At 43.3% G+C, this 130802-nt stretch overlaps 1 protein-coding gene across 1 annotated transcript; it reads right to left on the bottom strand.

Annotated features, from left to right (window-relative positions):
- Window positions 1-17510: 17510 nt before the first annotated feature.
- Window positions 17511-115858, bottom strand: ZC3H18 (zinc finger CCCH-type containing 18). The gene is made up of 19 exons (XM_063438318.1): window positions 115753-115858; window positions 110874-111798; window positions 105719-105803; window positions 90535-90683; window positions 90137-90229; window positions 75067-75224; window positions 70312-70426; window positions 69817-70079; window positions 32364-32612; window positions 30411-30530; window positions 28037-28138; window positions 27213-27362; window positions 26976-27125; window positions 26342-26350; window positions 25797-25957; window positions 23899-24110; window positions 23150-23246; window positions 20435-20531; window positions 17511-18396 (listed from the first exon to the last, which is right to left on the bottom strand). Exons 2-19 carry the CDS (start codon window positions 111789-111791, stop codon window positions 18189-18191), a joined length of 3336 nt encoding a protein of 1111 aa, XP_063294388.1. The 5' UTR covers window positions 111792-111798; window positions 115753-115858; the 3' UTR covers window positions 17511-18188.
- Window positions 115859-130802: the final 14944 nt, after the last annotated feature.

Here is a 130802-nt window from a genome sequence, read left to right as displayed (position 1 = left end):
TTTTTATAATCTATTACCATCAATTAGTGTAAAGCTGCAGGCTACGCACTGTAATGCTCTGCAATCTACCCTCCCAGGCATTTTTATGTAACCTCCCACTGTGTGTTTTGGGAGAAATTCCATGGCTGTGATTTTTAAGTGCCTTCTCTCACTCACATGCCATTGCTGTAATACAAACAAACAAAAAACCCCAGCAAATGAATACGTACAGTGCAAACCAGGACTCTCCTTCAATATCTTTATTATTGTTGTTTTATCTTTCTAGATAAATAATTGCATCACATGTAATGTCCGTGTTTAAGGGATGCAGATAATGTATACCAGGAGTTATAATCTGAATGCAGAAATTAACATTTCGGGACTAAATCCAATCCTATACATTTCTTATTACTTTGCATTATTGTGGTGGAGCTCTGTGATAGAATTCATATTACCGGAAGCTGTATTGCCTTGGAGCTCTGTGATACTCATATACACTGCACATTACAGAGCTTTTCATTGCAGTGGAGCTCTGTGATACAATTTGTATTACTGTATGTTGTATTGCAGTGGAGCTCTGTGATACAATTCGTATTACTGTAAGTTGTATTGCAGTGGAGCTCTGTGATAAATTCGTATTACTGTATGTTGTATTGCAGTGGAGCTCTGTGATACAATTCGTATTACTGTATGTTGTATTGCAGTGGAGCTCTGTGATACAATTCGTATTACTGTAAGTTGTATTGCAGTGGAGCTCTGTGATACAATTCGTATTACTGTAAGTTGTATTGCAGTGGAGCTCTGTGATACAATTCGTATTACTGTAAGTTGTATTGCAGTGGAGCTCTGTGATACAAACCTGGCTGCTGAATTTGGCTAAACAGACAGAGATGCATTTTGATTCATTCCCCCAGCCCCTCATGTGTTTCATTCTTCCAGCTCCCCTCATGCTTTTTCCCCCCAGCTCCCCCCAAATGTGTCTAATTCCCCTAGCTCCCCCAATATGTCTTATTCACCCAGTCCCCCATGTTTCTCATTCTTCCAGCTCCCCTCGTGTCCTTTTCCCCAGTTTTCCCCATTTGTCTCCTTTCCCCCAGTTACCCCAAATGTGTCTCATTCCCCCAGTTACCCCAAATATATCATTCCCCTAGCTCCCCCATGTCTTTTTCCCCAGTCCCCCTCATGTGTTTCATTCTTCCAGCCCACCCCAAATGTGTGTCATTCCCCCAGATCCCCCAATGAGTCTCATTCTCTCATCTCCCCCAACGTGTTTTATTACCCTAGCTCCCCCAATGTGTCTAATTTCTTTAGCTCCCCCACTGTGTCTGATTCCTTTAGCTCTCCCCAATATGTCTCATTCCCCCAGCTTCCCACAATCTGTCTCATTCTCCCAGCTCCTCCAAATGTGTATCATTCTCTCATCTCCCCCAACGTGTTTTATTACCCTATCTCCCTCAATGTGTCTAATTTCTTTAGCTCCCCCCAATGTGTCTAATTTCTTTAGCTCCCCCCAATGTGTCTGATTCCTTAAGCTCTCCCCAATGTGTCTCATTCCCCCAGCACCCCCAATGTGTCTTATTCCCCTAGCTCACCCCAATGTGTCTCATTCCTCTAGCTCCCCCCAATATGTCTAATTCCTTTATCTCCCCCAATATGTCTCATTCCTTTAGCTCCCCCCAATGTGTCTCATTCCCCCAGCTCCCCCAATATGTATCATTCCCCCAGCTTCCCACAATCTGTTTCATTCTCCCAGCTCCTCCAAATGTGTCTCATTCTCCCAGCTCCTCCAAATGTGTCTCATTCCCCTAGCTCCCCCCCAATATGTCTCATTCCTTTAGCTCCCCCCAATATGTCTCATTAATTTAGCTCCCCCCAATGTGTCTCATTCCCCCAGCTCCCCCAATATGTCTCATTCCCCCAGCTTCCCACAATCTGTCTTTCTCCCAGCTCCTCCAAATGTGTCTCATTCCCCCAGTTACCCCAAATGTCTCATTCCCCTAGCTCCCCCATGTATTTTTCCCCAGTCCCCCTCATGTGTTTCATTCTTCCACCCCCCCCAAATGTGTGTCATTCCCCCAGATCCCCCAATGAGTCTCATTCTCTCATCTCCCCCAATGTGTTTTATTACCCTAGCTCCCCCAATGTGTCTAATTTCTTTAGCTCCCCCACTGTGTCTTTTTCCTTTAGCTCTCCCCAATATGTCTCATTCCCCCAGCTTCCCACAATCTGTCTCATTCTCCCAGCTCCTCCAAATGTGTCTCATTCTCTCATCTCCCCCAACGTGTTTTATTACCCTATCTCCCTCAATGTGTCTAATTTCTTTAGCTCCCCCCAATGTGTCTAATTTGTTTAGCTCCCCCCAATGTGTCTGATTCCTTTAGCTCTCCCCAATGTGTCTCATTCCCCTAGCTCCCCCCAATGTGTCTTATTCCCCTAGCTCCCCCAATGTGTCTCATTCCCCTAGCTCCCCCAATATGTCTAATTCCTTTAGCTCCCCCAATATGTCTCATTCCTTTAGCTCCCCCCAATGTGTCTCATTCCCCCAGCTCCCACAAATGTCTCATTTCCCCAGTCCACCAATATGTCTCATTCTCCCAGCCTTCCACAATCTGTCTCATTCTCCCAGCTCCTCCAAATGTGTCTCATTCTCCCAGCTTTGCACAATGTGTCTCATTCCCCTAGCTCCTCCCAATGTGTCCCATTCCCCCAGCTCCTCCAAATGTCTCATTGCCCCAGCTCCTCCAAATGTCTCATTGCCCCAGCTCCTCCAAATGTCACATTCCCCCAGCTCCTCCAAATGTGTCTCATTCCCTAGCTCCTCCAAATGTGTCTCATTCCCTCAGCTCCCCCCAATGTGTCTTATTCCCCTAGCTCCCCCCAATGTGTCTCATTCCCCTAGCTCCCCCCAATATGTCTAATTCCTTTAGCTCCCCCAATATGTCTCATTCCTTTAGCTCCCCCCAATGTGTCTCATTCCCCCAGCTCCCCCAAATGTCTCATTCCCCCAGTCCACCAATATGTCTCATTCCTTTAGCTTCCCCAATATGTCTAATTCCTTTAGCTCCCCCCAATATGTCTCATTCCCCTAGCTTCCTCCAATGTGTCTCATTCCCCCAGCTCCCCACAATGTGTCTCATTCCCCCAGTCCACCAATATGTCTCATTCCCCCAGCTTCCCACAATCTGTCTCATTCTCCCAGCTCCTCCAAATGTGTCTCATTCTCCCAGCTTTGCACAATGTGTCTCATTCCCCTAGCTCCTCCCAATGTGTCCCATTCCCCCAGCTCCTCGAAATGTCTCATTGCCCCAGCTCCTCCAAATGTATCATTGCCCCAGCTCCTCCAAATGTCACATTCCCCCAGCTCCTCCAAATGTGTCTCATTCCCTAGCTCCTCCAAATGTGTCTCATTCCCTCAGCTCCCCCCAATGTGTCTTATTCCCCTAGCTCCCCCCAATGTGTCTCACTCCCCTAGCTCCCCCCAATATGTCTAATTCCTTTAGCTCCCCCAATATGTCTCATTCCTTTAGCTCCCCCCAATGTGTCTCATTCCCCCAGCTCCCCCAATATGTATCATTCCCCCAGCTTCCCACAATCTGTTTCATTCTCCCAGCTCCTCCAAATGTGTCTCATTCTCCCAGCTCCTCCAAATGTGTCTCATTCCCCTAGCTCCCCCCCAATATGTCTCATTTCTTTAGCTCCCCCCAATATGTCTCATTAATTTAGCTCCCCCCAATGTGTCTCATTCCCCCAGCTCCCCCAATATGTCTCATTCCCCCAGCTTCCCACAATCTGTCTTTCTCCCAGCTCCTCCAAATGTGTCTCATTCCCCCAGTTACCCCAAATGTCTCATTCCCCTAGCTCCCCCATGTATTTTTCCCCAGTCCCCCTCATGTGTTTCATTCTTCCACCCCCCCCAAATGTGTGTCATTCCCCCAGATCCCCCAATGAGTCTCATTCTCTCATCTCCCCCAACGTGTTTTATTACCCTAGCTCCCCCAATGTGTCTAATTTCTTTAGCTCCCCCACTGTGTCTGATTCCTTTAGCTCTCCCCAATATGTCTCATTCCCCCAGCTTCCCACAATCTGTCTCATTCTCCCAGCTCCTCCAAATGTGTCTCATTCTCTCATCTCCCCCAACGTGTTTTATTACCCTATCTCCCTCAATGTGTCTAATTTCTTTAGCTCCCCCCAATGTGTCTGATTCCTTTAGCTCTCCCCAATGTGTCTCATTCCCCTAGCTCCCCCCAATGTGTCTTATTCCCCTAGATCCCCCCAATGTGTCTCATTCCCCTAGCTCCCCCAATATGTCTAATTCCTTTAGCTCCCCCAATATGTCTCATTCCTTTAGCTCCCCCCAATGTGTCTCATTCCCCCAGCTCCCCCAATATGTCTCATTCCCCCAGCTTCCCACAATCTGTCTCATTCTCCCAGCTCCTCCAAATGTGTCTCATTCTCCCAGCTCCTCCAAATGTGTCTCATTCTCCCAGCTTCGCACAATGTGTCTCATTCCCCTAGCTCCTCCCAATGTGTCCCATTCCCCCAGCTCCTCCAAATGTCTCATTGCCCCAGCTCCTCCAAATGTCTCATTGCCCCAGCTCCTCCAAATGTCACATTCCCCCAGCTCCTCCAAATGTGTCTCATTCCCTAGCTCCTCCAAATGTCTCATTCCCTAGCTCCTCCAAATGTGTCTCATTTCCCCAGCTTCCCACAATCTGTCTCATTCTCCCAGCTCCTCCAAATGTGTCTCATTCTCCCAGCTCCTCCAAATGTGTCTCATTCTCCCAGCTTCGCACAATGTGTCTCATTCCCCTAGCTCCTCCCAATGTGTCCCATTCCCCCAGCTCCTCCAAATGTCTCATTGCCCCAGCTCCTCCAAATGTCTCATTGCCCCAGCTCCTCCAAATGTCACATTCCCCCAGCTCCTCCAAATGTGTCTCATTCCCTAGCTCCTCCAAATGTCTCATTCCCTAGCTCCTCCAAATGTGTCTCATTTCCCCAGCTCCCCACAATGTGTCTCATTCCCCTAGCTCCCCTCAATGTTTCTCATTCCCCTAGCTCCTCCCAATATGTCTCATTCCACTAGCTCCCCCCCAATGTGTCTCATTCCCCCAGCTCCCCCAATGTCTCATTCCCCCAGCTCCCCCAATGTCTCATTCTCCCAGTCCACCAATGTGTCTCATTCTCCCGGTCCACCAATGTGGCTCATTCCCTAGCTCCTCCCAATGTGTCCTATTACCCCAGCTCCCCCAATGTCTCATTCTCCCAGTCCACCAATGTGGCTCATTCTCCCAGTCCACCAATGTGGCTCATTCCCTAGCTCCTCCCAATGTGTCTCATTCCCCCAGCTCCCCCAATGTGTCTCATTCCCCCAGCTCCCCCAATTTCTCATTCTCCCAGTCCACCAATGTGGCTCATTCCCTAGCTCCTCCCAATGTGTCTCATTCCCCCAGCTCCCCCAATGTGTCTCATTCCCCCAGCTCCCCCAATTTCTCATTCTCCCAGTCCACCAATGTGGCTCATACCCTAGCTCCTCCCAATGTGGCTCATTCCCCCAGCAACCCCATTTGTCACCTTCCCCTAGTCCCCCATTGGTCTCATCACCCAGCTCCCCCCAATGTGTCTCATTTCCCCAGTCTCCTCAATGTGTCTCTTTCCCTAGTCCCCCTGGTGTGTCTCATTCTTTCAGCTCTCCTCGTGTGACTTACCCCCCCCCAGTCCCCTTCATGTGTCTCATTCCCCCAGCTCCCCCAATGTTCTCATTCTCTCACCCCCCAGCTCCCCTCATGTGTCTCCCCCCCAGTCCCTCTCATATATCTCATATCCCCCATTTCCTCATTCCGCCAGTTCCCCCCAATGTATCTAATTTCCCTAGCGCCCCATGTCTCATTCACCCAGCTCCCTCTAATGTTCTCATTCTCCCAGTACCCCACTCTCCCCAATGTGTCTCATCCCCCCCATTCCCCCGGCTGCCCCTAATGTGTCTCAGTCCCCCATGTGTCTCAATCTTCCACCTCCCCCAATGTTCTCATTCACCCCAGCTCCCCCAATGTGTCTTTTCCCCCCGTCCCCATGTGTCTCATTCTTCCAGCCCCCTCATATGTCTTTTTCCCCCAGCCCCCCCTCATGTGTCTTTTTCCCCCAGCCCCCCCTCATGTGTCTTTTTCCCCCAGCCCCCCCTCATGTGTCTTTTTCCCCCAGCCTCTCCTCATGTGTCTCATTCCCCTCAGCTTCCCCAAATGTGTCTCATTCTCCAAGGCCCCCAGCCTCCCCCCCCCCCAATGTGTCTCATTCCCCCAGGTCTCGAGCACCACCCCATGTGTCTTATTCCCCCAGGCCTCCAGCACCCCCCCTCCCCATGTGTCTCATTCTCCAAGGCCCCCAGCCCCCCCCCCCCCATGTGTCTCATTCCCCCAGGCCTCCAGCAACCCCCACCCCTTTCATAATGCATTGAAAAATTAATAAAACACTGTTGTAACTTTCATTCATATAAAAAAGTTAATTATTAAAATAAATTGATGCTATTTTTCCTGTCTCCTCACCTCCCTGGGGGGGTGGGGGGATGAGCTTCAGTAACCTCTCCCTGGTGTAACAGGAAGTAGTTCAGCGCGTGCAGAGTTTTATTGCTGTGGAGCTCTGTGATACACATATATACACTGCCCCTTGCAGAGTTTCATTGCTGTGGAGCTCTGTGATACACATATATACACTGCACCCTGCAGAGTTTCATTGCAGTGGAGCTCTGTGATACACAAATATACACTGCACCTTGCAGAGTTTTATTGCAGTGGAGCTCTGTGATACACATATATACACTGCCCCTTGCAGAGTTTTATTGCAGTGGAGCTCTGTGATACACATATCTACACTGCACCTTGCAGAGTTTTATTGCAGTGGAGCTCTGTGATACTTCACATTACTCATACAGAACAAATATTCTGCTACTCTAGAAAAGGGAGACACGTTACTGAATCTGGGGGCATTCTAAATTTTCTGACACGGAATATTCCATGTGTTAACTTGTCTGTTCACCCCTTCCCCAGACACGGACAATCTGTCCATTCTGTGACCTGAATAGGGCAGAGTGAAGGAAATCCTCACAAACAGAATTGATGTCTGGCCATACTTGCCGGATGGCACTCCAGATGTTGTGGACTACATCTCCCCTGATGCTTTGCCAGCATTATTGCTTTAAAAGCATTGTGGGAGATGGAGTCCACACAACATCTGGGGTGCTGAAGGTTACCTAACCCTGCTCTAAAAGCATTTCATCAGATACAGAGCTCAACCGCAATAAAGCTCACAGGAATATGGAGTGTATCACAGAGCTCCCCAGCTATAAAACTCAGATAATCACAGTAATACTCTTTAATTCCCTGAAAATTAAACCATGATGGGACTTTAAACTATAGTAAGTGTAATTAGACATTTTTCGGAGATAAAATGCGTGCAATTACCTAAATGGCTATCTACTGGTCACGAAGACACCTGTAAATTTACACAATAGTCCTCTCCAACAAGACAGAATAACCATTCATGGTCATTTCTTATGTTGGGAGGTGTTTGATTTGTCAACGTTTATTGCGCCTTATAAAATACCGCAAGCATTTTATGTCTTCATGCCGTCAGATAAGTGACATTTTATTTTATAGAACATTACAAACAATTTTTCCATACTTGTACTTCACTGACTCGGCAATCCGAAACAGCCCGAGTTTCTGGGCAAACGGAAGTGTTGTGAATGATTGTTTAACAATCTTGGTTTTTTAAATGACGATGCCATATAAGATTTTATCAAAGCAGTTGTTTGTGGACATTTAAACAATACACAAATAGCCAAAAATGAGTGGTGCCCAAGTAAGTATTAAGGGGCACTCTGGGCACCATAACAACAGAGTGTGAAAGGTATGTATCTTTCCCACTAAATTTTGTGAATGGAGAGCTACTGACTCTTTCAGCCAGCGTCCGACACCCTCCGGTTAAAGCTTTGTACGCAAATGGAAGTGGAGGAAAAGACCTTACGGGAACTGTACTCAAAGGGCTACTATAGGCACCCATACCAGCTTGAAGTGGTCTGGGTGCACTGTCCCGTCAGTTTAACCCTACAATGGTAATTATTGGAGTTGTAGAGAAACTGCAATAATTACCTTGCAGGCTTAACTCCACCTCTAGTGGATGTCTTCCAGACAGTCTCTACAGGCTCTTCTAAGTGGTTAGATGACTTTTAGTTGCCTGACCCTGGACGTCCTCACGCTGTGCATGTACACATCCAGCGTCTGCTAAAATCCCATTGAATCAATGCTTTCTATGGGGTTGTCCTAATGCGACCACGGACATTTTTTTGTTTTATTTTTTTTATAGATTAGCCTTCATCATAGTTTAATAGGCTGAAAAGAGACATGTGTCCATCAAGGTTAACCTTCCTCGCACCTTTTTGCTGTTGATCCAAAACAAGAAGAAAATAAAAAAGTTTCAAGCACTTAGAATTTTGCAACAAACTAGGGGAAAAACCAGAATGGCAGTCAGATCTATCCTTGGATCAAGAAGCTATTACCCTAACTCTACATAGGCCGTAGCAGTGACGGATCGTGGACGCTGATACGTGTGGGCGGATTATCTGCTTTTCTGAAAACCCATTTCAGGCAATCACAGAAAGATGCACTTCTGCTTCTCATTTGACAAAGCTGTGGACTTTATCAGTATACAAACAGCAAACCTTGAACTGTGTTAGTTCCTCTTTAAATGGCAGCCCAGCTGGGGGGAGCAGTCATTGCCTACCATATTGGAACATTCCGTACTGTTCTCTATGATGTTAACCTACAACCAGGAGTGATACTTTTTGTCAACTTTTGCACATCATAAATCTTAAATTGACTTTGAATGGTCACTTTAGTAAATAATCCTGATACTTGCCATTTTGACGGTGTAGACTCCTAAACATGACCAGTAAATGGTTATATTGTTAGGATTTATAAAGAACCAAACATTAGTATAGTTATTCCAGTTTTTTCGCTGGTGCAATTTTTAGCCTGATACTGTTTGGATTGATTTCTCTTTTTCAATTTAGAATTCTTTTTTCATTTGGGAATTTTGGGTCCTATTTGAAAGCCCCCCTAGTTACAGCATTATGTTTTTAGACTGTGTGTGAATGTGGCAGTGTGTCTGTGTGTGTGCATTCAGAGATGGAGTTAAAGCCCTTTGCTGCACTCCATCCTGTCTCTTGATAGGGCCTATCTTTTATCAGTGAATGAGGCGTCTTTTCCAACGTCTACTATAGCATGAGGAGCTGTTCTTTACCTGTCGGCTGTCCCAAGGTTAAGGCAGAGATGTGTTGTCATAACTGCTCTAGCCATGAAGGAGCAGAGCTGATGACAATAATTCAGATATGAACACATGGCTAGTCACTGAACTCTTTAGCGAATGAAATCCATGACTGTAGCGGAGTTAGATAAATTTTCCATATCATCAGTTTTTAACTCAGTTTTGCCATTTGTATTTAATTCACTAAAATACCAGATTTGGTGCATAGCCCTGGAGGAATACATGAACCTTCTACAGCCAGCTTGCTGGGTTTCAGGGTCTAGTCTCTGGTATTCTGCCACTACCACTCATTGCAATTTACACATATTTATAATTTTATTTTCTGTTCGCTTAACATGAATTAGAGAAAGAAACGATTCAGTTCCGTGATCCTTTTTAAAATGTAAAGCATTGAAGCCTATTTATTTTGTATACAGACAGGCTGGCTGAGTATCATGAGATTTGTAGTCCCTCCAGGCCTGTGATGTGTGATGGCTAATCATAACACACTAATTCTTCCCCCCCCCCCCCTTACAGATGCTTATAGTTAATACATGCTTCAATATGGGCTGGTATGGCCACTGTACCTTGGGGATAAAAATGGTGGCAGGGTATTTACCGGGTGACTATTTTAACCCTGCGTAAGCAGCCTCTTTCACATTGCTGCCTTACAGGTACAATATGTACCAGTTCCAAAGTGGCGTTATTTAAAAAGAGTTGCTTGGTCTGTGAGGCTACAAACTAGAATTGGTATTGAACTTAGAATTTGCTTTTTTAAGGGCGGGGCCTGACCAGCATGGACGACAGACGTGTGAGTGGTGAGCTCCTCACACAAAACAAGCCAAACCGGGCACAAAACGGGATGTTAACCCCAAAACAGCAGCCAACGAGAGTGCACACTGTACCTAAACGATGGGGAACACTTTCAGACGATTCCGAAGACTCGCCCGCCGATCTGCGGCTGAACGCCGCTTCTGAGGCCTATTTGCACGGAGATACTCATGGGGGGAGGAAACGGGCGATCCTCCATCCTGGGGCCGCAGGGCTACAGCAAGCAACCTGTCCTCCCCCCCCCTCTGGACCGGTGGGGGTCATCCCGGTCCCTGCTGAGGAAAAGGCAACTGAGAACATCACCGTAAGAAACGCCGCAGCCTCCCGCTCCTGGGCCGCAACCAAGATGGCCGACAGAGAAAGGGAACACCCTGCAAAATCTTGGGAAGCCAAATTTAACGCAGGCTTTGACAAGCTATGCACAACATGAAAAAACAAGTTTATAGAGAGAGCGCAAATAAATATCAATTATGTAGTGAATTTTCTAAGCAAATGCTTCAAATTGCAATCATCCACAAGAAATATTTGTATAAAGCTGCTTAATACTTTAAAAACCTTCCCAAGTTTTAAAACCTCTTAACAACACAAAATTTAAAATAAAAACAGTATCAGCGCTTAGTTGATATACCCCTATTGTACACTTAGGAGTCAACAAAAAAGATATATGATGAAGAGTCCCGATTTTAATCTTTATGTGGGTGCTTTCAAATGTCCACAGGGATTTGATAGTTGTAACAGTAGTGAGTAAACTGTGTCTTTATATGTATCCGACCTTTAATAAAAAAGATACTAACAGAGCGTGATACAGTTACAAAGTTTTATTTCCCATACGAAAAACCCCCCATAAGAGGAACTCTTACAGTGTAAAATGGTGAAACTTATTTCTAAGATTCACTATCAAAGCATGGTAATACAGAGTATCGGTTAGTGGGTGGATGGTTACCGCTCCGTTGATCTTTAGTTCCAGACCGGTCCTGTGCACTCGGGTCGGTCCTTACAGAGACTCCAAATAACCGGTACTGCTGCAATTACTTCAAATTCAAAAGTCCCGCCAGAAACACGATCTACGCGTTTCGCTCGTTCCAACTGTGCTTACATATATACATCAATCAATTATAGAGGCATTTAATTAAAAAATCATTCAATTAAAAAATCATCTCATACATATAAATCTTCTGTGTCTCCACATTCCATGAACCTCATAATCTTTTTAATCTTATGACCACATATAATTATTTCGTTAAAACATGAACTATAAGTCGTGGATTTATGATTACTAGACAATTTAAATCCGTATAATCTTATGTTACTGACGGAACAATTGGTTCCACTCTTACATACAATAAAAATTAGTTTAAACAAACAACTTCTATTCCGTTTCTTTATAGATAAAAACTTTAGCCCCATTTGGACTGAATGCTGAAGTGGAAATGGCACATATTTTATGATTCAAGAAAATAATGTTTTTGAACAGGATCCACAGTGTGTATATATTTTACTTTAATAGACTTTGTTTTAATTTTCATCACTCTATCTCTACATATTTATCTCCATATGACATCGGAATAAGTGAAACATCCCGTATAGGAACGAGGTTTGTTCCTTTTAAGTAGGAATATAGGGATGTCTGCACATATCTAGAAACAGAAGCATATAATGACAAAAGGAAATTTTTACCAAGATTGTAATATTTTGGTCGTTATTTTTAAAGCTGAGAACAGCATATAGGAAGAAAGAACAATACGATCGGAAATATATGATAAAATGGAGAACAATATATTGTTTATTATATATTTTTTTTACTGTACAAAAGATTGGGACTCATTGGCTTTTATTAGGCACAGAAGAGTATACTGATTGAAAGTGTTTGCTATGTGTTACCTGGTTTGAACTAGGTTTAGAAACTGATTTACTATACACTAATTTAAGGTTTGTGTTTTAATTAAGTCCTGAACAAATTGAGCAACAGCAAGATACAATTTGTTTAATAAATGTAACTTTTATTGTGTAAAAAAATCGGAATTTAATAGTTTCGTCAGCGAAGTAAGACTATGGTGATCTAAATTGTATATTGATCTATGATGTATAATCTGTATCTTAATTATGCATATTTATATTCACCAATATTAAATGATTGTGTGTTATTATCAGATACATAAGATCGAGCTGATCTAAATTACGCATAAAGTTATATTATGTACTAAGTTTGAAAATGGATTGGTGTTACATTTAGTAGAGGTTTAAGTTTTAATTAAGTTTTTATCTATAAAGAAACGGAATAGAAGTTGTTTGTTTAAACTAATTTTTATTGCATGTAAGAGTGGAACCAATTGTTCCGTCAGTAACATAAGATTATACTGATTTAAATTGTCTATTAATCATAAATCCACGACTTATAGTTCGTCTTAACAAAATAATTATATGTGGTCATAAGATTAAAAAGATTATTAGGTTCATGGAATGTGGAGACACACAAGATTTATATGTATGAGATGATTTTTTAATTGAATGATTTTTTTAATGAAATGCCTCAGTCCCCCAGAACACTGTATCTTGAGAAAGCTCGTTGGAACGAGCGAAACGCGTAGATCGTGTTTCTGGCGGGACTTTTGAATTTGAAGTAATTGCAGCAGTACCGGTTATTTGGCGTCTCTGTAAGGACCAACCCGAGTGCACAGGACCGGTCTGGAACTAAAGATCAACGGAGCGGTAACCATCCACCCACTAACTGATACTCTGTATTACCATGCTTTGATAGTGAATCTTAGAAATAAGTTTCACCATTTTACACTGTAAGAGTTCCTCTTATGGGGGTTTTTTCATATGGGAAATAAAATTTGTAACTGTATCACGCTATGTTAGTATCTTTTTTATTAAAGGTCGGATACATATAAAGACACAGTTTACTCACTACTGTTACAACTATCAAATCCCTGCGGACATTTGAAAGCACCCACATAAAGATTAAAATCGGGACTCTTCATCATATATCTTTTTTGTTGACTCCTAAGTGTACAATAGGGGTATATCAACTAAGCGCTGATACTGTTTTTATTTTTATTTTTAAGCTATGCGCAACGTTCTGGGACCGGATCGCTGCCCAAGCAGAGCGGGCGCACCCGCCTTTTACCCATATCTCACAGATCCGGACAGCAGCTCTAATAGCGACTGGTACCACCAAACTAATAAGCCCAGCCACTCACATAGACGAAGCTGCAGTCGCAGCCACTTACCCTTCTTCTAGGCTGGGTACTCACCTGGAGGTACCCCTCCTACGCCAGCCATACACCCGGGGAGACACCTGTGAATCGGGGACACCCTGGGCCCACAATCCTCCAACCGGGATTCATGGCAAGACGGCGCGAGTTCCCTTTAAGGCCTCAGGCCGAAGACACCGCAAGTCCAGGAACAGCTGGAAGCAACCAACAACCAAGTCAGCCAAAAGACCATCTGCCAAGGAAGGATTACCTGGTAAAGCACTGCTGACTCCAGAACGTGAGTGGGATAGACAGGGTCCCCCCTTACGACCAGATACCTGGGCCCCACGAGACTACCGCAATGTTCCGCCCTGCGGAGTGGGGTAGAGACACTTACCAATGCTCACGTCCTGGTCCATACGGACACACGCGTTGTCCCTAATACCCTGGCCGGATTTGATGGTGTAAATCGCAAAGGGCTTGCATATATAGGACCCCGGTTCAGCATGCTTGTTAATCCAATGTTGTCCCTTGCCCACCTCTCAATCTAATCTTGGGCTCTAAAATGTGGACGCGACATACCGTTTACCATAGCCCACTTAACTAATCAGCAGATATCTCACTGTGCATCTGCATTAATACTGGTTTATCAGTGACTTAACATATTGTTTTATTATTATTGTTGATGTCTCGCTGCGGCTCAGGACCACAGTAACCTATATGCCTAAGAGCAGTAAGCTTAGACCCAGGAAACGAAGTGAAAATGTGTAGGGCATAACAGGGTCTTAGACCACGCAAACGAGTGCGATAAACTGTAAACGATAGATAATTGTGCGGGACTGGCATGCCACATGTTCCCCTCTACTTCGATGATTTAACTAGCTCACGGCGGTACAACACGCCTGCATAATGTGCTTATTCCAACCAACAACAAGGACCCAGTGGCATTTATTACCTATAAGCACACAATAACCTAAGCGCGCTAATATGTTCGGCTTAAGCGTGAAAAATATAAAAAATTGTGCGAATCTTTCTGCCACTGTTTAATGTTGGTGAACTTTGAAATACGCTGTTGTGGCGTTTGTTGATATCCTGTAACCTCATGCACATCCAAAATAAAGATTTCAAAAAAAAGAAGAAAAAAAAGAATTTGCTTTTAATATTCAAAGTGTTTATTTAATCCAACTCTGTCACATTTGGAGTGCACACATTCATTCTGGCATATTTTTGTACCTTTTCGGAATTGCTTGATCAGAATACTGTAGCTGAAATAACCTGTTAGGTAATTCGTTTTGCAGCAGGTAGGCAGATTTTTTTTATAAAAAAAAAAAGTTTCATTTTGCCAAGTGTCAGCATATCCCTTTAAAACAAAATAACTAGAAATCACAACTGATGGCTGTGTAGCTGAAATCACACTGCAGCGCATGTATTAAATGAGGAGCAATCCCCATGGTAACTAATGAAATATTCCGACTGTTACCTCCATATCTAGACCATTACCCCAGAATGGATTTGGAAAGGGAAACCATAATTTCACAATCATTTTATACAAATTCAATGATGCAAATTTAAAATGAATTTACTGGAGGCCCTACCTGTAAACCACGATCACAACTGCTATGATTTACGTAAATAGTCAAAGTATTTTGCAGAAATAAACGTTTGTTTGTCTTATGGACGTGATCACAACTGTTCCAATACTGCCCACATAGAGGGGATGCTGCAGGTAGATGGAGTGGAGAATTGCTAGACAAGCTTGCACATCCTGAATGACAAGCTTTGCAGTGAAGTCAGATTTACGAGAAGTGTTCCACTGGATCAAATTTCACATATTTTGCGTTCATCTTTTCAAAATTTCTCCATGTTTTAACAACGTTTGTGTACACAGTTTTGTGATTTGTGTCAGTAATAATCCCACGTTCGTACATGGAAAATGTTATTTTTTTGACGTGTTATAAAGCAGTTGATTATTTCCATAACCAACTGATGGCCAGATATTGACAAACCATGGTCTCCTTTGTCTAATTTTCTGTTTTTCTTTTCATTCTTCCAGTGTCTGGGGTCGCTAGATATTTTTGGCATCCCAGATATTTCTGAATTACAGTGCAAGTCAAAAACATCTAACATGTCCCCCTGCTTTGAGCGGTCTTCTCTGTATACCTCCTCGATACTGTATGCTGATCGCCCCTTTTACATACCGAAATAGGAGACAGAGCTGGGGTAGTCCATGGACACAGAGGAGTGGGTTATTTTTGGTGGTGAGGACTTGCACTTTATTGCATGTGAACTCACCCAAAATATTAGCTAGTGGTATTTAACTGCCACTAGACTACGCCCTATTCACCCTTCCCATTATCACTTAGGTTTTATGGGAAGTGGTGGCAGACCTGTCCTATAGATTCTAGGGTTTGAAATTGGCTCTTTGGTTCTACTCTTGTGGTTAAACTGGAGACTAAGCCATAGTCTGCATTACCTCTACTCTCAAAGACCTAACCTCAGCAATCAAGAAATTGGTCGTGTTCACTGCAACCGGAGTATGTATTGGAAAACATTCCAAACATTGGAAGGTGGCCTTTCCTTCACACTGAGAATTAAAAAATAATAATTCTCTATATACTATGTAAACGTGAGATGAGGTTCCCTGAAGGGAGGTGCCAAAGGTTGGGACCCCTGGATTGAAGTGCATCTGATAGGGGAGCAACATCCATCATCCCCTGTTCTCCTAGAGTACCCCCCCCCCCCTCCTTGCATTTAAAAAAAATCAAAAACAAGACTATACAATTATCTCTGCATATTCTTCCCATTTATGGGTTCATATTTGCTTCTCTCTAATCTCTGTTTTTGATGATGATGATGATCCCATGTTTTCTCCTCAATTTAAAACACAACACACACTTCTAGGGTGCCAAGGTTAGCCAACCTCCACCCCCCACATTCTGTAAAGGTACACTAACAGAGTTAGATTCTGTTATACCCACCATGTTAATTCCTAGTTTTCATTCATTGCTTATCTGCTTTCAAAAGCTTGAAGCAACACATAACAACCACTCCAACATTGTTTGCTTTCCAGCTTAGGGTTACAATTCTCTTTTTAATTCTTAATCATTCCAGATTCACTTGAACTCTCACGGCTAATAAAGGAGACACGGTGCGTGAAAATTTGCAGAGAATTAACATTAACCAGCCCAATGACAACCCAATAACAGTGCCAGAGATGAAGTAAAACCTCCAGCAGAAATGGGGTTAAATTCCATATGTGCAGTTTTATACCAAAACGCTGCACATGCAGACTCCAGCCACCATAACTACTTCAAATCACTAAAGTGGTCATAGTGCTTGGAGTAACCTTTTTAACCAAAAAAAAAAATGTAAAAGCCCTTAACCCCTTAAGGACCAAACTTCTGGAATAAAAGGGAATCATGACATGCCACACGTCATGTGTCCTTAAGGGGTTAATGAACGGTTTGCAAAATTAAGAGACATATTAAGGCAATGTAACCACCTGAATAAATCATTAAATGGGCCAAGTTTAACCCTTATATAGGATGGCATATGTTGCAGGAATACGTAACTTCCCTGCATAAAGCATATTTAATTAACTTTTCTAATTAAGTAAAAACTAATCGCATCCTGTTAACAGACATGTTGCTAGTTTGTAAGGAAGATGGGCAGTTTTGCAGTTCAAGTTTATATTAGAAAATAGTCACTTGCTACAGTCAATGCTATGACAGCTTTAAAGAGGCTCTGTTATCCAGACTTGGAAAGTCTACATCATGTGGGATTCTCTCTCTATTTGAGAGGTCCACCCAGCCTCCCTACCTTGACATTTAGCCAGCTCGGAACTCTAGTTACACCGGTGACAAAAGAGGGGGTCAAACCTGTATGTGCAGCATTTCACAGCAAAATACTGCACGTACAACCTCCAGGCAGCATGACCACTTCAAATCAATGAAGTGGTTAAGGTGCATGGAGTACCCCTTTAAGATCTATGTATTATACTATTTAAAACCAAATGCGTATGCGTGTTACTTGTGAGTAAATATTGATCTTGCTTGTACAAGGCGTTTTCTGACTTTTGACTTGCTCAACATCTTCTAAATAAAATAATTTTCGGTTTATGTCTTCGATTATTCCTGCAGAAAATCATGGAAATAGTGAAATAAACCACCAAATGTTTGACAGAAATACATCAGCACCGTGGAGAAATGTTTTATCAAAATACTTTATTCCAGGGGTATTGTGCCCCTCCCTCCCCCCCAAAATGTCCCATTTCAACAGATAAGACTTTGCAACTAATAGCATTGCGTTGGTTTTAGCGCATTACTCGCTCCTCCACCCTTTTCTTTTCAAAACTAAAACAACCTGTTGCTTAAAAATAAGAATGCATCTTAATCCTTGACCGAGGAGGAGTAGAGGTCAATATATTTATAGTGCTACCTTCCGATGGAGTCACATGGGGAGAGTGCTTGCAGCAGTTTTAGGCCTCACTTTGCCAAAGACAGATATCATACAGGGGGGGAAAATAAAATACAATGAAACAAACTGGGGGGAAAAAATCATTAAGGAGGGGTAAGAAAGCAAGTATTTATCAAGTATATGAAGGATTTTCCATTCAGTGTCCTCATTCCAGAGGATTTACTTCCATTGTGGTCCAATCAGAACATCTGATAGAGACGCCGGTAAATGGAGCTCGAAATCGGGAAATTTCATCCAATGCGGCATTCAGGTTTTCGGTATATTTAAGGAAAACTGACTGCCAAAATATGTGAAAGAGTAGGGGGAGAATGGCGTATCTCCAAAACCCAACATGGCCAGTCACACTCAAACTGTATGTATAAAAACGCAGAAGTCTTTCCAGATATGTCAATGGAGGGGCGTGTGGCGCTATACTTTGCCAGGAATTTTGGCTCTCTTGCGTGCGATGGCATCTTCCACCGCTTTGAGCTGTTTGAGGAGCTCCTCTCTGCGGGATAGCGTGCTTGATTTGCTTGCTTTGGCAGACGCTGGTGGCGCTGCTGCCTCGGGTCCTTTTCCTGGGATGCTGGTGACTTTTGTGGAACTTTTTGTCGGTGGTGGGGATAGTGGACGTTTCCTGTGGGAGAGAGATTGAGAAAACATTGTAAACTGTGAATATGAGGCATGGCTTCCTAGAATGAGGCTGTATATGTGGTGTACTTCTAGGAGTGCTGCAGCAGTTATAATGTAGCAGGACACATATCGGTGATGTCAGTCCTGCAATCTTTGCAGGACCACATCCAGGATGTCCTTCTCCTGGCTCTCCGAGTGATAGCCAGTCGAGGTTGTATTTGTCAGCAATTTATTCACTGCTTAGCCTGCACAGTATCCCTTTAAGTTTGCAACTAGACAAAGACTTAATATTTAGATAACTTTTCAGATAAGTTCTAATGGTACAGAACAAAATCTATACCATTAGAAATACATAGACAATGATGCAATTATTATAAGGTGAACACAAACATGTGTTTTTTAGACCCTATAGTGCAAAACCCACAATTTAAGGGGGTTTGCGCCCGTGCCGCCGCCCCCTCCCCCCCCCCCAAAAAGCATTTTATTACAGAAATCCAAAATGAATAAAAAAATATAAATAGATTTAAATCAAATGAGTTTATCCACCCCGATTAGAAACACCGCAATGATAATGCTTTGTTATTATGAACACAGTGCCATTAGAGCATCACTTCAAACACTAGTTTATTGTGCTATTTACAACGGATAGCACACAGCTGATTAAAGCCAATTTGTCACCTTGAATGGCTTCTGCATAGTTTGCAAAGACATCTCTGCTTGCCACTGGGTGCAGGGGTAGGTAGGTTTACTTACCTGAAGCTATCCTTCGTGGCCACCACGGGCCGCGAGAAATACATCAGGCGAAAGCCTCCATAGATCAATATCTGAATTCCACAGCCGTCAATTGTGACAGTTGCTGGTATAGGACAAAAGTTGACAAGAGCTCTGCCTTTTGTCAACATTAAATAAAGTAGTCTACTTAAGTAGTCAACCTTAAGATAAAAGTACTTTGTTTTATATAATCTTTGGCTTGCATTAGAATTTCAGTGATATTCCAACACAGTCGGGAGCCATTTTAATGCAGCTGCTGATATTTAAAGGGACACACCACTGTCCAAATAACCCCCCACCACCAAAAATAAATAAATCACTATTTAGTATATATACCCACAATGAAAAAATTCACACATTTAATTATGCATTTTTTTCATTTGGGATATATCTAAAATAGCTAGCAAAATCTGCAGATCACATATGAAGCCTTTGCAAGCCCTTCCCTTCTAACTCTGCAAGCTGAAGTGCTTTAGGGGCCTGGAGTGTCCCTTTAACTAGTTAAAAAATGTGAAGCCGCTCAAAGACATTTATTCATTAATAAGACGGATGTTGGGCTACAATTTGTAGAATACTTAGCCAAGATTAAATGTTGTTGATCAGCTAGAGGGAGCAAGTTGGATAACTGTGTTTCATATAACTATCTTGATCACTGCTTGGCTGCCAACTGCCCCTATGTTTAATTATGGTTTAAAATATTTACAGCACACCAAAATCTTTGGAAAACAGATCTGTGTGCGATTTAGGCAGTAGTGACAGTCTGCATCATCTTCACAAAGACACCATGTCAGCAACGGATGTATTCTGAGTTATCATCAGAAGTACCGACAGAGTGCGGCTTATGCTAAAATAGGAGCACGCTAGCCCAGGGTCTCGATTGGTCAAACGATGATGACACAGACCGCCACTTGGCGTACCGGCTTCTGTTTCCTTGAGAGTGGGTGCCAAATTTGAAGTTTTTAAATGCTTTAGTTTCCTGCATTCCAGGGTCAGCCCGCAAGTTAGATCCCAAAATGCTAAAAAACTACATGTCCCATTATGCAGTGCCAGCCTTAATGGATCTCTAAAACAGCCGAGGATCTGCATTGTGCAACAAATGCTATATTCCCAATCACAGCTGGGAAAGTACATGGATTCTGGGAAAAGGCATTTCAATTATTCGAGTGATGAATCTAAGCTGTAGTTTGTATTTGATAAGAAGGAATGTTTGCATTGATTTAACAACCTGCGTCTAATCTAATGGCAGGCCGTACCATAACACTGTCACTTACCGGTCAGTCTGGCTGGGCGCTGGCTTGGGGTTCTGTGCACGCTGGCGGTCGGGTTTTGGTGAGGGCGGTCTGCCCGCTTGCTTGCGATCCCGAGTTGCTGTCAGACAAAGCGATTATCAGTAAAGAAGTTTTCATGGGATTGTATTATTTACAAAACAAGACATTTTTTGTTACATCTAGCTGTCATGCTTAATTTTTACCTGTGTATTTATCCTTTGTACACATCTAAATACTGAACGTTAAGTTTACTTTGCGCACTAGCCCATACCTGATTTTACAGGTATTTGTCATGTATACCTAGACAAGCGTCCGTTACACACAATCCATGTGAATATAAGCAGCATCCTAAAGTAACTAAGAACACAATGTAAACCTACATTGACAGATGGATAGTATATGAACTGTACTGATCTCAGCAATGTTTGCCAAAGTAGGAGGCTGCCATTACTCCATTACCATTGAATTGAATTGTGGCTTTACCTTTACTATCCAATTCTCTATCAGAATAGAGTATACCTGTTCTTACTTTCATGTATTCTGCACAGGGCAATTTAGTCCATAAAATCTTCACACACCCTCATTTATACTCTAGGAATATATTTCTCTGCCAGAAGTCACCAGATACTGATATAATGCCTGCACCTGTGCTGAAAATGTCTGCTCACCCTGCTTGCAAACAGTAAAGGAACTTTCAATGGGTCATATAATTTTTACTTCTAGGGAGGGAGGAGTGAATGGACTCGACCATTTTACTGTCAGCATTACATTCGCAATCCAAATATTGATAAAGATTGCTATAGCAGTTTTAACTACTTCTATTTTAGAAGTGATTTAACTGTATTTGGGCATTCCGCAGACATCCTGTGGCCATTTCAGTAAGTAGCATGACTAGTATTGCCTTCAGGGTGTTCACAAATAACTATAAGCATGTTTTTGACAATATTTATTTCTTTGTTTTTGTCACACCTACTGTATGTGAGGAAAAATAAAATTTTTGCTTTTCTACCAACGTTTCAGGCCCTGCTTGAAATATTGGAAGACAAAGGACACTATGTACTGTCTAAAGGCTTTTAACTCCACAATATTCATATACAGGCTGTACAAAAAAGAAAAATAGATTTCTTTTCAGTTTGTCTGCAAAGCAATCTATACACAAAACTGCTGTGCTATATGTTAATATGCCAGTATAATAACCATTGCTTCAAATAAATTGTATACAGGGATCCTGAAGGCATGTAACCGCTTCATGTCAAGTGGTTATCATGTCTAGAGGCCCCGGTCATTGTCCTTCCATTCAGTATAAAACCGTTTATAATGTTTAAATGGTAAATGAGAAGGCAATAGCCTGAGCAACAATGGGCTTCTGTGATTGGCTGAGAGAGTAGGCTAACCGCTTTCAGCCTATCACAGTCACCCTTTGAATAGACACAGCTAGAAGGAAGTGTGTAACCATTGCCTTAGCCACACCTCCAGTGGGGGCAGGACCACGAGAAGCCAGGGACCCTCATTCAGTGTTAAACTGCTTGAACATAGTTTAAAAGTGAAAAGAGGGTCAGTGCCAGGGGACACCAGGCTCTGTAAACCAATTCAATTAGATAAAATGGTTGAACACCAAAGAAGAACATTTTATATTAAAGCAATTTTTCATTAAAGCAGGACTGAAATTTATTTAGTTGGTTGAGGGGAAGAAATGCTACTGCTGCCTCGCAGAGTTTTATTTAAAGGTAGACATTAAGATTTAAGGGTTTACTCACTAAACTCTGAATGGCGCCTTTAGATTTACCTTTGTGTCAATGCACTCGGGAGTTTATATTTTAAAATCCTAAATAAACAGTAAATGCGAGAATTTGCAGCTACATTTAATTCTAATCTGGGAATCCTTCCATTGTGTTAAGAATAACACATGGATGTTTATCATTCTATACTATTTTAAGCCTGACACAAAAAAAGTTTTATACACACAAACCTATATCTACCCATCTTGAGCGTGCCCTTTAGCTCTGTGTCTAAAGACAACATATATTGAAGCAAGTCTTGTGTGGAATAGAAACCCACACAAACAACCGCTGTGAAAATTTCATTCGACAACAACAGAAGCGTGTGAAAGTGCTGACATACAGCAGTAGCAAACAAAATCGATGACTGACGCTGAATTTAGGTTCCACAAAAACAAGGATACATAAGAGGTTACGTGCTAATACCTCTATTACCCAGAATCCCCTTCTGGAGAGGGAAATGCAATATATGTTTTTTTTGTGCATGTTAACAGTGGCAAAAACTGAGTGCATAATTTTGACAGAAATTTACTTATCCTATCAAGTGCAAGTGCAATTGCTCAATAAGCCGATAGCAGCTACCGTGCAGCTTCTATTGGTTTATACAGTTGTGCTGCAATATCTGAAGTCGCAAACTGTGCACTGCACCGAGGACAGACAGCCCTCCTTGTTCACACCGTGTGTGCGTGCTCACTAACGTGGCAAAGGAGGACGTAAAATCTGCTTTGAACTGTCAGACAGAGGGGCAGGCCTGTAGCTGCAGGGCCTGTAACAAATCACTCCAGCTATTAGAAGTCAATCTCTCAGCATTAAGAGTGGGTACAGTATACTCTGCACCACAACCACAACCGCACCACAACCACTGCAATGGCGCAAAATAGTTATGGTACTTCGTCTGAATCACTAAATAAAAAAATATATATATCTCAATATTGATTACCTCTATCTGGTGAGATTGCAGCTTTTTTAGCAGGAGGAGATCCCTGCCTCTCTTTGTCTGATGGCTCATACCGTTTTCGGCTCCCTTTATCAGTGCCCTGCAAGACAGAATGCAAACAAAAGCCGTGAAAAAAAAAAAAGAAGACCTTTAATGAATTAGGGTGAAATCTTAAAGAAAAACAGTGAGTCAGAAACATCATGCATTTAAGCTCACAGCCCAGGGATGGCGAATGTTGTCACCCCACATTAGCTACATTTTCTGTATTGCTCAGTCAGCCAAGGTCATATACTGTATATCAGAAACAAAAGGGGTTCCAATGGTACCCTCACTCTCCTAGACAGATGGAAACATAAGGCCTTTGTTTTCCATGGCTTACTCCATGGGCACAGGCCCTGGCTCAATCCTTCCCTGTCATTCAAACTGTATGGCACTGCCCTGGAATGTACAGTGATCAATGTTTGTTGGCAATGAAGGTGTTAATGGGATTTCCAGTGTAGGCACCTGTTCCGCTTGTCAAACAGAAGCTATTCCTGGCGAGGAGTCAAAGCAATACGCCATTTATTCTGGTTAATAGTACAATATGGAGATGGGACTTTCACCTTCCAGCCAATGGGAGAGCACAGTAAGTGCTGCACGGATAAGGAATGTCAGGAATGTGATAAAGTAACTTATTAAACAAGCCCTTGCTAATGGATCACCTATACAGCACGCAGTTGTAATCTCTGCATATAGCCATCTCTTTACATCACCTTATTCAGCAGAGTCAGTTTAATCTCCTTATGAGCGCTGAAGCCGCTTGCAGCTGGTTGCGGAGCAGGGGGCTGCGGTGCAGCTTTGCTACCCCCTGTGACTGGTTTGGAGACTTTTGCCAGGGTGGCTTTAGGGGGCTGTGCTGGGGGTTCACGCACACGTTTGTCTTCTTTAATACGCTGCTCTTCTTTTTTTACTTTCTCAACAGGAGCTGGAGAACAAAAACAGAATATGGGGGGAAATAATAGATCAATTTAAGCATTCTGGGGTTATTAGAGATACAAGTTTTAGACCACCCAAGTGCAGTATGTGTCAAATATGCAAAAGGATAATTACTTCCCTTCGTATGGTAAGGTATAACAAAAGGATTCCTCTTAGTCCTTAAAATACACAGATACAAAGCAAGATATACCTATACCTAAAAAATACAAAAGAAAATACGCTCATAGGGGATTAACGTTGCTATAATGAAATGCCCCTTATTATATATCACACTCACAAGATTGAGGTTGTTTTCAAGCCCATCAAAATGATGTAGATTCTCTTGGATCCCTCGTTTGTTGAAGGAATAGATATTACATGCAAGAGATGAAAGATGACATAGTGTAACACTGTTTTGAAAAAGTATAAATTGGCTTTAATGGTTGCACTTACAGCATAAAAGGTGTAAAAAGGCCCATCAATACAAATCTGTCGTCCGAACAATGCAGGGAACGAAATCCTTGTAGAGATCTCAGCCAGATAAACAAATATAAAATCAAATAAAATAAAGTAAAAGTTCAAATAACTCTACGCGTTTCGTCTGACTTGGCAGACTTCCTCAGGAGTGATGAAGTGCTTGCTTCATCACTCCTGAGGAAGTCTGCCAAGTCAGACGAAACGCGTAGAGTTATTTGAACTTTTACTTTATTTTATTTGATTTTATATTTGTTTATCTGGCTGAGATCTCTACAAGGATTTCGTTCCCTGCATTGTTCGGACGACAGATTTGTATTGATGGGCCTTTTTACACCTTTTATGCTGTAAGTGCAACCATTAAAGCCAATTTATACTTTTTCAAAACAGTGTTACACTATGTCATCTTTCATCTCTTGCATGTAATATCTATTCCTTCAACAAACGAGGGATCCAAGAGAATCTACATCATTTTGATGGGCTTGAAAACAACCTCAATCTTGTGAGTGTGATATATAATAAGGGGCATTTCATTATAGCAACGTTAATCCCCTATGAGCGTATTTTCTTTTGTATTTTCTGGGGTTATTGAACTAAAATGGGACTTGTAGAGAATTAACCAGGAAACTCCCAGTTTTATGCCAAGGAAACAGAGATGGAGCATTTTCCCAATTTTGGCCTAAAGTTTGGACTTCCATGGTCAATATTCCACAATTTGTAGCTTTGTGAATAAGCAATAGTTTTTGTTTCTGTTGAAGGAGTCTAATCTGTCACTCTGCAATCGTCTAGCTTAGTATTAGGGTGCAAGAGGGAAGCCTGCAGGATAATAAAGTGGTTCCTTCAATCAACACTTCTTTATACTAAACCCAAAACAGGCCGCAAAATGAAGATATCCCAGCTGTAACTACCGATTAGAGAATTTTACTAGATTATTTTCAGTTTAAACAATATAATGTTTAGCAAAGGTTCTCTATTATATGCATTTCATTACCAGTGTCTCCTTTAAAGGAAAGCTTTATGTGTGCGGATCATCTTGTCTTAATAGCAATTTATAAACAATTCAGCACTTCTATAACTAATTTCAGACTGTTCGCTCCGTGCTAGAGCGAACCTGCCTCCTCTCCCAAGTTTAATCTGTTCCTACGGATGCCCACTGTAGCCCTGTCCACAGACTCCCCGGATGCAAGCCCAGCATTCTCTGAGCCCACAATCTCGAAGCTACCTTTTTCTTTCTTGGTTTGAGCTGGGGTTGGAGAGCGGGAGCTGGCAGATGAGATTGGGCTGGCGAGATCAGCATACATGTCTTCGGAGTCTGCACTGCGTACAGAGCTACTGCTAGACGAGACGCTTGATACGGAGGAAACGCTGCTGACACTTAGGGACCTGAAACATATTTAGAACGTGAGTAAACATGGAGTCATTTCATTGTGGGCTGTTTCTATTATATACAAGACACTATTAACTGTTAAAATCAACAACAAAATGGTATTGTGCATGCCATAACAAAGCACCATAGAATACCAGAGCAACAAAATTGAATAAAACTTAACATCAAACATGGAAAAAAAAAAAAACTAAGAAAAATGAAAATATGTTTTAGGTGTTTTTGCCTAGATCAGTGTACATTTAAAAAAATAAATGTGTATCATGTGATCTGATATTTCATCAGCAGGGAAAAGGATTACAGAAACTAATACTTCCTAGATTGCTCTGAATTTCACAATGGGCCCACACATTCAGCTGGAAATTACAGTTTTTTGTTTGTACCTTGTTTTCCTGTGCGAGTTATTGTCGATTCCAAGGAGGGAAAAAAAAAGAAAAAGGAAAATATTAGCAGCGGAATGAATAAACCCACACATGATAAGCTTTTACAGATTGGGGACATTCTAGACTGAAAAGTCAAAAGGTAAAGACTACAAAGTGATCAGGTAGACTGCACTGGGCAGAACAATACAAGAGTTGCTGTTAGTACAGCAGGAACTAGACCCAAAACTCCCAAACATACAACACCGTCTGTGAGCCGTGGTCTAGTAGTTGCTAAGCAGAGATCTTTGCTCTGGCAGCATCATTGCCAGTAGCTAGGAACAGAGCTATCCCATTGCAGCGTCACTACTAGACCACCAGGGGTCACAGACCGTTACTCAGAAAAAGGTATGGGGGAGGGGTACAGCAGTGGTGGTCTGGCAGATAGCTGCCCTCTTAGGAGTATTTTATTGATGAGCAGGTTTGCCATCTAGAATTAAATCTGATGATACATACATGTCATTTTATTCTCGATAATAATTGAAGTTGTAATTTAAAGGAATGTATTGCCACCCTGGTAAGTATTCACCAAACTTGCTAAAAACATGAAAAGGAATAACTGCATATTTTTGATCATTTCTTAAGACAGTTTCCATACCTCGATTTCCGGGCTGTAGACAGAGATGGAGAAACAGAGGCAGAAGTTGAGCGGGAAGATCTGGACAGCGAGCGAGAGCCAGAATGAGATCTAGAACTAGACCCACTGTAGCTGCTAGCGCTTCCACTGATACTGCCGCTTATCGTCCTTCTAAACAAACAAAGGGAAAGTGGTGGATCAGAGGGATGTGGTAGTGACGGCATGAACTCACTCCTGCTTTGGATGAGGCTCTCTTACCTCCTCGGCGGAGCTTTCCTTGTGATCTCTTTTGGCCGGCCAATTCGGCTTTCTGCCCCAGGCTTTGGTTGATCTGGAGCAGCCTTCACCGGTTTTACGGCTGCGGTCGGTACTGGGGATGGTGCAGGCTTCTTCACAATTTGTTTATCCCTAAATTATCAAAAGTGATTTTATAAAAATCTAGTATGCATGAGCGACAACAACAGCAGGAAATAGGACCTGTCATCTCTAACCAATACAGATTACTCCAGAATACAGGGATTGAACCAGAAGCAACGTTAGGATGCCAGCAGTCATGTGAAAAATACATGGGGGCAAATAAGGAAAGCTCCCCTTCCCCTATGGACTTGTATGTACAATCGTTCACGGTGATGCTAATTTGGGCACACACAGAATACCAAGGCTGGTAAATGTCCTCATTTCACATTCTAGTATAGGAAGAGCAGTATGCTGTGCAGTGTTTAATATTACAGATAACCTCATCACATGCCAACAGGTCTACACTGTTGGAAGTGGTTTGTTTATTCATTTTTACAGTTAACACCGTTACTTCTATGCTTTGGTTTATTCCGCCATTAACTTTGGCATTAGTGCAGTCTGACTGCCAATGTGCAATAACAAAGAAAATGTAGGCAAAGACTAAACAGGCCACAAGCTGCAACTGTCCTTTTAAAAAGCTCAATGGTGTCCACAAGCTTGACATTAAACTCCATCTTCCAGTTTGTATCATCTGGTTGAGCCCTACGGCCCCCAAACAAACAGGCCTTTTACGGAGCTCAAAGACCATATAGATCACTAGTGGTCATTACAGTGGCTGTACTCACCCTGTAGCGGCAATAGGAGCAGGCTCCCCTTTTGTCTTTGGAGGGGCTTTATGAGGGGAGGGAGTTGGTGATGGGGAAGGAGAGGAGGAGAATGACCGGGACCTGGTGACAGGAGAGAAAAGCAAGTGATTAATTACATTTTAAACTTTAACTCAACACGTGGTTGACACAAATGTATCAAGTGATGGGATTACTAGTGTTTGAACATTTCATTCCAATAGTGCTCAAATCACTGTGCGTTTAAATGGAAGCTTTTACCATAAATGCATACTATTCTAAGCAGTGGATTTACAGTTCCCCAAATTAGATATGGTGCCAAGAGTCCACTTTTTTTTTGTACAATCAAAGATTTTAAAGAAACAGGAGAATACACACATTGCTCAGGTACAGTAGCATATATGGTGACAAAGGATGTATGATTAGTGCCATTACAAACATATTACTGATGGGAAGATCAACAGGTTTAAACATACAAAAGAAGCACTGAAGGTGAACCAGAAAGCGTGGTTAGGACACATTAGGCATACAAAGTATCGATCGCCTGCTCACAGTGTCATGCCCATGGTGTGTGGACCCCAAAGGTAGGGAGACAAACGTGCACATGAAGAGGAAAAGAGGGGTGAAAGTAGGGGATAAGCACAGATAGGGGAAATACCGGAGAATGGAGGAGGATATAACAAATTTGTCTGTATAGCATATAGGACTAAGAGCTTTTGCATTCGATAAGCCAAAGGGAAGATGGGGCTCTCCTATCGGATTACTAAGAAAGTAACCACATCCTCCAAATTGTGAGGTACTTCTCCATTCTATCCTTAAGTGCTGAAACCCTTTCCTCAATTTTGTGAATCTCCTACCTGTCCCAACCAACGTTGAAATGTGGGCGTACGTGGCGCATGCAAAGGGCAGAAATTAGTGACAAACTGCAGTCAGGAGATAATTAAAGAGTGATTCCTTGTATCTAGATATGGAGATCTTGGTTCAGTTTAGTAACATAAGAGCGGGATGAAACTCGATTCCTTTGTCTGACAATTAAATCATAGTGATGTAAACCCACCTCCAGAATGGGTCATAATAGGGTACTCCCAGAATAAATGCAACAGTGATCCAACCGCCCCAACATTGGTCAGATGCCTAAGGGACTATTTTGTGTAGTTTTGGGGAGTGTATCATACCAATTAGTATCTTAAAGTTAGACTCCGGATACCTTGCACACAGAGAGTTTTGGTGGAATATCATCTTGGACCATTCCTGGTCTTGGACCATATCACAAGCTCTAACTCCTGTATTAAGGACCTTAATTCCGCCCATGTTTGGATGCCGTTCAGTGTCTGAGGGCACTCATTGAGTTTCTTAGTCAATAAATTCAACCAAAATTGGTTACGAAATTGTTATCTATTGGTTCCCAGGGAAATCGGGTAAGCGTTACACCATTAGAAATTGGTTTGTTACTCTGAGACTGTGCCAGTAGGATATAGTGCATAAATTGACTCCTTAACGCTTCACAAAAGTCCCTTTGTTTTATTTAAACTAACAGCAGTCACACTCTAGTAAGAATTCAAGACCACTGTGCCTAAGTAGACCTGGAAGTCCCAAAGAGCTCCACATAGCACATCAGTATGGTTAGATGGGAGGAGGGTGGAACCAGTACAGACAAAAAGGACTCCGTTTATATGCCCAGAATTACTAGATAAAATGTAAATATACAGAAAGTAGGCATTTAAAATATCACAGCACTGTCCTAGCGAAAGTATAAACAGAATTTATAGATCTTGTAAGTTTCTCTGTGTAAACGCAGACATTTTACACGTAGTATCTTCACTAAGCAATGAATACTGTGCTGAAAGTTAACTGAACTGCAAAATTTAGCCACAAATAGCAGAGATACTACATTGTGTAACTCGGCCTTAGTAAGATCTATTTGCCTTTTGGTTTTCAGTTCACAGCAATTTCCATTGAGTGAGTAACCCCCATAGTCATAGTAAATTGATTTTATGCTAGTATGGCAGTGAGACAGACCGGTACATGTAAATCGCATCTCTGTACAGAGGTCATGATTTCATCAACACCTTAAAAAAAAAAAAAAAAGTGTCAACTTCCGGGAACAAGAAATACTAGTCTTGCAGGTAATATTTCCACTTTCACGAGAAAGATTTTGTCATCCTTGCCATGTTCATAGTATATTTAAAGTGACCCTGACTAAATAAATAAATATTGGCTTTTCCGTTTGATAATTTTGGTTTGTTTTTGTGGATTTAACAAGTGTACGTGTTTTATTAAATGTACATACACATCAAACCTCGTGCATCAAGAGCTACAATCTAAAAGGGCAGGATCTGAATCCTATATCCAACTGCCCAGGCTGAAAAGCGGTTACCTGGATCTGCTTCCTGAAAACGAGCTGTGACGCGAAGACCGACTGGAATAAGAACTATACGATGATGATCTAGAACGTGATGATCCAGAACCAGAGTACGAGGAAGAACGAGAAGATGATCTGGAGGAAAAACAAAGAAAAATAAATGCACATGGCACCATATGTACTTGGGTATTGGAAGTAGCTGCTCTAAGTACCAGTATTTCCACACAACAAAACCTCCAAGATTTATTCATGAAACTGGGAATTTAAGATCTAAGGGGGAAAAGGCCAACTTAGAAAAATGGAGTCCATTTACCTAGATTTGCCTAAATTTTGCAATACTCTTGTGTCAATACTCAGTATCGTGATAAACCCCAGTCTACAACATTCACCCATGTGCCGTTTTAAAAGGGACTTCTCTGGAAATTACATTATTGCATAAAATATTAAAAATACCCTACAACGAGTGTTACTTTTTTTTTCTTGTAAATATCAGTTATGTTTTTAGCAATATAAATCGCAATCCAGTTCAGTCCTGGCACAGCCAAGGCACACATAACATGTTTCTGTTTCTCCTCCTCTCTCTGTGCCATGTGCCAAGGACAGAGCTTATAAAATGATTTATAGGGAGCCATGATTTAGGTGCCCCGTTCTGGGAAATGGCTAAATACAGCAGTGTGAGCTTCTACAGAGAATGAATATTAAAAATCCTTGGAGGGGACTGCTCCCATAAACGCAGGATATAAAAGGTTTAACGAAGAAAATTTGGGGGGTTTAATGAGAATTGTGAACATATTGATGAATGCTGTAGAGCTAGGCAGGTAGTAAGTCACCTGTCACGCTCTGTGCAAACATCTAAGAAAGGTGGAGAAAGTCCAAAAGAAGAAAAAGGTTTTTACATCTTCCCTTGAACTCCACAAAGATTGCACATTTATCGTAAACAGGGAAAAAATAAATAAATCCTGTTTTTCTAGCATTTACAGTAACTTGCAGTGAAATGACAGACTGATAAAGTAAGACAAAACCGAAGCGCTGGAAATTTTGCCGAATTGGGGATTTACATTTTTTGTTTAAAGGGGGGTAGGGGTTCGTTATCCATGTATTAAAATTCAGCCTCAATATTGGAAGCTTGGCATACATAACTCACGTTTTAATGAATAAATACTATATTTAACGTGATAGTGCTACGGCAGTCATTGTGTTTGTAACTAATGCCTATTTAACAAGTATCGACATGTTAAGTCAGCATTAACTGCTACTAATGGTATACGAAATTACATTTAGTTTAAATACACCAGTGAGCACACCCATACATATCACACAATGCACCACTGGGCCTCATGCCATAGCATAGTGCACACTTGCAAGGAATTTGCCTTGTTTAATAAATATGTTTTTAAAAAGCAAGTGATTTAGTTTGGCTGCTTTTTTATAAGGCACTTTTAATACCTGTATAATGTTTTTCTGGCACAAATTTGAAAAGGGAAGCAATGAAATAAAATGTTGGATAAGTGTGTTCACGCCAAGAAAAAAAAAAAAACTATTTACATTAACAGGTGAAGTTTACTTTTGTTATCTGCTACATTGAATTAAACGTCAGAGAAAGTTATGTCATATCCTCAGTGCACTATGCCTGCATGATGAATGTGCCAATACCATTGCACAATCACTCTGGTGTCAGACATTATGATAAATATAGCTTAAAGATTGGCTTCACCCAAATAACATGTATCCAGATGGTGCGTGGCTCGCTACCACCAATCAACACCCGTCCCTTCCATCACCATTGGGGAATTCTTGGATGAACAGCGAGTGATCAGATAACAAATTGAAAGACAAAACAAAGGAACAAACTAAGTCTACTGACTATTTTGCTTAATTTGTGCAGAAGCAGCACGGTGAGCCATTTAGCCCAGGCCATGGTTTTAAAGCAGTTGATGGATGCCGGGCATAGTCCAGGGCTTTTCCTACCTTGATGAATTGGATCCAGAGTCTGAGGAGCCTGATGTATGCCGCCTTCGCCGCCCTCGGCTGGGCGATGTAGAGATGCCCAGTTTCTTTTTTGGTGACTTGGATCGGCGCCATGGATCTTTCCATTCGTCAGCCCTTTTGGCATGTGTAGAGCCAGCCACAGCTGGAGTGGCTGTGGCAGTAGGAGCAGCGGGGTTTGCAGGCAGAGCTGGAGAGGGAGCGTCCTTCTTGGAGGCTTCATTTGGACGGCTAGAAAATAAACAAATAAATAAACCACACATTGTCATTCATGCCTTTAAGTGGTCGTGTTAATGCAAGAATTAAATACAACCAACGCATCCTCCATGAAGGACATCAGAGCATGAACATGTATTGGCGGCACAATATCGCCCATCGCAATGTATAAAGGCTGCCTTCTCTGGACTGTCTGGACTAGAAAGGCAGTTTATGCATTTAAATTCTATCTTAACCTTCTCCTAATTTCAGTGCTTAGCCAGCATGTCTCCAGTCGAGTGGCGGCAGATTGAGAGAGGATGCCACATAGCCACCTTCTGCCCACCATGTAAAGGAGGAAACTCCTTCCAGGAATTATTCTCCTATACCACCTCACTTATATACATATATATTTTAAACATATATAAAGAATGACTTAAAAAAAGATCTAGAAATAAAAGTAAGTTGGGGAAGGGGTATAGAAGAGGATACTATTCTTTGAAGGATGCACGGAGGTCTGCAGGAAGCCCCTATCTGTGAGTTCTGGGATACACTCCTACACATTGTATACTAGTATGAATTTTACACCCATACAATACCATGCTACACACATTCACACACTGCATAGTACAGTGAATTTCACACCCATACAATACCATCCTACACACATTCACACACTGCATAGTACAGTGAATTTTACACCCATACAATACTTTCCTACACACATTCACACACTGCATAGTACAGTGAATTTTACACCCATACAATACTATCCTACACACGTTCACACACTGCATAGTACAGTGAATTTTACACCCATACAATACTATCCTACACACGTTCACACACTGCATAGTACAGTGAATTTTACACCCATACAATACTATCCTACACACGTTCACACGCTGCATTGTACAATGAATTTTACACCCATACAATACTATCCTACACACGTTCACACACTGCATAGTACAGTGAATTGTACACCCATACAATACTTTCCTACGCACATTCACACACTGCATAGTACAGTGAATTTTACACCCATACAATACTATCCTACACACATTCACACACTGCATAGTACAGTGAATTTTACACCCATACAATACTATCCTACACACGTTCACACGCTGCATTGTACAATGAATTTTACACCCATACAATACTATCCTACACACATTCACACACTGCATAGTACAGTGAATTTTACACCCATACAATACTATCCCTACGCACATTCACACACTGCATAGTACAGTGAATTTTACACCCATACAATACTTTCCTACACACATTCACACACTGCATAGTACAGTGAATTTTACACCCATACAATACTTTCCTACACACATTCACACACTGCATAGTACAGTGAATTTTACACCCATACAATACTATCCTACACACGTTCACACACTGCATTGTACAATGAATTTTACACCCATACAATACTATCCCTACACACATTCACACACTGCATAGTACAGTGAATTTTACACCCATACAATACTTTCCTACACACATTCACACACTGCATAGTACAGTGAATTTTACACCTATACAATACTATCCTACACATGTTCATACACTGCATAGTACAGTGAATTGTACACCCATACAATACTATCCTACACACATTCACACACTGCATAGTACAGTGAATTTTACACCTATACAATACTATCCTACACATTCAATATACAAAATAATGTTTTATAGGCGCTTTTAAACAAAATTAAAACAAGTGCTCTTTGATACAGCTGCTCACACACAAAAAGTGGGATCTCTCCAATCCCTCCAAATTCAATGAATACAGAATACACTATTTCCACAACCCGTGTGTAATAGTGAAAGTGCGTAGCGCTAAAAAATATTTACTTACTCCCTGAATTTCTTTAGGGGTGCAAATAGTCTCCTGATAGCTAGAAGAAATAAAAATACATAGTGTGTTCCAATTTTTCAAATGATTATACCCCTTATAACTAAGAAGCACTCACGTGGTTTAGAGCTCTAATCACTTTCGCTTTGTGTCATTCTGTGTCATTCAGGTGAATGACACAAAGCGAAAGTGATTAGAGCCAATCCAAATAGGCTCTAAACCACGTGAGTGCTTCTTAGTTATAAGGGGTATAATCATTTGAAAAATTGGAACACACTATGTATTTTTATTTCTTCTAGCTATCAGGAGACTATTTGCACCCCTAAAGAAATTCGGGGAGTAAGTAAATATTTTTTAGCGCTACGCACTTTCACTATTACACACGGGTTGTGGAAATAGTGTATTCTGTATTCACTATCCTACACATGTTCATACACTGCATAGTACAGTGAATTTTACTGTTATGGAGTTCTGGGATACTCATACACAAGGTACGTTATTGGGGTGATATTCCTATATACTGTATGGTGACAAACTCAAATCAACTGCTGTTATTACTCATTCTTGAAAAACATTAAAGAACAATAGGTTGGGTATTTTGCTCCCAGAGAGGGTCAGTCCCAGATGAAAAAGTGAGCCCAGGCAGGCATCTAGGGCCCAAATGTTAGACAGGGGCCTGGAACCATGATCTTGCTTCATCATCACAGTGTGAACATTGAAGGGCCTTCTCTGCTTTTTTGTTTTTATTAAATACATGTGCCTGATTGTCCTTTCTGCAGATTTTTATAGATTAAGGGGTTAACAGATCCAAACAGACAGCCCCCAGAGCTCACAATCACAGCCTCTCTCACCGATGTCCACATTTGGACTGGATTCCTCAATATCTCTGCGTCAAAAGGGGCTTAGTTTTCACATTCGGTCAAGCTACCAATAAACTGTGTGACCAAAATTGGGGATATGCTGCTTGGAGTGCAGACTACGGATTTAAAGTAAAAAACACTACATTGTATCACTAGAGATAAGTGACTTTTAGGGGGGTGCCTAGAGCACACCAGGTCATATCTTCATTCCATAATAGCAGTCTCTACTGATGTGTGATAAAACAGGTACCAGCTCATATATGTAAACATGTGCTGCCAGTCTTATGATACGGCTTGTCTAAACTCAGGCTCGATTCCTACATATACCTGTGATTATTACCGTTCAAGATTATTTCCATGGGCGATGCACGTTCTAAGTGTTAACACAATGGGCAAATTATGATTTTCTGTTTTATTCTTTTGCATTAAATGCCCTGGCAATGGTCGTTGTAATGCCACAGACTAGATTTCATTATAATGACAGACCGAAACCTTACAGGAATCTTAAGAAAATAAACAAGTCCATGACAAACAATGCCCAGATTGAGAAGTTAAAAATACAACTTATCAGATGTAACTGATTAGCAGAGAATCCGTGGATGGAAAAGCATTCATTGAGGTTCATGGTACAAACTATTTCCTAATATTGTATTTCAGTATCCTAGCCACAGGGCAGGTAAGCTTGATTTCACACCTGTACGAAGAGGAGCGGTTTAGTTTGACACGTTCCACCTGCGGATGGGCTCTGCTCACAGCAAGCAAGCACCCACTTAAACAAGCTGAAGCAAACGGTATTGCAATAGAGAGATTATTTTGTGTCCCTAACTTCGCTTTTGTGACAGACAGGTAATACAATAGGCTCTAAGGCTTTCTGGTAAAGATCTAAAAGTTGAATAATCTGGAGAACATTCCATTGGGTCCAAGGAAACTGCCCCAATTTTAGAACTATTTGTTTATTTTCTATTCTCTGGAAAACAGCTGTAACCCATTCAAGATTCTGCCCATTTTATGCTGCCCAATAATAGTGAATACTCTGATCTAGCTGCTTATAGTTTTGTACTCTTTCAGTGATTTGATGGTACGTGTCTGCAAGATAAGAAGTCACTCCAATTTCTGATGGAGAGATTTGCAATGGACCATAGGTGCTCTCGTGGAAAGCTAGAAGAGATCATTTAAGATAAACAGGGCTCAAACCTTTACATGGGTTTCGATGATTGCAATTATAATTATTAGGATTAAAGTATGCAGAGACAAAAGGAAATGAGGCTGCACCACAACACAATTGATTCTTGGCACCAACAACAAATTGCCATTAATTCACAATGTAGAAGAGAGCAGTGTAGAAAGGGTTAAAGGTGGGTTGGAGCATCCAAAGCCCCCCCTGTTCCTCCGTGCTCACAGCCTCTCCCTGGCTGGATGATTGGAGTGTCCCTTTAAGGTCTCTTCCTCGTGCAAGATACAAACTGCAGGTAGAAGGTATTTGGAGTTTTGCAATGCTTGAACTACAAAATAAACAGTTATACCACGAAGGCAGCAGCAGGAAAGCAGCGGTAATTTCTTACGTCTTGATGACAGCAAATAGCAATAACTATCTCAGTATATGACACCAAAGGGGTTTTGATGCTTTACAAAACATTTAATTAATTTGTTGAGCTTACAGCAGATAACGCCCAAGGCTATGCGTAGAGTACAAGCACGTCATTACAATAGCTGCAGTCCATGAACCCTACAAAGATTAACCTGATTATGACTACTTATAACACAGAGTTCAAAGATATCACAGAAATTGAAAACAACAAAGTTATTCTACACACTCTGGACGTATGGAGCCATAATAAGTGCACAAGTAATGATTTACCCCATGCCCTAGTTTTAGGGTCCCTCATCACTGGTCAGTAACTGACATTTGAGCAAAGATAATAGGGAGGTTGAGATGATTACTATCCCCACTTCAATGCTTTGCACATAGGTTTGATAGTAGAATTTTTTTATGAAGATCAAAAGATAATTATGAAAGATGGCCCCAGCAAATCGTTCTTGATCATATTCTCTATTCTGACACAAGTAAAAAGGTTGTTAAGGAAGCCCTAGTAAAAGATGAATGTGCTTCCCCAGAAATATGTGGGACACCTCCCATCACGTTAGCAAATGAGGGTGCAAATATTGCTCCCATGGCACTACCATTCCACTGCAAGAATAAATAGAGTTAAACAAGACATAATTATAGGTTTACAGTTACTGAAACACTTCAACTAGCACAGATTTAAGATCACTACAGCAGTGATGGTACTTAACGGCCAATCTGCCTTTAAATGTAATATTTATGAGTAGAGTGAAACTACATTTCAATTAAGTAAATTAACAGTACATTTTTCATTTTTTTGTGAGTAACGCGAAGCCATGTTTTTGTATTTATGTTACAAGTATAACCACATCACATGAGGGTCTTTGGGCACCCACAGGATGCCCCCTACTGGAAGAAATGGCTAATGAAGGGATTACACACTTCTTTGTAGCCGTACCTGTTCAAGTTTGCTTTGATAGGCTGAAAGCGGTCACCAGACAATCACAGCCGCCCACTAACACTCAAGCGAGTGCTTCCTTTTTGGTCCAAGCAACAGTAAGGGATGGGCTGCTGGGGACTCTTGTTTACTATTAAAACAATTTAACACTGAATGGAAGGGTTGCACCAAGGGTCTCCAGAAACTATAACCACCTCAATAAGATACAGTCCCTGCCATGTCCCTTTAGTTGCCTCAAGACTTCTGCTTATTGAAGCAGGTTTGGTGTATAGATCATGCCCCTACAGTCTCACTGCTTGATTATCTGTCATTTAGGAGTTAAATCACGTTTGTTTATAAAGTCCCAGGCGCACCTTCTTTCATGTGACTTACACAGTCTTCCTAGATACCAAAGGACCAAATTTCTGGACTAAAAGGGAATCATGACATGTCACACATGTCATGTGTCCTTAAGGGGTTAAGGGTGATCTCTACTCAATTTCCACTTGGACAATATCTAACAGTATACCTATCTGATAGTATCTAGCATAGTGTCAGACTCAGACGAAATAGCTATTGCAATTGAAACGAATACTTTGCAACATTGTATTCAGCACACCAGTCTCTGTCTGTACCTAATTATCTGGGATACTTATGTAAGCAGTCAGTCCTATTTTAATCACTATTATTATTATCAGTTTTTTTTCTCTCTACATTGTATTCACACTGTTCACTTAAACTTTCGGTTGTTGTTTGTCTTTTCATTGGGGATATATTAAAATTAGTCTTTTTTGCTCTTTATAATACGTATTTGGAGCCGATTACTGACAGAGCAGTTTTCTCTGAGGATATGAAGTCTGTTATTGGGTTCGTCTGCTCAGCTTACCCTTCTCAGTCTTTCCTTTTCTAGTTAATTTTGGGTTATGCCCTCAGTATCCCACAACCATTTCAACTCTGTTGGAAGGTTTCCCCCCTCAGCATTGTTGGACGTTTCCTAACTTCTAAAGTAAGTTAACATCCAATTGGAAATGAAATGAAAGGTTGTATCAGTCACAGCCAGGGGATATGTAGCTAGGACTGCTTAATCAGAAACAGTGATTTAACTCCTAAATGAAAGAGAACTGAGCAATGAGACTTCAAAGGCATGATCTATACACAAAAACTGCTTCATTAAGCCTGTTTTGGCGACTATAGTATCCCTTTAATATTTTAGCCAGTCAATAACACACCCTCCGCTGTCAGTCTCATCTATAATACTTTTGTTTTGTTTTTAAGTAGAGACAAACTTTTTCCAATTTTATCTAAAAACCATTTATTCCAAGTCGTCACTGAACGGTCTTTCTCCTGATTTGCTCTCCATACATTCATACAGGAAGTCATTGAATTTTAACGAATTACACATACTTCAGAACTAACTGGCAAATAACCTACTCAATGAAACTCAAAATCTATGCACTTGAAACATTCACCCAAACAAGAAGAGGGCCTAAGGTTCCATGTACAGAAGCTAGACAGGTGCAATAATATATTTGCATACACCAACACAAAATTAAAAAATGTGGGTGCGGTACTAAGACGATTTGTTAATGGTATGTTGTGCTTGAAGCCCTGAACTTTTAAAGTCATCTCTGTATCATTATTTGGAATGATCAAAATACCTTGGATGGTGACAATACTGGTGGGAATCTCATGGGCTCTCTGATCTATTGCAAGGTGGAAGGTCCACATATAATAAATAGTTCTGTCAACAGCTTCCCGAACAGTCAAAGGTAATCCTCAAAACTAACAGTTTGCACGAAGTGAATCACTGTATACCAATTCTGGTGCTCCCAGCTAGATTAGGACTTAAGAGGGAAGCACATTATCGAATACAGATGACCAATGCAAAGCGTTATAGGCGTAGTTCTTCAAACAGCTGGTGAAGGGAGAGCGGTACCCAAGTCCCCTTTCTACAGATGATTGGTTTCAAACAGACCATCAGCTGGGTCTCTTAATGTGGATCTTGTTTTGGAGAAAAGTGAAAAAACACCAAAAAAAAAAAAAAACAAGTTTAAAAATAAACACAAATCTAAATAATGTTGCATGGAGTTTTTCCATGGCACAGGGGGCATATTTTATTGGTTGATAAAGAATGAAATTGAAAACAGCCTAATTTATCTTCCCCCAGCCACCTACATGACTTACCTGTAAGCTCATTCCATCTCCTACTGGTTTCAATAAGCTTTGTGCTTTATGTCACAGGTATCAGTGTGCAGGGCTTACCTATGCCTTTACAATCCACAAACAGGAAGAATCCAATGATATGAGAGGGGAGGGGGTATAGCTACACTATGAACAGGTAAAGGTCTCTGCTTATTCCTTGGCCACGTTGTGTTCAATGAAGCCACACTGCAGACAATCTATGTGTGCACCCATCATTAAACTGATATACCCTGAGAGAGGATTAAATAGGGGACAATGGCCAGCTTATTAACCAAACTGAACTTAGACCCTAGATGAAGTAAAAAAACAAAACAAAAAAAAAACAAAACACGTATTTATTTTAACCAAACCATCGTTTGGGGCTTAAATTTTACAGTTCACATGACATTTTTACTGTTAAACACAGCTTTACATAATGGGGGAGCTATGATAGAAGACATTAAAATCCCCCAAAATAAACAATAACTACATAACACCACATGACATGTCTATCCTCTCTCTTTAAATGGCCTGCTACTGGCTACATACATTACCTTCTTATACAGAGTGCAGGGTGTAATTATCATGAAGAGCCCATAACCATATCAGAGCAGGATTGTTCACCTTAGAGAAAACACTTTCAGGGTTAGTAACTGAACACCTCATTAGAGAACTGATCAAAACAGTTAAACTTAAAAGTTACCCCACTCCAGTTTGCTGAAAATTTGAACGCGCCAGGTCATTTTCCAATAATTAACATTTCAGTTATTAAACCCGTATTTATATTCCCACCGCACACCGTGCTTTAAATCACAAGTGGGGACCCCCAGAGCGATGAGGTGGGGAATGAGGAGCAGATTTCTGTTACTAGGAATGACACATCCTGGCAACTGGAATTTACCTGCCCAAGTCACCTGGGTGAGCAGCTTAATGGAAAAAAAAAAATGTTTTGACATTATGTGACAAAATCCCCCAAAAGGATGAGGCGAAGGAAAGACTAACTGACTACACTCACTACTACTCCAACAGTGAGTGGCTCATGGAACATCACAGGCAAAGAGTCCAGAGACACAGAGTTGCGACTGCACTACTATAAAGCCAAAGCGGCACTGATGGCTGCAGATGGGAAACGGACAGCAATGCTTGAATCCTTCACAGGTTTAGCCCTTTTTATGGACTTCGCATCCACCATGGCAAAGAACAAAGAATTTGCCCAAGTTACCTCACTTCTTCGCAAGAATACCATAGCTTACAGGTGGGGTTATCCCACAAAGCTTTACATCTGGCATAACGGAACCACCAAAGTTGTAAATACACCCCAAGAGGGAATCTAAGTGCTGCAGTCTTGGAACCTGGCCCCGGCGGACACCCGAAGGAGCCCCCAGGCTTCTCCACATTTCAAGGTAGACCCACAATGGATGAAACCGGTAACATCTACCTGATTATGGTAGATGAGAGTCATTGAAGTATCCTACCGGTTTGTGTTACTCTGGTCTGCCGGGTCCTGCCAGATTTATCCCCCTTAACATACCCTATATAAGTTTAGGGTGGTTGGGAAGATTGAACCATACTAGATGCAGCCACGTTTTACACCCCACCCCAATGGCCATTACAGGAGACTTCTAGAGCAGACCAGGGTCAATACCTTTTGCACCAAGTTTTACAGGACTATTTAATCTATTGATATTCAAGTTAAGGCACTATTTAGCTTCATTTCGAAATGTGTTCTTAGGACTAGACATTACGACTAGAACCGCAATATGTGTTACATTGAGCTTTCCTCCTCTTGTGAATTCATTCTAGTATGTTTTCTCTAAAAGCAAACTACAATAACTTGCATTCACTAGTTATGTGTACATGCATTTTTCAGAAATGTACAGACTTTAATGCAGTAGTGTGTTTTCTTTCTTCATACAAGACACACATTTTAATAAAGTCACCCCCCTTTCCTTCTATCTAATCAATGTCCAGATAGCTACCATGTCTATGCACTAAACAAAAGGGAGTTTCTATATTATTCAACAAGGACTGGCCTTTTCAGCTAAACTACAAATATGGAGGTTGCATGTTGTTGCTGGAAGGATTGAATAATGAATCTCTGATGATTGTGTCGCTATGTGTACCAAACTCCAATCATGCTAGAGGACATGCAGATGGTCATACGTCAACAACCGAATCTCAAATCCCCTGGCCCAGAAAGCTTCTTGAACCTATACTATTCTACGTTCTCTGATATACCTGCCCCACATCTGACCACACTATTAAACAGAATTAAGGATACTGGCACTGTCCCATCAGAAATGCGCACGTGTCAATTTTTGGTTAATTTCACTGCTAAACGCGGACACCAAATTATTTGCAAAGACACTGGCCACTTGCTGAAACAGATTTATCGCTAGCCTGCTATCACCAGAACAATCCGGGTTTGTACCGGGACTCCAAGTCTTGGATACATTTTTACATGCTCTCGATCTCATAGAATTTCCCAGCTACTTCAATAGCCCTAGTGATACAAGTGCTCCAATCTACGAAGATTCAAGAAGAAGTGGCACATATAAATAAGGGCACTCTACAGAAATTCTCCAAGGACTGCACCGACTGAGACAGCTGTTATGGTAAATAGGACAAGGAGACTGCCTGAAATCCAAAAAGTCTCTAAGGATTTCCTGTCCCGCTCCTTCCTATACCACCATCCAGTTTAAGATTACATTTTTATTCATTTATATTATCTTATATCACTCTTTCTAGACTACCATTAGAGAATCTGGATGACAAACCAATATAACTGGTCTACCCGAGACCCAATTTATAATTGTATTCGAAGATTACTGTCCACACAATGTAAATGGCTTACTGTGCTACTGTAACCTTTTTTGTTGTTGAAAAATCTTCACTAAAGATGAAACATTTAAAAAAATAAAAAAAAAGACTAAACACTAATTATGCAGAGAGGATTTAAACAGGAAACATGACGACTAATACTGCTTATTACTGAACAGTGAATTATGGTGAAAACTGAATTATGAAATACAAGCTTCAAATGTCAAACTGTGACGAGAGATCTATCGTTTTGCCCATTCGGCTTTTGATTCACGGTTTAGTTAGTAAGTCCATCAGAGTTCTTCACTAAAGCGAAAATTCTAATTTAAAGTGAATTTAAAATTTAAGGTAAAAAATAGCTGAAATGCAAAAAATCATTTTAAAGTCGGCTAGATTTTGAGTTCAGCTAGCCGTTCCTTAAATTTGAAATTCACTTTATTAAATAACCCTGCATGTATTTCCACGAGTGATGGCATCAGAATGTAAAATATAAATGATACTTGGAGTTGTGTTTGCATCTTAAATCTCATCAAACAAAATATGTACACCCCCAAGTGATGGGCTGCCATGGAGACATGTTTATACGAGATTAGAAAAGTTAGAACACAACGGAATGACAAAGGTGCCCTGTTTTTCTTAGTGGAATAGAGGGAATTTAAAAAGCTATTTAGCAGCGGTGACATGCTTTAAAAAACCCAGAGGAAAGAAAAAAACACAATCAAAATGCTGTAGATATACTTCATCTGTTTTTACAATGTGCGTCGATTCTAAACTATCCCCCCCCCCCCCCTTTCTGTGTCAGACAGCAAGATTAGACCACTAACTGTAAATGAACATCTGGAAGGTTATCACATGACTCTACACATTAGGCAGCAAGGACAGGCAAGCTTCGGCACTCCAGATGTTGTGGACTACATCCCCCATAATGCTCTTACACCCATAATGCTGGCAAAGCATCACGGGAGGCGTAGTCCAAAACATCTGTAGTGCCGAAGGTGGCCTATGCCTGCATTAGGGCAATATAAAATAGGGGGCAGCAGTTTGTGGGACTTTCTCCCACAGAAAGCTATAGGCTAGTGGGCAAAAGATCAGAACCTGCAGATTTGCTGAACCAGAGAGAGAATCGCTAAAAATTACAGCATTTCTGAGAAACATAAAAATGAACAATACATTTGCCACATACTATCCTGTATGGCAAGTGTGTTCATGAAAATATAAGCCGTTAATACATGACGCAGGAACAGAACAGAACATTCCCACACTTCTGTTACAAACATGAATGGAAGTATGCAGGGGAGAAAGTCCATTCAATAAAGGAGCCATACCACTATATTCTATACCTTTTCGTCTCCTTATTTACGCTCCTGTCACTACTCAGCCCTGTTTGGCACCCCAGGCTATGTAGACTGCATCTCCCAGAGGCTCATCCAGCAGAAAAAAGAAAAAAAAAGGCTTGATCATTTGGGACCCACAGTCCAACAATGGCAAAAGGTCACTGGAACAATCAAGATAGTCTCAGGCAGCCCCAGATGTGTGCCTCTTTAACAAAAGCCAGAGTGTTTTTTGTGGCAGGCCCCACCATTCAGGGATAATGTTGCATCAAACATTAAAATGGCTCTGCTAAACAAAAAGCTATTTGGTTCACAGCTACTACAATTAGCTTGTATAATCCGTAGATTTACCTATTTACCGTACCATGTCTTTTATTGTAAGTTTATAAAAGGTTTCTAAATAGAAAAAGTGATCTATCTTTAAGTTACCCAAAACCATGTTCTATTAACACGAACACAAGGAGTTTAGAGACCACAAGAATAAGAGTGGGGGTCGTGTCCACTTTATGGGCTGCCAAGTTATATTTCCCAGAATTCTCTGCCAGCCCACAAGGTTCCATACAGCTCTGAAACAGAATTCTTATAAACCAGCTTGTTATGAAGACACGGGCAGACATTATTGGGTTTTATTGTGTGTGAATATATATTATAGTAACCCTCTACAGAGACACAGTCTGCAAGAATCATTTCCCACCAATCATGTAAGAATACTGCTCTCTACGCATGCTAATTGATGGAATTTATGAAGCATATGTACAGATATGCACACATGGATGGTGGAGTCAAGCACACAACTGGCATCATGCACATCCAGGCAGTAAAGGCACAATGGGAGTTGTATTCCACAGCAGACACGGTGACATAAATCCCTTTTCTGGAGTGTAGGAGAATGCCTATCCCTTGCAGGAGGTGTGCCAGCAGCAGCTATTTTTAGGAAGTTGCCGTTTAAACCAGGAAGTAAGGTTGCTCCATCTCCACTTGCACACCTACAAGCCGTTACCTGGCTTTACACAATCTGCTTCCCTTGTTTATTTGCATAGAGCCCTGTCTATGGTCAGCTTATCACCTGTGGCTGCTCTGACATCACAAACGGCTATCTTATTGTTTTCATATGAGAGAGGAGAATTTCCAGTGTTACAGTGACTGCCCTGGCACATACATTCTCAATCCATTAGGCTGTCTGTATGCATAACCTCAAACATTAACCCTCCGAGTATCAGACTCCAAAAGGAGGGGGGAGGGGGGAAGGACTGAATGGCAGTGTGCTCTAATAGCACACACATAGCCGTTTTGTTATTGTTAAAGGATTCTGTAATATACTAAAAGTACAGATGGGTATTTCCAATTGTATTTTTACATATTCTTCATGTATTGTACGCAGTATTGGAGACCGTATCTTCAGAAGGATATTGATACCTTAGAGAGATCAGAGAAGGGCTACTAAACTGGTTCATGGATTGCAGGATAAAACTTACCAGGAAAGGTTAAAGGATCTTAACATGTATAGCTTGGAGGAAAGACGAGACAGGGGGGATATGATAGAAACATTTAAATACATAAAGGGAATCAACACAGTAAAGGAGGAGACTATATTTAAAAGAAGAAAAACTACCACAACTAGAGGACATAGTCTTAAATTAGAGGGACAAAGGTTTAAAAATAATATCAGGAAGTATTACTTTACTGAGAGGGTAGTGGATGCATGGAATAGCCTTCCAGCTGAAGTGGTAGAGGTTAACACAGTAAAGGAGTTTAAGCATGCGTGGGATAGGCATAAGGCTATCCTAACTATAAGATAATGCCAGGGACTAATGAAAGTATTTAGAAAACTGGGCAGACTAGATGGGCCGAATGGTTCTTATCTGTCGTCACATTCTAAGTTTCATGAAAAAAAAAAAAAAAAAAAAATATATATATATATATATATATATATATATATATATATATATATATCTATTTTCTTTCAAGACTTGATAACAGGATTATAGCAAATATAGTTTTGAGGTAAGTTGTCCTTGAAGTAAAAAAATAAATAATTCCAATACGGTGCCATCAAACCAGGGGTAGGAGTAGAGGTATGAGGATCAATAAGTCTTCTTCTCAAAGCAGAAGAAGTGAGGAAGTCATCGCTGCTGCTTTGGGCTGTTCTAACTTCCTATGGAATTCTGTCTACAACTAAAGGAAACACACACACACACAGATCTACAGCTAGATTACGGTTTTCCTGGCATGGCATTAGCAGGAGGCAACGCGGTCTGAATTAAATTAAAGGTGGCGTCTGGAGACGATGCCTGGCCTAGGAAACAACAAAATATTTTCATTATACACCTGCTGCGTCAAGAACATTTGTGATTCCATCACAGAAGAAAAGTAATTCACTGTTAGAAACTAACACAAACACACAAAGAAAATGAGAAAAATTATTTCTTAAAATTCTACATCAGCCCATTGTTCAAACCTAGAGCAGTCTTGGCAGACATAAGCAGATTATAGAGTTCCCTACACTTTTTCCAGGACATCGCCAGCATCACCCAGTCTAGACAGGGAGAGAGAAGTGAAGTGAAAGCACTGGATTCAGCAAACAAACACAGCAAAACATTCACACATTTAGCATTGCAATCTGCAGAATAAACACTGGCAATGCCTCCTGGGAAGTTAGCCTGAACCCTTATGCTTTTTACACACAACAGGGTTCTGAGATTTGGTGCAGTCAGAAGAACTGCAGCTCCTCAAACTATACAAAGAACTCAGCAGATAACACATTGGAGGGGTTTGCCAAGTTCAAGTAAACACTTCCGCTTTTCAATGTCTTCCTAGTGAATTTAGTGCATTCCCTCGGCAGCGTGTAATCTGCAACATGAACTGCACACTTTCAAATAACTTGTCAGGATCCCTGCAGAATAAAATAAAGTGTGAGATCAGCTGGGTTTAACTAACCTTAGCAGGATGGACCCCATGGTAGGATGTACTCTGCAGAGTTCAGGATTAACTTTACTGAGAGCTGCAGAGTTGGCAGAAACTGAGCATGGCAGAAACATAGAATGTGACGGCAGATAAGAACCATTCAGCCCATCTAGTCTGCCCAATTCTCTAAATACTTTCATTAGTCCCTGGTCTTATCTTATAGTTAGGATAGCCTTATGCCTATCCCACGCATGCTTAACCCCTTAAGGACACATGACGTGTGTGACACGTCATGATTCCCTTTTATTCCAGAAGTTTGGTCCTTAAGGGGTTAAACTCCTTTACTGTGTTAACCTCTACCACTTCAGCTGGAAGGCTATTCCATGCATCCACTACCCTCTCAGTAAAGTAATACTTCCTGATATTATTTTAAAACCTTTGTCCCTCTAATTTAAGACTATGTCCTCTTGTTGTGGTAGTTTTTCTTCTTTTAAATATAGTTTCCTCCTTTACTGTGTTGATTCCCTTTATGTATTTAAATGTTTCTATCATATCCCCCCTGTCTCGTCTTTCCTCCAAGCTATACATGTTAAGATCCTTTAACCTTTCCTGGTAAGTTTTATCCTGCAATCCATGAACCAGTTTAGTAGCCCTTCTTTGAACTCTCTCTAAGGTATCAATATCCTCCTGCAGATACGGTCTCCAGTACTGCGTACAGTACTCCAAGTGAGGTCTCACCAGTGTTCTGTACAATGGCATGAGCACTTCCCTCTTTCTACTGCTAATACCTCTCTCTATACAACCAAGCATTCTGCTAGCATTTCCTGCTGCTCTATTACATTGTCTGCCTACCTATATGGCAGGATCCCATTGTAGTATGTACTCTGCAGAGTTCAAGGCAATGTCTATTGAGAGCTGCAGAATTTATCTGAACATGGCAAGATCTCATAGTAGTATGTTCTCTGTAGTGTAGAATCTGCAGATCACAAACTGAAGCCTTTGTAAAACTTCAGGGTTCACCTGCCCAAGGTGGTATCCTTCAACAGAATGCAATATGCAGAGTACAGCTGACCCAGCAGTAGTAAAATGAATTAACGGTGGATATGAACATCCACATCCAGAAACGTACAGCTCTATTGAATAATTGGGTGATAAATGCTTTTCATCAAAAAACGTCTTCTAAACTTTGGGTGAACCTGGACTCCTAAGGCGAAGGATACTTTTCCCCACATATAGATGCATGTAGAGCTGGAAATCCAAGAGTTAATGTTCATTTTGGCCCGTTTAATCACCAGATGCAATATGCACTCATTCTAGGTGTACGCAAACAATGAGGTTTTGGCTGAAGTCCTGACAAGGTCATAACACAGCTACAGATAGACGTCATTCAATAATATAGCTAGACATTTTATTACCTGTCAAAGGGCACCGCTCTTATCTATATCCTCAGCAGATTATTCCTATAGTTCATCAAGGAAGGCTTTAGAGCGGACTACGCAAAACCCAAATACAAACAGCTACTTGCAGGACACTTCCTGCTGAGTTAGCAAACTGGTCACAGACTACAAATATGTTTTTGGTTGATTTTTTGTTTTTGTTTCAAGTACGTAACAAATAATGAAGTACAGTCCCTGAAATAAACAAAAAACCAACAATAACCATTCATTGGGTTAGAGTTTTTATAAACCCAAATAATATCAGAATCTTGCTGTTAGACCACATCTCCCAGTATGATATATGGGACATTGTCCTCTACTCCCAGATGAAGGTGTAAGGGTGCCACATTTGAATATCACTGGACAGCCACTAGAGGTACTTTCCAAAACCAAAGGTTTTCACATTCAGCATCATCACCCACAACATTATAGGGCCAAACGCAGCTAATTCTTCTCGCAGGGAAGGACTGGATTCAATGCATGTCTAGGAGAAGCGCTGGTCTGACACACAGCGGGAATTGCTGTCCACGTGCATTACGTGTTTAGTTGTCAAGGATGATTACCTCATTGTGGTAGGATCGGGCTGCGGCGAGGAAACTGCGCTGGAAAGATGAGTGTCACTACATGCGTTCAGCAGCTTGTTTTATTTTAAGAAGCGGGCCCAGTATTCTAATAAATATATTATATATATATATATATTTTTTTTAAATAATGTTATTAAGGTGTCTATTTAATTTTAAACAAACACTTTACACTTGCCGTTTTAGTGGTTTAATTTCGGACTATTTACAGTCAGAGGGTATACCTCGGGTTTAACCCCTTAAGGACACACGACATGTGTGACATGTCATGATTCCCTTTTATTCCAGAAGTTTGGTCCTTACGGGGTTAAACCCAGTCTGAACACAGGATGTAGTGTCTATAATCATCATACAGTGAATAATATCAGATTGCACCTGGTTTTCTGGTTTGATTTCCTCCCTTAAGAAACAGATAAACAATAGCTTGTAACACCATACAAGATTGCAACCCAGTTCCGGTGTCTATTGTAATTGCAGTCAATCATGTATTCCACTAGACTTTGTGGCAACTTCAATAGCAGTGCTGTTATGTCAGATGGGGTGCCTGAACTTTACTCTCAATTTCACTACACTCCCATAATCCTTTGCTCGGAAATTGTAGTCGAACATCACATCTGGAGCTACACTTACAAACAGTGGTTTATAGATCATAGGTGTGTCCAAGGTTTCCGGCCTGTATCCTCTATTTCAATACCCCCCCATAATCCTTTGTTGCAGAATGCATCCAAACATAAAGACAGACACAGGTAACACACAGATTTAGTGTGTGCTATCCTGGAACTGAGTGGCTCCGTGTCAATCAGCGTTAGACGTACAAAAAAATTCAACAGAAAACTTGATTTTTTTTTGCAATTGGGCTTTTTTTAACCTAAATTTAGAAATTGTGTTTGAATCCTTGGCAAATCTCACGTTGGTGAAAAGCTTTGCTAAATGTACAATGAGGGGGAAACATTAAAATGTACGCAAGCGGAAGCTGATTTTCAATGTTATATTCAATGTTCTACTTTATGTAAAAATAAATAAATAAACAACTGCACTGCCTTGTTTTTAGTGATTAAGTCTGTGATTTTACGAAGCAATCTTTTATCATAGAACAGCTCCTGAAATATCGCCTTCGATTCAAAACTCTGCCAAGATTTGTAAAATCCAGCCACACCTATCAAAATCCTACCTTTGACCGGAGCAGTAAAAATCTCATAATTTATTCAGCCCAGAGTATCTTGCATCATTTATGCATTACGATGCCCGTGCAAAGCTGTTCAAATGCAAAAGGAAATGTTGTTTCATAGTCTACAGTCTGATGTACACACAGAAACCAATTTTACTATTTCCTCTTGTTTTGAAAAACCAAAAAACCGGTATAGTGAATGTGTGACATCACAGGATATATGTTACATCAGAAGATAAAGGCCTATCATGATTTTTTTGGCACACCTACAGGTCTGTAAAATTCCCAAATTTAGCAAACCGCACATAAGGAACATGCTGGATATTTAAAGGGACACACACCCTTTCTGCATCTTACATCAGGCATGCAAACTTAATTTCCGTACATTGTTTTATTGTTCAACAAGGTGCCCACAGGCTGGCAATGTCAAGCCCAATCTCGAACATTCATATGTTAATTAGCATCCTCTAGATTGCTATCTCGTTTGGAGCAGGGCCCGCGTCATACTAATGTGCATGTATATTCTATATTTAGATTCCCATATTTAAATTGTAAAGTGACTATGTTGGCAACATGTAAATAGTATCAACCAGTCACGTTAAAACATAAAAAGGCAATAGGTTCTCGTTTTTTTTTGGTTTTAAAAATCACAAATCCATACAAAAAAAATTATCCTTCCTCCCCCAGATCATTTTAACCGAATCAGAAAATGTTGTCTTTTCATTGTGACACCAAGTGTGGTTTATATGTAAACATAAAATGAAAAAGTACCCCTTGAAATAATGTGACAAGAGAATAAACAAAATTTGCAGAGATCTCACTAAAAGGTAGAGAGTGGTAAATCGACTAAATGTTGCTCTAAAAACATAGAAAACCTTAAAATAAAGCACAAAAACAGAGCCACAAAAAAACTAGAAGTTAATACCAGGAGCGGATATAAAGGGTATCAATCTATATGAACAATCCTATACAAAGTATTGAAATATCAATCTATAGAGTCATAAAAAAAATAAATCAATGTACTAATAAACTGTGTGATGCAATGAATTATACAGGTCTGTCCAAACTGAAGTCCCACCAGAAGCACAATACAATCGGAGAAGTGTCCCAGACGTACTCACATACAGACCAATCAGCAGACTCCTGGTAGGTCTGTCTGTTAATGCTATGAGCTGTCTGGTTATTTTTGTTTGTCTCCCATCTGTCTGCTAGAAATTACCCAGAAACCATTGTTTAACTGGCCCAGAGAGCGCTCAGTGCACTGACACAGCAAGATTCCAGAGACGGCTCAATGCACTGACACAGCAAGATTCCAGAGATGGCTCAATGCACTGACACACAGACAAAAGAGACAGTAAGATACCAGAGACAGCTCAATGCACTGACACACAGACAAGAGACACAGTAAGATACCAGAGACAGCTCAATGCACTGACACACAGACAAGAGACACAGTAAGATACCAGTGTCAGCTCAATGCATTGACACACAGACAAGAGACAGTAAGATACCAGAGGCAGCTGAATGCACTGACACACAGTAAGATACTAGTGACAGCTCAATGCACTGGCACACAGACAAGAGACACAGTAAGATACCAGAGACCACTCAATGCACTGGCACACAGACAAGACACATCAAGATACCAGAGAGAGCAATGCACTGGCACACAGAGAAGAGACACAAGTAAGATACCAGAGACAGCTCAATGAATTGACAGACAAGAGACAGCTCAGTCCACTAACAGTGAGAAACCAAAGAAAGCACAGTCCACTAACACAGCAAGAAACCAAAGACAGCTCAATGCACTGACACACAGACAAGAGACACAGTAATATACTAGAGACAGCACAATGCAGACAATAGACAGCTCTGTGCACTGACACACAGCAGAGTGGTGCAGAGACCGCTCAGTGCACTGACACACAGCTGAGTGGTGCAGAGACCGCTCAGTGCACTGACACACAGCTGAGTGGTGCAGAGACCGCTCAGTGCACTGACACACAGCTGAGTGGTGCAGAGACCGCTCAGTGCACTGACACACAGCTGAGTGGTGCAGAGACCGCTCAGTGCACTGACACACAGCAGAGTGGTGCAGAGACCGCTCAGTGCACTGACACACAGCAGAGTGGTGCAGTGACAGCTCAGTGCACTGACACACAGCAGAGTGGTGCAGTGACAGCTCAGTGCACTGACACACAGCAGAGTGGTGCAGTGACAGCTCAGTGCACTGACACACAGCAGAGTGGTGCAGAGACCGCTCAGTGCACTGACACATAGCAGAGTGGTGCAGACAGAGGTCGGTGCACTGACACACAGTTAGCAGCTGCACTCTGACTATGAAGTAAATAAACACCAATATAGTGGTTTCACCTACTTTTGAAAAATCACAACGTATCTATTCACTAAACATTGCAATACAATCTGGATCCACAGGTAAGTGCTTGCAAGTTAGTGATTAAATATCCTCAACAGCACAGGTTGATGGGTTTCATATAATATATATATGTGCCTAAAACGTGCAATTTCTGTGTTAATGCTCTGCAGATCCTTGTTCAGGGAGTAACCCCATAGTGTTTTAATTTAATGGCAAAATACTAACATAAATGACATCATATCGAACCCCGTGCAGCACTATGGGCGATGCCATCTATAATTTATTAACCTTGGTGTATGGCAGATACCATTCAGTACAGGGGGCACTAACCTCAAGGCAGAGCTTACTGAGATTATTGGGAGTTATACTACTGGTCAGCAGCTTTATATGGTCCACAGGAACCCTGGATGGCATTATTTGCCCTGAATGCAGATTTAAAAAGAGATGACAGACAGACTAGAAATTTATAGATCCACTTCCTCTTTCCATATACAATTTAAAGCGGCACTGTCATGCCGAACTTACCTTTCCTCAATCTCTTCCTCTTCTCACCCTCTCTCGGGATCTGTTATTAATTTCTTCCATTCTTCTTTAGTTTTCTTTAAAACCATAAGACAAAGTAGGGACTCTTTGTCTTATGGGATTCCTCCGCTTGACCAGCTCTGACCAGCGGAGGAGCAAAGTGTGCTTCATTTCCGCTGGTCAGAGCAATTTTCCCATGATCCCTAGCTTTCCTCCCTGTTCCCACAATGCTTCCTGTCAGTATTGCCGAAAGTCCTGTCACTTAGACAGAACGCCGGCAAAACTGCCGAATTGCATCCTAACAGAATGAGCACCGTTTCTCCATTGGTGTTAGGATGCAATTCGGTACTTTGTTCGGATCGGAATTTCATTCAAATGAATGAAACTCCGATCCTATTCATTGCTGTGGCTGCATCTTGCAGCCGCTTAGTAGATAACTCCCTAATTCCCACGGTATTAGGGAGCTATCTACTAAAAGGCTGAAAGACCTAAATTGGTCTTTCAGCCAAATTTACTAACACCAAGTAAAAATGACTTGGTATTAGTAAATAATATGCCCCTACTCGCTATACCGCGAGTAGGGGCATGTCTAGTAAGCAGTGAGCAGCCTGTGGCTGCTCACTGTAGAAAAAAAATAAAAAAAATATTGCCCCCCACCCCTAAATGACGGGTGGGGGCCGTAAAGTAAAATAAGGGAGGGAGACCTATTGCCCCCCCCCCCACCCCTGAGCGGTGGGTGGGGGCCATAAAGATAATGAGGGGGGGGGACCTACTGTCCTCCCCCCCGGCCCCCACCCCTGGCCGGCGGGTGGGGGCCATAATAGTAATAAAGGGGGGGGGGGACCTACTGTCCTCCCCCCCGGCCCCCACCCCTGGCCGGCGGGTGGGGGCCATAATAGTAATAAAGGGGGGGGGGACCTACTGTCCTCCCCCCCGGCCCCCACCCCTGGGCGGCGGGTGGGGGCCATAATAGTAATAAGGGGGGGGGACCTACTGTCCTCCCCCCCGGCCCCCACCCCTGGGCGGCGGGTGGGGGCCATAATAGTAGTAGGGGGGGGGGACCTACTGTCCTCCCCCCCGGCCCCCACCCCTGGCCGGGTGGGGGCCATAATAGTAGTAGGGGGGGGGACCTACTGTCCTCCCCCCCGGCCCCCACCCCTGGCCGGCGGGTGGGGGCCATAATAGTAATAAAGGGGGGGGGGGACCTACTGTCCTCCCCCCCGGCCCCCACCCCTGGGCGGCGGGTGGGGGCCATAATAGTAATAAGGGGGGGGGGGGACCTACTGTCCTCCACCCCCCGGCCCCCACCCCTGGGCGGCGGGTGGGGGCCATAATAGTAATAGGGGGGGGGGACCTACTGTCCTCCCCCCCCCGGCCCCCACCCCTGGGCGGCGGGTGGGGGCCATAATAGTAATAAGGGGGGGGGGGACCTACTGTCCTCCAGCCCCCGGCCCCCACCCCTGGGCGGCGGGTGGGGGCCCTAATGGAAAAAAGGGGGGGGGGACCTACTGTCCTCCCCCCCGGCCCCCACCCCTGGGCGGCGGGTGGGGGCCATAATAGTAATAAGGGGGGGGGGGGATCTACTGTCCTCCCCCCCCCCGGCCCCCACCCCTGGGCGGCGGGTGGGGGCCATAACGATAATGGGGGGGGGGACCTACTGTCCTCCCCCCGCCCCCACCCCTGGGCGGCGGGTGGGGGCACTAAGTAAATTCCCCTCCCCCCCCCCCCCATCAAGGTGACTAGGGGTGCCCAAGCCCCTAGTCACCCACCCCCCACCCAAATAAAAAATGCCCCTACCTACCCCCCTCACCCTAAAAAATAGTGAGGGGGGAATAAAATTGCTAACCTGTAAAGTAAAATTAAACTTACCATTCGACGTCTTCTTTTTTCTAAAATCTTCATTTTTCAGCCCCAAAAAAGGCCAAATAAAAAACCATCATAGCCGTCGAACTAAAAATAAAATAAAAAACCCGAGCGCAAAAAAAAAAACCCGACGAAAAAGAAAAAACCCGAGCGCACAAAAAAATAATCCATCTTCACCCATGGAGGGCTCCGCGCAGACTGAGCTCCGCAGGGCGGGGCAAGGCTTATAAAGCCTTGCCCCGCCCTGCAATTAGCCTAAGAACACTCTGATTGGTGGGTTTAAGCCAATCAGAGTGCTCTTTGTCATTTTACAAGCGTGGGAAAGTTCTTTGGAATTTTCCCACGCTTGTAAAATGACACAGAGCACTGTGATTGGATGGCTTGAAAGCCATCCAATCACAGTACTCTGTGTCATTTTACAAGCGTGGGAAAGTTCTTTGGAACTTTCCCACGCTTGTAAAATGACACAGAGCACTGTGATTGGATGGCTTGAAATCCATCCAATCACAGTGCTCTGTGTCATTTTACAAGCGTGGGAAAATTCCAAAGAACTTTCCCACGCTTGTAAAATGACACAGAGCACTGTGATTGGATGGATTTAAAGCCATCCAATCACAGTGCTCTGTGTCATTTTACAAGCGTGGGAAAATTCCCAAAGAACTTTCCCACGCTTGTAAAATGACACAGAGCACTGTGATTGGATGGCTTGAAATCCATCCAATCACAGTGCTCTGTGTCATTTTACAAGCGTGGGAAAATTCCAAAGAACTTTCCCACGCTTGTAAAATGACACAGAGCACTGTGATTGGATGGATTTCAAGCCATCCAATCACAGTGCTCTGTGACATTTTACAAGCGTGGGAAAATTCCAAAGAACTTTCCCACGCTTGTAAAATGACAAAGAGCACTCTGATTGGCTTAAACCCACCAATCAGAGTGTTCTTAGGCTAATTGCAGGGCGGGGCAAGGCTTTATAAGCCTTGCCCCGCCCTGCGGAGCTCAGTCTGCGCGGAGCCCTCCATGGGTGAAGATGGATTATTTTTTTGTGCGCTCGGGTTTTTTCTTTTTCGTCGGGTTTTTTTTTTGCGCTCGGGTTTTTTATTTTATTTTTAGTTCGACGGCTATGATGGTTTTTTATTTGGCCTTTTTTGGGGCTGAAAAATGAAGATTTTAGAAAAAAGAAGACGTCGAATGGTAAGTTTAATTTTACTTTACAGGTTAGCAATTTTATTCCCCCCTCACTATTTTTTAGGGTGAGGGGGGTAGGTAGGGGCATTTTTTATTTGGGTGGGGGGTGGGTGACTAGGGGCTTGGGCACCCCTAGTCACCTTGATGGGGGGGGGGGGGGGGGAATTTACTTAGTGCCCCCACCCGCCGCGCAGGGGTGGGGGCGGGGGGAGGACAGTAGGTCCCCCCCCATTATCGTTATGGCCCCCACCCGCCGCCCAGGGGTGGGGGCCGGGGGGGGGGGAAGGACAGTAGATCCCCCCCCCCCTTATTACTATTATGGCCCCCACCCGCCGCCCAGGGGTGGGGGCCGGGGGGGAGGACAGTAGGTCCCCCCCCCCTTTTTTCCATTAGGGCCCCCACCCGCCGCCCAGGGGTGGGGGCCGGGGGCTGGAGGACAGTAGGTCCCCCCCCCTTATTACTATTATGGCCCCCACCCGCCGCCCAGGGGTGGGGGCCGGGGGGTGGAGGACAGTAGGTCCCCCCCCCCTATTACTATTATGGCCCCCACCCACCGCCCAGGGGTGGGGGCCGGGGGGTGGAGGACAGTAGGTCCCCCCCCCCCTATTACTATTATGGCCCCCACCCGCCGCCCAGGGGTGGGGGCCTGAGGGGAGGACAGTAAGTCCCCCCTCATTCCCATTATGGCCCCCACCCGCCGTCCAGGGGTGGGGGCCGGCGGGGGAGGACAGTAGGCCCCCCGTCCCCCCCTTATTACCCTTTTTTTTTTTTTTTACAGTGAGCAGCCACAGGCTGCTCACTGTTTAGTGGACATGCCCCTACTCGCGATATAGCGAGTAGGGGCATTGGGGAGATTTTAATCTCCCTTGTGCTATTATGGGGGTCATATTGACCCCCATAGAGTGAGGGGGGGACCTGGGGGGCTTATGAAGTGGTGGGGAGCTCTGCTCCCTGCCGCTTCTATAGTTACATATTACAAGGAGGGAGCTGCACGCCGGTAGCTCCCTCCTTGTAATAAACTGAACGAACAAACTAACACTGATACACAGTGTTAGTTTGTTCGTCTGATTTTTTCTATTCATTCATTCGTCTGTCTGATGAATGAATGAATAGGTGAAATTCCCGTTCGCATGTCCAGGTGTTTCACTGGGCATGTGCGGGAATCTCAGGGCTATCTAGTGTGGGCAGATGACGTGTCCCACAGGGACTTCACCTACCCACACAAAGATGGCGGCGCCCTGAATAAAGATCGGGCAGAAAATAAAGAATAAAAAATAGGTAATGTGGGGGGCATAGGGGCATTTGGGGATGACTAGGGGGTCGATTGGATGTAGTTGAGGCGGGAGGGGGGTTAAAAAAAAAACGGAATTCGGCATGACAGTGCCGCTTTAAGGAATTAAATATGTCTATTTTGGTCAAGCGAACGTGAGAGGTGACAAACATTCCCGTATGTGCAGCCATTGGATTGTGTGGATAGGCTGACAGGCTCGTTACAGGTAAAACAAACTCTTCTTATTTACACAACAGCCCGAGTTATATTTAGAAACTGTCCCAATGGGATATTAATAGACTGCCTATTAATAGCAGCACTCTTTAAACACCCGAAGGCTTGGGAAAACACATTAACGTGCAGGAATGATTGGAATCCCAGAAACACGACACGGAGTGCCAATATATTTACATCTAGAAATGATTAAACCTATCTAACCAACTTCTTTTACAATCATATCACAGATAATGGTGAAGTAAGCAGCCTTTAATTAGCTCCTACAAAATAGGGGACAACGTTTCGACCTCCTGGAGGACTTTATGAAGCACCTCTGAAGCTTGAAAATTGCCTTCAGGCAGAATTACCTACCAGCTTCCATATCCCTGCCCCATTATCACATTGCCAAGCGCACCCCTTTTCCCTAAACTCTGTCAACATTTACTGTGTCTTTGGGTAGTGCATGGAAACTGGATTCTGCATATGTGTAGCCGTGGGCATGAACAGGTAGTTCTTTATTATTAAACGGCAACTCTCAGGACCTTTTACCAGCAGACAGTATGTTTGGGGGTGCATGGTGCAACATGTCAATTAACTCCCCACCTACCCAACCGATCAGGTAGAGAAGTGTATGTTACAGAGTCCTTTGTGTAAGAGCAAGGGGGGGAGACTCTTTGCACATGAACCACATACCACCAGCACATGTGCTCTAGACACTCCTGGCCACATTAAATGTAATACCAAGTGCATCTTCAAACCCTGCGAACAATATGCTTATATCCACTGCAAACAGCTGGACAACTACTGGGTGCTCACAGCCCAGAGACAATATGCTCCGAATATGCACAATACAAATACACCGCTACATGAACACTGCAAACACATAAAACCCTATAGCTTGCGGACGTTCTTCATGTGTGAAGAGCGTGTCTTTTCCCCCCTCATATTTTCAAAATGTGCAGATTTCAATAGAAATTGGCACTTTTACAACTTAACCTCTTAAAGAAACACTGTGGGCACCCAGACCACTTCAGCTCATTGTAGTGGTCTGGGTGCAAACTCCCATCACCCTTAACCCTGTAGTGGTAATTATTGCAGTTTCTATAAACTGCAATAGTTACATCTGAGGGTTAACTCCTGCTCTACCAGAGAGCCACTACAGGGACTTCCGGAATCGAAACAGACTTTTGGTCCGTTATCTGACGCTCTGCATGAGGACCTCCAGCGTCAGATTTTCCCATTAGGAAAGCACTGAATAATGGTTTCCCATGGGGAGATCCTAATGCAAGCGCGGCCACTGCGGCGCATGCGCATTAGGTCTCCCCCGCCGACATCCGCCGGAGCGGAGTCAGTGCTGAGAGACATTGACGCTGGACCTAGGTAAGCGACTAAAGAGGTTATTAACCCCTTCAGCGCCGCAGGAGGGAGCCTTGACAGAGAGGGAAGCTATAGTGCCAGGAAAAAGAGTTTGTTTTCCTGGCACTACAGTTTCCCTTTAAGGACGGAGGCAATTGTACAAGTTCTGATCAAAACTAAACTGGAATTTAAGCTATATGTCTGTTCAACCACAATTTATTAAGTGCACCTACACTTGATATATATCATTTTGTTCTTTCATTTCATCACAATATATGAAACCATTTAATATGAATAAGTGTGAGAATTTTTTTTTATTTTTTTTTTTTATTTTTTTAGTTCTGCATGGCATTTTAACTGTGAATGTCACAATACTGTTGGATTTTGCTGACATAAAATATACATATTTGTGTTCAGCAATGTCTATTGTGTATAAATGTACCCCCCATGTAAAAGTTTTATGGTGTTTTGGAAAGATACAGGGTGAAATATAGGAAATTTGACAGTATGGTTTGTTGGTCCTATGATGCCTTTGAGACATGACAGCCCAGAAATGAGAATCATCCCCATTATGGCATACCATTTGCAAAAGCAGACGACCCATGGTACTCAAGATGGGGTATATGTCCAGTCGTTTTCAGTAGCCACTTAGTCAGAAACCCTGGCCAGAGTTAGCGTTCATATTTGATTATTATTATTATTTTTTTTTTCCAACGATATCATCGCAGTAATACCCTAAATGGAAATTATATTAAAAAGTGTAATGATAAACCAAGTATTTACATTCTAATATATGTAAGTATAATAATAAACCAACGTTTTAACATTCACAGCTTGTCAATAATAAAAAAAAAAAAAAAAAGTCAATAAAAAAAAAAATGTGTGAGGAGATCTTATGGACCACTAAGAGGTAGGGTATAGGGCAGTATATAGAAAAACCCTAATGATCTCAAATAAATAGGATATCGAGCTAAAAATGGATAATATTACCAGAGATTTGTAACCCTATCTGGTGGTATCGCAACGATCGCTTTGCAGTCCGTAAACGCTAGTAATTCATGCCAGCCACAGAAAAAAAGTGCATAGGGTGATACCCCAACGAAAAAAGTAAATATACGAAATAATACACAAGAGAATAAATATAAACTAAGGTATATACAAATCAGTGATTGATAACTAATTGTGAATATATTCGATAAGTCACAAGAAAAATGAATGATAAACTAAAGTATATACATTTTCTAACTCAAATCAAAATCAAGTAAAAAATCCTGAACTCCAAAAGTAGAGAAAAATGACCTGATAAGCACTCAAGGTATGTATAATCGTAATGAGATTCGGTTCAAAAGTTTTCAGAAACCTTCATCAAGTAATATGTGCAAAACAGAGTTTTGCAATCCACATGTGCTATGAACGTTGCATTGTAACGAGTTCAAAATAAGAACACAAAGTAACATTGACTGCAGCAATTGAAAAAGAAATGTAACAGACTGTCTAAATAAAGCTGAAATCATAGTGAACTTGCATCTATTCATGCAAATAAAAAGGTCCTGTTCAATAGTTTTTGCAGGGACCTCGATCTAATACTGTGTGCAAGACGATATTTGACAAAGCACAAAGTTTAATTGTCAGTTCGCTATGTACATGATCATAAGTCATATAAAATACTGCTGCAGAAAACACAGAATGTAGTCTCAGTGGATAGATCATAATCAATATAGCCGCTCTTGCAGTGGGGGCAATAAAGCTTTCTATTCCAAATAAATCTGATAAGATGGCCTAATATTAAGTCCTTAGAAAGTATAGCTCCATAACCTAACCTAAAGCATTGGCGGTTAAACAAACTCGGGATCGTGAGATATAAAAATCCGTTCTTAATAAGGCATGTGATAAAGGTAAATTCACTAGATCAACGAGTACCCCTGACGCGCGCGCGTTTCACCCACAGCTCATCAGAGGGTAGTCGATGTGTGGGAGATAGCAGGATTATAAAGTGGAATGACCATTCTGATAGGCGAGTTCAAAAAACGTCATCACTTGATTAACCAATTGAAATCCAACTGGGCAATGACGTAGTGGGTTAGCCGAGGTTAGCCCTGCAAAATGTATTAGAAGGGAATTTTTAACCCTTATTGGTCTGAATGATCAGGGATAGAGAAGGTGAACCATGTTTTCACTTATGGGTTATAATTTTAAAGAAGTGAAAAAGAAGATCAAATCCTAACGTACTGTAGATAGGACTTATGTCTATATCTGATATATATTTATCATTACTAGTATAAAAAAATGAATGAAATGTAGTGTATAGCAAGACCCCAAATCCTTAATTAAGAGTACTGTTGAAAAGTTATTGTGTTTAAATACTCAGTTTGGATTTAGCTCATAATAAGAGATGAGCAGGACATTGCTCACTCTTAGATTTAGACCTAAGCCGACAGTATAGGTGCACATATAATCAGTATACTGCTGCGGGATTATAAATTTTCATTGCCAAGTAATTGCCGATGGTATAATAAGAAATGCAATTGTAGATGGAGAATACATGTGTCTTCGGATAAAGAAGCTCTTAACTAGTGGTCAATTTTAGTTAAATATCTCAATCGTTGTCATAACGATCGTTAAAAAATATATTACAAATATTGAATATAATAAAAAAAAAAAAAAAAAAAAATATATATTAAAGATGTGAGTATTCCCGTTGGAGATATACAGTAACTAATAAAAACCATTAATAATGGTTCCGACTTGGTACGGAGCCTTGTCTTTAAATATATACAGAGCTTTAAATAATCATGAAAAAAGGAATTGCTGTCACCTAAAGTTAATCGTAAATGTGGCAAAGCAAGTGGCTTTTGAATAGGTGAAATAATATATAAATGTCAGACTAAATTGCCGCGAGGTTGCCAATGTTCAAACATGATAAAAATATAATGAAAAGTATAAATTGCTGACTCTTATATTAGATCATACATGTAGTTGCACAATTGTCTTGTAATAAATGTGCAACCTACATAATTCCACCTTGAGTTGATACATCAGAAAATTGTCGCTACTTAATAAATAATTATTTTGACTAATGATTTATTCGCGTGAATGATGGAATCACTTTGTACCATTAAATCTGGAATATTATCTTAAGAGAAACAAGGAATTTGACGCGAATTTCATGTAACAGTTCCCCTATCTTATTGCAAGTGTACACCTACATCCACAGAATTTAGAGTTTTTATCAGGTGTTTGTAAACATCAGACGTTATATTTTTTCAAAGTGTGCCCATAAAGGTTAAGGTATAGGATGTCGTACCTACGGTCATAAAGGTCATTCAATTTATATAAGGTTTCAATACCTACTATAGGAAGCTGTTTTAGTCTCACGACTACAAAAAATGACCTTATCTGACCCATGTTATCAATCCTGATCTGAGTTCAACTGACATTAACAACGTCTTTTCTCTTGATCCCCCTAATTAGACAGAATCCTATTGAAATCAATGAGAGTTTTTTTTACATACAGAATTTGTATAAACAACAAGTCAAGGGTCATTGGGAAATCACTAGTCTACGAAAATATGTAGAGGAGAAATTGGTCCTGAGAGGACTAAGATCGGATATTCCAAGACCAGACAAGGTCAAAACAGATACACAGATAAAAGAATGGAACAGCATTCTGATAGAGAGTTCAATCAAACTAATGGAATTCCTAACTAAGCTAGAGGAATCAAACTTGGAAACTGTAAATCAAAATCTGCAATTAGAAATTAATAATATTAAGACTTTCCAAATAAAATGGAAACAAAACTTAACAATAATTTAGAAAATTTTAAGAAACACATAAGGGAAAAAAAACATTTGAAATATCAACATGATCATAGAGACTTCAAAGAAGGCACCATCTTCAGACAAAGAAATAACACTAGAAGAAGGTGGAGTATATAACCCTAGATGAAAGGAGTACCTGAATTATTTACCAAAAGCAGGATTTGTCTGGAAGTTATGAGGCTAAAATAGCTGGACTAGAGAAAGTAAATAAAATGCTAAAAATAAATATATAAATAAATAAATAAATGAAGGTTTTAGTGACAGCTCCATAAAGTTGAAATTCATTCAAAAACCTGCTGGGTCACTAAGTGATCACGTGGCCTCAGTCAGAAAGTGAAACTATTAGAGGAAATGCTAACGACATCACAGCACCAGGAAGACTGACCAGAAAAAAAGAAAGAAAAAAAAAGTCCTTCAATCTCACATGTCAAACAATGAATGAGAGCTGTGCAAAGGGAAAACACAGCAAGTCTATAATAGCCACATAATATGCTTGGAAAGTACAGATCGCGTATAGCAGTGATTGACCTGACTGGGGAAAGTTTGCTGGCAGCTCTGTTAAGCTAAGTCGATGGGAGTTCAGTAATCTTCCATCACAACAGATAGAATGTTTAGACTGTCAGAGATAGTAGGAGGCAATCAATATTCTATTTTGGGATCTTCTAAAGTTTTACTGTATGTGGCAGTGCAGCCAGGCAACCCTCTGCTGCACAACATTGCAGAAACCAAGAATCAGTCAATTCATTATAAGCAACCTCATAAAGCATCACGAGGGTCGTAGCTAAACAATAGGTGGGATGTGCCTTGTGGCCCCTCATTCCACACGGCATCTCTGGAGAACATTGGGGCCAATGAAGCATTACAAGACAATCTTAATAAATCATGAATTGGACAAGCTGCTGCCCATCTTATTATAAGCTGGGGTGGCCAATGCACAAAACGTTTGTACTATGTTTACCAATATACCTTCAGCAACCACAGAATAATGGAAGTGGTGTTAACCGACTGGTGGGCCATGACTGGACAGTACTGTTTTTTCGGCATATAGTACTATATAACAACTAAGCAGATTAGGACTGGAAGAGAGAGGACCAAAGGTAGTGGATACTGGGATTGAGTGTACTCTTAAAAACCTTCTGTTCTTATGTATCAGAGTCCTAAACAGGTACTTGAAGGATCAGATTATCTGTAATAAACATTGTTAGTACTATACACCATATGTATCTGTGAAACTCTGCCCATGTTCTGTTAAAGCATCATCTTTCTCCAAAAATTCAAAGCAACTCAGCCGCTGTCCTATATCTTTACTCTTTATAACAACTTCATGGCACAATAAATACCACAAATATACAAAAAAAATTAACTATTATAAGTATGAACAATCTATTTAACCCCTTAAGGACACATGACATGTGTGACATGTCATGATTCCCTTTTATTCCAGAAGTTTGGTCCTTAAGGGGTTAAAGGGTTGCTCTAAACACCATGACCACTCCAGTGATTTCAAGTGGTCACATTCCACGGAGTCTGTATGTGCAGCGTTTTGCTATGAAACGGCCTTTGCCACCCTGGGCGGGATGTCACTAGTCAGCAAGTAAAAGTCACAGAATTACATTCATTGGCAGAGAGCAGTCAGCTGTTGTTCTCAGGCAATGAATGGCCGACAGCGTCCAATTATTCCAAAACGGTTTGCACCACTACCGAGAAATGGGACCAGGTTACCCCTCACAGCAGGCTATAGTGGCTACGATGCTTGGAGTAACCCTCTAAGTTAACTAAAAGGCACAGTATATGTTCTGGATATAGACAAAAAATGGGATACAGCTGAATAACTAGAAAAAAAAGAATATATAACACATAGTGAAGTACATTAACAATAATTGGATTTAACCCACAAAGATTGCACTCACGAGATGGTGTAGGGTAATGCGCCTTTAAGCCCACACTGGGCTAAAATGGTATTTGCCTTCCACGGATAGGTTGCTCTGTCTTTCACAGGAAATGGAAGAATGCCAGTTGAAATGTAAAAAATATTTTTCTTTATTCAAAAGGCAATAAATAGCCTTGAAAAATTCAATCAATAAAATTTTAAAAATAACTGCAATCTAACGCGTTTCGTCCAAACAACTTGGACTTCATCAGAGAAAATTCTGCAGTTTAAACAATCACATAAAATACAAAGCATGCATAATCCCACCCCCAACAGAGTCCCTTAAATACAACCAGTCCGTGTGTTGATTGGAGCATTCTCTCCTGGAACCACTTCTCCCATCAGGGTATATTGCCTCCAGATGGCTCTCGTTCTGTAATTCCGCGGCAAAAAGACATAGCCGTTTTTCATCCGTCTAGTTCATCTAGATTTGCGTTCCAAATGTCCGTTTCCGGTTGCGTTCCATGCGCATACTTCCGGTTGCGGACGGCGACGTACGTCATGACGTCAGCGTTGCGTTCCAAATGCGGCATATGCGTTCCAAGCATGGAACAGCCACTTGAATAGTTAAATAACTGAAAATAATCTCAAAATAATCGCAATCAGTGATCAAACTTTCAAATTAAAAATAAAAACTTATAAATAGCAAAGAGATACATCATCATCCAATAGAGCTGTAGGACTTTCATCTTCTGCCAATTGCTATAGTATAAATATATACATAGACTACAAAAAAAAAAAAATTATAATGAGAAAAATTATATATGTGTACAATTAAATAAATGAATAATTAAATAAAAAAATAAATATAAATATAAATAAAATAAAATGAATTAGAAATGAACCAAAAATAAATAAATAAAATTAAATAAAAATGAAAATGAAAATAAAAATAAATAAAAATAAGAATAAAAAATAGGAGAGAAAGGTATAAACAAAATTGTAATAATGATAAAAAATAAATAATAAAAAATAAATAAACAGTTAAATAAAAATAAAAATAAATATAAATAAATATAAATAAAATAAAATGAGAACAAAAAATAAAAAATAATAAATAATAAAAAAAAATTTTTTTTTAAAAAATTTTTTTATAAAAAAAAAAAAAAAAAAAAAAGAAAAAATATAAAATAAAAATAAAAAATAAAAATAATAATAATGAAAAAAAAATATATAAAATATCAATCTAGAGAGAAAAAAAAAAAAAAAAAAAAAATTTTTATGTGGCAGAAGGTGGAAATCCCCCCTTAGTTCCAAGAACATCTTTAGAAAAAAATACCCTTATACCATGAAACTGGCCAAATCAACATCTATATTTAAACCTTTGGGTATTAAGGTATCCAATTGGTATATCCAATAGGTCTCCCGTTGTGCTAGTTTCAATTCCCTATTTCCTCCTCTCCAGTGGGCGGGCACATGTTCTATACCACAACCCCTAAAATCTCTCCAATTAAAGGCCTGGCATGTATTGCAGTGTACTGGCACTGAATGAGTTGTTATGCCTTTCCTTATATTATTAATATGTTCCATGAGGCGTATTTTAAGAGGTCTTTTTGTTTTTCCCACGTACTGTTTGCCACACGGACACTGCAATAAATAAATCACAAAATCCGTGTGGCATCCAATACTGGACTTCACTGGGAAAGAAATTCCAGAAATATGACTTGTAAATTGAAGAGTTAAGCCTAGGTTCATTCTTGAGCAAGCCCGACACATTTGGCATCCCTTAGATCCCTTTGTATGTGAAATGACTTTCTTTTTAGGGATATCCTTTCTAGGGAAACTGGGAGCGACTAGATCTTTAAGGTTTTGACCCTTCTTATAGATAATAGATGGCCGGTCTGGAAGGATACTTCCAAGAACTGGATCCTGGAGTAATATGGGCCAATGTTTTTTAAGGCACCTATTAATTTTCCAATGGTCTGTATTGTATTTCGTTATAAATGAGTGTCTAAAATGTTCATTTAAATTATTTTTCGGACGTTTAATCAGTAGATCACTTCTGTCTTTATTCCTTAATATTCTAATTTCTTTTTCAATCGTGTTTTTATCATAACCTTTATTCACCAATTTATTTTTTATATGTTTCGCCTGAGTTTCAAAATCTTGAGTATTGGAGCAATTTCTACGTACCCTTGTGAGTTGACTTTTGGCAATGCCTCTCAGCCAAGGTTGATGGTGGCAACTTGACTTATGGACGTAACTGTTCCCATCAGTTTTCTTAAAGAAACATCTTGACGTGATTGTCATCTGGAAGGGTACTCAAGAGGATTTTCTATTGTTTGTTCAATATTTAAATTCTAATTCCTTTAATTTGAAATTTACACCGGAGTGGCACAAAGACACTAAAAAAAAATTTTTTGGACCTAAGCCTATATCGGGAGGGAGATAAAATTAGGTCCAGATGTTTCTTTAAGAAAACTGATGGGAACAGTTACGTCCATAAGTCAAGTTGCCACCATCAACCTTGGCTGAGAGGCATTGCCAAAAGTCAACTCACAAGGGTACGTAGAAATTGCTCCAATACTCAAGATTTTGAAACTCAGGCGAAACATATAAAAAATAAATTGGTGAATAAAGGTTATGATAAAAACACGATTGAAAAAGAAATTAGAATATTAAGGAATAAAGACAGAAGTGATCTACTGATTAAACGTCCGAAAAATAATTTAAATGAACATTTTAGACACTCATTTATAACGAAATACAATACAGACCATTGGAAAATTAATAGGTGCCTTAAAAAACATTGGCCCATATTACTCCAGGATCCAGTTCTTGGAAGTATCCTTCCAGACCGGCCATCTATTATCTATAAGAAGGGTCAAAACCTTAAAGATCTAGTCGCTCCCAGTTTCCCTAGAAAGGATATCCCTAAAAAGAAAGTCATTTCACATACAAAGGGATCTAAGGGATGCCAAATGTGTCGGGCTTGCTCAAGAATGAACCTAGGCTTAACTCTTCAATTTACAAGTCATATTTCTGGAATTTCTTTCCCAGTGAAGTCCAGTATTGGATGCCACACGGATTTTGTGATTTATTTATTGCAGTGTCCGTGTGGCAAACAGTACGTGGGAAAAACAAAAAGACCTCTTAAAATACGCCTCATGGAACATATTAATAATATAAGGAAAGGCATAACAACTCATTCAGTGCCAGTACACTGCAATACATGCCAGGCCTTTAATTGGAGAGATTTTAGGGGTTGTGGTATAGAACATGTGCCCGCCCACTGGAGAGGAGGAAATAGGGAATTGAAACTAGCACAACGGGAGACCTATTGGATATACCAATTGGATACCTTAATACCCAAAGGTTTAAATATAGATGTTGATTTGGCCAGTTTCATGGTATAAGGGTATTTTTTTCTAAAGATGTTCTTGGAACTAAGGGGGGATTTCCACCTTCTGCCACATAAAATTTTTTTTTTTTTTTTTTTTTTTTCTCTCTAGATTGATATTTTATATATTTTTTTTTTCATTATTATTATTTTTATTTTTTATTTTTATTTTATATTTTTTCTTTTTTTTTTTTTTTTTTTTATAAAAAATTTTTTTAAAAAAATTTTTTTTTATTATTTATTATTTTTTATTTTTTGTTCTCATTTTATTTTATTTATATTTATTTATATTTATTTTTATTTTTATTTAACTGTTTATTTATTTTTTATTATTTATTTTTTATCATTATTACAATTTTGTTTATACCTTTCTCTCCTATTTTTTATTCTTATTTTTATTTATTTTTATTTTCATTTTCATTTTTATTTAATTTTATTTATTTATTTTTGGTTCATTTCTAATTCATTTTATTTTATTTATATTTATATTTATTTTTTTATTTAATTATTCATTTATTTAATTGTACACATATATAATTTTTCTCATTATAATTTTTTTTTTTTTGTAGTCTATGTATATATTTATACTATAGCAATTGGCAGAAGATGAAAGTCCTACAGCTCTATTGGATGATGATGTATCTCTTTGCTATTTATAAGTTTTTATTTTTAATTTGAAAGTTTGATCACTGATTGCGATTATTTTGAGATTATTTTCAGTTATTTAACTATTCAAGTGGCTGTTCCATGCTTGGAACGCATATGCCGCATTTGGAACGCAACGCTGACGTCATGACGTACGTCGCCGTCCGCAACCGGAAGTATGCGCATGGAACGCAACCGGAAACGGACATTTGGAACGCAAATCTAGATGAACTAGACGGATGAAAAACGGCTATGTCTTTTTGCCGCGGAATTACAGAACGAGAGCCATCTGGAGGCAATATACCCTGATGGGAGAAGTGGTTCCAGGAGAGAATGCTCCAATCAACACACGGACTGGTTGTATTTAAGGGACTCTGTTGGGGGTGGGATTATGCATGCTTTGTATTTTATGTGATTGTTTAAACTGCAGAATTTTCTCTGATGAAGTCCAAGTTGTTTGGACGAAACGCGTTAGATTGCAGTTATTTTTAAAATTTTATTGATTGAATTTTTCAAGGCTATTTATTGCCTTTTGAATAAAGAAAAATATTTTTTACATTTCAACTGGCATTCTTCCATTTCATGTGAAAGACAGAGCAACCTATCCGTGGAAGGCAAATACCATTTTAGCCCAGTGTGGGCTTAAAGGCGCATTACCCTACACCATCTCGTGAGTGCAATCTTTGTGGGTTAAATCCAATTATTGTTAATGTACTTCACTATGTGTTATATATTCTTTTTTTTCTAGTTATTCAGCTGTATCCCATTTTTTGTCTATATCCATACTTATATTTGAGGTTCGTTTGGGGGAAACCTCTTGGGAAGCTGTATCCATCTTATACGCAGTTAAGTACCTCTGCATATTCCTACCACTGAGTTGGTTAGGTGTACTTGTGTATATATATTTTTTTGTGTGCATTTTTTCTTTTTCATACATATACAGTATATGTTCTGCAGATTGCATTTATACATAATCATACGATGAAAAAGACTCACTGCTATAAAATTCTGCCCAACAATGTGAATTCACGGACTATGAGGATGACCTACCTTGGAAGGAGAGGTGACTTTATTTTGGTCTTCTCCTTCTCCTTGTCCTTTTCCTTGTCTTTCTCCCTATCTTTCGGACGATCTTTGTCGTCCCTTTTGGTCCTGTCTCTTTCCCATTCTTCTTTCCGCCTCTGACGCTCCTTATCTCTCTCTCGCTCGCGTTCACGCTCCCTCTCCCGCTGCCGGCGCTCCCGGTCTCGATCCCGCTCTCGCTCCCTTTCTCGGTCACGCTGCCTGTCTCTATCCTTGTCACGCTCTCGTTCCTTTATGGAAATCAGAATATGACGTCAGTGACCATTAGGTCTACTTCTTATACAACAATCATTTTAACAAAAGGAAAACAAGCTAATGGCAATTCAGCATCTTCTACAAAACACAGATTAATTTATTCAACCCCATAAAGACCTGCCAGCAATTGTTTGTGTGTGTAAAACTCTTACATTTTGGCGGTCACGCTTATACTTTTTATCGCTAGCTATGGCTGGGATCACTTACTCTGTAACGGTATGGCTCGGTCTCTGTGTACTGGACTCGAAAATTTTCATACTGTCCTCCGCGCCAAAGTCTGTCCATTTCCATGTCGTAGTACGGATCTGCATACGGGTCGGCTCTGTAGTAAATACACAACATTTTTTGTTTTTAAAAGAACAAGCTTCACATTGGCTCTCATCATATCACGAAAAAGAGCGAACAGGTAACTTGCCCAGAGGCTGTTATTAGGGACGATCACTTCTGTGGAATTTACACCATTGAAATATCACATTTGACAGATTAACCATTTTCCATGAGATGCTCATTGTTCTTTGCAATACATATAAATGGTTTTGCGAATGATTTCATAATTAGTCTAAACAAGGCAAAGCCAGGGCACATAATGCAAATGAAGAGATGAAATGGAAATATTGTTCTCTCTGTGCAGACTGCCAGGTGCAGAGGACAGAGCCTATAACAATGATTGAAAGGGAAGCCAAGAGAAAGGCGCCCGTTTGCAGGATAAAGGCATGTTGATTTAGACATTTTATTTTTCACACCTCACAACTTCATATTTCTTAAATATAGGAAAACAAATATAATATTAAAAAACCTGAGAAGTGACATTTCTGCTTTAAGGGAGTTTAGGCCCAGCCAACTCAACAAATATTGGGACAAAAATAATGGTAACGTGTGAGATTATGGCGCAATAAGTATGGCTGGGCTTTTGACACAGATCTCTGAACAGGTTTGCATTTATGTGCCAAAATGTAATTTTCCAACCTGCAAAGTGACAGACATTGCCTGGAAAAATTCAATATTTTCCAGATATCAGATCAGAAATATGACACTAGTGTTTTTTATAGACGGACACATACATATGTAGGTCTTCTTTGTGAAGGTTAACCCCATTAAAAAAAATCCAGGTTAAGCCTCTTGTCAGTTCGAATTAGGGTCATAAACCTATTTAAAGTCCAGAATGAGCAAACTTTCTAAGTTCATAGCTTTATAGCACGTACTTAAACAGTTTAATGCCAGAGAAGTTACAATACCAACAAGAGCACGTGGTTACCTGTTTGTGTTTACATTCTATAAACGTGTAGAACTCAAGGTGCTGTACAATCTCAGGTTTAGTATGTGTAGACATGTGTGATACCGTACAGCACTGTGATAAACAGTGTAATTAAGTTACAATGAGCTCAGTGCTGCTCTAAACAGGAACACTCAATAGCTAAAAGTATGTGAAACCAAAAACACTTCCCAACAGTACGTAGCTGGAAACATTGATTGGAGATTCTGGTCCATGTTGATAGGATATCATATTCGTTGGCTACACATTTACCTGCGAATCCCCTAGTCCATCAAATCCTGAAGCTGCTATAGTGGTTTGACATTGGTTCAATAAACAGACAGTGTTATTCCCTAAAGTGTGATCAGAAAGCCAGAGTGAATTTCAAGTGCATGCCCAAGGATTCAGATTTAACATTCCTGACTTGGATAATTTTTCCAATTCAGCTATTTTGGCCCAAAATATGAAAACCGGTCTCTGGAATTCTACCTTGGTAACGAACGACTGTCATGAGGTAGCTCAGTGGAGAATTCCCTGACTACAAAACCTGTTCAAAAATGCAAGGTCACAGGTTCAAATCCTGGCAGGGTCAATTGAGTCCCATCAATCTGGGTAATAATAACATCTATTACTATTCAGCTGAAAAGCGAAAGGCGCTATATAAATACTAGTTGTTATTATTATAGACATCCTGCTCTTACACCTCAATGGGTTATTCACTACACTCTGAAAGTGGCTTCCAATAGCAATATTTAGGAAAAATCCCAAAACATTTACAAAAAAACTAGGTCATGTATGGAGGTAGCCTCAATATGGGTGCCCAACAAAGATCGGGTCTCAGAACCCTCCTTATTCACCACATCTCAGAACCCTCCTTATTCACCACATCTCAGAACCCTCCTTATTCACCACATCTCAGAACCCTCCTTATTCACCACATCTCAGAACCCTCCTTATTACCCATATCTCAGAACCCTCCTTATTCACCACATCTCAGAACCCTCCTTATTCACCACATCTCAGAACCCTCCTTATTCACCACATCTCAGAACCCTCCTTATTCACCACATCTCAGAACCCTCCTTATTCACCACATCTCAGAACCCTCCTTATTCACCACATCTCAGAACCCTCCTTATTACCCATATCTCAGAACCCTCCTTATTACCCATATCTCAGAACCCTCCTTATTACCCATATCTCAGAACCCTCCTTATTCACCACATCTCAGAACCCTCCTTATTCACCACATCTCAGAACCCTCCTTATTACCCATATCTCAGAACCCTCCTTATTACCCATATCTCAGAACCCTCCTTATTCACCACATCTCAGAACCCTCCTTATTCACCACATCTCAGAACCCTCCTTATTCACCACATCTCAGAACCCTCCTTATTCACCACATCTCAGAACCCTCCTTATTACCCATATCTCAGAACCCTCCTTATTACCCATATCTCAGAACCCTCCTTATTACCCATATCTCAGAACCCTCCTTATTACCCATATCTCAGAACCCTCCTTATTCACCACTTCTCAGAACCCTCCTTATTCACCATATCTCAGAACCCTCCTTATTCACCATATCTCAGAACCCTCCTTATTCACCATATCTCATATGCAGTTTGGCATAGGGAAAGATTACCTTCCGCATAACTACTGGCTCCTTCCTGCACTGAACGAGAGTTCCAGGTAGACTATTGTATTTAAAGGTGATCCTTACAAGGTGTGGATGTCTAGATCAGCGTTAGGTAGGTATCACACTAAGACACACAGCTGAAGAAACACTAACAGTACGTTAACACCTGCTTGTCTCTCAAGGATGAAAATGATTATACAAGTTCATGCACCAATAATGCTCAGATTCTAATTCTAAAACCTCTGGCACATTTCCCTCACCCTTCAAACATGCAACCATAACACCAATTCTGAAAAAGCCCAACCTTGACCCAAACTCCCGCCCTATATCGCTACTGCCGCTTGCCTTGAGAGAGTAGTGAATGCGAGATTGACAGACTTCCACGAATCAAACTCTCTGCTTGACCCGCTTTAATCTGGACTCCGCACTCGTCCAGCGCTTTTTCTGTGTTTCTTTCTCTGGCTGTGCCTCTCCTCCCCAACCCCTCTCTGTTGGCTTTCCCCAAGGTTCTATATCTATACTTCTATATCTATACTGCCTCCCTTGGTAAACTCATCAGCTCCTTTGGCTTCCATTATCATTTATATGCAGATGACACGCAAATCTACCTGTCCTCTCCTGATCTCTCTCTGCCCATCTTGACTTCTGTCTCTGACTGAATCTCCGTGAGTTCCAACTGGATGGCTGCTCACTTCCTTAAACTCAACCTGTCCAAAACAGAACTTCTGGTCTTTCCTCCCTCAAGTGTTGCTACTCCCATGTCTGTCTCCCTTCAACTCAACGGCGCCACCATCACCTCTACTTCACAGGCTCGCTGCCTAGGTGTTCTCTTTGACGCCGAGCTCTCTTTCACCCCTCATGTCCAGTCAATCGCCAAATCCTGCAGCTTCCATCTAAAAAATATAGCTCGCATCCGACCCTATTTAACACGTGTTCCCAGATTGCACCACTGCATTCTATTATGAATGGAGCAGCGAGACTCCTTTTCCTGTCCGCCCACACCTCTCCCCTCTGTCAGTCCCTACACTGGCTTCCAGTTAGATATAGGGCTTAATTTAAGATTCTGGTGCTTGCTTACAAGTCCCTACATAATTCTGCTCCAACCTACCTATCCTCCCTAATACACAAGTATGTCCAGTCGAGGCCCCTGCACTCTGCCGAAGACCTACGTCTATCCTCTGTCTGTACTTCCACATCTAATGCGCGCCTCCAAGACTTCTGCAGGACTGCGCCTTTTCTGTGGAACTCCCTTCCCTTCTCCGTTAGAATTTGAAAACTCATTTCTTCAGGAAAGCATCTAAACTGTTAGCAGGTTCTCTCTCCTCTCCTCCCCCCACCCCCACCCCCCACAAATCACTCCTCTCCTGCAAATGTGAAAAATAACCTACTAAGTTCTTAGTTATTACTTTTCTAGCAACCCATTTCATTATCCCTAGTAATACTCTTTGTGTCACTACAGCTCACTACAGGGCCTCAATCCCTCTGTTACTGTGTCACTATACCCCACTCCCTCTAACATGTAACCTCACTGAGCAGGGCCCTCAATCCCTCTGTTACCGTCACTATACCCCACTCCTAACATGTAAACTCACTGAGCAGGGCCCTCAATCCCTCTGTTACTGTGTCACTATACCCCACTCCTAACATGTAAACTCACTGAGCAGGGCCCTCAATCCCTCTGTTACTGTGTCACTATACCCCACTCCTAACATGTAAACTCACTGAGCAGGGCCCTCAATCCCTCACACTATAGTGTTCCTTTAAGCACAGAAGGAAGTAAAGTGTGCAACAGGGAATTCCCTCCCCCAGCAAATCTTAAACAATTCTGAGAGAATGAATGCCTCTATTTAGTATTGGTTTTATTTTTCACATAACAGGAACTTGTTTGCTAGCTAGCTAGAGAATTATCATGAAGGCCAAAGATGGCAGAAGCTTTGGCGCTCCAGGTGTAGTGGGTGGCTGAACATCATAATATATATAGTCTGCAACATCTGCAGCACCAAACGTTTAATCACAATGGAAGCAGTGTGGTGATGGTAGCAGCATTGAAGAAGATTAGATTACAAACCCAGTTTCGTGGACTTCTCTAGTGATGTGATAATTCCACTCTCGGAAGTAATCATTCTCTTTATCAAAATCCTGTTCATCTTCTCCAATGGTCACCGTCAGTCGCTTCTCCTCAAAGTCAGGTTCTTGCTCTTTGCGCATAGTGGCTTTTTTAAGCACCTGGAGGAGGACAACAAATACAGAAAATGTAACAGAGAAATATTTACTGCACGGACACTAAAAGACATGGCAAACTTGAAGGGCTCCTGCTATCCAACATCCACTTTCTTATTCAAGAGGCACTCTAGGTACCAACGTGCTTGGTGCAATACGCACGCTCTTATTAAAGAGGCACTCTAGGTACCAACGTGCTTGGTGCAATACGCACGCTCTTATTAAAGAGGCACTCTAGGTACCAACGTGCTTGGTGCAATACGCACGCTCTTATTAAAGAGGCACTCTAGGTACCAACGTGCTTGGTGCAATACGCACGCTCTTATTAAAGAGGCACTCTAGGTACCAACGTGCTTGGTGCAATACGCACGCTCTTATTAAAGAGGCACTCTAGGTACCAACGTGCTTGGTGCAATACGCACGCTCTTATTAAAGAGGCACTCTAGGTACCAACGTGCTTGGTGCAATACACACTTTATTATTAAAGAGGCACTCTAGGTACCAACGTGCTTGGTGCAATACACACGCTCTTATTAAAGAGGCACTCTAGGTACCAACGTGCTTGGTGCAATACGCACGCTCTTATTAAAGAGGCACTCTAGGTACCAACGTGCTTGGTGCAATACGCACTTTAAGTTAGAATTATTCAGGAGTATAGTTTATTTCCCCCTCAGTCTGTTGTCCCACAAGCCCAGCCTTTTTACAGACTTATGTTTCTTTGTTTCTCCCCCCCTTCTCCCCTCCACCCTCCCCCCCCCCCCCCCGCCCCACTCCCTCCCAACTAACTCCTGTACAAAGTTCTCTACAGCAGAAAATCTAAATTCAACGCTCAGAAAATGCCCATACAGCATTGCTAGAGAAAGCACACTAAGCATCGATCACATCCACGTTTGAGGAAGGAAAATACATTTCACCTTTAGAAATACATAATGCGGGGAGATACAGAATGCACCTCTTATAAATTGGCACTGAAATTCTATTTTTACTTTTGCTGCTTTGTTAACTTATAATAAAATGAATGCAATGCTGCAGCCTTGTCTATGGAAATAGACAGAGCAGTACAGGTTCTGGTATTTTACAACACCTGCATCAAGTTGCGGTCATCATCCTTCTCACACAAATTTGGAGACTAGCAATATAGGACAAAATAGCACAGCCCATTAACACCATAACTACTACAATCAACTGTAAATGTATATGTACAATAAGTTATATTAATGCAATCAGCTGTACGAATATAAGATGTTGTAGTGGTTATGGTGCTTGCAATTTTCAACATGTGAGAGAACATGTGATCTGGAAGGTGAGAGTGATGTGGACTCTGCAGCCACTAATTCAGTTTGAAGAGAGGAAGAGATGGATTTAAAGAAATATAGTTACACACGGAAATCTCAAGCATCCCTGAAAAACAGGGACACGACACTTCCCAAATACAAAAAAATAAAAAAATTAAATTACTGTATAATAGATATATCCCAAATTACAAATTGCACTGGGAGTAAATATAAAAACAGCTTACAAAAGCTTCAATTCTTTTGTCTGCTGCCTTTGCAAGCCCTCCCCTTCTAACCCCGCCCACACTTTCTGTAACTGTCCAATCACAGACTTCCCAATGCAGCTCAATGAGAATTATTTGCAAGGCAGGTGCTCTGGGCAATTGCTGCCTTTGGAGTTTAGTTCCACTGAGCTAACCAAACCAAGAAGGAACAGGAACGGGTGTCTGATTGACAGCCAGGGGTGGTGTAACAGTGTTCATTTATAAAAAAGTGCCAATTTCTATTGAAATTACACTTTTTGCAAAAAAAACAAAAAAAACAGGACACACTCTTTACACAAAGCTTTACTGCAAGCTGAAGTGCTTTAGGGATCTTAAGTGTCCCTTTGAAGGACTGAAGACTAACGGAAGGTCTGATGGGAGGAGGAAAGCTGCTCTTGAGAAATCCTGTGAGAGTCACCAGTACACGAACTCTCCCACTAACCACAACAAAAACAGGAAAGTGAGGATTGAGTAATCTATTGTTTAATTAACCAAACAGAGCTACCTGTTATTGGCAAATCAGTGGTTTTAGAGATTACAGAAGAAACATGGGAGGAAGCAGGTGAGCAATAAAAATAAACCCTTTCAATACCATTATTATGTATAGTAAACAAAACATCCTGCCAATTCGTGCATTTAGAGAGATTTGGAACTAAAAACCGTTAGCAAGTAAAATGAAACATGTGCACATGAGAATTTTGGACGAACCATTTTCCCCTGAAATAAGAAAAAATAATAAATAAAAATAAATGCATTAAAACGAAATTGGGACAGACGAATTTTGGCCAAATGTCTGTTAAGCTTGGCAGAATTTCCTAAACAAAAAAATTCGAGTTACGGGCCAATCAGGGCCTATGCAGTTCACGGATTGGAGCATTTTCCCACCATTTGGTTCACAGATCAAGTGATAAAAGTAACCAAAAGAGTGGGGAAAAAGGAGCAGCAAAAAAAAAAAAAAAAAAAAATATCAAAAAGAATTTTTTTTTTTTTTTTACATGTTTAATATATGAAAATAGATTTTTTTTTTTATTGCTCCATTTCTTTCCCCTTCTATGTTTGCTTTGGTGCCACAGGCTAAATTCTGAATCACGAATCAACACATGATCATCTGTTTGTGTTTTTTGTGATTCGGCTACATTTCAACTCTGAGTTAAGAAAATTGACTGATCACCCTTTCGGTCCAAATACAGAGAAACTGTAGTTCAAAAAAAAAAAAAAAATCTCAAACTTCTAAAATTGCAAAACCAGGAGGTACAGCATATTCTACCCACCATATGGAACTACCAGATCATCGCCACTCAGGGAACCCAGACTACAAAGGCTTTGGACAGTTTCACTATTTGGAATTAACTTAGAATTCCTGATAGCCCACACATTAGTGGATTTTTCTGAATGTTTTATTACGAAAGAATGTCCCGGAATGTCCCAGAATAATAGAGTAAAATAAACTGAATAAGTTGCAGTCTTGTGATTGACAAAGGGATGTTAATGTCAGCTCTTCACCAAACTGGCTTGCAAAAGGTAATTTTTGGAATGGGAAGTCACTGATTGGCTGATAGCATCAGCAGACCGCTGACCTGGTGACACTCCGCACTTCCTGAAAAAAGTGAAATTTCAAAAGCCGGATGCCGAACTGGGAGGAGCGGAGAGCGGCGCTGGAGGCAACTTGGGGTTCAACCGTTTAACCCCTTATTGTAAGAGTGCGCCCAGGGCCTCCTGGCACCATATTAACTTAATTTACGAGATGTCATGGTGGTGCCTGGAGCGCTCCTTTAAAGGGACTATATAGGTGCTCAGATCTCTTCAGCTAATTGAAGTGGTCTGGGTGCAGTGCCCCTGGTAGTTTAAAACTGCAATAGTAATTATTGCAGCTATTGAACCACCTTTAGTGGCTATCTACCAAACATAAGCGAAAGGGCTCTATAGGGAGCTACAGTGCTGGTAATACAATTTTTTTACTGCTTGCCTATAGTTTCCCATTAAATAATTTAGCCCCCGGTGGGGCGTGGCTAACCGCCGAGCAAGATGGACGTCTGAATCTCTGCTCCGGCACGAGGGCTCCACTAAATTGCGAAAATCAATGAGCTGAAACCTATATATTACATAAAACCTGATGGCTTCATCTAAGGCGAGGAAAGCTGCACTCAAAGCAGAAAAATTGAACTTTTTCGGCCAAAAAATCTCCTCTGCAGCAGAGTTTATGCGGACGGCGGAACACGAGGGCGCGGAGGACGCCACCCCAAGCCCGACGCCAACAAGGCCGGAGTATCCTAAGCCTATGGATTACTTAACTCAGAGTACTTTCGAACAGGCAATGGAAGCGATGGCAGCAAGACTGATTTCCACGTGGCAGTCAACGGCTGACCAGATTAAGAAAGAGGTGAGGGATCTAACCACTAGAACCTCTGCAGTTGAAAATCAATGCCAAGAACTAGCCTCCACACAATCTACAGTTTCCAAGCAACTACAGGAGCTGAGCTGCAAAGTGGAGATCATGGAATTACGCATGGCGGACCACGAGGATAGAGCTCGAAGGAACAACTTACGACTCCGAGGAGTACCCGAATCAATCCTCCAAGACGACCTGCAAGCGCACGCACGAGGTCTCATGAAGGCCTACGCCCCGGACATACCTGCGGACATGCTCCTGATAGACAGGATCCACAGAGTGGCGAAGCCTAAAAACCTACCTGACTCCATCCCACGCGACGTCCTCCTCAGAGCTCACTACTTCCACATCAAGGAGCTGGTCCTCCGCTCATACCGCAGCAGGGATACCCCGCACGAAGACTTTCCATCGGTGCGCCTCATGGCGGATATATCATCAGCTACACTGCGCCGGAGGAAAGACTACACCCAGATCACCACCACACTTCGCAACAAAGGCATACGTTACAGGTGGGGATTCCCCACGAAGCTGATTCTGTCCAGACAAGGGAAAACGTTTGTTATATCATCCCCAGAAGAAGGACAACAATGCCTGGAAAAGTGGGGCCTTCTGAGAGAGCCCCCTGAAGACACCTATTCCACCGACCGCAGTCTACACCGCCCAACGGACATGAACTGACATACCTCTCTGGAAGCGCAGAAAGCGCTTGCCGCAAGTATCATTGCCTAAACAAATATATTCTTTGCAAATAGATTACAGCTTAAATGTATATGCATACTGTTTATATGCCACGTGTATAATATGTCCCCCTTACTAATATGTATATACCGACTCCCCAGAGCCCCTGCGAGCACCTAAAACCGTCCGACCTTCCTAGGTGGGACTACCGCCGCAGGGGGACTGACTAGACGACACCCCTGCGACAGGTCGAGTCGCCTACATTAGACCATTCCCTAGGCCCGAGGTAAATGTTGCCTAACAACGATAACGAGAGCCAGGAGCTCAGAAAAGAGAGCCCAAATGGGAAACGCCCATGCATAGCTAGGGTACACACCCTGTCCTAAGTTGCAAAACTAAACCCTTGGGTGCGAGAAGATCATTGTTTCATAAGCCCACTGTAATTTATGGCGACCAGAACTGCCGCGGGCCAGCAGGCTTACACTAAGGCCGGGGAGGCCAGGTATAGTCAGGTTATCTGAAAGAATAGGACATACCAGAATCACTTAATCTATAAGGCTGAAGAGCATACTGTTACTCGCTTGCCTCTTTACAAAGTTATTTATTGTTATATTGTACTGTTATTATGTTACACTATCAGGTTCATCTTACTACTTTAAGACATATGGTTTCAGCTCCACGCCAAAACACAAAATGGAGCCCGTTAGCCACGTACTTGGAAGCCCTAGCTCCTCAACCCCGCGGCGCGACTAGCGCGCCAGATCATACGGTCCCTGTACATAGTACCCGTGTTACTGTAACACCCCACCCCACTCACACCACCACCACCACCTCCCAACACTGCAGTCACACGAAAGAGCCAGTCAATACTGCTGAACTTGCAGACAAAACCCTCACACACCACAACAAGTACCACCGAACATGATAATCTATTCACATAACACCAAAGGCCTTAACACGCCACATAAACGACGCATGCTACTAGATGATATAAAGAGAATTAAAGCAGATGTGGTCTGCGTCCAAGAAACGCACTTCGTAACCAATAGGGTTCCTAACTTTGCCCGCAAAGAATACCCTACGCAATACCATGCGACTCACACCTCCAAATCCAGAGGAGTCTCTATACTACTACACAACTCCCTAACGGTAGAAACACTACGAGTCAAAAAAGACACCCAGGGAAGATACATCATCTTGCACTGTAGAATCAATGACCATCCATATATCCTAGCATGCTTATATAGTCCCAACGACCACCAACGCAACTTTCTCCATAAGGTCCTCAATAAACTACCACACGACACAAACGATCCCAAAATCCTGTGTGGGGACTATAACCATACGATGGATACCCGTCTGGACTCGACCTCCCCAAGCACCTCAGGCAAACACCTTAAATTAGGTCCGAACAATAAAGCATTTGCAAAACTCATCCACGAAAATAGCTTGTATGACGTCTGGAGAACGAAACACCCCACGGACAGAAACTACACATTCTTCTCACAAGTACACAAAACTTACTCAAGAATAGATCATATACTAGCCTCGGGTGACGTGCTCCCCCGCATAGAAGAATGCTCTATAGGAAACATAGTATGGTCTGACCATGCTCCACTGACAATGACACTAAATTCCAATTACCTGCACCGAGGTAAACCACCATGGCGCCTCAACGAGTCCCTCCTCCTCGACAAAGACTTCACAGTCTCAATGGCGTCTGAATTAAAAAACTACTTCGAAACTAATGACAACACGGAGACCTCAATATTCTCCATATGGCAGGCCCACAAAACGGTCATAAGGGGCTACCTCATCAGTCGAGCATCGTATCTAAAACGCAAACGCGAAAAAGAACACTTAGATCTCCTGCGAAAACTAAGAGACACCACCTCTGCCCAAATATTGCACCCCACTGAGGCTCAAGCACAAGACATAGAAGACATCACCAACCAAATCAACACATTAACATTCCAAAAAACGACCCATATCTTAGCAAAACTGAAACTGAGGACGTACACTCAAGGCAACAAAGCAGGGAAGATGTTAGCCAACTTACTTAAAAAACAACAGACCAACTCCAAAATACCACATCTGATTACAGCTGCAGGTGACAAAATACACAACCCGCAAGACATTAATGACTGTATGGCAGATTACTATCATTCCCTCTATAACCTCAAAACAGATCCCAACCTACATCAACCGACCTCTAGGGAAATAGACGACTTTCTCCAAACGGTAGAACTCCCAAAGCTTTCCACCGCCCAAAGGGATGACATACAACACAATATCACTACACAGGAAATCATAGACACTATCAACTCACTCCCACCAGGGAAATCCCCTGGCCCAGACGGACTAACCAATACATATTACAAACAGTTCGCACCAATCTTAGCACCCTACCTGCAAAAGGTATACCACTATGCCATACAAACAGGGCAGCTACCACAAGAGATGCTGATGGCCCATGTCGCCACTCTTCCCAAACCAGGGAAACCCCCGAACAGGAGCCAAAACCTTCGCCCTATTTCCCTACTAAACACAGACATTAAAATCATAGCAAAAATCTTCTCTAACAGGCTAGCGCACATCATGCCCTCCCTAATCCAGGAGGACCAGGTGGGGTTTGTCGGGGGTAGACAGGGAACAGACGGCACTAGAAAAACCCTAGACTTGCTTTATGCGATACAAGAAAGCAGAAAACCCAGCGTCCTGCTGTCCCTAGATGCCGAAAAAGCCTTCGATAGGCTCCACTGGCCCTTCCTGAAAGCGGTACTTCAAAAATTCGAATTCCCACCGCAATTCCTAGCTGTCATTCAAGCACTATATTCCTCACCAACAGCCAGGGTGGTAAATGGTGGATTTGCATCAAAACCATTTCATATATCCAACGGTTCTAGACAGGGCTGCCCACTCTCCCCACTACCAGGGCCGGATTAAGAGCCCAGTGGGCCTGGTGCTGATAATTATGATGGGCCTAATTACAAAATCTTATTGACCAAAAACACTAAAACAGTCCTACCTCCTAAGCGTCATGTATCTGATGGAGATGATGCTGTAGGGAAACTCATAGGATGCAACTATGAGAAAACACATACCCTTTGCTAATCTCATGCTCTCATCTTTCAAGTAAACCCATACCCCCTAACAGCAGTGTCCAGTAAAGCAGGAAGTCTATGGATGCGGTAAAAGGGTGGGCTACTGACACAAATCACATAACCAGAACGTCCGAAAGGGCGAACATACACAAAAAGGGGGAATGTCTGTGTCCCTATGTCTCCCAGTCCCTTAGTGTTTGTGTCCTCATGTCTCCCAGTGTCCCCATGTCACTAGGGGACATTGAGAGACATTGGGACACTGGGAGACATGGGGACACAGATACTAGGGAACACTGGGAGACCTGGGAAATCTGAGACTCTTGGGGACACTGGGTGACAGACACGAGGGGACACAGGGAGACATGGGGCACTGAGATACTGTGATATATAGGGGACACTGGAGACTTGATAAAAACCTGGGTACAGGTCAAAATGTTGTGGTGTTCAATAAACCTGCTTAAAGCTATCACAGTGAGTGCCTGAGATTTTTTCTTTTATACTAGGGGACACTGAGACACTACGGGCACAGAGACACTACGGGCACAGAGACACTACGGGCACAGAGACACTATGGGCACTGAGACACTGATACATAGGGGACACTGATACATAGGGGACATTGGAGACTTGATAAAGACCTGGGTACAGGTCGAAACGTTGCGGTGTCCAATAAACCTGCCTAAATCTATCACATTGAGTGCCTGAGATTTTTTCTTTTATACTAGGGGACACTGAGACACTAGGAGACATGGGGACACAGAGACATTGGGAGACTAGGGGACTTTGGGAGTCTAGGGAACACTGAGACACTAGGGACACTGGCACACTACAGACACAGAGAGACACCAGGGACACATGGCGATACTGAGATACTAGGGACACTGGCTGGGAGACATGGGAACACTGCCATGTCTCCTATGTCTCAGTCGCCCAGTGTCCCCATGTCTCCCTGTGTCTCCATGCCTCTCAGTGTCCCCATGTCGCCCAGTGTCCCCTAGTGTTTGTATCCCCATGTCTCCCAGTGTCCCTTAGAGTCTGTGTCCTCATGTCTCCATGTGTCCTGATGTCACTAGGACACTAGGGGACACTTAGAGACATGGGGACACTGGGAGACATGGGGACACTGAGACACTGGGGACAGTGGCTGGGAGACATGGGGACACAGACTAGGGGCCACTGGGAGACATGGGGCCACTGTGTCCCTAGTGTCTCAGGGTCATGGGCATCCGAATGGGGGGGTAAAGGGGGTACTTGGCCCCCCTGGATTTTTCAGCTTGTGCTGCTATTTTTCGTTTTAGTGTGAGAATACAGTGCAATACCAGCGCTGGCCAGTAGGTGGCGCTGTGAATGGAGAAAGGCAGGAAGCTACAGCTTATCCCTGCCTCTCTATCATGACTGAAACCGCAGGGGAGCAGCACAGAGGCAGCCTACAGAGCAGGTAAGTGAGGGATGGGGGGTGGGGGAGACCGCATAGAGGAAGGTAAAGTAGAAGGAGCAGAAAGGTTCTGCAAGGGGCAGGAGGGGCCAGCAAGGAATAGAAAGGGGCAGCAAGAAGCAGGAAGGGGTCGAAAGGTTTTCAAGGAGCAGGAGGGTAAAGTAGAAGGAGCAGCAAGGAGCAGGAGGGGTCAGCAAGGAGCAGAAAGGGTCTGCAAGAGGCAGGAGGGGTCAGCAAGGAATAGGAAGGGGCAGCAGGAAGGGGTAGGGACGGTCTGCAAGGAGTAGGAAGGGTCTGCAAGGAGCAAGAGGGGTCAGCAAGGAGTAGGAAGAGGCAGCAAGGAGTAGGAAGAGGCAGCAAGGAGCAGGAAGGGGCAGCAAGGAGCAGGAAGGGGCAGCAAGGAGCAGGAAGGGACAGCAAGGAGCAGGAAGGGGCAGCAAGGAGCAGGAAGGGGCAGCAAGGAGCAGGAAGGGGCAGCAAGGAGTAGGAAGAGGCAGCAAGGAGTAGGAAGAGGGAGCAGGGAGGGTCTGCAAGGAGCAGGAAGGGGCAGCAAGGAGCAGGAAGGGGCAGGAAGAATCAGAAGGAACAGAAAGGATCAGCAAGGGGCTGCAAGAAGCTGGAAGGGGCAGAAAGAAGCAGGAAGGGCAGTAAGAAGCAGGAAGGGTATGCAAGAAGCAGGAAGGGCCATCAAGAAGCAGGAAGGGCCATCAAGGAGCAGAAAGGGATCAGAAAGAGAGCAGAAGGGCGCAAAATAAGCAGAAAGTAGCAGAAAGGTAAAGGAGCAGAAGGAGCCTCAGAAGGCAAAGAAGACTGTGTCAAATGAAGGAGAAGAAAATGAGATTGGAGCACTTCATTCTGGACACCACATCATTAGGCATTGGTACCTGGGCCTGGCAGGGAAACTTTGGATCTTCTCATCTCCCCAGGTAAAAACAAACAATATCAGTGTTAATGTGTTCACTTTTATTTACTGAGTGTCAGGAAACACAGAGGGCCGCTGGGTAGGGGTGCCGCTGATTGGCTAGATGGGTCAGCTAGCACTCTAAGCCAATCAGTAGCTCCCCATTCATAAAAACGTAAAACATTTTTATGAATCGGGAACTAGCGATTGGCTTAGAGGGTCAGCTGACCACTCTAGCCAATCTGCAGCACCCATGCCTGACGTCAATCTGCACTTCCTGACACTCTGTTTCAGAAGTTGAATACCACTGAGCGACCTGGAGATCTGGAGGTGAAGGAAGCCTTTGGGGGTAAACCATTTGAGAGCGGTTTAACCCCTTCAAAGAAAGAGCGACCAGGGGCCTCCTTGCATCACATCATTTTCATTTAGATAAAGTTGTTATGGTGACCAGAATGTTCCTGTAATTTGATGAAAGGAACACTATAGTGTAAGGAATACAAACATATATTCCTGACACCATAGTTGTGAAAACGCTATTCACCCTGGCTTTATGTGAAAATTACTATGCTCCTTCCCTTTCATGACACTGTCAAAAAGGGGCCAAGCATGGATGTCATTACAATTATGTCCCCCCTCCCCCCCGGGAAAAATTCCTGCGGACGTCCATGCTCAGGGTCCCCATGTTACCCAGTGTCCCAATGTCTCAGCGTCCCCATGTCTCGGAGCTGCTGTCTGGACTCTCTGTGCAGAACTGGTCCCCGCGGATCAGTGAGTAGAGAGAGGCAGGGAGGGAGATGCCGTAACTTCTTATCACTGCCTCTCTCCACACAAACAGCGACCCCTACTGGCCGGCGCTGGTATTGCAGAATAAACTATGTTTATACTGAGACAGACATTTGTATTGCCGGTATTACTGCAATACCGGCACCGGCTAGGCAGCCTCAAATACCTGAGAAATACTTCTGAGAAATACCTGGCAACCCTAAGAAATACATGAGAAATACCTGGCAACCCTAAGAGTAGTGTGTAAAAAAAAAAAAAAAAAAAAATGTAAAAAAAAAAAAAAATTTTTTTTTTTTTTTTAAACCAATGGGCCTATTCCATGGGCCTGGGCCTGGAGCTGCAGCTCCATCAGCCCCTATGTTAATCCGGCCCTGCCCACTACTATATATACTGGCACTTGAGCCCCTCACACAACTAATAAGAAACGACCCGAATATCCATGGCATACAAACCACAGGCCAAGAATATAAACTATCGATCTTTGCGGATGATATCTTGCTCACATTGGAGCAGCCGCACATATCCTTGCCCAACTTCCACAAGATTCTATCCCGCTTCAGTGCATGTTCATACTACAAGCTAAATGTCTCCAAAACCCTAGCCCTAGGCATTCACATCCCAAAACCAGCATTGACAACTCTCCAGGAGAACTTTAAATACGACTGGAGACACGACCATATTAAATTCCTTGGAATTTACTTTACCCCTTCGACCAATACCCTATTTAAAGCGAACTACACCAAACTACACACAGAAATTAAAGCACTGTTACATAGCTGGAAGGGGAAGTATATATCGTGGACAGGCAGGATAGCGTCAGTAAAAATGGTGATCATGCCAAAAATCCAATACCTATTCCGCTCACTCCCACTCAAACTCACCAAAACCTACCTAAAGGACCTGCAAAGTAGCATAAACCGGTTTATATGGGATCACAAAAAGCCAAGAGTGGCTATGACCACAATGTACAAACCCCATGACCAGGGCGGAATGGGTCTACCAGACATAGAGAAATACTACAGGGCAGCCAATATAACTCCAATTATTGCAGCATCACATCGACAGACCCCCTTGACTTGGGAAGAACTAGAGAAGAATAAAGCCAAAGGAATCTCCCTTCCAGCGCTAGCATGGATGCCGAAAAGCCTCAGACCTAAATCATCAGAATTACTACCTCCTACCAAACTAACCCTCTCAGTATGGGATGACTACTGCCGAAAGAAAGGGGTAACAAAGCCCTTCTCACCAGCAACCCCGATTGAAACAATTCGACAACTTATTCCAGACTTTAATCACAGACTCTGGCAGAGACATGGCATATACACACTATCACAAATACTACAGGGGAACAACCTCAAGTCCCTTACGGATCTACGCGAAGAATACAAGCTAAACAACACAGCGACCTTCTCCTATATCCAATTGCAATCTTGGATCACTATCCACAAACCACAACAAACCACGACACCACCGGACCCACAATGGTCTAAATTGATACAAATATGCACCAAAGCTAAACCGCCAACGAGACTCATCTCACAGATCTATGCTTCCGCAAACTCAAAAGATCCAGCAACACTGACCTCCTTTCAAAAGGCATGGGAACAGGACATCGGTCATAAACTCACGCAAGACCAATGGAGAACCATATTTCAAGCCAACAAGAAACTCACCCTCTGCACAACCCACATAGAACTCTCCCGCAAAATACTGTACAGATGGTACTTGGTCCCAATCATACTCAAACACAGCTACCCGAAGACAACGGATGTATGCTGGCGATGTCAACAGGACCGAGGTACCTTACTGCATATCTGGTGGCAATGCCCGTCATTGCTGCAATATTGGACACAAGTACTAGAATTAATATTGAAATGCACCAAACTACGCATCTCCCCCATGCCGGAAACTTTCCTACTATTATTGCTACCTCCAACTCAGCACATACACACCAAATATCTACTGTACCACATCTGCATAGCGGCCCTTGCAGCTATTAGTAGAAATTGGAAACAATCTAAAGCCCCAACGATCACCCAATGCATCACGGCTGTAGAAACATCCAAGGCTTATGAAATAATGGCACGGAAATCCAGCAGAACAAATCCCTACTGGACCGAAGCATGGAATCTTTGGGACCGAAACAAACCACCTAACCCACAATGAAACACTGAAAAAGGCAAACCCTCAAAATGAAAGACCTCCACGATAGGAGGCGATCTAACTATAAACAAGCTGGCTCACACACACACACACACACACCACATACACGCATCACACACACATAGCACCTACACTACGAATTACACACATTTACGAGACACAATAGCATACGGCATCCACGACTACACCACCCCACATCCTTCACACGTTTACTTCCCCACAACCCGACCCCATAAATCTCAACATACCCTCCACCGACAATGGGGAAACCCTACACCCACGTTCCACACCAGCTCGATCCACACAAGAAACAAGAAAATACGGGATGGCTCACTTTAATAAGTGTTTGCTCATATCCAATGGCAGCCCCCGAACGAGCTACTAGACAGCACCGGTATACATCTGAACAGGCAATTCACATTACTAGAAACGCTGAGTATGGATATGTGCATTATTCCCTTGTCTCCCTCTTGCCTTCTGTACCCCCCTACCCTTAAGTATGACATTACTGAAATATTGCGTAAGAATGTATACTTAACCCTTGTTCCCTTCTTGCCTTCTGTATCCCTCACCCTTGACAGAAAATAAAAATTGTCAAATTAAAAAAAAAAATAATTTAGCCCCCATGATGATAATCCGTACAAACATTTCTTGTGGCTTGTCAAAAGGTCAAGCTGTATATATGTATGTGTGGGGTTGGCAGGGTTCTCTGAGTGATGTAAGGTCCAAGGTCCATCAAGCTATTTATTAATGATCTTGCAATAATAATGCAATATAATGTGAGCAGGATATTACCTTGCTGCGGGACTGGGCACTCAGATGGCAGATTAAACTCAATGCAGATAAATGCAAAGTTATGCACTACGTGGTGAAGAACACACAAGCACCTTACACCCTAAATGGTAGTGACTCAGGGGGGAAAAAAAACTAAAAACACCCAAGAAGGATGTGGGAGTCGTTATAGAAATAAAACTGGGCAACAATTTGTACTGTCAAAAGTAGTTGTTAATGTCAGTAAGGTATTGGATTGTATAAAAAGTGGCATTCATTCTCAGAAACAAAATATAATTTTGCCTCTTTATAAAACTCTAGTGTAGAAAAATGGCACCCCAGAGTGGATATGATAACATTCTACAAATATATTCGGGGCCAATACAAACCGCTGTCTGGAAATCTATCCATAAACAAAACTATACATAGGAGTTCATCTATTTAGACTAGAAGAAAAGAGATTTAGTCTAAGGCAAAAGAACGTTTTTTTTACAGTAAGAACAATAAGGGTGTGAATTCTCAGCCTGGAGAGGTTGTTTTATCAGAGTTGTTTTTTTTTTTACTCTCTAAGAGACCATACTCCTACAATGCGTTATAATAATATTCATAATGTGTGTTTGAATTACACGGTCTGATAAGGAAAGGCATTAACTTAGAAAACCATAAAGATATGAGAGATGATCCACAAAACACATGACCACCCCTTACGAAGACATCATATGGTCAAGGATTCTGGAAGGTAGAGCAATTCGTAGTAGTCAAGAATTAAATGACCTGTGCATAGAGAAGGGGTCTTAAGTGGTCTTTTACTCAGCATATTACAGTCTGTATTTTAAACAGACACTGGATGAATTCTTTCAGGCAACAACATCTTGATCCAAGAAGAGATCTGACTGCCATTCTGGGGTCTAGAAGGAATTGTTTTTCCTCTAGTTTATTGCAAAATGCTTCATACTGGGGTTTTTGTCTCCTTTGACACAGCAAAACTGATTTGTGAGAAAGGCTGAACTTTATGGATGCAAGTCTCTTTTCAGCCGATCTAAGCTGTTGCACAATGGATGTGCCCATAAAACCCCTTTTGTGAGCATTTACATGCACAGAGCACACAACATGAGTTTCTTAAATATCCTTGCAGCCACCTGTTCCAATATGCTCACCTCTTTAGCATGGCGGAGACCTCTCTCCCAAGCACTCTCGGTTGGAGGATCGGGTATGGGTGGTGGCAGCATACCATCTGTGACTGGAGTCCCCTACAAAATGAGCACAAAGAAACCATCAAAAAACTAAATCATCACTTTCAAGCATACAGAATTATTCACAATGCCTTACACAACAGATTAACAGCTGGCCAAGGAAAACTGCAGCAAAGCATAGAAATGAAAGAAAATGTCTGTTTTTTATTTATTTTTTAATAGCAGAAAGCCTGTCCCCTGCGTTTGGTGGTAATGTAGCCAATATTTCTTAGTGTGGCTTGGTGTAGAATCATGCTGGGCACTGTAAACTGATCTCAGATTATATATAGGGAAGAAGGGCATTGTGTAAAAGTAGATCTTACCCATGGGTTAGGTGGTACAGCAGGCTGAGTACCAGTCTGAGGGGTGCCATTGGAGGAAAAAGGGTCCTGGGTAGATATCAATGAATAGTTCCCCTTATCATTCATTCCAGGATGGATGAATCGACAATTCATACCCCATGTGCAGTTACCTGGAATTCAAAGAATAAGAGCACATACAGATAAAGCATTATTTTCATCACACAAACCAGGACATTTGTACTAGAATAAACATGTAATTACAAAATAACAATGCAAAAAAAGGAGGGTGGTTTGAAAACTGAATGAGATTAACAGGCCCATGACGGAAAAAGGGCATTTTGTGGTTCAGAGAACACGGTCATATATCCGTTGAAACATAGTAAAGGGGCACTATGAAAAGAACACCAATACAACTTTAGCTTAAAGGACCACTCTAGTGCCAGGAAAACACTTGTTTTCCTGGCACTAGAGTGCCCTGAGGGTGCCCCCACCCTCAGGGACCCACTCCCGCCGGGCTCTGGGGGGAGGAAGGGGTTAAACTTACCTCTTTCTCCAGCGCCGGGCGGGGAGCTTTCCTCCTCCTCGCGACATCATCGGCTGAATGCGCATGCGCGGCAGGAGCCGCGCTCGCATTCAGCCGGTCGCATAGGAAAGCATTCATAATGCTTTCCTATGGACGCTTGCGTGCTCTCACTGTGATTTTCACAGTGAGAAGCACGCAAGCGCCTCTAGCGGCTGTCAATGAGACAGCCACTAGAGGCTCTGGAGGCTGGCTTAACCCTCAGTATAAACATAGCAGTTTCTCTGAAACTGCTATGTTTATAAAAAAAAAGGGTAAAAGCTAGCTGGACCTGGCACCCAGACCACTTCATTAAGCTGAAGTGGTCTGGGTGCCTAGAGTGGTCCTTTAATGAAGCAGTTTTGGTGTATTGCTCGTGCTTCTGAAGTTTCACTGCTCACTTCTCTGTCATTTAGGTGTCAAACCACTTTTGTTTCTGTTTATCCAGTCCTAGCCACACCTCCCCTGTGACACACAGCATGCATAAAAAAAAAGGTTTAATTTTCTATCAGATGTTAACTTGCTTTAGATGCTTTTTCCTCCTGTTCTGTAAATTTAACAAATCACACATGTTGCTCTTAAAAGTACAAGTCTGTACAACTTGGGACAGTAATTAGGCTGAGAAAGACCAACCAGTATTTGTAGCCTACTGTGATCATGGTTGGACAGAGTAACGTGGAATAGTTTTTTCTGTTTTAACTGCACAGCTATGGGTGCAAGTGGAGCCAAAGTTTTGGACAAAGCACTACCAAACAATTTCACGGGAATACCTGGATACAGAGCTAAAAATCAAAGCAGCACAAACAACACACTTTAATGGTTATGGTGCTTTGAGTGCGCCTTTAATCTGGTCGGCCATAGATTGTAATTTAATGTGGTGCCTATATTTTACCTGCAGAACCTTTGCAAAATCTGCCAACGTTAAAAATATATTCCGTATCAGAGTAGGGTTTCTCAGGGCCAGATTGCTATAATAAGACATGAATCGATCAGGTTCAAGAATCAGGAGTATCGTGGGCCACAAAGAATATACCGCTCTCTGAAGAGCCATTACTGGCGATATGTGCGCATCACTTTTTTTTTTTCGTGCTTGATTTTATGTTAATCTGCCCGTTTTTTGTAAAACGGCACTTTTCTGCTTCATACACTTTATTTTCTTCTTACTTTTAAATAATAAAAGCAAAGTTCTAAATAATTGTTTAATTGGTTAATTAACAGTTTCTTTTTCTTCTGATTAGACTGTAAAGAAAACAATGCACACTTATTAAAACGATCCCATATTGGATGCTAGTAGGAGAGGAGATCTCTGTAGAACCCAGCAGCCAAAGAGACAGAGCCACTAAAATGAGACTGCAAGATTCTGCAGTTAGTCATTTCTATAGCTAGAATGATATAGATTCATAGATTTGCTGTCACCAACTGCATGAAAACCCATAATAAAGATCGGCTTTCGAAATCAAGGAAAAACATATGGAAATGGTGTTAAAATAAATAAGTAAATAATATTAAAATTTAAAAAATTAAATCCCCTCATTCAATGATTTTGCATTTGCTGCAAGCACCCACCAACACCGCCTGCACAGACTCTCCGCTTAATATGGAAATGCCATTAATTAACTAGTAAAAGCTGAACTTAATGGACTAAACTGCAATTTTGGACATCCAGCGTAGATTAAGATGAGCAGAATATCCCTTTACACAGTTTATTGAGAGTGATAACGTTTCAGATTTCACTGATCATGGGGACTTTCCAAACCCGAACTTAGTAGTTGCCAATAGCAAAGAAAAGAGGAAAGAAAGAAAAAAAAAAAAAACAAACAAATACACAAAAGCTGTACTGAAAGATATGTAGTCCGTCACTTACTCCAGGCAGTTTAAGCTGTGTGATTGCACACTCTTGCATAACTGCATCGCTAAAGGAGTAAGTCCAGCACAGAATTGGTTTTGTTTTTTACCTTGGCAGGTATTGGAAAGATTACAAGCACACAGACAGCATGAGAACATATACACGCAGGAGCTCAGGGACAATTTAAAGAAAGTAGTGGACGCATGGAATAGCTGAACAGCAGAGGAGGCAGGAGGAATTAGGATAAAATGCTATCCTGGGCAAGAACAAGAACACAGCCGATGGATGGGTTTAGGCAGGAGATTGGCAGAGTACATGGACCAATCAGGCTGTTGTACCTTTTAAGAATTACAGACTCACTTGAACATAGGAACAATAGCACAACTAAAATGTTGGAGCAAATGTGCACAAAATAAATAAAAAATGCACTAAAGGTTGATTTAACGCAGTAGTACAGTGAATTAACCTTTAGTGCGGATTTTAATTGGGAGTTTCTCTTAAATGTCTGTTGATACATATTATACAATGTGAGGTTTGTGTATATCCTCAGTATAGGAGTGACAATAGGATGTGATACAAACACTTTATAATCAGAGTCATATATTGTTAGTATTTATAAAGATAATGCTCCGTATCCTGTAATTTTAATTCATTAAGTGTGTTCTTTTCCATTAATTAGTTTTTATTTTTTTTCAGCAGCGATATGAAGATTGATAAAATAGTATTCGGTTAACTATTTATTTGTGTACTTGTTTTAGGTTTTTTTTCCCACTGACTGGAGAGCTGTTCATTTAAGGAATCACCTACAAGTGCAACATAAACGTACTGACTAGTTTATCATTACATTTTACGTTTTGTTCCGTCCTTCCATTTATATAGCGTAGGCTGTGCAAGAAGACACACTCAGATCTGTGAGTGAGACAAAGCAATTCACTTTTAGTTCCCCCCAGCCGTTCCCCGGGCTAATCACATTTCAAGCAGCATCATTAGCTGGAGGACTCAGGATTTGATGTTTAATCAGTTTGATGGAGGCCAGCATTACACGAAACCTTCAAATCTGAACTACTCTGTCCTAAACTATACAAACCCAGTATTTAATCAGCAACATCTCCAACTAATATGTGTAAATGAATAGTTTAAAAAGTGGTGCGATTACCATGGAAACCAAAGGAATCAGCAGAAACATTTCTTTGGTTTCAATAGTGATTGCAACATTTTCAGAATACGCATGTTTTTTTAAATCTCTCTGCAGAAAATGAGATCTAGGAGAAGCAAACCAAGAACAGAGTGAAATTCCTTCAAAATAAAACGGGATTGTGCAGAGTAACCACATTTACCGAACATGAAATTCAGCTTCCCATTAAGATATTGCATTGTGCACCTGAGTTCTATAGGAACATTTCTTTCATCGCACGCAGTATACATTTTTTTAGGCTGAACCAGAATATTCACATTGTGTTAAACATTAAAAGAGACATGGTACTTAGAAGCATACTGGGTTCCTTCAGGAGAGGGTGAATGAGCAAAATAGGAGCACCCTACAGACAGACTGCAAAAAAAAGTCACAGAAGGACAGACTATTGAAGAAGTGACCCATTTGTTTTTTAAAAAGAAACAGTGGCTACCCATCAGCTGTCAGTACCAGCCAGCATCTCTAGCTAACAGAGCAAAGTGATGTGACTTGACACTAATGCCTCGTTTCCACTGAGCGGATCGGTTCGGGTCGGTACAGTTTGGAAGGTTTAGAATGGTCCAGCCCATTCTGGTGAGCGTTTCCACTGCAAGTCAGACCTTCAGGGCCATGCGGGGTTTAGAAAAAATGCTCTTCCTGTCCACCAATCAATGGATTGTATAGTAGCTCTGCCCTAACCGAACCGTTCCATTTTCTATGGCCCTACATCTGAAGCAGGACCCTGAATGGATCGGTACGGTTTGCTTATATGGAACACTTTCATAATGGAAACACCCAAAATAGCGAACCGTACCGAACTGAACCGAACCGATCCGCTCAGTGGAAACGAGGCATTATACATGTGGTCCATGGCACAAAGCCACGTGCAACATCCTACCGAGTCTCGCACGGGGTCACATCCTACCGAGTCTCGCACGGTGTCACATCCTACCGAGTCTCGCACGGTGTCACATCCTACCGAGTCTCGCACGGTGTCACATCCTACCGAGTCTCGCACGGTGTCACATCCTACCGAGTCTCGCACGGTGTCACATCCTACCGAGTCTCGCACGGTGTCACATCCTACCGAGTCTCGCACGGTGTCACATCCTACCGAGTCTCGCACGGGGTCACATCCTACCGAGTCTCGCACGGGGTCACATCCTACCGAGTCTCGCACGGGGTCACATCCTACCGAGTCTCGCACGGGGTCACATCCTACCGAGTCTCGCACGGGGTCACATCCTACCGAGTCTCGCACGGGGTCACATCCTACCGAGTCTCGCACGGGGTCACATCCTACCGAGTCTCGCACGGGGTCACATCCTACCGAGTCTCGCACGGGGTCACATCCTACCGAGTCTCGCACGGGGTCACATCCTACCGAGTCTCGCACGGGGTCACATCCTACCGAGTCTCGCACGGGGTCACATCCTACCGAGTCTCGCACGGGGTCACATCCTACCGAGTCTCGCACGGGGTCACATCCTACCGAGTCTCGCACGGGGTCACATCCTACCGAGTCTCGCACGGGGTCACATCCTACCGAGTCTCGCACGGGGTCACATCCTACCGAGTCTCGCACGGGGTCACATCCTACCGAGTCTCGCACGGGGTCACATCCTACCGAGTCTCGCACGGGGTCACATCCTACCGAGTCTCGCACGGGGTCACATCCTACCGAGTCTCGCACGGGGTCACATCCTACCGAGTCTCGCACGGGGTCACATCCTACCGAGTCTCGCACGGGGTCACATCCTACCGAGTCTCGCACGGGGTCACATCCTACCGAGTCTCGCACGGGGTCACATCCTACCGAGTCTCGCACGGGGTCACATCCTACCGAGTCTCGCACGGGGTCACATCCTACCGAGTCTCGCACGGGGTCACATCCTACCGAGTCTCGCACGGGGTCACATCCTACCGAGTCTCGCACGGGGTCACATCCTACCGAGTCTCGCACGGGGTCACATCCTACCGAGTCTCGCACGGGGTCACATCCTACCGAGTCTCGCACGGGGTCACATCCTACCGAGTCTCGCACGGGGTCACATCCTACCGAGTCTCGCACGGGGTCACATCCTACCGAGTCTCGCACGGGGTCACATCCTACCGAGTCTCGCACGGGGTCACATCCTACCGAGTCTCGCACGGGGTCACATCCTACCGAGTCTCGCACGGGGTCACATCCTACCGAGTCTCGCACGGGGTCACATCCTACCGAGTCTCGCACGGGGTCACATCCTACCGAGTCTCGCACGGGGTCACATCCTACCGAGTCTCGCACGGGGTCACATCCTACCGAGTCTCGCACGGGGTCACATCCTACCGAGTCTCGCACGGGGTCACATCCTACCGAGTCTCGCACGGGGTCACATCCTACCGAGTCTCGCACGGGGTCACATCCTACCGAGTCTCGCACGGGGTCACATCCTACCGAGTCTCGCACGGGGTCACATCCTACCGAGTCTCGCACGGGGTCACATCCTACCGAGTCTCGCACGGGGTCACATCCTACCGAGTCTCGCACGGGGTCACATCCTACCGAGTCTCGCACGGGGTCACATCCTACCGAGTCTCGCACGGGGTCACATCCTACCGAGTCTCGCACGGGGTCACATCCTACCGAGTCTCGCACGGGGTCACATCCTACCGAGTCTCGCACGGGGTCACATCCTACCGAGTCTCGCACGGGGTCACATCCTACCGAGTCTCGCACGGGGTCACATCCTACCGAGTCTCGCACGGGGTCACATCCTACCGAGTCTCGCACGGGGTCACATCCTACCGAGTCTCGCACGGGGTCACATCCTACCGAGTCTCGCACGGGGTCACATCCTACCGAGTCTCGCACGGGGTCACATCCTACCGAGTCTCGCACGGGGTCACATCCTACCGAGTCTCGCACGGGGTCACATCCTACCGAGTCTCGCACGGGGTCACATCCTACCGAGTCTCGCACGGGGTCACATCCTACCGAGTCTCGCACGGGGTCACATCCTACCGAGTCTCGCACGGGGTCACATCCTACCGAGTCTCGCACGGGGTCACATCCTACCGAGTCTCGCACGGGGTCACATCCTACCGAGTCTCGCACGGGGTCACATCCTACCGAGTCTCGCACGGGGTCACATCCTACCGAGTCTCGCACGGGGTCACATCCTACCGAGTCTCGCACGGGGTCACATCCTACCGAGTCTCGCACGGGGTCACATCCTACCAAGTCTCGCACGGGGTCACATCCTACCAAGTCTCGCACGGGGTCACATCCTACCAAGTCTAGCAAGGGGTCACATCCTACCGAGTCTAGCAAGGGGTCACATCCTACCGAGTCTAGCAAGGGGTCACATCCTACCGAGTCTAGCAAGGGGTCACATCCTACCGAGTCTAGCAAGGGGTCACATCCTACCGAGTCTAGCAAGGGGTCACATCCTACCGAGTCTCGCAAGGGGTCACATCCTACCGAGTCTCGCAAGGGGTCACATCCTACCGAGTCTCGCAAGGGGTCACATCCTACCGAGTCTCGCACGGGGTCACATCCTACCAAGTCTAGCAAGGGGTCACATCCTACCGAGTCTCGCACGGGGTCACATCCTACCGAGTCTCGCACGGGGTCACATCCTACCGAGTCTAGCAAGGGGTCACATCCTACCGAGTCTAGCAAGGGGTCACATCCTACCGAGTCTCGCACGGGGTCACATCCTACCGAGTCTAGCAAGGGGTCACATCCTACCGAGTCTAGCAAGGGGTCACATCCTACCGAGTCTAGCAAGGGGTCACATCCTACCGAGTCTAGCAAGGGGTCACATCCTACCGAGTCTAGCAAGGGGTCACATCCTACCGAGTCTCGCAAGGGGTCACATCCTACCGAGTCTAGCAAGGGGTCACATGCTACCGAGTCTAGCAAGAAGTCACATCCTACGAGTCTCACAAGGAGTAACAAATGGATTGTGCAGTGTCCTATGGAGTCTGAACACCAGACAGTTTCTTACAAAGCCTCCAGTGCTTGTGGTAGGAGACCCCAGAAACGTGAAGATTGGAAAAAATGCAATTGGAATATAAAGAATAATTTAAAGTAATAGCAAGCAAAGTAACAGTGTATGCTTTCTTGCACAGGTTATAGTGAATGGAAGTCCCAAGTCTGTCTCTCTGCACAGAGAGATAATCACAAAAACAGGTCTCAGTAAATGTGCCCCGGCCCTCATCTTTTTAATGGCACATTTATTTCATAAAACCATAAACTGAATCAATGATTTCAGGATTTTCTGATGAATGAACCTGTTGCTACAAGTAGAACGATATACCACACAGGAAATATTGGAATCACTAGGATTGGCAGATAGGTGTTACCTGCAATCTCTGAAGCATTGGGACACACAGCGCATGTGCCAGGTGTTCCTCAATTCCCTTTTTTTTTTCTACACAGTGCATGTGCGGCAATCAGCATGATCCACCAACAATGGGTCTAATTATGAAGAACTGAAACTTACTTCCACTATGACTTCGTTTAACCCCTTAAGGACACATGACATGTGTGACATGTCATGATTCCCCTTTATTCCAGAAGTTTGGTCCTTAAGGGGTAAGAGGGTGAATCAGGAAATCCTACTAGCAGTCAGCTTTAAGAAGAATTTACTGGCTGTAAAGGAGCTGCGAGCGGCTGTGCCAAGCCGCGAGGGGGCAGCGAGCGGCTATGAATACACCTTTGTGAGAGAGGGGGACGTAGGGTTAATGCTCATGCAAAGACTGGGGCTTTTTGGATGCCCCAGCAGGCCGTTCCCGAGTCTACAAATCTGTGCATTAGTTAAGAGCTCTATCCATGGGTTTTTAGGTTTTTTTTTAGGTTAGCGGAGGCCTTAGGCAGTTGCTTATGTGTCCTAACGCTCGGGTTGCCCTTGACAGGTGTACAAGGAAACTCAAATAAACTTAGAGATACACAAAATATATTGCTGGAAGGTACAAAGCAACTGGTCTATCAAGTCTGCTAATTTCCCTAAAAAGCTCTGTCTTATTGCTGGTTTTGCTTGAGAGCATATTTCTTGATGTCCTCCAGTGAACTAGCCTTTACACCTCCACTGGCTGGCTATCCCATGCATCTAACAACTTCTGCAAAGAAAACGTACCAAAAAAAATCCCCTTCTTCTATCCACCCTCGAGCTACAAACACTTCTTTCTTGTGCTGTAAATCTTCAGAGTTAAAATATTCCATCATTTCACCTAAACGTTATTTCAAAGTAAACAGCTATTTAGGGTACTTTCTCTCCCTCGGTATGTTCTGTGAGCAGACCTTGTACTCTTCCAGAAACCATGTTTTTCCTCTGGTGTATCCATGTGTCTGAAGAACAGCTTTCTCTTCTGCAACTCTCATCAAAACAACACTAAGCCTTCAATGAATACTAGCCTAGCAACGTATTTTATTACCCAGGCTTACCTTTTGTGTCCCTATACCCCACTCCCTCTAGCACGTACGCTCATTGAGCAGGGACCTCATTTCTTCTGTTCCTGTGTGTCGAAAGTCTGGTTATAAATACATGTCTGTTAGTCCACCCATTGTACAGCGCTATGGAACTTGCTGGCGCTTTATAAATAATAATAGAGACATGTTTCAGAAATACACAGAATATTCTAGGCATAAGCCCCTCGCGGCCTTACTACTAAAACTAGAATTCATCTCCTAGATTTTAATTTTAGGCGCCACATTGCTTTTATCTCAAGTTCTCCTTCTGTAGGTATATTTAGTCTTTGGAATTCTGTGTCCTAAATCCAGGTTTGGTTTGCGGATATAAACGTTGGGAGCCTAACTTGTAAAAGCCACTGTAGAATTTGTAGATATATTTCTACTTAAAGGGACACAAAGGCATCAAAACAACTTTAGCTTCCCAGCAATGCTCGGGCTTTTCACTAACCTAAATTTTTCATGTACCTTTAAATAACACTTATTTACACGCTGAGATGTCTAAGACCATGCTTGTAAACGATCTTTGTTTTCACTGACATGTAACGCTTGCATGATACTTACTTGACCAATGTCATATCAATGTATGCTTTATTTATGTTTTGTTTTTCCTTATTGTAACGTAATTAACACTGTCTCAATAAAAGAAAGAATTAAAAAAAAAAAAAAGAAAAGAAAAACTGGCTTAATGAAACCGTTTTGGTGTATAGAAAATGCCCCTGCAGTCTCACTATTAAATTCTCTGTTATTTAGAAGTTAAATCATTTTGTTTATACAGTCCTAGTCACACCTACCTGTAAGTGACTTACATAGCCTTCCTAAACACTTCCTGAAAAGAGATCTAATGTTTAAACTTCCTTTATTGCACAGTCTGTTGAATTTAGGATTCCCTATCTCCTGCTGTTAATAGCCTACAAGACCCTGCAGGAGCCCTGTGTGTATGAGAGAGCCAAAAACATTTAAAGTAAGCCAACATCGGATTGCAAATGAACATTATTCTTTTTATGCAGACTGTTTGAGTCGCAGCTAGGGGAGGTGTGACTAACAGTGACTTAACTCATGAATGGCAGATAATTGAGCAGTGGGACTGCAGGGGGATGACCTATACACCCAAAATGCTTAATTAAGCTAAAGATGTTTGGATGCCTATAGTATCACTTTAATTTCTTTTTTTTTTTTTTTTAAACTGAAACATTGACATTTTTATTTTACTTTTTTCTCAAAATATGAACCATTTGAAAAGCTTATCTAAAAAAAATAATTGAAAAATAAAAAAAAATTCTTAAAAATCGAGATCCATAGAATGAGGAATACACCTGGAGGAGTGAGAAAGTGGAAAAAATTAATATATATACACACACACACACATATCGTAAGCTCACGAGCTATCTAGCTAAGCACTTTCTATAAAAGAGCTTAAATGGCTAGATCTCAGCTTACGGGCAGGGCCCTCTATATCTTTTGTATTTGTGTATATTTTATGTCCTCCACTAATTGTACAGCGCTGCAGAATATGTTGGCGCTTTATAAATACCAGTAATAAATAAATAAATATGCATATAGAATGTAGTTGGGATAAGCGAATTGCTGACACCTAGTGATCAAATTCATTCACAGCACGTGATTCGCATTTCACACTCCACCTGCACAGAGCAATCACAACAAAGACAAGAAAATGTTGAGTGTCAGTCAGTAGTTCAATGTAGTGAATTCGTCAAATTATAAAAACGTGGATTGATTTGTGAATACACATTGTGTATGACGCACATCGATCGCTGCCAGTCACTTGCCATCTCCACCCTAGCTCCTCTACATATAGGGACATAGGTGGAACACGATTTCACACAAAGTGGAACTACATACATCAACAACTTGAACATACAGCAGCAGATTTATCAAGGTTGTGCAGACATTGTTGTACCTTTTTTGGCACAATAGATTCTGGGCCTTTTTTTTTTACATTTATCAATCGTTCTGCAAGTTATTTCGGCCAGAACGTGTTCAGTACCGCTTTTTGTTTTCCCACTAAATTTGGTAGGAAAAAGAAAAGATGAGCTTGTATGTATGAGCTTGTATGTGAAAAATGGCAAAACGCAGGAAAGGAAAAATTTTACCTTTTTTAGACCATTCGTAGAACTGAAATAAATACAAATAGATTGGATAACACTATCTCCCCTACAGTGTACATATTGATGCAAAACGTGTATCTCGTATAATACACATTGGGCAAACTGGATCAGTTCTCGGGCAACCACCATGGACACACATAGAATAGTTTTCTACAAGTTTTGCCTTGATAAATATGGCCTATTGTGTGCATTCTTACTGAATGCATTGCGGACACCCTTACCTGCACAACAAGCACAACTATAAACAGAACGGAGAATCAAGGGAGCTCAGTGACGTCAGACATTGTCTACACGTGGTTTAGGCTCAGTGCCTTCCCTCTAGCCGATTCTCTTCGTTCCCTGACCAGCAATCTTGCTCTGAATACAGACGGCTTTAAAGATCAAAACTGCCCGTAATGACGCTATCTATTCTTTGTTTTAGCTTTTTGAGTTGTCTTTCTGTAACCACTTCATTCAGCCCTGTGTAATAACCCACTGACACCCAATAACATAGCCCAACATCGTTAGAGAAAGAGTGGGTTAGAGATGTGTAAATATAGGGTAGGTGTGCAAGAAGAATTTATGCTAGGGTGCCTGTGAAACACTGTATAAGTGTACATGGTAGTTGACATGGTGACAGCTAGTGACATGTCAAGGAAGGAGGACAGAGAAAACGTGGAGGAGGGTTGTCACTTCATCCCTTAATCCACAAGTCACTGCTGACCCTTGGCAAATTAGGGAGACTGGCCCCCTCTCATTTCCTTCCCTTTCTTGTGTTATAATTATCAGGAGGCCCCCACCGGTTGTTGCCTTTTGCCAGTGGGCTTGTAGAATAATTCACAGAGATTCTGAACCCTCATGAATGCAAGAAGAAAAGATGACAGTGTCTGGCAAATATATCTACCACAACCACAACCATAATTCAACAGTCACACTAAGGGGGGCGTTAAGCATTGTCAAATAAATATATACATTAAAATTACATATAGTGATCCCATTATTGGTGAGAGAGGAATTGTGTCAAATTGTAAGTATTCAAAGTCTATTGTCACACACGTATCTCTTATTTGTGATGGTGCTAGTCACATAAACCATGTGACTGAATAAAAAAAATTCCATTCACATGCAAGATTGTTACAGGTTTAAGAACGGTATGTTTGCTAGACAAACATCCAAATCATACATTGGGGAAAACCAGGCTGCATCAATAAAACAGCACTCAGTACAATGGAGGCTGGAACTGCCCACGGATGGTCACATGACACCACTAGGTGTGAAAACACAAAGCAGGAAGTAGATGGATTACTCAGAGAACAAACAATTCTTCTATCATCAAAGAGAAAAAGTCCAGCACTGCAGAATGACAGCAATACCTCGGCACTTAATTGCTATTATATTTAGAAGGGGTGTGGTTTGTTACTTCATGACGCCACAAATAATTTAGATTATTTCTTTAAAAAATTAGTGCATTGCAGAGGGTGGATTGGGTAATCCCACAGTTATTGCCACGTCCTGGGACTAGAAGACAATACGGTATAAAATCCTGAAAGGGTTGATTAAGCATTAAGACTATACAGACAAAAACAATAAATAAAACCACACAAAAAACTAAATATTATTTTAAAAACATTAAATACAAAAAAAAAAAAAAAAACAAGGTTTGAGACAAACTTATGTGAATATGCCATAATTTAATAGAAGATAAAATATTTCATTTATACATTTTATTTTACTGGCACAGAGGTGAGCAATACAACTATTGATTGGTATTGCAGGTTGAAAGCCAAGTTGTTTAGAATACAGGAGGTTCATTTGAATACAGAGCCCTAAGTGTGCCTCACGGAAGGCTGCCCTCTCAGTGATAACTAACTAACTAACATTTTAGTTTTACTTTCAGGCTTATTCACTAAAATGTCTGGAATCCAAATTGAATTTACAATTCTAGGCTAAATTAACCAAACTGGAGAATAATCGTTGGCTTGTGAGACCCAACATTTAAAAATTCACGTTGAATTAGTGACAATTTACTTTTTAATGTATAAACCCAAGAACCCGCACTATGATCTGTATCGCATTATGTACCAGACAAATAGAAAGCTAAATAACAATTATACAGTGACTTGGCTTTTTGCCAGTGTACTAGTGTCTAGATATTATCCAACCAAAAGGAGTAGCGTAACATGACCACCGCATGCCATAAAGCAGCAGGAGACTCTTCCCGATTCTGGGTCAAACCGTCTGTGACAAGACCAATGCCGCCACATTGCATTGGAGGAGCCTGGTTGCCCGCCTGCTGCCTTTGGATTATGGACCGGCAGTTAAAGGGTTAGTTTTACTGTGCAGAAAGATTTATTTCTTCCTTTCTGCACAGCCGTTCGGTAGATTCTATCTACCGAACAAAACAGCCTTCTATCAGCCTCCCCAGAGCCGTGGGAAGCCGGCCGGCGCCGTTAATTGGCCACCCAGAAGCTGGCGTGTGCCTCCTATCGACCTCCCTGAAGCTGCGGTTAACTGCGGCTTAATGAGCGTGTGCCTGCAATTGACCACCCAGTAGCTGCGGTTAACCGCAGCTTAATTGATTGTTACTGGGTGGTCGCGGTTACACCTAACCGCCACACGATGGCGGTGTTCTGGAGCTCCCCAGGCAGCCGGCGCTTTTCTGCTTTCATGCACTGAAAGCGGACACTTTTACGTGCAGGCACCGCTGAGCCTCCAGCCCCCTGATTCCTATTCGGGACAATTTTGCAAACACCTGGAACTTCGGTAGTTAATTTTATGTGAATGTTTTAACCCAGATAGCCATGCCAATGAGCCTGTTCGTGGAATTAAAGACTTTGGCTCCATGGCAATTAAACTGTATTTGTGTGGTCTGAGTGCCATTCACCTAATAATGTGCACTCAGACCTGAACTATCTGAGAATATGTGACATGTCTATGTTTTATGTGTAAAAGGTGACTTTATGTATTTTAAAGTGTTTGCTGTTTTTGTGTCCCCACGTGTGTAATGGAGTTTTGCCTTTGTCCTGGGAGATAATTGAAAAGGGGATTATCGCCTAAACGGATTTTTACCCCTTGTCTGCTGAAACGGTCCGTTACACCATCTAAGTGACCATAACTGAGGTCTGGACCCTATTTGACAGAACTGCTAATGTAGAAGTTCTACCTCAACATTAGCAATCCCAATTTTTTCCATTGTGGAATATAGCAATAACCCCACAGGGGACGCACGCACTCAGCATATCTCTACCATCCAAATATGGCTGAACTTGGTCCAGTGAACGCAGAAATTGAACTGCCGCACTAGCAATTCCTGCAAGCTGGGGCCAGGCTCGGAGTGCCTTGCGAACCTTGGTTTTGTCAAATCACTTAAATTACCTTTAACCCAGAAATGAAAGGCAGGACCCCAGCCTAATAGTATAACGGCCAATTGGGGTTAGACTGTCCATTTAATGGTACTCATTGCATTGACCTAGGAATGATGTAAGCCTAGGCTGACCTTGCCAATAATCACATCTTTGACTTGACATACTGCACATTTCTTATCTCACACAATGGGGAGCCAAGCATCGTATAATGCTGCACTCACACTGCAGAACTCGTGTATGCAGTTCCATTACAGAAGTTGACCTTGTTGTTCATCCATTTATGTCCAAGCCTGGAATGCTTGAAGACCCAGACTTCACACACACAATATGAGTATTGACTGACTTATGCGCTAAAGTATGAATTGTCAGAAATTCAAACAAGGACAACTTATAATTTAGTAAATAATCCTGCGACTCCCACAATAGTGTTAGATTACATTTCAGACTCTCCAAACCATGGCCTTTCACGGACAATAGTCTAAAACAGGAATAGGCAACCTTTGGCACTCCAGATGTTTTGGACTACACCTCCTATGATGCTTTGCCAGAATTACAGGTGTAAGAGCATTATGGGGGATGTAGTCCAAAACATCTGGAGTGCCAAAGGTTGCCTATCCCTGGTCTAAAACTCTGACCCTGCTTAGTCACAAGAGAGGCCAGAGTACAGGTTGGCACAGAACACACAGGGACATGTAACGCACCTTTCATGAAGAATCGGCAGGTGAGCCTCGGTCTTGTCTTCCTCTCACTGGGATCTTTCACCTCCCCTTCCTCCAGGTCATCATCCTAAAATAACAAATCCTCAGTAAATACATTTTCATTTGATTTAAGCTGTTTACAAGATTGACAGAAAAATCACTATTACTAACCCTCTTCTACCTTTGTATAACAAGAGGAGATGGACTGCAAAGTAAATAAAATAATAAAACTCACAAAAAGAACCAACTATTGAGAGGATAGTTAAAACACATTAGTGAAAAAGTGACCGTGTTACCGTCAAAATCTATATTCCTAGAAAAACTGAAATTATTTGATCAAAAACTCAACAACTCCCAGTGACAATATACAATGTGGAAAAATTACAGATAAAGAGGGTACACTCTAGTATAGCGAGGTTACAGCTGCTCCAATTAGAGGTTTTGTATACCATTACCACAACCACTGTATATCATCCTAGTTTGAGGACATAATCAAAGGGGACAGACCTTTTAACCCAGGTGTCCAACCTGCGGCCCTCATACCACCCGGGACTGCTAGCAGTGCAGCCCGGTTGCCGTCTGTGCTACCGGCTGGCAAGGGAGAGAAAACCTTTTACATTCTGTGCTCCTCCTGTGCCCTGCAGTGATGTCATGACAGGAAGAGTACAGAGATCCCAGCACAGCAGCAATCGCTAGCCACCAGGGACAGAGGACCCATTCCAGCCCTCCCAGAGCAACGTAGGGAGGCTGGGTGAACCTCTTTAGTAGTAATTGTGTGTGTATGATTCTTGGGTATGTTTTGTCAGTGATTGTGTGTGTGGGGTCTGTGTATGTTTGTGAATGTATGTGTAAATTTGTGATTGTGTGTGTGTGGGTCTGTGATTGTGTGTGTGATTGAATGTGTATTTAGATTTGTGATTGTGTGAATGTACATCTATGATTGTGTATAGGTGTGTGATTTTGTGTGTCTTAATGATTGTATAGTTATGTGATTGTGTGTATAGGTTTGTAAATGTATGTGTGTGAATCTGATTGTGTATGTATGATTGTGCATATCTGATTACGTGTGTATAGATTTGTGATTGTGTGTATGTGTCCGGGATTGTATGCCTGTATGTTTATACAGGTGTATATGTTTAGTAGATAGCTCCATAATTTGATTTCCTTAAATATGCCAATCCCACATAAGGATAACAAATAAGGGAGTTATCTACTAAACAACAAAAATATCAAAATTAAGAAAAGGGCTTTTAAAGTTATATTTATATACATTACCTAGATTATATATTTTATGTGCAGCACAGGACGATTCCTTTGAGCTCAATGCGCACCAGGGAAGCCAAAAAGTAGGACACCCATGCTTTAAACTATAATATATTCTGCTGGAAATTCACCTCAGTGACTTGTGATACCTGATGCAACACAGGGGCGTTATCAAAATACAAAGGGGACTCAAAATAGACTAAACGTATAGATTATGCACCCATAGGAAACATTAAATACAGGGCACAGTCACATGGACACAGAGTCAAATATAAAATACACACACACACACACCAAAACAAACAAATAAAAAAAAAATAACTAAATGCAGTGGTTACAGAGCAAAGACCCGGTCACATGTCAGTGAGAGGTCGTGTTATTTCCAGCCAATAAGATCAGCAACACATAGTACTTAGATTTAGCAGTATAAAAAATAAAAAATAAAAATAAAAATCAGTCTACCACTTTAAAAGTCAAAAGAAGATCTTAAAAATAGTCTCTGCCTATGAATAGGAGCAAAACATTTCCAATGAGAGCATGTTCCAGTTTCATGTTAAAGATATTGTACATAAAACTATTTTTAGGACTGCTGTATGCCCCCAGATTGCGGCCATCATAGGACAGAGCTTGTGATTGTTCTTGTCAGCAGGTACACTGGATTTCTTTACAGCTTGGATCAGACCCCCACTGGTCACAATATTTTGGAAAGCATTAGGAAAGGTGTTTATTATAATAATAAAAAAACAAACTACTTTTAACATACATAGTGTCTATATTCATGAGAGCCAGTAGAGGGAGCTTCTGTTGCTACAATACATAACATTATGTGATGTTTGAAGTCCTCACACATTGCATGAAGATGCTGAACGCCCTCAAGTGTTTATCATAGAGAATTACTGGATTCAATGCTTCCCTCTAAGAAGCCTTTCCTTGGAGGGGAACAGCACTCGCCGTGCATGTGTTTCTTCTATGAGAAGCATTGGATTGGATGAGAAGATGAAGAATAGACTGTCTGCAGACAGACATCAGAGGAAGGAGAGCAGTAGTCCGGTGTGAGCCTCTGCGAGTAAAAAAGTAAGTATAACACTTTGTTTTTGTTTTTTTTTTTAAATCATAGGGGCTCCCTGAATCTAAATAGGGAGCAGAACACAAACATTATTCATTTTATTCTGAACACTACAGTGTCCCTTTAAAGGAGTATGCTAAACAGCATAACTACTGCAGCCCATTGTATTCGTCATGTCCAGCCTTCTTAACAGATATCACTAAAGTGGAACTTTACATTAACGGTATTAAAAAATATCATGGGGGGCGGGGGGCCTAACCATCATGGCGGAGAGTCGTGTTTTTCATGAGCTCCAACACAATCTACACAAAACACGACTCAAACAAGCGACACAACCAGTAGTATCGAACACCCACTGGTCGCCCATAATAAAGGGCACACAGCAGGCCACTCTGCTACCTGCCTGGAGCCAGATAGAGCCACGAACGGCATCGTGGCCTAGTGTACGCCGGGCGGGGGAGGCGGCCGCTCCCCTGAGCCGGAGGCGCCCTGGAGCTGCCAACCGCACAAATCAACCCTGCTATCCCCCCACCCCCCTGGACCGGCGGGGGTGATCCCGGTCCACACTGAGGTGGCTATCCCAGATAAGCTGAAAAATGGAAAGTCGCCCGCAACCGGAGGCCCACCTAAAATGGCGGATCCGACATGTGCTGATGGCTCACTCGACAAACATGATATTCTTACACGACTTCACCTCCACTTCGAAGCATTCTGGAGGAAGCTGGAGCGTAAGCTGAATCAAACCCCACCAGCCTGGCCTCCTGCTCCCTCGAAGCGACCGCAACCCAGCGACCCGCCTCAAACAGCTCGACGGTTGAGGCATCGCCCAGCACCAAAGACCATCCGAGCAGGGCAACAACGCAAACATGTCTGCCCAACACGTCGATGCCGCAGCACACAGCGTTCCGGCAGAGGCTTACCCCGTGTACCCAGATCACTCGGGCAAAAGGGCCACGCATCACAGCGTCACCCACCGGCACGGAGACGGCCTAAGGGACTCGCCCCAGCCCGTGAACTAAGCCGTGGGCCCCAGTCAGAACACACATCGCTGCGCTCACGCCGGAGAACAAATGAAGCAGAGCCCCACATGGAAAAGCAAGGTGCAGCCAATCAGCACCAACCACACCTGTGGGATCACCGCATCACCCCAAGTCCCCGACACACCAACAACCAACAGAACTCACAGGGCTATATGGACTCCCTAAGCCTCAACACGCATCCACGCCCTGGGCTAACACACAGCAAGGGCATCGGCTGAAAGTGGCAGAACAACCCTCCGCAGCTCTGTTATCCACGCTGCAAGTCCCCTAACACCGGAGGACACAGACCCGCAATTGCCGAACTTACCTAGCCGCTCCCTGTTATCGTTATTGATCCACAGTTAAGCCTGTTTTATCATACCTACAATTCCCTCCAAACCATGCATGCGGGACCCTACTCGGCAGGGCAACAAGGCCAGCAACAGAGACTTACTTGGCAGGAAAGTGGGGCACCTCAGAGAGGCATTGACTAACCTCAGAACTGAGCATGGGAACTGAGTAACAACTGTTTAATTTTACTTTACTAGCATGTTTCCTTTCTTTTGATCTCATAGAGAGACTTTAGCCTGATTTACCTGGGGAGCCTCCCTCTGGGAATTTCTATCGGATACAGTGCCTAAACTAATCAATAGTCTAAGCCTAACTAGAAATATCTAAGTCACGTTTGCAACCAGCCTTGATGTTATTATATCAAAAGTGTATAGTATTTCCAAAATTGTGATATTGTTTTCTGTAGATGTAGTTCTCATAACTGGTAGCTGTTGCTGTGGCACTAGAACTATCGCAATGCACTTTGCTAATCCTGCGACTATTTCACTTATTGAGCGCGATGTAGTGGTTGTACACAGCGCACATACATGCATATTACATAGCCTGCCGTTAGAGTTTTACCTACACAATGCAAGCCACCTCTTGATCTTTGGTTACGTACTGCGCTGACGCACCTATTAGATGTTATGCATTCCAGTATAGAATCACATGATATTCTTAGCAATGATTCTCGTTAACTTTATATATGTGTTTCATGTATTACAATAAGTGTTCCTAGCATGTTATCCTATTTCATAACAAAAATGTGCAACTGTATATCGCCATGACCTTGTATGCATTATTCCACCTGTGCCTGCTGTCGTGGCACCACAGGAATGTTTGTTAATCCTATTTGCACCAAAAATAAAGAATTAAAAAAATAAAATAAAATAAAAATATATAATTAGTATTTGATAGTGCTAGAACTACCACAGTGAGTTGTAGAAGTTATGGAGCTTAAGTTGTCTCTGTAAAATGTAACACTAGACCGATATCTGTGTGAAAAAGAAAATGTTAAGGTTAACGATAGGACTGTCCAGCTATTTCTGTACTACAGCTCCCATAATCCTATGAAACGTGATAACCATCCATCTAATAGTAGATCAGAGATGTTCAACCCTGGTCTTCCATGCTGTTGGACTAAAGATTCCATGATGCTAATTAGTTGACATTGACACAATGCATCTGCAGACATGGAGAGGACATGTGCTTCACAAACTTGTTACTTGTTCTCCTGCTTAGCTACCACAGAGGTCTAGTTTAACGGACATTGAAAGGCACTGAAGGTGCAGGAAAGCATCCACCATCGTTTCCTACTTCCAAAAGGAAATGGTAGGGTATCCACATGGAAAGAAAGTCCAGTGAACAATATCTAATGTTTTAGCCAAAACATTTCTCTTTTTATGAAGAAGCATTTAAATCCATCAAAATAATATTAGGATATAGAAAAGGATAATTGCAAACAGTAATTAAAACTTACATCTATTTCGCCTTCATCCATATCACCATCATCATCTTCCTTTTTATCTTTTGGTGGTTCAACACTATCCTTTTGGTCTTTTTTTACAACTGGTTTCTTTTCATCAGCAGAAGAGTCTCCTTTCTCCTTTTCATCCTCATCATCAGCTTCCAATTTCTCAGTTTCATCCTCTTGTGCAAGTCCTGTTGGTTCTTCGGGGACCTCTTCGTCGTAGTCTAGTTCATGCTCATCCAACTCCCGTATTGCAGAGGAAGCCTCATCATGAAGTTCAGTAATCCTTTCCTCCTCGTCTTCATTACGATTGGGGGAGGTAGGATCTTCTCGGACCCGCTCATTATCAGAGTCCTGAGACTTGGTCTCACTCAAGCGGTCTTCTTCGTCTGAATGTTTATCACGCTTTGGAGAACTATTCTCTTTCATACGTTTAGTTGAATATTTGTCAGGCTTGGGAGAACAACTCATTTTTAGTTCGTCATCAGAGTGTTTATCAGTGTTAGGAGAATGATCCTCCTTAAGATCCTCATTTGAATGTTTACCAGGTTTAAGTGACGGGATTTCCTTGAGATGGTCATCTAAATGTTTGTCAAGCTTAGAAGAATGAATCTCCTTAAGATCATCATCTGAATGTTTATAACCAACAGGCGAACGGATCTCTTTTACATCCTCATCTGATTGCTTATTGAGGAAAGAAGAATGCATCAATTTTGCATTATCATTGCTGTCTGACTGTTTGTTGGTGATCGGGGAACTAATCTTTTTTATATCCCTCTCCTCCCTTATGGCTGGTTCGATCTCTTCGCTTGTATCCACCTCGGGATCGGAAGAGTTGTCTCTTACAAAATCCTCTTCATCTGTAAGTGGCGGTTGTACTTCATCTGGAGACAGAGGGTCCTGTTCAGGACTCTCTGGTGTAGCCATCTGTAACCTGCAAGAATTTAAATACAAAGAATGAGACGAGTTCCAAAACAGAAGCTGTGAATCATCTGCATTATTTAGATCACTCAATAACAGGAAAATAATTAAAAATACAAAACACTCATGCACATAATGCAAAAAAAAAAAAACTAACAAGTCAAGCTCAAAAATATGACTGAAGCACCACCGCAGGAGCAATATATGTTTTATTTTTTTAAGTAACCCTCATCACAAAATATGGTAGGTATAAGCTTTGGTCTATATGTTGCGCTGTAAAAAAAACCTTATCATATTTATAGATTAAATCTGACTGCCATTCTGGGGTCAAGAAGGATTTTTTCTCCTAGCTGGTTGCAAAATTGGAAGTGCTACAAACTGGGTTTTGTTGCCTTCTTTTGGATCAACAGCAAAAATCAAATGTGAGGAAGGCTGAACTTGATGGACGCAAGTCTCTTTTCAGCTATGTAGCTACGTAACCTGTAAACAACTTCTGCCAGTTCCAAGGTGGCTGCCCTGCTCTCGAACGAAATGCAAGATATTACACAAAGCACAATGTGCAGTTGTTTGATAAACATTAAGGGATGACATCCATTATACCTGGGATTTGGCCTGGGCTGCTTGGAACATATCTACTATTAGCACCACATACGCAAGCGGGACCTACTTGAAAACCGGTAATCTGAATATACCTTTCCTGGTTAAATACTTTGTTATTATTATTATTATTAGTTACCACTAAGCAACGTGGTGAAGGACAGAAAGGTTAAAAATAAAACTCTCCTGCTTTAACAGATAACATCTTTGCAAGAAATGAATATAATAGCTCATCATAGACAAAATATTCAACTAATACCTCTGCTACGGCACCTTCAATGTCAGTGTATCCATGGCAGGTACACCTTCACTTAATAATGTATGTACCCCAACAAGAGCACTTAAAATAATTCACTTGCTAGCCACGTGACTATCATAATATTTAGATGAAATGTGCCCGGATATAATTATTTTTAACAGAGATCAGCTTTATCAGGAATTTCATATATTTAGATCAAAATAGTCATAATAAGAGAATTTAAGGACTGGATGCAAGGACCCTGTAAGTACCTTAAGTACTAAATGCAGGGTCTTAATTCAGCCTTGGCCTAAAGTGGGAAATTTTATTTGAATTCATGACAATTTAAACTTAAGTAAATAACTTTATATTTTCTGGTCAATAATCAGGAATTCATCTTGAATTGTATTATATTGAGAACGGCAATAGAGCTTTGATTTCAAGATTAGCATGCATCACCTATTTCTCTAAAATGTAACGCTTCTTGTTATAAGAGAAGCAGGTTGAAATATTTGGAACATGACTCGGCGTGTTGTACCTTAGGTCTTTAGCATTTACCAATTCTTTACTTCAGAAAGCAGAGGCTAAGCAAGTTGAGTCCCAATGAGATATGTTTGAGATAGCTCACCTCTGGACCAACACATGGGCAGCATTCCATGCTCAGTGGATGACCAACGAGCAGGTTTCAGGACACCATTGAGGCCCAGACCGGTTTTATAGATCTGTACTGTCGCATGTCTTACTTACAAAAAGCAGTTGGTCTGCCTAACGGTTTGGAACATTAGTCTCAAAGATCATCACTTTCACAGTGCTGGTCAATGTGAGCCGAACTGTATCTTCTTCAGAAAGAAATCATGCTCTCATGGATTTCCAAATTAACTACCCAATTCGAAGTCAGACTGTGCCCTATTAAACTGTAAATTAATTATTATTAGCATTTACATAGCAACAACATATTCCGCAGTGCTTTACAATTACAGAAATAGGATATTAGAAGTAAGGAAGGCCCTGCTCAAACAAGCTTATGATCTATGAGTATTTGAAGTGGGCAGATATAGATCATGGCTTGTCTGTCCATCACTGTATTAGCTTTGGGAAGAAAAAGTGCATGGTTTCCTATCAACTTAAAGCAACAATGTAACTTCACTGCTTTTTTATTTTTTAGGTGTGTTCCCCCCTCCCAATTAATCTTTTTTGTCCCTGTATTTAGCCGATTTAATTTTATTTTGAGCCTATACTTTCTTTAAATAAGTAGGGACTACGTTTCCTTATATATATTGTGATCTTCAGACATAAGCAAGGTTCTGTTTCTGTTGTCAAGGTGATTTACCCACAATCCATCAGTCAAAAGCGTTTGATGTATCGGTCATGGTTGTCCCCACACGACGCCTGCAGTTCAGTACAAAGGGAGACATGTAACTCTGCACAAGGGACCAGTTGGCCGGTCATTAAGTATTTAGGCATGAGGAAGGGGGCATCCGGCACCTGGGCTGAGGGAGGGGGTCCCCGCATCCGGCACCTAGGCTGATAAATGGATCCATGCAATTAGTATTTAGGCTCATGGCGAGGTTACTGCATTCAGTACTTGGGTTGATGAAGGTGTTCCTGCATTTAGTATCTATATATGTCCCTATGAAGGTGTTCCTGCATTTAGTATCTATATATGTCCCGATGAAGGTGTTCCTGCATTTAGTATCTATATATGTCCCGATGAAGGTGTTCCTGCATTTAGTATCTATATATGTCCCGATTAAGGTGTTCCTGCATTTAGTATCTATATATGTCCCGATTAAGGTGTTCCTGCATTTAGTATCTATATATGTCCCGATTAAGGTGTTCCTGCATTTAGTATCTATATATGTCCCGATGAAGGTGTTCCTGCATTTAGTATCTATATATGTCCCGATGAAGGGGTCCCTGCATTCATGGAGTTGATCCCTGTATTCAGTGTCTGCATGACGGAGGTAACCGTCTGTATTCAGTGTCTGCATGACGGAGGTAACCGTCTGTATTCAGTGTCTGCATGACGGAGGTAACCGTCTGTATTCAGTGTCTGCATGACGGAGGTAACCGTCTGTATTCAGTGTCTGCATGACGGAGGTAACCGTCTGTATTCAGTGTCTGCATGACGGAGGTAACCGTCTGTATTCAGTGTCTGCATGACGGAGGTAACCGTCTGTATTCAGTGTCTGCATGACGGAGGTAACCGTCTGTATTCAGTGTCTGCATGACAGAGGTAACCGTCTGTATTCAGTGTCTGCATGACAGAGGTAACCGTCTGTATTCAGTGTCTGCATGACGGAGGTAACCGTCTGTATTCAGTGTCTGCATGACGGAGGTAACCGTCTGTATTCAGTGTCTGCATGACGGAGGTAACCGTCTGTATTCAGTGTCTGCATGACGGAGGTAACCGTCTGTATTCAGTGTCTGCATGACGGAGGTAACCGTCTGTATTCAGTGTCTGCATGACGGAGGTAACCGTCTGTATTCAGTGTCTGCATGACGGAGGTAATCGTCTGTATTCAGTGTCTGCATGACGGAGGTAACCGTCTGTATTCAGTGTCTGCATGACGGAGGTAACCGTCTGTATTCAGTGTCTGCATGACGGAGGTAACCGTCTGTATTCAGTGTCTGCATGACGGAGGTAACCGTCTGTATTCGGAGGGGGGCCCAGTAAAGCCCGGTACCAGGGGGGTGTAGGGCCCAGTAAAGCCCAGTGAGGCCCGGTACCGGGGGCCCAGTAAGGCCAGGTACCGGGGGCCCAGTAAGGCCCGGTACCGGGGGGGGAGGGGTAGGGGGCCCAGTAAGGCCCGGTACCGGGGGTAGGGAGTGGGCCCAGTACCGCGGGTTGGGAAGGGGCCCAGTAAGGCCCGGTACCGGGGGTTGGGGGTTGGGAGGGGGCCCAGTAAGGCCCGGTACCGGGGGTTGGGAGGGGGCCCAGTAAGGCCCGGTACCGGGGGTTGGGAGGGGGCCCAGTAAGGCCCGGTACCGGGGGTTGGGAGGGGGCCGGTAAGGCCCGGTACCGGGGGGCGAAGGGGGCCCGGTAAGGCCCGGTCGCCATGTCCATGTTCCCGGCTGCCCGCGGCCTCCCCGGGGCTCGGTGTCCGCACGGTGGGCGCCGGCCCGGCTTACCTGGGTGAGGGCGCTGAGCTGGCGGCGGGGATGGCTGTCACACACCGGGGGTGAGCAGGAGGGCGACACACTGGATCCCGCTACTGGCGCAGGCCGGCCGTCACCTGACGTCATCAGCGAGCGCCGCCGAGATCCCCTACTTCTCCCCCTCCCATCAACGTGAGCTGCGAGCCGCCAGCAGGGGGCGCCGTGCTCAGCCTCCAATACTGGAACCCGGGGGGATCAATACAGGAGCTGGGGGGACTCAATACAGGAGCTGGGGGGGGGACTCAATACAGGAGCTGGGGGGGGGACTCAATACAGGAGCTGGGGGGGGGGACTCAATACAGGAGCTGGGGGGGGGGACTCAATACAGGAGCTGGGGGGGGGGACTCAATACAGGAGCTGGGGGGGGGACTCAATACAGGAGCTGGGGGGGGGGGACTCAATACAGGAGCTGGGGGGGGGGACTCAATACAGGAGCTGGGGGGGGGACTCAATACAGGAGCTGGGGGGGGGGGCTCAATACAGGAGCTGGGGGGGACTCAATACAGGAGCTGGGGGGGCTCAATACGGAAACTGCGGGGGGGCTCAATACAGGAGCTGGGGGGGGCGACTCAATACAGGAGCTGGGGCTCAATACAGGAGCTGGGGGGGCTCAATACAGGAGCTGGGGGGAGCTCAATACGGAAACTGCTTGGGGTCTCAATACAGGAGCTGGGGGGGCTCAATACAGGAGCTGGGGGGGGCTCAATACAGGAGCTGGGGGGGGCTCAATACAGGAGCTGGGGGGGCTCAATACAGGAGCTGGGGGGGGCTCAATACAGGAGCTGGGGGGGCTCAATACAGGAGCTGGGGGGGGCTCAATACAGGAGCTGGGGCTCAATACAGGAGCTGGGGGGGAACTCAATACAGGAGCTGGGGCTCAATACAGGAGCTGGGGGGGCTCAATACGGAAACTGCGGGGGTCTCAATACAGGAGCTGGGGGAAGCCTCAATACAGGAGCTGGGGGGGGCTCAATACAGGAGCTGGGGGGGCTCAATACAGGAGCTGGGGGGGAGGGCTCAATACAGGAGCTGGGGGGGCTCAATACAGGAGCTGGGGGGGGGCTCAATACAGGAGCTGGGGGGGCTCAATACAGAAGCTGGGGGGGCTCAATACGGAAACTGCGGGGGGTCTCAATACAGGAGCTGGGGGGGAAGCCTCAATACAGGAGCTGGGGGGGGCTCAATACAGGAGCTGGGAGGGGGGGCTCAATACAGGAGCTGGGGGGCTCAATACGGAAACTGCGGGGGTCTCAATACAGGAGCTGGGGGAAGCCTCAATACAGGAGCTGGGGGGGGCTCAATACAGGAGCTGGGGGGGGCTCAATACAGGAGCTGGGGGGCTCAATACAGGAGCTGGGGGGGAGGGCTCAATACAGGAGCTGGGGGGGCTCAATACAGGAGCTGGGGGGGGCTCAATACAGGAGCTGGGGGGGCTCAATACAGAAGCTGGGGGGGGCTCAATACGGAAACTGCGGGGGGTCTCAATACAGGAGCTGGGGGGGAAGCCTCAATACAGGAGCTGGGGGGGGCTCAATACAGGAGCTGGGAGGGGGGGCTCAATACAGGAGCTGGGGGGGCTCAATACGGAAACTGCGGGGGGTCTCAATACAGGAGCTGGGGGGGAAGCCTCAATACAGGAGCTGGGGGGCTCAATACAGGAGCTGGGGGGGGGCTCAATACAGGAGCTGGGGGGGACTCAATACAGGAGCTGGGGCTCAATACAGGAGCTGGGGGGGACTCAACACGAGCTGGGGGGGGCTCAATACAGGAGCTGGGGGGGCTCAATACGGAAACTGCGGGGGGTCTCAATACAGGAGCTGGGGGGGAAGCCTCAATACAGGAGCTGGGGGGGCTCAATACAGGAGCTGGGGGGCCTCAATACAGGAGCTGGGGGGGCTCAATACAGGAGCTGGGGGGGCTCAATACAGGAGCTGGGGGGGCTCAATACGGAAACTGCGGGGGGAGCCTCAATACAGGAGCTGGGGGGGCTCAATACAGGAGCTGGGGCTCAATACAGGAGCTGGAGGGGGGGGACTCAATACAGGAGCTGGGGCTCAATACAGGAGCTGGGGGGCTCAATACGGAAACTGCGGGGGGAGCCTCAATACAGGAGCTGGGGGGTCTCAATACAGGAGCTGGGGCTCAATACAGGAGCTGGGGGGGCTCAATACGGAAACTGCCGGGGGGGCTCAATACAGGAGCTGGGGGGGGCTCAATACAGGAGCTGGGGGGGCTCAATACAGGAGCTGGGGGGGCTCAATACGTAAACTGCGGGGGGAGCCTCAATACAGGAGCTGGGGGGTCTCAATACAGGAGCTGGGGCTCAATACAGGAGCTGGGGGGGGGACTCAATACAGGAGCTGGGGCTCAATACAGGAGCTGGGGGGCTCAATACGGAAACTGCGGGGGGAGCCTCAATACAGGAGCTGGGGGGTCTCAATACAGGAGCTGGGGCTCAATACAGGAGCTGGGGGGGCTCAATACGGAAACTGCCAGGGGGGCTGAATACAGGAGCTGGGGGGAGCCTCAATACAGGAGCTGGGGGGGGGCTCAATACAGGAGCTGGGGGGGGGGACTCAATACAGGAGCTGGGGGGACTCAATACAGGAGCTGGGGGGGCTCAATACAGAAACTGCGGGGGGGCTCAATACAGGAGCTGGGAGGGAAGCCTAAATACAGGAGCTGGGAGGGAAGCCTCAATACAGGAGCTGGAGGGGGGCTCAATACAGGAGCTGGGGGGGCTCAATACAGGAGCTGGGGCTCAATACAGGAGCTGGGGGGGACTCAATACAGCAGCTGGGGCTCAATACAGGAGCTGGGGGACTCAATACGGAAACTGCGGGGGGGTCTCAATACAGGAGCTGGGGGGAAGCCTCAATACAGGAGCTGGGGGGGCTCAATACAAGAGCTGGGGGGGGCTCAATACAGGCGCTGGGGGGCTCAATACGGAAACTGCCGGGGGGGCTGAATACAGGAGCTGGAGGGGGCTCAATACAGGAGCTGGGGGGGCTCAATACAGGAGCTGGGGGGGGGGGCTCAATACAGTAGCTGGGGGGGCTCAATACAGGAGCTGGGGGGGGCTCAATACGTAAACTGCGGGGGGAGCCTCAATACAGGAGCTGGGGGGTCTCAATACAGGAGCTGGGGCTCAATACAGGAGCTGGGGGGGGACTCAATACAGGAGCTGGGGGGCTCAATATGGAAACTGCGGGGGGAGCCTCAATACAGGAGCTGGGGGGGCTTAATACAGGAGCTGGGGGGGCTCAATACGGAAACTGCCGGGGGGGCTGAATACAGGAGCTGGGGGGGAAGCCTCAATACAGGAGCTGGGGGGCTCAATACAGGAGCTGGGGGGGGGGGACTCAATACAGGAGCTGGGGGGGCTCAATACAGGAGCTGGGGGGGCTCAATACGGAAACTGCGGGGGGTCTCAATACAGGAGCTGGGAGGGAAGCCTCAATACAGGAGCTGGGGGGGCTCAATACAGGAGCTGGAGGGGGGCTCAATACAGGAGCTGGGGGGGACTCAATACAGGAGCTGGGGCTCAATACAGGAGCTGGGGGGGGACTCAATACAGCAGCTGGGGCTCAATACAGGAGCTGGGGGGGGCTCAATACGGAAAAACTGCGGGGGGGTCTCAATACAGGAGCTGGGGGGAAGCCTCAATACAGGAGCTGGGGGGGCTCAATACAGGAGCTGGGGGGGCTCAATACAGGAGCTGGGGGGTCTCAATACAGGAGCTGGGGGGGCTCAATACAGGAGCTGGGGGGCTCAATACAGGAGCTGGGGGGGCTCAATACAGGAGCTGGGGGCGCTCAATACAGGAGCTGGGGGGGGCTCAATACAGGAGCTGGGGGGGCTCAATACAGGAGCTGGGGGGCTCAATACGGAAACTGCGGGGGGGAGCCTCAATACAGGAGCTGGGGGTCTCAATACAGGAGCTGGGGCTCAATACAGGAGCTGGGGACTCAATACGGAAACTGCGGGGGGGAGCCTCAATACAGGAGCTGGGGCTCAATACGGAAACTGCAGGGGGGCTGAATACAGGAGCTGGGGGGGAAGCCTCAATACAGGAGCTGGGGGGCTCAATACGGGAGCTGAGGGGGGGGAGCCTCAATACAGGAGCTGGGGGCTCATTGGGCAGCTGTTTGAGGGGCATTTTCACTGTACTGGCTCTGGTTAGAGAGTGCTTTCACACTCTTTTTCGAATTAAATAAATATTGAACTTTTCTTTTCCAAGCGCTGTGACTCCCTCAGCGCTGCTCACCTCTCCATGTCGTCCAGTGTGGGTCCAGTGGTCATGGTGTGCAGGGGAGATAAGTGTAACTTACCTCAGGCTGTCCGTCGTGGCCGCCGCCATGTTCATTGTGCAGCTCTCCATCTCCCAGGAGCCGCGTTAGTGCGGTACTCTCATGCATGCGCAAGACTACAACTCTAAGATCTACGGAGGATCCAACGAGACCATGGGACCCTTCATAGACAGAGCCTCAATCCCACTACCGTCATTTCTGATGGCTGCTGGGATTGGACAAATGCTGACGGCGAAGCTCTACCTTTTGTCAGCTTTGTCTACCATGAGACAAAATAGTCTCTGCTATGTCTTATGGTATCTCAACACAGTCTTGGTCAGTTTTTCATAACAAATCTATCTTTATATCTTTATAAAAAAAATACTATTCAGTGCGCTGGATCGTGTATTTGGTATGTTATATATATATTTGTGCTCGGAATTTATCTACTATGTAATGGGATGTAGAAGGAGAAGCAAAGTTGGTTGAGGTGTGCCGAAACCAACGTACGAGTAGGCCTGTAAAAGAGGGCCCACAAAGGTGAATTGTTAATATAGATGGGTGTAGGTGGGTGGGGACAAACAGCTTGCATGACAAAGGTAAGTGGGTAGGGTTTATATAGGATATAGGATCATAACTCCTCCCACAAATCCAGGCCAAATGGCCTTTCAACTTGTGCTCATGGGGCAAAAGAGGATTCAAAGAAAACACACTTTATGCAAGTTTATACAGCGTGGGTACTGAAAGCTTGTGAGGAACTTTTACTTTGATTGAGGTATATATGTAACTGTGCTGAGGATTGACCGTGGCCCCGACACTTAGTGATGTAGACTGGGGTGTAAGAGCTTGAAGCTGCTGATGCAGCGCATTGGGACAGAGAGGCCGGCAAAGGAAGCCATGATGTAGCTCCACCTTAATGGAAGGTTTAGACGTGAAGTAGTGGATTAGGACTGATAGTGTGTGGTTGACCTTGGAGACGTAAAGCGGAGTGACAGCATAGGAGGTTTAAGAAAGATGCTTGATTTGTAGGTTTGGAGAAAGAGGCAAAAAATAACCATATTTAACTGCAAAAGTCTTGATTCAAGCAAACTCTAATTGTGACATGTGCAATATACAAGGCCCTGGCGTGACTGATAGAGTAGTCGTGAAACTGCTTGAAGCGAGCGCACCTGTACGTGGTGTAATTGTGTGCTTAGTCCAAGATTACCTCATGGAATGGTGGTATCCTGGATGATATGTAGTGAATCATAGGGAGTGCCTGAAAGAAGACCTTAAAATGAGAGCGTGCAAAAGTGTCAGCGGCTGTGTAGTGGACACCAGGAATGTAAATGTAGACCAGAAAGAACTGAGGGGTTTCTGCCTGCCAAATCAGCCACAGTGGCGGTGAGTATGACCGCCCTTGCTAATGAAATCACAGGCTGTGGAATCGTCAGAGCAGCATTCAACTGCCTTGCCGTTCCAAAGATGACCCAGAGTGAGGGAGGCCACCACGAAAGGGTAGATCTCCAACAAATTAGAGGTCTCTCCAAAGGCCGACTCAGTGGGCCAGGCGTCCCTAACGAGTGGTTGCCGAAAAAGGCTGTGAACCCTGTGTGTGCTGCTGCGTCTGTGTGAATTGAAAGTGGGGGAATGACGGAAGAGATCCCAATCCATGCGGCTGAAAAACTACTCCAATTGTGTAAAACTGCCCTGGCTGGATCACCCGAATGGTTGGGCAGGGGTTGGTACCTTGTGGAGCAAATTTAAGTAGCCCAGGGACAAGAGACCAACCCTGCGGAATGATACGCACAACAAAGTTGAGGGGCCTAAACCAGAACCGAAGCCCCCTCCAATTGTGCGCAACACTCCACAGGAGCAGGACAAATCCATTCCTAATGCGGAACAGAACATCTGGGAGGCTGGCTTGGAAAGTAGTGAAGTCCAATACTATGCCTCAGAAAGCAAGCCTGGAAGAGGGACCAACTGAAAAAGGGGGGAGGAGAGGAGGGGCTGTGGTGGTGTGAATACTGTTAGGTGTTTGTGAACCCGTGAAATCAACAAAAGTTCATCCAGAACGTGGATGACTGATGGACACCTGAATATATTTAGGAGCGGCCAGCAGAGGGTTTCTGCAGAGAGAGGTGTGAAGAGGTCTATGATCAAACGTATTTGGGTACTGTGAATGGCTACCCCGATGGGAGTGGAACACCAAGATGAGAAAACGTAAAGACCGGAAAGGGCCGATCGTGAAACCAGTATATGATTACTGTGGACAGAAGGTGGCCCACCGTAAGTGGGTCAATAGATGTAGATAATAGGTCAGGGCATACAAGTGAACCCGTGGGGTTGGCGCCAAGGCCTGTGTGAGACCTCTGTGAGAAACCCGGCATCAGAATCTACCATATGCCCAGCTGGGTGTAAATGCAGATAGTATACCAGGATGTCAATGTTGACCTAGTTAGGCGCATCTTGGGTGACAGACGGGCTGTAAATGTGGACTAGGTGTGAGTTCTGGAGCAGATGAAGCGGATGTGTGATACTCTGTACGTAGTGAAAATAGCATACCCCAGCATTAAAGTCATAGCTCGCCTGCGCTTTGCCCGGAAATTAATGGTCAGCCCCGCTTGTCCTTCTGCCCGCCTCCCAGTATAGTGTGTGGGATGAAGGAGTGGTAAGAGGGACTAAACAGTTAAATTTGTGACAGACCCAAGAAGCCTGGATATGTTAAAAGCATAGTGATAGGTACTGGGTTCTCGGGTGTGTGCCGAGAGAGGGAAAAGACATGCGTGGGCCTAACGAGGTCATGCGTAATATTAGGAATGTAGTATGAAAGGTTGTATTTCTTTATCCCTCTTATATTAGAAATTAGACGTATGTAATTGCCCAAATGTGGGGCCGAAATTGACGTAAGTAACTGCCCAAATGAGGGGCCGGAATTGCCATAGTGCCCGTAGTGGGCCATGTGTAAACTTATGGAGTGAAGGCTTGGTAAGGGCCATGTGTAGAGGTATTGTAGTGGAAGGCAGTGCTTAATGTTAGTCCTGAGCTGCTGGGTGTCGAAATAGGGCTGTATGAGGGGTATGGATGTATAGAACGAACAAAGAAGGGAACGAACAAAGACAGGGTGAGAGATTCCTTCGGAGACCCAGCCCTGACTGGTGTGCAGGGTATTTCGTCCAACAGTAGACCGATTATTGGGATGGATTCTTGTGACATTCTGAAAAGAAATAATGATTTGGATAAGTAAGGTGTCGTAGAGGTGGGGATGAGACCTCCGGAGAACTGGCCTGCTAGCTAGTGCCGAGGCGAAGAATTAACCCAGGACCAAGTGACAGGTGAGGCCCTGCTATTGCCAAGTGGCGGTGAGAGGCTCTACCTATGATTTGGGCCGGGGGGGATTTTGTGGCCACCAAACAAGGTGGCAGGATGTTGGCCTCTCGGTGACAGTAAGAGATGCAAAACGTGTGTCCTTGACTTGGGAAGCCCTAACTGTAGCCCAAAGAAGAGCGAGCGAGGTGGCTAGCCATGATTTAGTCCTGGGGCTGAACCTCCGTGTATGAGTTGGGGGTGTAGACCTCGCGGACCGCAGTATTATTTGGGAAAGCTAGGGCCAGCGCCTAACCCTGAAAGCCAATTCTCTAACTGTCAGGGTACCTGAAGTCTCTACCCCTGAGAAAGGTAGAGACTTAGTCGTTTATCCGTCTAGACGAGCCGTTTCTCCCGTTCCTCGCGGTCCATCCGGTCACTTAAACGCTGGCCGCGAGGGATCCGCTTCCTTTTCTAACATGACGCTCGGTACGTGACGTCTTGACGCAATCCCGAGCGACCTGTCACTCTATTGGCTTTATCGAATCAGTACTCATCGGAGGCGTGTCTACTCCCCGGAGTCAGGGTATTTAAGCTTGCTTCTCTCTTCAGCTCATTGCCCTGTCGTGGTTCTAGCTTGTCTAGTCACTCAGTGCTCTTGTATTCTAGTATTCTCTTTGGTTCTGACCCGGCTTGTTGTACTATTCTGCTTATCTCTGTTATCCCTCTGACCCGGCTTGTCTCTCGCTTACCTGTCTTCTCGTTCCCTCGACCTCGGCTTGTCTCTGACCATTCTCTATTATTCTCTGTACGTTAGTCCGGCCATTCTAAGGTCCGGTATACGTACCTTTCTACTGTTTGTACTCTGCGTGTTGGATCCCTGTCCCGATCCTGACATTACGACAGGGCCAATGGATCCTGCAGGTACAAACAGTCAGCTTGGTTCTCCCGACCCCAGGTTTGATGCCATGGAACACAGGATGGATCAGATGGCCCTAGCACTACAGGCGCTATTGTCTCGTGCTAGTAACCCACCAGAGGAGACACGTACTCCTTCGATTTCTCCTGTAAGTTCAGGTCTAGAAGTAGCCACTGTAGGTGCTTCTTCTCGTATTACCCCACCAGTACGTTATGGCGGTTCTCCTGAGAGGTGTCGTGGCTTTTTGAACCAGATCAGCATCCATTTCGAATTACAACCCCGCTCCTATCCTACAGATAGAACGAAGGTTGGATTTATTGTTACGTTACTCATTGAGAAGGCTCTGAGATGGGCTAATCCTTTATGGGAGAATGATAACCCGTTAGTCTATAATTATAATGCCTTTGTAGCTGCTTTTAAAAGAACTTTTGACCCCCCTGGTAGAAAGGTCAATGCAGCTAGATTACTGTTGCGCCTTAGACAGGAAAATCGAACACTTGTGGATTATGCACTAGAGTTCAGGTCCTTGGCGGCAGAAGTTAAGTGGAACGAACAGGCTTATATAGATGTATTTTTGAATGGGTTATCAGATGTAATCCTTGACGAGGTCGCTACTAGAGAGCTCCCTGAGAATTTGGAGGATTTAATTTCTTTTATCTCTCGCATTGATGAACGCTTAAGAGAGAGGCAGAACACTCGAGATAGGACTCGTAGACCCTCCTTTAAACTAGCTCCTGCATTTCAAAATTCTGAGATCGAAACCTTACGTTTCCCAGAGCCTATGCAGATAGGTAATACTCACCTCACAGAGGAGGAGAGACAGTACAGGAGAAGGGAGGGTTTATGTATGTACTGTGGAGTCAGAGGTCACTTACGCCTAAATTGTCCCAATCGTTCGGGAAACGCTCGCACCTAAGTTTCTCTAGAGGACAGGCCTTGGGTGTATCTATTTTGTCCTCTGTTCACAATTTTAAAGATCACAGGCTTCTGTTACCCGTTTCTTTGACTTGGGAGAAGGGAGTAGTAAAAACCATGGCTTTGATCGATTCTGGAGCTGCTGAGAGCTTTATCGACCAAGTTTTTGTTACCAAGCATGCTATCCCATCCCAGTTAAGGGAGACACCCCTGGCCGTTGAGGCCATAGATGGTAGACCTTTACTTGAGCCTGTTATTTTCCGTGAGACCATACCTGTTAATTTAACTGTTGGTATCTTGCATGAGGAAGACCTATCCCTATTGATTATTTCCTCTCCTTCTATTCCCATAGTCCTGGGGTACTCCTGGTTAAAGAGACATAACCCTATCATTGATTGGGAGTTAGGGGAGATAGTTTCATGGGGTCAGAATTGTCAAGAGAGATGTTTGCGGAGGGTCTCGCCTCTTTGCCTAGCTAACACGTCGGCTAACTCCTCCAATCCTACAGAGACACAAATACCGCCTCAGTACCTGGATTTAAAGGCAGTATTTGATAAAAAGAGAGCCGATACCTTACCTCCACACAGGTCCTTTGATTGCAAGATTAACCTACTCCCTGGTACTATGCCTCCCAGGGGACATGTATACCCGTTATCTACTAAAGAGAATTCAGTTCTAGAGGAGTATATTCACGAGAATTTAGACAAGGGATTCATTAGGAGATCCTCCTCTCCTGCCGGGGCTGGATTTTTTTTTGTTAAAAAGAAGGATGGTACACTTAGACCTTGTATTGATTATCGAGGTTTGAACAAGATAACCATTAGGAATGCTTATCCCATTCCTTTGATTACCGAACTCTTTGATCGTTTAAAGGGTTCTAACATTTTCACCAAGTTAGATCTCAGAAGGGCATATAACTTGGTGAGAGTCCAGCAGGGACACGAGTGGATGACGGCGTTCAATACTCGATATGGTCACTATGAATATACAGTAATGCCTTTTGGGTTATGTAATGCACCGGCTGTATTCCAGGATCTGATAAATGAGGTTCTTAGGGAATTTCAGCATGAGTGTGTTATTGTATACCTGGATGATATACTCATACATTCTAGAGAGATTGAGACTCACCACGAACAAGTCAGAAGGGTTTTGCACAAACTTCTTCAACATGGCCTGTACTGCAAATTGGAGAAATGTAGCTTCGATCAATCCCAAGTAAACTTCCTTGGTTATGTGATCTCTGGGGAAGGATTTAAGATGGACCCGGATAAACTCCAGTCCATTCTAGATTGGCCTTTACCAAAGGGTCTCAAGGCCGTTCAGAGATTTATTGGATTCTCCAATTATTATAGGCGCTTTATTAAGGGATATTCTTCTATTATTGCGCCTATCACCAATATGACCAAACAGGGGGCTGATACTAAGAATTGGTCTACGGAAGCTCTCCTTGCTTTCAAAACTCTCAAAGAGCTTTTTGCTTCCGCTCCAATTTTAGTTCACCCTAATACTACTCTTCCTTTCCTACTTGAGGTAGACGCCTCAGAGACTGGTATAGGTGCTATCCTATCCCAAAGGTTAGGTGTGGATAAACCGTTACATCCATGTGGATTTTGTTCTAAAAAATTATCTGGTGCTGAGAGCAGATATGACATTGGTGACAGAGAACTACTAGCTGTTATCAAGGCTTTAAAAGAATGGAGACATTTATTGGAAGGGACATTACATCCTGTTACTATTTTAACGGATCACAAGAACTTGTCCTATATTGGAGAGGCCAAGCGATTGTCTTCCAGGCAAGCTCGTTGGTCGTTATTCCTCACCCATTTCAATTACGTTCTTACTTATAGGCCTGGTTCAAAGAATTCTAAAGCCGATGCTCTATCTCGCCAATATGAACCTTCGGCTTCATCTGAACCGGTTCTGTCCTCTATAGTACCCCAATGCAATATTATTGCTAACACAAGTCTCAAAATCCATTCTCCGTTGCTTGCCCAGATCTTGAAGTTACAACATCTGGCACCTGGACAGACTCCTGAGGGAAGAAACTTTGTCCCTCCTGAACTCCAACTGGAGCTCTTACAGTGTTTCCACGAAAGTAAGGTGGCTGGTCATCCTGGCATTCGCAAGACATATTCCCTGATCTCCAAGGATTTCTGGTGGCCTTCCTTACGAAAGGATATTAAGGAGTTCATCGGAGCATGTGAGACTTGTACCAGGACTAAACAGCCTCATACATCTCCTTGTGGTTTGTTGCACCCCTTGGACATTCCTGAGAAACCATGGTCCTGTTTGGCCATGGACTTTATTGTGGATTTACCTGCTTCCAAGAGACAGACTGTTATTCTCACGGTGGTTGATAGATTCACTAAGATGGCTCATTTCGTGCCGTTACCTAAACTCCCAACTTCTCCTGAATTGGCGGAGATTTTCGCGAGAGAGGTTTTTCGCTTACATGGGATACCTTCTGAAATTGTTTCTGATAGAGGCTCTCAATTTGTCTCACGATTCTGGAGATCCTTCTGTTCTCAATTAGGTATCAAATTGAACTTTTCCTCTGCATATCACCCTCAGTCTAACGGAGCCGCTGAACGTACTAATCAAAAGATTGAACAATATCTGCGCTGCTTTGTTTCAGAACACCAGGATGATTGGGTCGGTTTGATTCCTTGGGCAGAGTTCGCACACAATAATCTCGTTTGTGATTCTACTCGTTCTAGCCCCTTCTTCATGAACTATGGCTTTCATCCTTCCATTTTTCCTTCGGTCTCTTCTTCCCAAGGAGTACCGTCGGTTGATGATCATGTCGCCAATCTGAAGAAGTTGTGGGATCAGACTCGTCAAATTCTCCTGCATAATTCTATGTTGTTCAAAAAACACGCTGATAAGCACAGAAGGGCGGCTCCAGTTTTTGTCCCTGGGGATAGAGTATGGCTGAGTACTAAGAACATTCGTTTAAAAGTTCCCTCTATGAAATTTGCGCCTCGTTACATAGGTCCTTACAGGGTTTTGACTCGTATCAACCCGGTTGCGTATCGCCTAGCTCTGCCATCGGCCTTACGTATCCCCAACTCCTTTCATGTGTCTTTGCTGAAACCACTAATTTGCAACAGATTTTCCTCTACGGTTTCCTCACCTCGTTCGGTTCAGGTGGATGGTCAGGAGGAATACGAGGTCAACTCCATTATCAATTCCCGATTCTCCCGGGGGAGGTTACAATATCTGGTCAACTGGAAGGGATATGGTCCTGAGGAGAGGAGTTGGGTACCTCAGGAGGACGTTCATGCTCCTCGCCTCCGCAGGGCGTTTCACTCCCGCTTCCCATCTCGTCCCGGTTCCTTCCGCCCGGTGGGCGTATCTGAGAGGGGGGGTACTGTCAGGGTACCTGAAGTCTCTACCCCTGAGAAAGGTAGAGACTTAGTCGTTTATCCGTCTAGACGAGCCGTTTCTCCCGTTCCTCGCGGTCCATCCGGTCACTTAAACGCTGGCCGCGAGGGATCCGCTTCCTTTTCTAACATGACGCTCGGTACGTGACGTCTTGACGCAATCCCGAGCGACCTGTCACTCTATTGGCTTTATCGAATCAGTAATCATCGGAGGCGTGTCTACTCCCCGGAGTCAGGGTATTTAAGCTTGCTTCTCTCTTCAGCTCATTGCCCTGTCGTGGTTCTAGCTTGTCTAGTCACTCAGTGCTCTTGTATTCTAGTATTCTCTTTGGTTCTGACCCGGCTTGTTGTACTATTCTGCTTATCTCTGTTATCCCTCTGACCCGGCTTGTCTCTCGCTTACCTGTCTTCTCGTTCCCTCGACCTCGGCTTGTCTCTGACCATTCTCTATTATTCTCTGTACGTTAGTCCGGCCATTCTAAGGTCCGGTATACGTACCTTTCTACTGTTTGTACTCTGCGTGTTGGATCCCTGTCCCGATCCTGACACTAACCTGACGGGGCTTGTCTCTAGAAAGGAAGTATGTAACGTATGTAGATACTGACCTCGAGTGTTTGTCCTGTATATTTAGACAATGTTCAGGGCGACTTCAATATATATGTATAAATATATATATACTCCGAAGAACAGGTCCAGTCCAGGAACCTAGGGTTAAAAGGATGCTAGCAGGCCTGAGGCGTGCCACTGGTATGCCAAGTGTAAACATGTAGAACGTATGGAAAGGAGTGTAACAGCGAAACTGTAGCGTAAGAACCAGTGTAAGCTGAGGGACCTGAATGTTGGTCCAAATATTTTGAGACAAGCCCCTGGATTCCCACAAATGTGCATTACTTGTGAAAGATACGAAGGCAAAGTGAGGCCTTAGAAGGAACGTAATCGTAGTGAGTAAGATTAATGATACCTGATACTGAAATGTCGGGGACCAGGTAGCCAGTTGGTTTGTTGATGGAGTAGTGAATCTGCAACATGGTGCAGGTCTAAGTAATGATATGTAGAAATGATAAACAAATTTAACACGTTAATATAATAGTAACATGGAGGGTGAGGCATCTTTAGACCTGGTGTGTTTGAAGTTAGAACCCACTGTGGGAAGTGGGAGGGGATAGTAAAAAAAAGGCCGTGGAGGCTGAATGAGGCCTCAGGAGAAACGTAAAAATGTTAACCTTTTTCTACCTGATACCGTGAGATGGGATACTTGAACCACCTCCTGGATTTTTCTTGAAGAAGAGTAGTAGAACCTAAAAAATGTTCATTATTTAAAAATAAGGAACCAGAGTATAGTGTTTTTAATATAAAAATAGATTTTAGAAAGAAGAGCTAACGGACAAATATGAGCGTGGAGCTGGATAAATTTAAGCGGTTTGATGGGCTTGACCTATTGACATCAAAAAGCAAACTTCTGGAATAAAAGGGAATCATGACATGTCACACATGTCATGTGTCCTTAAGGGGTTAAGAGAATACCCCTGGGAATTTATGCATAATTAAAAGTGACTATGGGTGATAAATAGTGACATTCTGATTTAAGGAAAACGTAGGGAGAACTGTGTACATATGTTTTTTAAAAGGAACAAATTTGAGGAACGTACTTAAAATTATACAAATAACTGCATAAAACCTCATGCGTATGGTTAATGAAAGTGCAAGAGGGATATAACAGGACCGCATGTGATAGATTAGGAAAAACTAAAAGCTAGTAAAAACAGCCGTTCGTACGTGTTTCGGCTTATGAACGAATGTAAGAAACAGGCCAACGTAGGTGAGCATAAGCGGTCGGTATTTAATACTAACAAAAGAAAAACGAAAGAGCGTGTACTCTGTGGTCGGCTAATAGCCGCACGAACACAGAAGTACACAAACAGCAGAATTATACGAATGGGTAAGTAATATAGGGAGCCTATCTCCGTGTTTTTAGGCCCGAACGTGGGAAATAGCCGAACGCTATTTCCCGTGTTGATGCTTACGTGTGCGTGCCGGTCCCGTGACCGGAAGCAAGAAGCCGGGTAACGAGTAAGGAATACAGCGGGGCAGGCGGTGGACGAGCCCAGAGGTCGGCGGCAGGAGCTGCTGAAGACAGAGTGTTTGTTCGAGGCAGGACTGGCGGGAACAACGACCGGAAGTGCAGGTAACTATGGAGACAAACAGCTTGCACGACAAAGGTAAGTAGGGGGG

The sequence above is a fragment of the Pelobates fuscus genome, chromosome 12 (assembly GCF_036172605.1).
Source record: "Pelobates fuscus isolate aPelFus1 chromosome 12, aPelFus1.pri, whole genome shotgun sequence".
Lineage (NCBI taxonomy): Eukaryota > Metazoa > Chordata > Amphibia > Anura > Pelobatidae > Pelobates > Pelobates fuscus.
The sequence above is the reverse complement of the archived record's forward strand: the minus strand, read 5'-3'. Positions and strand labels throughout refer to the sequence as shown.

What these genes read in the sequence shown, in the direction of transcription:
- ZC3H18 (XM_063438318.1), bottom strand. Translation starts at nt 111,791, where the DNA reads ATGGCTACACCAGAGAGTCCTGAACAGGACCCTCTGTCTCCAGATGAA. An exon ending in TGGATGAAGGCGAAATAGAT is followed by an intron (nt 105,804 to 110,873) that starts GTAAGTTTTAAT and finishes TTGTTATTTTAG; the next exon opens with GATGATGACCTGGAGGAAGG. An exon ending in TCTGGATCCAATTCATCAAG is followed by an intron (nt 30,531 to 32,363) that starts GTAGGAAAAGCC and finishes TTTTTCCTCCAG; the next exon opens with ATCATCTTCTCGTTCTTCCT.